Source organism: Pristis pectinata, chromosome 29 (genome assembly GCF_009764475.1).
Source record: "Pristis pectinata isolate sPriPec2 chromosome 29, sPriPec2.1.pri, whole genome shotgun sequence".
NCBI lineage: Eukaryota > Metazoa > Chordata > Chondrichthyes > Rhinopristiformes > Pristidae > Pristis > Pristis pectinata.
In genome coordinates this window covers 2,401,032-2,529,424 of record NC_067433.1, presented here as the reverse complement: position 1 = coordinate 2,529,424, position 128,393 = coordinate 2,401,032, and the positions used below count along the sequence as shown (strand labels likewise).

The 128,393-nt window shown below is 51.1% G+C and overlaps 5 protein-coding genes and 1 long non-coding RNA gene across 10 annotated transcripts; 1 reads left to right on the top strand and 5 right to left on the bottom strand.

The window, feature by feature from the left end:
- The first annotated feature begins 15,294 nt into the window (after positions 1-15,294).
- LOC127584446 (trans-Golgi network integral membrane protein 2-like) lies at positions 15,295-22,447 on the top strand. 2 transcript variants are annotated; one of them, XM_052041263.1, is made up of 6 exons: positions 15,295-15,419; positions 16,356-16,442; positions 16,665-16,760; positions 17,093-17,505; positions 21,546-21,629; positions 21,897-22,447. In XM_052041263.1, exons 1-6 carry the CDS (start codon positions 15,308-15,310, stop codon positions 21,900-21,902), a joined length of 798 nt encoding a protein of 265 aa, XP_051897223.1. In that variant the 5' UTR covers positions 15,295-15,307; the 3' UTR covers positions 21,903-22,447. The 2 variants fall into 2 exon arrangements, with proteins under 2 accessions (XP_051897223.1, XP_051897224.1); XM_052041264.1 differs by lacking the exon at positions 16,665-16,760.
- Positions 22,448-28,461: 6,014 nt separating this feature from the next.
- On the bottom strand, positions 28,462-33,322 carry LOC127584145 (caspase-3-like). Its single transcript, XM_052040726.1, has 4 exons — positions 33,121-33,322; positions 30,780-30,952; positions 29,821-29,959; positions 28,462-28,715 (listed from the first exon to the last, which is right to left on the bottom strand). Exons 1-4 carry the CDS (start codon positions 33,320-33,322, stop codon positions 28,462-28,464), a joined length of 768 nt encoding a protein of 255 aa, XP_051896686.1.
- Positions 33,323-41,671: 8,349 nt separating this feature from the next.
- LOC127584434 (cell division cycle and apoptosis regulator protein 1-like) lies at positions 41,672-79,389 on the bottom strand. 3 transcript variants are annotated; one of them, XM_052041244.1, is made up of 23 exons: positions 79,237-79,354; positions 76,340-76,449; positions 75,411-75,481; positions 72,230-72,339; positions 71,585-71,699; positions 70,530-70,665; positions 68,157-68,280; positions 67,424-67,564; positions 65,854-66,079; positions 64,633-64,746; positions 63,608-63,774; positions 62,120-62,330; positions 57,039-57,122; positions 56,132-56,326; positions 54,153-54,344; positions 52,801-53,121; positions 46,756-46,873; positions 46,152-46,225; positions 45,266-45,415; positions 44,376-44,502; positions 43,739-43,930; positions 43,039-43,244; positions 41,672-42,308 (listed from the first exon to the last, which is right to left on the bottom strand). In XM_052041244.1, the coding sequence occupies exons 2-23, from the start codon at positions 76,371-76,373 to the stop codon at positions 42,279-42,281; spliced, it is 3,138 nt and encodes a 1,045-aa protein (XP_051897204.1). In that variant the 5' UTR covers positions 76,374-76,449; positions 79,237-79,354; the 3' UTR covers positions 41,672-42,278. The 3 variants fall into 3 exon arrangements, with proteins under 3 accessions (XP_051897204.1, XP_051897205.1, XP_051897206.1); XM_052041245.1 differs by having other exon boundaries at positions 45,266-45,412; XM_052041246.1 differs by lacking the exons at positions 71,585-71,699; positions 72,230-72,339 and having other exon boundaries at positions 79,237-79,389.
- Positions 79,390-85,295: 5,906 nt separating this feature from the next.
- Positions 85,296-97,026, bottom strand: si:dkey-106l3.7 (uncharacterized). Its single transcript, XM_052041257.1, has 6 exons — positions 96,450-97,026; positions 94,288-94,449; positions 92,013-92,199; positions 89,847-89,950; positions 87,722-87,888; positions 85,296-85,569 (listed from the first exon to the last, which is right to left on the bottom strand). The coding sequence occupies exons 1-6, from the start codon at positions 96,951-96,953 to the stop codon at positions 85,506-85,508; spliced, it is 1,188 nt and encodes a 395-aa protein (XP_051897217.1). The 5' UTR covers positions 96,954-97,026; the 3' UTR covers positions 85,296-85,505.
- On the bottom strand, positions 94,735-95,360 carry LOC127584448 (uncharacterized). The gene is made up of 3 exons (XR_007958385.1): positions 95,035-95,360; positions 94,867-94,950; positions 94,735-94,755 (listed from the first exon to the last, which is right to left on the bottom strand). It is a non-coding gene; the product is annotated as an uncharacterized LOC127584448 (long non-coding RNA).
- Positions 97,027-103,756: 6,730 nt separating the features above from the next.
- On the bottom strand, positions 103,757-127,089 carry pdlim2 (PDZ and LIM domain 2 (mystique)). 2 transcript variants are annotated; one of them, XM_052041259.1, is made up of 9 exons: positions 126,928-127,086; positions 117,076-117,227; positions 115,131-115,191; positions 111,071-111,192; positions 108,997-109,075; positions 106,292-106,449; positions 104,659-104,804; positions 104,459-104,555; positions 103,757-104,031 (listed from the first exon to the last, which is right to left on the bottom strand). In XM_052041259.1, the coding sequence occupies exons 1-9, from the start codon at positions 127,033-127,035 to the stop codon at positions 103,863-103,865; spliced, it is 1,092 nt and encodes a 363-aa protein (XP_051897219.1). In that variant the 5' UTR covers positions 127,036-127,086; the 3' UTR covers positions 103,757-103,862. The 2 variants fall into 2 exon arrangements, with proteins under 2 accessions (XP_051897219.1, XP_051897220.1); XM_052041260.1 differs by lacking the exons at positions 115,131-115,191; positions 117,076-117,227 and having other exon boundaries at positions 126,928-127,089.
- Between the last annotated feature and the right edge of the window lie 1,304 nt (positions 127,090-128,393).

Below are 128,393 nucleotides of genomic sequence, written 5' to 3'. Positions count from 1 at the left end.
AAATATCTGCCACTCCGAGGGCTCTCGATATGTGGCCGCCCACAGACATACCTGATTTCTGGTACAGGTTAACGACAAAGTGGACTCCACAAATTGCTCCATAAATCCATACATGGATTGTAAAGTGACAGTCACAATGATTGTGCTTCACTCATAGATACAGAGACTGGCAGTCAGTGCTCCCAACTTTTATCTCTCTCTCTCTCTCTCTCCCCTCCCTCTCCCTCTCCCTCTCTCCCACTTCATTCCAGTTATAGATGCTTTTTCTGCTTCCACTCGTAGCAGTCAGATAAAGCCACACACACACCACCGCACTACTGTCCAGGTGCCTTAAAGGGATCCTCACCAAATAGCAACCTGGCTCGTAACAATACAGTGAAATAAAAGACTGTCAGAAGCAAGACCTTAGTACAGAAAAAAAACAAAGACACAATCAAAGACAAGTCCACAGTGGTGCAAGAGGTGGTCCGCAGTGTTCTGTTGCTGAGGTAGGGTTACGGTTGTGCCAGTAGGTTCAAGAACCTGGTGGTTGAAGGGAAGTAGCTATTCCTGAACCTGGTGGTGTGGGACTTCGGGCTCCTGTACCTCCTGCCCGATGGTAGCAGCGAGAAGAGGGCAATGACACGAATGGTGGGGATCCTTGATGATAGACGTTGCCTTCTTGAGGTAGCGCCTCCTGTAGATGCTGTCAGTGGTGGGGAGGGATGTGTCTGTGATGGACCGGGCTGTGTCCACTGCTCTCTGCAGCCTCTTGTGTTCCTGTGCATTGGAATCGCTGTACGAGGCCATGATGCAACCAGTCAGGATACTTTCAACTGTCATATTGTTTATTGCCATATAGACCAGGGTGCAGTGAAATTCCTTGCTCACATGAAGCTCACAGAGTGAACAGTGTACACGGTAATAAAAATTTCAACAATAGACACAGCGATGAGCACAAAACAGCAGAGTGGTGCAAGGATTATGGTGCAAACTGAAGTAGTGTAAAATGAAATGTAACGCTAACGTGACAGATTCTTTGGAGAGAGGACCAGTTAATGGTCGACATATTCTGAATATGCACCAGACTGAGTGAGAAGATGGCACTCAGAAAAGCAACAATATTCTACAACAGGTAACTGATCTCTGATAGAGGAAGGCATTAATACTCACAGAGGCAATTGTGGAAGAGGCAGGCAGCCGTATGTGACGAACAGCTACACTCAGGGCCAACTAACGATCTGCACCGAGACATATGGAGACGAGGCTGCAGACACTGGAATCTGGAGCAACAAACCAGCTGCTGGAGGAACTCAGCGGATCGGGCAGCATCTGTGGGGGGAGAGGATGCTGCTCGACCTGCTGACTTCCTCTAGCAGTTTGTTTTTCACATAGGCCAACACAGGCACCCTCCCTCTCCCCCCGGAGATGGGCACCTGTGCTCAGTAAGAAACACAGTTACAATGCCACGGTCAACTACACCATGAAGCATTCAGGCAAGCAACTTTTTCACCATGTGGCAAAGACAGCATTTAATGTCTATCCCTAAAAGCCCTTTAGAAGGTGGTAATGAGCTATTTTCTTACACCCCACAAGGCCATTGCATAGAAAAATAGGAGCAAGAGGAGGCCATTTTGCCCTTTGGACCCGTTCTGCCTTCTATAAGATCATGGCAGATCATCCCAATTCAATACTTTTTCTCTGTATGCCCCAGTCCCTCTGGCCCTAAGAAACCCAGATTTTTTGGTAGGGATTTAGACCCAGCAATGCTGAAGGGATGGCAATATATTTACAAGCCAGGGCAATGAGCAACTTGCCCTTGTCGTTCATGGTGGTGGAGATGGTGGGGCTTGGGAGATGCAGCAGGAGTGGCCTTGTTGATTAACTGCAGAAAGTTTTGTAGATGGGATGCACTACAACTGGCGGACTGTTACTGGAGGGAATGAACATTGAGGCTGATGGATTGAGTGCCACCCCCCTGAAAAGCTATTTTGTCTTAGACAGTGCTGAGCTTCTTCAGTGTTCTTGATGGATTCATTCAGGCAACTGGAAGGTTTTCCAAAATGCTCCTGACATGCCTTGTAGAAAGTGGAAAGGCCTTTGGGATGTCAGGAGATGGATCTTCAAACTCTGTGGCTGGTCCAGTTGAGTTTCTGGTGAGTGATGATCCAGGGTGTTGATGATGGGGACATTTGCAATGGTCATGTTACTGAACATCAAGGGCAGGTTAAACTCTTCTGGTTTTTGTTAAAGATGGTCACTGCCAAGCACACAGTGACACGAGTGTTACTCACCACATAACAAACCACTCTGGAAAGTTGTCCAAGTCATTATAGAGTCATAGAGTCACACCACACGGAAACAGCTTCAACCCAACTCATCCATGCTGAGCAAGATGTCCCATCATGTCGCAGTCAGATTGCAAAAAGCACCGGAATAGTTTCAGGAATGCATTAAGATGCTGTCCTGATGGTGAGGTTTGAAAATGTAAGTAGTACCATGTTATGGGAGCAGTTCTTGACCCAGCAAAGCAGCCAATATTGGGCTGACTGTTCCTGTGGCTTCCTGATTCAGCGTGTGGTCCTGCTGCATTCAGGAACAGGCTGTCGTGAAATGGGGCAGGCACGGTAGTGTAGTGGTTAGCGTGCCAGCGACCTGGGTTCAATTCCCACCACTGTCTGTAAGGAGTTTGTACATTCTCCCCGTGCCCACATTCCAAAGATGTACGGGTTTAGGAGTTGTGGGCATGCTATGTTGGCGCCGGAAGCGTGGCGACACTTGTGGGCTGCCCCCAAAACACTCTACGCAAAAGATGCATTTCACTGTGTGTTTCGATGTACATGATTAATAAAGATATCTGACTATCTTAATGGAATAGAGCGTTGTGCAATCATCAGTTAACAGTCCCACCTCTGCCCTCATGGTGGAAAGATCAGTATTGGTATTGGTTTATTATTGTCACTTGTACCGAGGTACAGTGAAAAACTTGTCTTACACACCGATCGTACAGGTCAATTCGTTACACAGTTACATTGAGTCAGTAATTGATGTAGTCCAGGTAAAAACAATAACAGTACATAGTAAAGTGTCACAGCTACAGAGAAAGTGCAGTGCAATAAGGTGCAAGGTCACAACAAGGTAGATCATGAGGTCAGAGTCAATCTCATTGTATAAGGGAACCGTTCAATAGTCTTATCACAGTGGGGTAGAAGCTGTCCTTAAGTCTGGTGGTACGTGCCCTCAGGCTCCTGTATCTTCTACCTGATGGAAGAGAAGAGAAGAGAGGATGTCCCGGGTGGGTGGGGTCTTTGATCATGCTGGCTGCTTCACCAAGACAACGAGAGGTAAAGACAGAGTCCAAGGAGGGGAGGCTGGTGTCCATGATGCGCTGGGCTGTGTCCACAACTCTTTGCAGTCCTGGGCAGAGCAGTTCCCGTACCAAGCCGTGATGCTTCCAGATAGGTTGCTTTCTGTGGTGCATTGGTAAAAGTCGGTGAGTGTCAAAGGGGACAAACTGAATTTCTTTAGCCTCCTGAGGAAGTAGAGGCACTGATGAGTTTTCTTGGCCGTGGCATCTACGTGATTTGACCAGGACAGGCTGTTGGTGATGTTCACTCCCAGGAACTTGAAGCTCTCAACCCTCTCGACCTCAGCACCATTGATGTAGACGGGTGCATGTACACCGCCCCCTTTACCGAAGTCAATGACCAGCTCTTTTGTTCTGTTGACATTGAGGGAAAGGTTGTTGTCATGACACCATTCCACTGAGCTCTCTATCTCCTTCCTGTACTCCGACTCATCGCTGTTGGAGACACGGCCTACAACGGTGGTATCATCTGCAAACTCTTTGATGAAGTAGATGAAGATGATGAAGTCCCAGAGGACTCCTGAAGTAATATCCTGGGCTGGAATGAATGAGTTCCAATAACTACAACCATCTTCCTTTGCGTAAGGTGTGACTCCATCCACGAGTATCTTATCCCACTGTTCTCAGACTCTTGAACAAACCTCTCATACACTAAGTGATGAACTCTTGATCTCCCAGTCTACCTCATCGTGGCCCTTGCACCTCATTGTCTGCCTGCACTGCACTTTCTCTGTAACTGTAACACTTTATTCTGCATTCTGTTTTCTTTTACTACCTCGATGTGATTATGTGTGGGCTGACCGGTCTGGATAGTGCACAAACAATAGTTTTTCACTGTATCTCAGTACACATGACAATAATAAATCAACAAACCAATACCAATAATAAAACGATCAGGCCCTGTCCCCGGGATAGGGTGAGGCTCAAGCCAAGTCCCAGAGCCAGGCCACAGGTAACTTGGGGCTTCACACAGTCAGTGCCTAAAACTAATCTCATGTTGGCCAGGGAGTGTGACGCACTGTCGCAGATGAGGAGTCACATTCTCACTTTGCCAACTCGAATTGCTCAATCCAAATACACCCTCCCCCCTTGTCGTTTGAACAACAGGCATTGATTAGTGAGACCTCTAAATCCCATCAACACAAAGGCCCTCTTCTCCTACCAGGGCCACAGGAGGCCACAGAACTAATCCTGCACCTCCCAATTACTGCACAGCCTCTAAGCCCAATCATTGTATTTAGGTAAGTAGTTAACGGTCACCCCTCCCCCCCAACAACCACACTTCCCTCACCAGCCCAGAGCGACAGAAACGGGAGTTACAAAGCAAGATCTGATTTCCAGTCGAGGTGGTTTTCTGCAGAAACACAGCAAGGGCACCTCAGAGTGTTACAGTGAGGGGTGCGGGGTGCATCAATGTTACACTGAGGGGTGCGAGGTGTATCAGGGTTACAGTGAGGGGTGCGGGGTGTATCAGTGTTACAGTGAGAGGTGCGGGGTGTATCAGTGTTACAGTGAGGGGTGCGGGGTGTATCGGTGAGTGTTACAGTGAGGGGTGCAGGGTGTATCAGTGTTACAGTAAGGGGGCGGGGTGTATCAGTGTTACAGTGAGGGGTGCGGGGTGTGTCAGTGTTACAGTGAGGGGTGCGGGGTGTATCGGTGAGTGTTACAGTGAGGGGTGCGGGGTGTATCAGTGTTACAGTAAGGGGGTGGGGTGTGTCAGTGTTACAGTGAGGGGTGCGGGGTGTATCAGTGTTACAGTGAGGGGTGCAGGGTGTATCAGTGTTACAGTAAGGGGGCGGGGTGTATCAGTGTTACAGTGAGGGGTGTGAGGTGTGTCAGTGTTACAGTGAGGGGTGCAAGGTGTGTCAGTGTTACAGTGAGGGGTGTGAGGTGTGTCAGTGTTACAGTGAGGGGTGCAAGGTGTATCAGTGTTACAGTGAGGGGTGCGGGGTGTGTCAGTGTTACAGTGAGGGGTGCGGGGTGTATCAGTGTTACAGTGAGGGGGCGGGGTGTATCGGTGAGTGTTACAGTGAGGGGTGCGGGGTGTGTCAGTGTTACAGTAAGGGTGTGGGGTGTATCAGTGTTACAGTAAGGGGGCGGGGTGTATCAATGTTACAGTGAGGGGTGTGAGGTGTGTCAGTGTTACAGTGAGGGGTGCAAGGTGTATCAGTGTTACAGTGAGGGGTGCGGGGTGTGTCAGTGTTACAGTGAGGGGTGCAGGGTGTATCAGTGTTACAGTAAGGGGGCGGGGTGTATCAGTGTTACAGTGAGGGGTGTGAGGTGTGTCAGTGCTACAGTGAGGGGTGCAGGGTGTATCAGTGTTACAGTAAGGGGGCGGGGTGTATCAGTGTTACAGTGAGGGGTGTGAGGTGTGTCAGTGTTACAGTGAGGGGTGCAGGGTGTATCAGTGTTACAGTGAGGGGTGTGAGGTGTATCAGTGTTACAGTGAGGGGTGCAGGGTGTATCAGTATTACAGTAAGGGTGCGGGGTGTATCAGTGTTACAGTGAGGGGTGTGAGGTGTGTCAGTGTTACAGTGAGGGGTGCAAGGTGTATCAGTGTTACAGTGAGGGGTGCGGGGTGTATCAGTGTTACAGTGAGGGGTGTGAGGTGTGTCAGTGTTACAGTGAGGGGTGTTGGGGAATTGGTGGGTGGCCGGGGTGTGGGGGCACTTGGTGTGCACAGAGAGAGAATTGGTTGCGGGGAATAAGCGGGGAAATGACTCTGGTGGGATTGTTCTAGGTGGTGACATCCGTTAGTCTCGCGAGACCATGGATCTGTGCGTGGAGAGTCTTGCTTCAGTTGGTAGTGGTAGAGCAGCGTCTGTTGTGACTGTAGAGGCCTACACGGGAGTGACAGTCTCGGCTGCAGCGACTGCACTTGAAGGCGCTGTCCTCCTGTGTTGCTTTGATGCTGTTTTTCTGGCGAGTGCGCTTTTCTTCAGCAGCTAGCCTCAGCTTCCCTTCTCGTTTCAGACGAGCCACGAGAACACATTCTGGTGTGTGGAATTTGTGTTTGCTGGGTGATGGCAGGTGTTGCAGCTACAATGGTGGATTATTACACTGGGGGTGCTGGTATGTCATTGTACTTGGAGACACAAGAGATTGCAGTCTGCAGCAACACACAAAACACTGGGGAAGCTCAGCGTATCAGACTGTCCATTTCCCTCTTATAGGTGCTACCTGACCCGCTGAGCTCTCCAGCCTTTTGTGTGTCGTGTCATTGTATTTCTTTGATATACTGCAAGTCTTCACTGAAACACTTCTATATGGCCCATCCATCATCGTAACACTCCAATATGATCCCGCATTATATCACTCTGTTACGGACACACAGAGGCAGTACTGAATACCTCTCACTGTACCTCTAGGACATAGCAGGTCAGTGTATCAGCAAGAGCTTTACCCCTCTAGTTTACGCCTTTACTTGGAGGGGTGTGAGTGGCTTTTCAGGATGTTACAGTGAAGATGCAGAAGGTTTAAAAGAGCATGCACTGGGTGGTTTGGAGTAACTAATTATTTTACAGTGAGGGATGTTGGATGTATCTTTAGGTTAGAGTGACATTGTGTGGTATAATTTGGTATTATGGTGTGGGCATATCGTTATGTTGCAATGAATGATATTGTATAACATTATCACAGTGAGAGGCACAATATACCAGTGTTACAGTGGACAAAGGGTATGCCGTGGTGTTCATTGAGGCATTTTTTTACGTTGTGATGTTACAAAGAAATGCAGGAAAGTGGTTGAAGACAAAGTTTCAGAATTCTGTGTGGTGAAAAATTGTACAATGTGCCAAAGTATTGAAAGAGATGTTAAAACAAAACTATTCTTTGATCTTGGGCAACACACACAAGATGCTGGAGGAACTCAGCGGGTCAGGCAGCATCTGTGGAGGGAAATGAAGAGTGGATGTTTTGGGCCGAGACCCTTCACCGGGAGTGGGTGCATCTGCAGTCTCTCTTGTGTCTTTAGTCTTGGGACCAGGGAGTTGGAAGTTAGCAAAATGATGGAGGGCGAGGAGGTGACCCGGATGGGGGGTGGGAAGGGACCGGATAAGGGAGACAGGATGCAGAGGTAAGTTCAGTGGGGCAGGAGCAGGCAGAAACAATGGGTCTCCCGGGGCAGTCCCGTTGCTGGGTCTTAGGTAGAGACAGAAGCCTGATTCACGGTCTTGACCTGAAATGTCAACTATCCCTTTGTCTCCACAGATGCTGTTCTCGCGCTGAGTTCTTCTAGCAGCTTATTTTATGCTCCAAATTCCAACATCTATTCCTTAATCTTAACTTTTTATTTGCAGCATAATTAAAGCACCTGAATATCACTGCAGAACAGATGGGCCAGCTCCTTCCATTACGTGTGAACAGTGGACCATCTAAATTCCACCCTCATTACCTCAGGAACTGGTATCAATCAAAACCTTACCCCAGCCTCAATCAGTCCATAAAGTCATCAGAAATTAGTCTGTCAGTGGATTCTGACTCCTGACTCACCTGACTCACGGACACCCCTACCTACGTACGGGCTCCCAAAATGTCATTAAATTCAGACGTATGTACACACATTTGTTCCTACAAACAGCAAAACTAGTTTCCCCTCTCTCACCGCTTTTAGTAATTGTTTTTTCTTATCAGCTTTATGTTCTTTTGATGCCAGCCATTACAACACTGTGGAGGTATGGTTACCCTCTCGAGTGATTTTTGCATACTTTCCGACTTATGGACAAAATCAACCTAAGGACACCTATAAAAACAGAACGGGTTTGTAACCCGGGACAGCCTGCACTTGTAGTTCATCACCAACTCCCCGCTTTGATGCAAAGTCTCTTCTGTTACTTGCACCACCTGCTACAAGTCTCCAGGACAGTGGAGGCCTGGCCCCTGGCCAAAGGGAGAGTGTCCTGGCTGGGACAGTGAGCACTGACTCTGGGGCTCCAGCTGGCAGAATATCCCCCTGCACCTCGGCTCTGGGAGACTTGACCCAGGGCCCCAACCCACAGCTTTCCCAGGGCTCCAGCTGGGAGACTGACTGGTGGTCCTCGGGCTCCAGCCAGGAGAGTGACCAGTGCTTCACTGGCTCTGGTCAGGAGACTGACCAACGTTCCATGGGCTCTGGCTGGGAGAGGGACCCCTTCCTGGGCTTTAGCCTAGAGTGAGGACCCACACCAGGGTCTGGTCAGGACAATAACCACAGAGCGAGGTTCTAGCTGAAGGTGACCACTAGCACCAGGACTCCCAGCCAGGACAGTGACCGGCAGTGTTGGAACTCCTGCAGGGAGAAGAGAGGCTAGTCCTGGGGTTCCATCTGGGAGAGTAACTACACAGTGGGAGACTGTCCTGGGCTCAGATTGGGAGTGACCACCCTTCCCAGGGTCCAGCTGAAAGAATGACCAACTGCAGCTGGGAAAGTGACCCCCATTCCCAGCCTCTTTCTGGGAGTGTGACCCCCCCATTCCCAGCTTCTCTGGGAGAGTGACCATCTTTCACAAGAGTCCAGCCAGGAGGAAGTGTCTGTCTGTGCTGGGACCCTCGTTGGGAGACCGTCTGTCTGCTCTGGCTCTGGCCAGGGTAGTGCCCTACGAGGTGAGTGACAGCCCTGTCACAGGGAGGTGGTGGCAATATAGCAAAGCTTATAAGAAAACATGAGATATTACTGTGTTATGGAGAGGGTCTGAGGGACACGTTGGTGTTAAAACGAGGGCTGTGGTGCGATGATTTGTCTTTAACCTGTCTTTCAAAGCAACATAAGAGCAACATTAAGCTTGGGCTGGATTTGTGCCTGTCCCATTCCTGCAGATTCCCTGCAGACTTGCAAAGGACTTTCCCTCCAGTTCCTCACCAATCCCCTTTAGGGATCCCTGACTGACCCTCCCGGCTCCAGCTGTGTGTCAGTAAATTCCAGATTACAACCACCTCTGCTTTAAAACAAAAGTCCTCAAATCTTGGTAAATTGGTTTAGTATTGTCACATGTACCGAGGTACAGTGAAAAGCTTTGTTTTGCGTGCCATCCATACAGATGAATTCATTACAACAGTTCACTGAGGTGGTTCAAGGGAAAACAATAACAGAATATAGAATAAAGTGTTACAGTTACAGAGAAAGTGCAGTGCAGGCAGACAATAAGGTGCAAGGTCATAACGAGGTAGATTGTGAGGTCAAGAGTCCACCTTATCGTGCTCGGGGACCGTTCAATAGTCTTATAACAGCGGGATAGAAGCTGTCCTTGAGCCTGGTGGTACGTGCTTTCAGGCTTTTGTATCTTTTGCCTGATGGGAGGGGGGAGAAGAGAGAATGTCCAGGGTGGGAGGGGTCTTTGATTATGTTGGCTGCTTTACTGAGGCAGCGAGAAGTGTAGACAGAGTCCATGGAGGGGAGGCTGGTTTCCATGATGTGCTGAGCTGTGTCCACAACTCTCTGCAGTTTCTTGTGGTCTCAGGCAGAGCAGTTGCCGTACCAAGCCGGGATACATCCCGATAGGATGCTTTCTATGGTGCATCGATAAAAGTTGGTGAGGGAAGAAGAGGACATGCCAAGTTTCTTTACCCTCCTGAGAAGGTAGAGGCGCCGGTGAGCTTTCTTGGCCAAGGTGTGTACTTGGTTGGACCAAGACAGGCTATTGGTGATGTTTACACCTAGGAACTTGAAGCTCTCAACCTCCTCGACCTCAGCACCATTCATGTAAACAGGAACGTGTGCACCGCCCCCCTTCCTGAAGTCAATAACCAGCTCTTTAGCTTTGCTGACATTGAGGGAAGGGTTTTCTCCCTTGTATCTGTTGGCTACCAGTGCAGAGAATATTTTACTCTGTGTCTAACCCATGCCCCTGAGTGTCAGACAGCAGAGTACAGAGGGCATCTTAGTCTCAATTGTGCTGGCCCTGCTCTGAGAGTTTTTTCTGTGAGAATATAGAGGCAGTTTTATGTGGCCCCTGCTGCACTGATCCTGGGAGACCAGTGTGGAAGGTGTTTCATTTTCTTCTGGGTTTTTCTTTGTGGTTTTTTCCAAAAGTTTAGAAATCAAATAAAATTAAAACTTTAATTAAGTGTTCTTTGGTATCGTGGATGCATTCCAACTCTTGTAGTGCCCACCGATCCCAGAAGTCTCAAGTGATCCAGTGCACACTGTGCATTCCGTAGAGGGACACCCACAAAATCCCAGCAGACGATCAGACCAGTGGATGCTTTGATGACACGTTACCAGGATTTACGACTTGCAACCTTTCACAGTCCAACAGCAGTCCCCTGACCAGCTCCCCTCTGTCTGTATTGGGTGTCCAACGAGCAGGAGCACTCCCGGGTCATGGAGACAGGCAGCCGAGGGCTCCGCCCAAGCCATCTTCCAGGGTTATATTTATACCCGGGTATCCCTGGAGAAAGAACATGCGGTGTCTACGGGCACCATGGAGGTGTTCCAGGATCATTGGGCGCCACAGAGAATCAATTGCATCCTGGATCAGGTTGGTAACATTATCACTTAGCTGAAGTTTAGTTGTTGTTGTAGTTTGCAGTACCTGGAGTAAACTTGTTTTTGTAAATAAAAGACCAGGAGCATTGGACTGTAGTGAAACCAAATGTCACAGTGATAGTGTCATAGAGCACAGAAAAAGGCCCTTCAGCCAACCATATCCATGCCGACCTGATATCTACCCACCCCAGACATTCTCTCTTCTCCCCCCTCCCATCAGACAGAAGATACAAAAGCCTGAAAGCACGTACCACCAGGCTCAAGGACAGCTTCTATCCCACTGTTGTAAGACTATTGAATGGTTCCCTAATACGACAAGATGGCGTCTTGACCTCACAATCTACCTCGTTATGACCTTGCACCTTATTGTCTGCCTGCACTGCACTTTCTCAGTAACTGTAACACTTTATTCTGCATCCTGTTGTTTCTTTTCCACTGTCTGTAAGGAGTTTGTACGTTCTCCCCGTGTCTGCGTGGGTTTCCTCCGGGTGCTCCGGTTTCCTCCCACATTCCAAAGACGTACGGGTTAGGAGGTTGTGGGCATGATATGTTGGCGCCAGAAGCATGGTGACACTTGCGGGCTGCCCCCAGAACACTCTACACAAAAGATGTATTTCACTGTGTGTTTCGATGTACATGTGACTAATAAAGAAATCTTAATCTTCCTGCCTCAATGCACTGTTGTAATGAAATGATCTGTAAATTGGTTTATTATTGCCACATGTACCGAGGTACAGTGAAAAATCTTGTCTTGCATACCATTCATACAGATCAATTCACTACAACAGTGCAGTACAGGGTACAGGGTAAAACAATAACAGAATGCAGAATAAAGTGTCACAGCTACAGAGAAAGTGCAGTGCAGGCAGACAATAAGGTGCAAGGTCATAACGAGGTAGATTGTGAGGTCCAGACTCCACCTTATCGTACCAGGGAACCATTCAATAGTCTTACAACAGCAGGGTAGAAACTGTCCTTGAGCCTGGTGGTACGTGCTTTCAGGCTTTTGTATCTCCTGCCCAAAAGTTTTTCACTGTGCCTTGGTACATGTGACAACAAAAAAAACAATTTATATCCACTACAGGCCTACAGAATCCCACAGCTATGTTGACTCCACCTCGTCCCCCTGTTGCCCCTCCACCACAGCCGACAGGGCTTTCAACGGCACCTTTCCATTCCCTGCAATTCTTCGCCCATCTCCTCCCACCCAGAATACAGTCGCTCCTGCCCTCACCCTCCACACGCTGCGCTTCCCAGCCTCCTGTAATTCAATGCAATGCCCCCACCAAACATATCTGCTCCTCTCTTTCCAGCAACCATCGTATTCACAGCACGGAAACAGGCCCCTCGAGTCCGTGATTCTGTCAAGCAGGTGTTTACAATAACTACATTAACCTCATTATTTGATTCTCCCCACATTCCCATCATCTCCTCCTGGATTCTACCCCTCACCCACACTCTCCATGTCTCAGCTGGATCAACTGGGCTGAGGGATGGCAGATGAAATTTAACATTGATGCATTTTGGGAAGTTAAAGCAAGGGAGGACATACACAGTGAACCACAGGGCTCTTGGCCGTGTTGTAGAACAGAGAGACCTCGGGGTACAACTATATAGTTCTCTGAAAGTGGTGACACAGGTAGACAAGGTGCTGAGGAAGGCATATCACACATTTCCCTTCATCAGTCAGAGCACTGAGTACGAGTTGGGACATCATGTAACAGCTGCACAGGATGTTGGTGAGACCACACCTGGAATATTGTGTGTGGTTCTGGTCACCACTCTATGGGAAGGACGTCATTAAGCTGCAGAGTGCAGAAAGGATTCACAAGGGTGCTACCAGGGCTGGAGTCACAGGGAGAGACTGGACAGGCTGGAACTATTGTTCCCTGGAACGAAGGAGGCTGAGGAGTGACCTTGGAGGTTTATAAAATCATGAGGGGCAGAGGTAAGATGGGATGGTCAGTCTTTTTCCCAGGACGGGGTATCTAAAACCAGAGGGAAGAGGTTTAAGGTGAGAGAGTAAAGATTAAAGAGGACCTGAGGGGCAGGTTTTCCACACAGAGGCTGGTGGGTTTTCGGAACGAGCTGCCAGAGGAAGTGACAGAGGTGGGGACAGTTACAACAGTTAAGACATTGGATGGGTACACGGATCAGAAAGGTTTAGAGGGATATGGGCCAAATGCAGGCAAACAGGACTGGTGTAGAAAGGTATTTGAGTCAGCATGGACACGTTGAGTCAAAGGGCCTGTTTCCATGCAGTATAACTCTATGACTCAAACTGCTGCCTTCTGCGTCTCACAGTTCCAGCGATGTTTTCTAACTTCCTTCATCACTTTCCTCCATTTACACTTCCCCACACAGATCAGTTACGATATACACATGGCATGACCAGCACAGCCACACAGCGCCAGCGACCTGGGCTCAACCCCGACCTCCAGTGCTGTCTGTGTGTGGGGTGTGACTGAGTGGGTGTCCCCAGTTCTTTTCAAATCCCAAAGTCAAAGTCAAGTTTATTGTCAGATGCACAAGTCCATGTGTGCAGAGGGGCAATAAAAAATTTACTTGCAGCAGCATCACAGGCACTGAGCATCAGAGGAATAACATTCACAAGAAAAATGTAAATTACACAAACTATACATTAAGGAACACAATTAGAACAAAAAAAAGTCCATTGTAGTGCAAAGTGGTCCCAGTGTTGCTGTACTGAGGCAGTGATTAGGGTTGTGCCGGTTGGTTCAAGAACCGAATGGTTGAAGGGAAGGAGCTGTTCCTGAACCTGGTGATGTAGGACTTCAGGCTTCTGTACCTCCTGCCTGATGGGAGCTGTGAGAAGGTGGCACGGCCCAGATGGTGGGGATCTTTGATGATGGTGAGGCAGCGCCTCCTGCAGATACGACCGATGGTGGGGAGGGATGTGCCCGTGATGTATTGGGCCGAGTCCACTACTCTCTGCAGCTTCTTACATTCCTGCACATTCGAATTCCATTTCTGTGCTCTGACTCTAGTCGGAATCAGGTTTATTATCACTGACATATGATGTGAAATTTATTTTTTTAGCAGCGGTACAGTACAAGACATAAAAACCTATTAATTACAAAAATAAATAAATAGTGCAAAAAGAAATAATGAGGTAGTGTTCATGGATGGTTCAGAAATCTGATGGCAGAGGGGAAAAAGCTGTTCCTGAATCACTGGATATGGGTCCTCAGGCTCCTGTACCTCCTCCCTGATGGTAGAAACGAGAATTGCCATACCAGACCATGGCGCAATCAGTCAGTACGGGTCTGTGAGTTAACTGGCGGCTGTAAATCACCGAGTGTATGGGTGAGGGGTAGAATCTGAGGAGAGTTGAGGAGAATGTGGGCACTATAGAAAGCATGTTTGCCGGATGCATCACGGCTTGGTACGGCAACTGCTCTGCCTGAGACCGCAGAGAGTTGTGGACACAGCTCAGCACATCATGGAAACCAGCCTCCTCTCCATGGACTCCGTCTACACTTTTCGCTGCCTCGGTAAAGCAGCCAACATAATCAAAGACCCCACCCACCCTGGACATTCTCTCTTCTCCCCCCTCCCAACGGGAAGAAGATACAAAAGCCTGAAAGCACGTACCACCAGGCTCAAGGACAGCTTCTACCCCGCTGTTGTAAGACTATTGAACAGACCCCTAGTACAATGAGATGGACGTACGGGTTAGGAAGTTGTGGGCATGCTATGTTGGGGCCGGAAGCGTGGCGACACTTGCGGGCTGCCCCCAGAACACTCTACGCAAAAAGATGCATTTCACTGTGTGTTTCGATGTACATGTGAACAATAAAGATATCTTATCTTGACCTCACAATCTACCTCGTGGTGGACCTTGCACCTTATTGTCTGCCTGCACTGCACTTTCCCTGTAGCTGCAACACATTATTCTGCATTCTGTTATTGCTTCACCCTGTGCTACCTCAGTGCGCTGTTGTAATGAATTGACCTACATGAGTGGAATGCAAGTGTTTCAATGGACCCCGGTACAAGTGACCACATGGCTGTGGCTGGTCAGCACGGACTCGATGTGCCGAATGGCCTAATTCCCTGCAGCATCTCCCCATAACAACTACTCCCCGCTCCTGCCCCCTCTCTGGAGGGGGACACCAGCCGGGGTCCCGCCACTCCCGGGGGCTGGGGTTCCGCTAATCCCGGGGGCTGGGGTCCTGGGGTCCCGCTGCTCCCGGGGGCTGGGGTCCCGGGATCCCGCTGCCCCCGGGGGCCGGGGTCCCGCTGCTCCCGGGGGCTGGGGTCCCGGGGTCCCTTCCCGCCGGCTCTTCACTACAACCCACCAGCTGCCTCCGCACTTCCGGCCAGCTGACCTCAACTGATGTAACTTCTGATCACGTGAGCCAGACCAATTGAAGCTGCAGCGAAGACCTGGATCTGGATTTATCCCACGGAACCGCAGGACGTTTCAGTGGATGGAACTGGCCCAGGGAGGGACAGACTCCCGTCCATCGCCTGCCATGCGCCTGTCCGGGTTTTCCTGGGAACCGTCAGCGATCGCGGGCCAGCGATCCTGCTGCAGGGACAGGATGAGGCGGCGGCTGCTCGGCCCGTTAATGCTGCTGCTGTGCGGTGAGGGAGCGCCCGGCCCCTGAGGGGGGGGGGAGGAGAAGGGGCGGGGGCCTCATCTGAGCTCCCCACCCCCTCCTCCCCCTCCCCCTCCTCCCCCTCTCCTCCTCCCCCTCCTCCTCCTCCCCCCCCTCCTCCTCCCCCCCCTCCTCCTCCCCCCCTCCTCCTCCCCCCTCCTCCTCCCCCCCCTCCTCCTCCCTCCCCTCCTCCTCCCCCCCTCCTCCTCCCCCTCCTCCTCCTCCCCCTCTCCTCCTCCTTCTCCCCTCCTCCCCTCTCCTCCTCCTCCCCTCTCCTCCTCCTCCCCTCTCCTCCTCCTCCCCCTCCCCCTCCTCCTCCTCCCCTCCTCCTCCTCCCCCTCCTCCCCCTCTCCTCCTCCTTCTCCCCTCCTCCCCTCTTCTCCTCCCCCCCCTCCTCCTCCTCCTCCTCCCCCTCCTCCCCCTCTCCTCCTCCTTCTCCCCTCCTCCCCTCTCCTCCTCCTCCCCCTCCTCCTCCTCCCCTCCTCCTCCTCCCCCTCCTCCCCCTCTCCTCCTCCTCCCCCTCCTCCCCCTCTCCTCCTCCTCCTCCCCCTCCTCCTCCTCCCCTCATTCTCCTTCTCCCCTCCTCCTCCTCCCCTCTCCTCCTCCTCCCCTCTCCTCCTCCTCCTCCCACCCTCCTCCTCTCCCCCTCCTCCTCCTCTCCCTCCTCCCGCTCCTCCCCCTCCCCCTCTTCCCCCTCCCCTCCTCCCCCTCCTCCCCCTCCTCCTCCTCCCCTCTCCTCCTCCTCCACCTCCTCCTCCTCCTCCCCTCCTCCTCCCCCTCCTCCTCCTCCCTCCTCCTCCTCCTCCTCCTCCTCCCCACTTCCTCCCCCCACTTCCTCCCACTTCATCCACCCACCTCCTCCCCCCCCCCCCCGAGGCCTTTCCCGGTGCTGTTCTTACCCCCAGCCTCTCTCTTCCCACAGGTGTCGCTGTTCTGAAGGCACAGAATCCGAATCCGGCCCCGGTGAAGGCTGGAGGGACCGGCGGGTCCCCGGGCCCGGGAGCAGACGGTGGGCATCCACACACCCCACCCCACCGCACCAGTCCACCCTCTCCTCCCCCCCCCCCCCTCTCCCTGCTCCTCCTCCCCCCTTCCACCCTACCCCCTACCCCCCTCCCCCGCTCCCTCCTCCTCCCCCTCACCTCCTCCCCCCCCCCACCCCGAGGCCTTTCCTGTCCCTCCCCCATGACTCTATGCTGCTGTTCTCACCCCGGCCTCTCTCTTCCCACAGGTGTTGCTCCGAATAATACGGACAAGGCACAGAATCCGAATCCGGCCCCGGTGAAGGCTGGAGGGACCGGCGGGTCCCCGGGCCCGGGAGCAGACGGTGGGCATCCACACACCCCACCCCACCCCACCAGTCCACCCTCTCCTCCCCCCCTCACTCCCTCTCCCTCGTCCTCCTCCCCGCCCCCTCCCCCTTCCCCCCTCCCCCCTCCCTCTCTCCCCCTCCTCCCCCCTCCTCCTCCCCCGCCTCACCCCCTCCCCTTCCACCTCCCCTTTCCACTGTCCCTCGTCCACCCTCATCCCCTCTCCCTCTCCCTCCCCCTCCTCCTCCCCCTCATTCCCCGCCCCCCCCCCCCCCCACCGAGGCCTTTCCTGTCCCTCCCCCATGACTCTATGCTGCTGTTCTCACCCCCGGCCCCTCTCTTCCCACAGGTGTTGCTCCGAATAATACGGACAAGGCACAGAATCCGAATCCGGCCCCAGTGAAGGCTGGAGGGACCGGCGGGTCCCCGGGCCCGGGAGAAGCCAAGGGCAGTGAAGCTCAGGCTCAGCCGGAGACGGGGAAGGCCTCAACTCCGGGCCAGCCAGAAGTGGGGAAGGCCACGGCCCCAGGAGGAGCCGAGGCCGGGACTGATGAGGCCCTGGGAGAAGCAGAGGCCGCAGCAGGACCGGGAGCCGGTGGGGCCTCGGGTGCCGCTGAGGTGGGGCCTGGCGCCACCGGCCCGAGGGTCGGCGTGGACTCAGTGCCCCAGGACGAGCCGGAGAGCAGCCATTTCTTTGCCTACTTGGTGACCACCGCCATCATCGTGGCCGTTCTCTACATCGCCTACCACAACAAGCGCAAGGTGAGCACAGCGGCCCTGGGCCGGGTGGGCACTGTGAGCTCAGGGGGCGCCACAGCCCCAGGGCACTGGGGCCGGGTAGGCTCAGAACACCAGCACAGTACAGGCCCTTCAGCCCACAATGTTGTGCCGACATTTTATCCTGATCTAAGATCTATCTAACCCTTCCCTCCCACATAACCCACATTGGTGCCCTGGGAAAGAGGCGCTGGCTGTCCACTCTATCTATTCCTCTTAATATTTTGTACACCTCTGTCAAGTCACCTCTCATCCTCCTCCTCTCCAAAGAGAAAAGCCCTAGCTCACTCGGCCTATCCTCATAAGACATGCTCTCCAATCCAGGCAGCATCCTGGTAAATCTCCTCTGCACCCTCTCTAAAGCTTCCACATCCTTCCTATAATGAGGTGACCAGAACTGAACACAATACTCCAAGTGTGGTCTGACCAGAGTTCTATAGAGCTGCAACATCACCTCGCAGCTCTTGAACTCAATCCCCCGACTAGTGAAGGCCAACACACCATACGCCTTCTTAACAACCCTATCGACCTGCGTGGCAACCTTGAGGAATCTATGGATATGGACCCCAAGATCCCTCTGTTCCTTCACACTGCTAAGAGTCCTGCCATTAACCTTGTATTCTGCCTTCAAATTCGATCTTCCAAAGTGTATCACTTCACACTTTTCCAGGTTGAACTCCATCTGCCACTTCTCAGCCCAGCTCTGCATCCTATCAATGTCCTGTTGTAACCTACAGCAACCTTCTACACTATCCACAACACCAACCTTTGTATCATCAGCAAACTTACTAACCCACCCTTCCACATCCTCATCCAAGTCATTTATAAAAATCACAAGGAGCAGGGGTCCCAGAACAGATCCCTGCGGAACACCGCTGGTCACCGACCTCCAGGCAGAATACGCTCCATCTACCACCACCCTCTGTCTTCTACGGGCGAGCCAATTCTGAATCCACACAGCCAAGTTTCCCTGAATCCCATGCCTCCTGACTTTCTGAATAAGCCTTCCACGAGGAACTGTATCAAACGCCTTACTGAAATCCATGTACACCACATCCACTGCTCTACCTTCATTGATGTGCTTTGTCACATCCTCAAAGAATTCAATCAGGCTCGTGAGGCACGACCTGCCCCTCACAAAGCCATGCTGACTGTCCCTAATCGGCTTATGCTTCTCTAAATGCCCATAAATCCTGTCTCTAAGAATCTTCTCCAGTAATTTGCCCACCACTGGAGTAAGACGCACTGGTCTGTAATTCCCAGGGTTATCCCTACTCCTTCTTGAACAAAGGAACAACATTTGCCACCCTCCAATCATCTGACACTACTCCTGTGGCCAGTGAGGACCCAAAGGTCATCGCCAAAGGCGCAGCAATCTCTTCCCTCACTTCCTGTAATATCCTTGGATATATCCCGTCTGGCCCCGGTGACTTATCTATCCTAATGTTTTTCAAAAGCTCCAGCACACCCTCTTTCCTCACGTCGACATGCCCTAGCGTATCAGCCTATTGTACGCCATCCTCACAAATGTCAAGGTCTCTCTCCCAGGTGAATACTGAAGGATCTCCCCTACCTCTTCCGACTCCAGGCACGTTTCTTCTTTTAGCCCTGATCGGTCCTACCCTCACTCTGGTCATCCTCCTGTTCTTCACATACGTGTAGAACAGGGTTTTCCTTGATCCTACTCGCCAAGGACTTCTCATGCCCCCTTCTAGCTTTCCTAAGTCCATTCTTAAGCTCCCTCCTGGCTACCTTGTAACTCTCCAGAGCCCTGTCTGATCCATGCTTTCTAAACATCAGGTAAACTTCTTTCTTCCTCTTAACAAGATATTCTACATCTCTTGTCAACCACGGCCCCTTCACTCTACCATCCTTACCCTGCCTCAATGGGACAAACCTATCCAGAGCCCCATGCAAGTATTCCTTAAACAACCTCCACATTTCCACTGTGCACTTCCCAAAGAACATCTGTTCCCAATTTACGCTCCCAAGTTCCTGCCTAATCACATCATAATTCCCCCTCCCCCAATTAAATACTTTCCCATACTGTCTGCTCCCATCCCTCTCCAAGGCTGTGGTAAAGGTCAAGGAGTTATGGTCACTGTCTCCAAAATGCTCTCCCACCGACAGATCTGAAATCTGATCAGGCTCATTGCCCAGTACCAGGTCCAGTGTGGCCTCTCCTCTAGGCAGCCTGTCCTCATACTTCCTGAATATTGCTAACAAACTCTGCCCCATCTATCCCCTTTACACTAAGGAGGTGCCAATCAATATTCGGGAAGTTGAAATCACCCATGACAGCAACCCTGTTATTTTTGCACCTCTCCACAATCTGCCTCCCGATCTGCTCGGTGTCTCTGCTGCTCTCAGAGGGAGGGAGAAAAACAGAAAGAAACTTACCAGAGATTTACCTGAGCCTCCGCCTCCTCTCGCCGAAGCCTCCTGAGCCAAAGCCTCGTGCTCCACTCACACAATGGCTGCTCCGCTTATACCTACCTCCCTGTTCAATGTGTTTCTATAGTCAGAGTCATACAGCACAGACACAGGCCCTTCGGCCCAACTGGTCCATGCTGACCTGGATACCCATCCAAGCTAGTCCCATTTGCCTGCATTTGGCCCATATCCCTCTGAACCTTTCCTACCCATGTACCTGTCCAAATGTCTTTTAAATCTTGTTAATGTAACTGCCTCAACCACTTCTGGAAGCTCATTCTCAAGAATAATCCCAGGAATGAAGAGCGTTTGATGTCTCCGGGCCTGTACTCTATGGAAGTTCAGAAGGATGGGGGGAGGGGAGGGAGGGTGGGGAATCTCCCTGAAACCTACCGGATACTGAAAGGCCTGGATAGAGAGGACGTGGAGAGGATGTTTCCCTCAGTGGGAGAGTCCAGGATCCGAGGGCACAGCCTCAGAATAAAGGGACGTCCCTTTAGAACTGAGATGAGGAGGAATTTCTTCAGCCTGTAGAATTCGTTGCCACAGACGGCTGTGGCCAAGTCATTGGGTGCATTTAAGGCAGAGATCGATGGGTTCTTGACTGGTGGTGGGGGGGGGGGGGGGGGGGGGGGGGGGGGGGGGGGTAGGGTTAACAGGGCAAAGGTGGGAGAATGGGGTTCTAAAAACAACAGCCATGATTGAATGGCCTAATCCTGCTCCTGTATCTCATGGTCTTGTACATACACACCACCACCTGCGAGGAGGGGTTACCCCTCAGGTCCCCTTTAAACCTCTCTCCTCTCACCTTAATCCTGTGATTTTTCAATTCCCTTTCCCTGAGAAAAAAGCTGTGTGCATTCACCCTATCTACGCTGCCTGTGACCTCTATAAGATCACCTCTTGGTCTTCTGCGCTCCAAGGAATAAAAGTCCTAGGCTGCCCAACCTCCCTATAATTCAGTTCCCCGAGTCCTAGCAGCATATAGCAGCAATTCATTACAGTCAATGCCACTCATGTCTCCTAAATGCACTGTGAAGTCTTTGAGAGGCTGTTCCACAGGGCCCAGCCCCTCGGTGTCCAGTGGTGACAGGACCCTGGACTGAGGTCCTTCCCCACAGAGCCCTCACGTTGGCTGCACCCAGCTTCAGTTTGTCCCTCAGCATGTACTCCTGCACCCTGGAATGTGCCAGTCGGGAGCATTCACTTGCAGACATCTCTGTCAACAGGAAGACCAACAAGTTTCAGACAGATCAAAGTGTGCCTTTCACCAAATTGACCTTGCAGCAGTGGTCGATGTTGGTCTCAGTGTGTCCCTGGGAAAGGACTGCAGAGCAGAATTCTGTGTTACACCGCTGCTTGCAACAAATGTTAACCTTTTTCCAGATCATCTTGGCAGACAGGCCCACCTCAGGAGCTTGTGTTTATTTGTTGGAGAGGGCGGTGTGTTTATGTCAAGGGTGAGGAGGTGGAAGGCTGTATTTACCTTGGGTGCTGGGGACGAGTTAACTGTTGTGTGCATCTCATCGGCTGTCCTGTGGAGAGGTGTATATTTTGGGATAATCTTGGAGTTGTATTTATACCTGTAACAGATTATCGCTGTCGTTATTGAGGGCCGACGGTCAAAATCCTCTCGACGCCCAAAGACCACCGAATATCAGCAACTGGACCAGAAGGTGAGTCACTGCAACCTCTCCCACCTACAGATCATGCCTTCACTACTCACTCATTCTCTGTCCCTGTCCGACCCCCACTCTCCTTCCGTCCCACCCCTTCTCTTTAATTTCTCCCCTGCCACCCCCCGCGCTTTTTTTTTGTCTCTGGATTTCAATAAAATTGTTCCTCCGAGGACTCCGCCCTGCTGCTGCGTGTGTTGGATACCCCCAGTCCCTTGTGTCTGCTCAACCAGGTTCTGCTGTAACCCTCTCACTTGATCTCCGCAGATGTGAAGCGGATCAGTGTGCGACCGATGGAGAGGCAGCTGCCCCACCGCGGGGGTCAGGAAACCATCAGCCCCTCGGACTCTGCCACGCCTTGCTTCAAGCAACAGCTGACTTGCTTCACCCAGAAGCAGAACTGATTCCTCAGGGAAGGGGGGAGGGGGGAAGGGGGGGAAGGAATGGGGCTGAGACAGCAAGTGGGTTGTGGGGGGTGGTGGCTAATTAGATCTCGGGCTTGTAGCCTTCAACTGTGTCGTTACTAAGACCTGCTGGGCCAGGGAGAGTTGGTTGAGCTTTTGGGGAGAGGCAGCAGGGCAGTCATCAGTTCAGTACTCCCCTGTTGGTCCCTGGTTACAGCCTCGGGCTTCCCCCACTCCATTACTCTCGCATGCTTTTTTTTGCACTTATGATTAGGAATGTTTTTGATTTGTGGCAGTGCGCCATGTCTCTGTCTTTGGATGGTTGGCGGGTCCTTCCCTGCAGATCTGGCACCACCAGTCTCCCTGAAATAAAATGTTTCTAAAGAGAATTAAACAATGCCTGTGGTCTCCTCACACTGTGCCTCGTGCTTCCTTCATCCCTGCTTCAGCCAGGAAAAGTTGCAAAACAGAGGATGTCTGAAAAGCTGACGGTTTTCAATAGTTGTTGGAGTCTGCAGTACATGAACCACTGCAGGGCGGTAGAACAGCCCACGGGATGTGCCTGTGCAGCAGGAGGATTCCACAACAATTGGAATAAGCAACTAAGACAGGAGTCATGTGCGGCTCCAACCCGAAACATCGACAGTTCTTCCCCCACACCCCCCCCACCCCCACAGATGCTGCTCGACCCACTGAGTTCCTCCAGCAGAGTGTTTATTGCTCCAGGTTCCAGTGTCTGCCGTCTCTGAGGTGTTTGGGCTTTGACAAGTGAAACTTGTGGGATGTTTACTGAGTAAAACTATCCACCCCACAAACTTGCCAGTGAGGCCATGAAGAATCACACCTTCACTGGGAATCAGCTGTGGCTCCTGGGTAGAATGTTGTGTGAAAGTGAAGCACCACTTTCCTCTTGAAAGGACAGACCTGAGGGAACACTGCGCTGTCAGAGGAGCAACTTTCTTTTTATAGACATTTGGAATTGTTACATATTTTAATGTGGAGCATTCATCAAACATTCTCAGCACACGTCATGTTATTTCAAATTAGATCAGATTTCTTTATTAGTCACTTACATCGAAACACACAGTGAAATGCACCTTTTTGCGTCGAGGGTTCTGGGGGCAGCCCGCAAGTGTCGCCACGCTTCTGGCGCCAACACAGCATGCCCACAACTTCCTAACCCGTACGTCTTTGGAATGTGGGAGGAAACCGGAGCACCCGGAGGAAACCCATGCAGACATGGAGAGAACGTACAAACAACTTACAGACAGCGGCTGGAATTGAACCCGGGTTGTGGCACTGTAATAGTGTTACGCTAACCGCTGCACTACCGTGCCTGCCCTCACAACCTAATTAAATTTAGCACAACTTGGTTGTAATTTACATATGACCCTTGAGCAAACAGTACGTGGGATTTTAACAGATTCCACCACTTGGTGAGAGGTTAAACTGTGGCCCTTCCTGTCAGCCCTTGCAGCGGCTGCCCCCAGTTTCAGGATATCCCTCAGTGTGGAGCCCTGGACCTGCCACACTCCGTCATTGACAACACCTTGCTCTGGGGCACCAGTGAGTTTCCGGCAGACCAAAGGGTGACTTTCACTGAGTGGAAACTTGTTGGTTCTCCAGCAGTTGATCTTAGAACATGGAACAGTACAGCACAGGAACAGGCCCTTTGGCCCACCATGTTGTGCCGACCTATATAAACCTACTCCACGATCAATCTAAGCCTTCCCTCCTACACAGCCCATAACCCTCCATTTTTCTTACATCCATGTGCCTATCTAAGTCTTTTAAATGCCTCTGTTGTATCAGCCTCTACCCCCCCCCTCCCCCGGCAGTGCGTTCCAGGCACCCACCACTCTCTGTGTAAAGAACCTACCTCTGACATCTCCCCTGAACTTTCCTCCTCTCACCTTAAAGGGCTATCCTCTGGTATTGGCCATTGCGCCCTGGGGAAAAGGTGCTGGCTGTCCACTCTATCTATGCTTCTCATAATCTTGTACACCTCTATCAAGTCACCTCTTATCCTGCGTCGTTCCAAAGAGAAAAGCCCTAGCTCGCTCAACTTTTCCTCATGAGACGTGCTCTCCAATCCAGGCAGCATCCTGGTAAATCTCCTCTGCACCCTCTCTAAAGCTTCCACATCCTTCCTATAGTGAGGTGACCAGAACTGAACACATATCCTTTGAACTTGCCCCCTCTCACCTTAAATGCATGTCCCCTAGTATTTTGACCCTGGGAGAAAGATACCGGCTGTCTACTCGATCTCTGCCTCTCATAGTTTTATAAACCCCCATCAGATCTTTGTCCCAATGTCCCTACAAACAGCCCCGACAGAACAGAGTCCTGGCTTACATGGTGATCAAGGTGAAGCTGTGAGGTGCCTCGGACGGTTGACTCCATGGAACTAAAGAGTTTTGGGATGTCCTGATCTGCCGCTGGGAATTCCCAAAACACGAAGGAATACAGGTGGGGGAAGGGTCTCCGTGGGGAATGAGCTGTTGCAAATGTACAGCATTTGAGGAGTAAAGCGATGTTTGTGGCTACGCTCTTAGATCAGCCCTTCACTCTGTCCCACACCACCAAAACTCAAACCGGTCCCTGCGATGCACTGACCACTAACACTGACACCCTGTTCTCTTTCGACTCCTCCCACTTTCTCCAGATCAATGGCCCCAGCTACGCCACCTTTGGTTGGCTCTGTGGAGCAGTTCTTACACCAGTCCTTGCACTAGTCCTTGCACCAATTCTTGCACCGGTCCCTGCACCAATCCTTGTACCAGTCCTTGCTCCAGTCCCTGCACCAGTCCTTGCACTAGTCCTTGCACCAGTCCCTGCACCAGTCCTTGTACCAGTCCTTGCACCAGTCCCTGCACCAGTCCCTGCACCAGTCCTTGCACCAGTCCTTGTACCAGTCCTTGCACCAGTCCCTGCACCAGTCCCTGCACCAGTCCTTGCACCAGTCCTTGTACCAGTCCTTGCACTAGTCCTTGTACCAGTCCTTGCACCAGTTCCTGCACCAGTCCTTGTACCAGTCCTTGCACCAGTCCTTGTACCAGTCCTTGCACTAGTCCTTGTACCAGTCCTTGCACCAGTCCCTGCACCAGTCCTTGTACCAGTCCTTGCACCAGTCCTTGCACCAGTCCCTGCACCAGTCCTTGCACTAGTCCTTGCACCAGTCCTTGCACTACTCCTTGTACCAGTCCTTGCACCAGTCCTTGCACTAGTCCTTGTACCAATCCTTGCACCAGTCCTTGCACTACTCCTTGTACCAGTCCTTGCACCAGTCCCTGCACCAGTCCCAGCACCAGTCCTTGTACCAGTCCTTGCACTAGTCCCAGCACCAGTCCTTGTACCAGTCCTTGCACTAGTCCTTGCACCAGTCCTTGCACCAGTCCTGCCCCAGCACCACTCCGCAGCTCTTCCTCTGCCACACCGTGACTACATTGGCATTACTTCCTGCCCCCACGCAGAACTCGCCAACTCCATCACCGCGACTGACTTCCACCACGCCCTCCAATCTCTGACACCCCTCTCCCCTTTCTGTCTACATCTTAGGGGACAGACTATCCGCCGACATTTACGAACCCACTGATTCCCACCGTGGAAGGGCGCCATTCCTTACGGTTTCTCCGTCCACGTCTCATCCGTGCGCAAGATGCCTGATTCTCCAGGGTGTCCTCCTTTTTCAGCAAATGGGGTTTTCTCCCCCCCCCCCACTGTTATTGACAGAGCCGTCACCTGCCTCTCCCACGTCCGCTCTCACCCCATCTCCCCCCCCCCCCCCCCACCCCAGGACAGAACGGGGTAGAGTTCCCCTGACCCTCACCTTCCACCCCTTCTTTGCAGCTCCCATCTGCTGCAACCTGACCCCACCACCAGCCACAGCTTCCTCTCCCCACCTCTGTCTGCTCTCTGCAGGGATTGCTCTGTCCATGACTCCCTGATCCGCTCATCCCTCCCCATCCATGCCCCCTCCCCCCGTCTCTGCCAGAGGTGTAACACCTGTCCCCACACCTCCTCCCTCGCCATCATCCAGGGTCCGAAACAGCCCCTCCGAGTGAGGCAGACGTTCACCTGCACCTCCTCCGCGTTTATTGTGTCTGGTGCTCCTGATGTGGCCTCCTCCTCGCCGGTGGGACTGGACGCGAGCTGGGCGATCGCTTCACCGGGCACCTGCCTTCTGACCTGGAGCTCCAGGTTGCCAGCATTTTACTTCCCCTCCCCATTCCCACACCGCCCCGTCTGTCCTCGGCCTCGTCCACTGCCAGGGTGAGGCTAATCACAAACTAGAGGAACAGCCCCTCACATTCCCCCCGGGTCGTCTACAACACCATGGCATGGACACGGAATTCTCCAACTCCGGTAACCTGCTCCCCTCCCGATCTCCCCAGCCCCTCCTGCACCCACCCAGCCCCCATCACCCACACACCCCTCCCACTGGGTCCCCTCCCCCCATTGTTCCCACCTGCCCGTCCCCACCTCCCTTGTGTGGTTCCAGGCTCCACCTTCCTCTTCTACTAGATCCCACCATCTGCAGCCCTGTGTCACCTCCACCCCTCACCTCCCGGCCTCCGTCACTATCCCCCCCCCCCCTCCATCTGCCCGTCACCCCTCCTCACCTGGATCCACCCATCACCTGCCAGCTCTTGCTCCGCCCCTCTCCATCACCTCTTGATACCAGCCACCTCCCCTCCATCTTTCAGTCCAGATGAAGGGTCTCGACCCGAAACGTCAACTGTCCATGTTCCTCCACGGATGCTGCCCGACTCGCTGAGTTCCTCCACATTTTGTTTGTTGCACTAGTATTGCCTGGCTGTTTATGGTCCCCCAAGTGACCAGTGTTGTACAGAACGATTTTCTGTATTGGTTGTAAAGTCCCCCTGGTAACCCATCTGCAGTGCAGAGTAAATGTTGCTTCTGATGTTCTAAGAAAGGGTGACAAAGTTTATCATGTAATCGCAGTTTGCTCAGTGTGCAGATTAACATTTCCATACGCACTGAGCTGTGCAAGAGTACACATAATTTCTTGAAAGAGCACGATGCAAACTCCTCTTTATTATTCTTGCCATCGGATCCCAGGCTGTTAAACACCTCGGAGGAATTTGCAGAGGTTCTGACCGTTATTTTCAGGCATTCCCAGCTGTCGGAGTGATGCCAGATTATTGAATGACAGGTACCCAGTGTTTACAGTGTTTAGAAAGGAATGGGAGTGTTCGGTGTTGGAATCAGTTCTGAGGAGCAGCATTCAGAAGGCACCGCCGATCGGAGTCAGTGTGTATTTCCTGATGGGGTCACGTCCGACCAACCTGATTGCAGTGTTGAGGCAACGAGGGCCGTGCACTTGATGTAATGAAAAGCAGGACCGTGACAGTGTCATGAGGGAGGCTGGTTATAGAAGTAAAGGAACGTTGGATCCAAGGGGGCGTGGTAATTGGGAGGGAACAGTTTTTGGGAGTTTGTGTCTTTGTGTTGGATTTGGATTTAACTGACAACGAAGTTCCTAAGTGATGTCAGGAAGAGGAATGTCCGACCCCAGGTTGGGTTGGGCAGAAATGTGGCAAATGGAGTCAAAAAGCTCAACAGGTCAGGCGGCAACTGTGGAGGCAGAGGGATGATCGGGACCCAAAACATCGACCATCCCTCTGCCTCCACAGATGCCGTCTGACCCTCTGAGTTCCTCCAGAAGTTTGCTGTTTGCTCTAAATTCCAGCATCTGCAGTGTCTCGTGTCTCCGTGTGGCAAACTGAGTTTAATCCAGAGGAATGCAAAGTAATTTTGGGGAGGTGTAACGGCAGGAGAAGATAACGTTAATGATGCGACGTTGAACGGTGTGGAAATTCCCTGAGGTGTGAGTGTGCTGATCCATAAGGATAGACGGGCAGGTAGATAAACTGAACAAGACGGTATGTGGGACTTCCCTACATTAGCTGAGGAGCAGGGAGGTTACGCTAGAATCTTGTGCAACACTAGTTGGACCACAGGTTGGATATTTTGTACACTCGTGGTCATGTTGCATGAAAGGTGTCACTGGAGATCAGTAATGTCACTAAATAGTATCCAGGAGGAAAGATTGGACCAGCTGGGCCTGCTTGGAACACAGGAGGCTGAGGGAACGCTCTATCGCGGTGAGGGGCCGAGATAGAACAGATAGGAAGGTTATATTTCCCTTGGCTGAGGTGTTTAGAACCAGGGGGGTAGATGTAAAGTCGTGTTTAGAAGGATTGAGGGGTGATTAAGTGCTGGAACCCTGCCTGAGAGGCAGGAACCCTCATCACCATGGGTATGTGTGAAGGGCTGCGACTAACAATTAAATTGGGTGGCTTTTATCTTGGCCAAATGTCAAAGGGCCTGTGTTGCAACTGTACTGATTCCGAGTCACTGAACCAGGGAAACGAGAGTTCAACGTGTGGCTGAGGTTTGTATTCTCAGGGAGAACTGGGTTCTCTTTCTGCTGCGGGTCTGTCGGAGAAGGGATACACCTCTTCTTGTAACTTGCTGATGAAACAAGGCATCTGTTTCTTGCCCCCATATCGGCCCCTGGACTCAAACATCAGGGCAACCCGGCAGTTCACATGAGTCATGATCCGAAGGAGCTCCCAGTGTCTCTGCTCCCCAGACAGTAGCTCACACAGGGTCTGCAGGAACGCAGAACCAGACGGGCGCAAGAAGGAACAGTAACCTGTAACAACAGCAGTGGATTAAGATGGGAACTGTAACAGTACGTGGTTGGAGACCTCAGCAGGGTGTGGGGCTGAGTCGGTGGGTGAGGACAAGGGCATTCACGTGAGTGGGGGTCGGTGGGCACGAGTACCAGGGCGTTTGTGAGAACGTTTTGGGGACCCTCTGCCTCACCTCGGGTGACCAGATAGCAAACGGGGACAATCAGGCCATTGTCGGGGCTGGGATGTAGTTGCTGTAGCAAAAATAGCAATGAACAGGCTATCCTCAAATGCCACAGGAAGGGCAGGTCCTTTCAATATCGGTGCAGAGGGAGTTGAGGAAGTGGATGAGGGGAAATCGGGCTGGTGTGACATTTGTCAGAAGAAAACCGTTCCACAGCAGCCTCACTGAACATTCTGCAAGGGAGCAGCACAGAGCGCACTGTGGGATCACCTCCCATCAGTGTGAAAACAATCCTGTAGCAGTAAAGAGCACTGGCCTCCCATCAGCACCTCCTCAACCCGCCTCATCCCCACTCCAATCCCAGATGTTCAATAAAAATAGAAAACGCTAGAACCACTCAACAGGTCTGACAGCATCTGTGGAGAGAGAAACAGTTCATGTTCCAGGTCAATGAGTTTTCCTCAGATGGTTCCTATGGAGGGTTATTGACCTGAAGTATCGACACTGCTCCTCTCTCCACAGACGCCGCCTGCCCTGCTGAGTGTTCCCAGCAGTTTCTGCTTCAATTTACTGTTCCCTGCACCTGCCGTTTTTTTATTTTCCAGCCAGTGTCAGGATGGATGAAGTGACAGGTCGGGTCACGGACAAGGCCAACATGTAGCCAAGGTTCTCAGGATATCTGGTCAACCCAACTCCCTTTGCTCTCTTGGTCTCTCTTTTGGTCATCTGCCTATTAGCACCTGCCCCCCCCCCCCCATCCCTCCAACCCTCCCCAATCCATCTCACTCCTCCTCCTCAACCCTCCCCCAATCCATTTCACCCCTCCCCATCCACCTTACCCCTCTCCAACCCTCCACCATCGTTCCCCCTTCCCTACGTCCTACCTCCCTCCAGTTCTTGTACCTTCCCCACCCCCACCCCCACCCAGCGATGGTCCCTACCTGGACAGCTGGAGAAATGGACGGCGGTATCGTCGGGTATCGCCAGGTAGTGAGAGAAGAAATCCTGCTGAGCGCTGCAACTATCTGTTTCAATCTGTTCCACACACACACCGTCGTCCAGATTTCCCCCTCTGCAGGCCTGAGGGGCAGTGCGGAGTAACAGTGAGGGGGTGGGCGGCTAGATAACTGGTTTATAATTGTCCCATGTACCGAGGTACAGTGAAAAAGTTTGTTCTGCAAGCTATCCATACAGATCATGTCATTACACAGTGCATGGAGGGAGTACAAGGGAAAACCAATAACAGAAAATCATGTTTCAGTTCTAGAGAAAGTGCAGGGCAGGCAGACACTAAGGTGCAAGGGCCATGACGAGATAGATTGTGAGGTCAAGAGTCCATCTTTATCATACAAGGTCCGTTCAAGAATCTGATAGCAGCGGGATAGAAGTTGTCCTTGAGCCTGGTTGTACCTGTTCTCAAGCTTTTGTATCTTCTGCCTCACATGAGAGGGGAGAAGACGGAATGTCCCCCGTGGGAGAGGTCCTTATTATGCTGGCTGCTTTCCTGAGGCAGCGGGAAGTGTAGACAGAGTCCATGGAGGGGAAGCTGGTGTCCGTGATGTGCTGGGCTGTCCCCAAAACTCTCTGCAGTTTCTTGCGGTCACGGGGAGTAGTTGCCGTCCCGAGCCGTGACACATCGGCATAGGATGCTTTCTGTGGTGCATCGATAAGAATTGGCGAGGGTCACCGGGGACATGCTGAACTTCCTTAGCCTTTTCAGCTTTGCTGTGCTTTCTTGGCCATTGTGTCTACATGGCTGGTCCAAGGCAAAGTATCAGAGCTCAAGGCAGGTTGTGACTGGGATGTTGCTTGAACCTTTCCTACAGCTTTCCTGGCCCAGTACTGGGGTGGATGGTCTGCCTCTGCAGCACTTGTGTTTCGTCACTGGAAGCTTGCTCACCTGAATGAAGAAGATCTTTGGCTTCCCCGCCAGTGACGGACAGTTCTTCTCTGTGAACATGGAGTAGATGTCCCGGAGGTGCACTGGCTCGCCGTCTGCTCCGTAAATCACTCCGTCCTCTCCGTGGCTCGAGACAATGGAGACAAAACTCGGCCCGTGGTTCTGACGAGATTCTGTCAGAAATCACCGTGGTTAACCAGAGTCACCACATCCCCACCTCACTCCCACCTCCCACCCTGCACCCAGTACATTCCCAGCACATCCCCACTCCCAGCACATCCCCACACCCACCACATCCCCACTCCCAGCACATCCCCACACCCACCACATCCCCACTCCCAGCACATCCCCACTCCCCCCACATCCCCACTCCCAACACACCCCCACTCCCAACACATCCCCACACCCAGCACATCCCCACTCCCACCACATCACCACTCCCACCACATCCCCACACCCAGCACATCCCCACACCCACCACATCCCCACTCCCAGCACATCCCCACACCCACCACATCCCCACTCCCAGCACATCCCCACACCCACCACATTCCCACTCCTAGCACATCCCCACTCCCAGCACATCCCCACTCCCAACACATCCCCACTCCCAACACATCCCCACACCCAGCACATCCCCACTCCCACCACATCACCACTCCCACCACATCCCCACACCCAGCACATCCCCACACCCACCACATCCCCACTCCCAGCACATCCCCACACCCACCACATCCCCACTCCCAGCACATCCCCACACCCACCACATTCCCACTCCCAGCACATCCCCACTCCCAGCACATCCCCACTCCCAGCACATCCCCACTCCCAACACATCCCCACACCCAGCACATCCCCACTCCCAGCACATCCCCACTCCCAGCACATCCCCACTCCCAACACATCCCCACACCCAGCACATCCCCACACCCACCACATCCCCACATCCACCACATCCCCACTCCCACCACATCCCCACTCCCAGCACATCCCCACTCCCAGCACATCCCCACTCCGACCACATCCCCACTCCGACCACATCCCCACTCCCAGCACATCCCCACTCCCAACACATCCCCACTCCCAGCACATCCCCACACCCACCACATCCCCACACCCACCACATCCCCACTCCCAGCACATCCCCACTCCCACCACATCCCCACACCCACCACATCCCCACACCCACCACATTCCCACACCCACCACATTCCCACACCCACCACATTCCCACACCCAGCACATCCCCACTCCCACCTCACTCCCAGCACACTCCCAGCACACTCCCAGCACACTCCCAGCACACTCCCACCTCACCCTCCACTCTCCGTCTCTCCCCGCACAGTTAACCTCGCTCTCACCACGGCTGCCCATTTACATCCCATCCAGGGTAATCTCACTCACGGGTTTATCTGACCAAACACTTCAATCATCAACAGGGCTTGGGTTCAAGAGCTGGCAAACGGGTTTGGAATGGATGGTCGGCACGGACACGAAGGGCCGAAGGGCCTGTTTTTGCGGGGTACGACTCTGTGACCTGCCCGTCCCTCCTTTCCGTTTGGGACCAGTGACCTAACTGTAGACCGAGGGCTGACATGAATAGCTGACTCCTTTCTGACAGAGAAGGCAATTCGGCCCATCGAGTGTATGCTAGCCATCACCAGTCCCATTCCCCACATTTCCCTGTCACCTGTGCCCCCAGATTCTAGCACTCGCCTACACATTAGGGGGCAGTTTGCCCACTGACCGTGGGATGCGGGAGGAAACCTGAGGCCCCAGAGGACAATGTCCACACAGACAGCGTCCGAGGTCTCTGGGTCTCTGCAGGTGGCCCCCACCCCCTCCCCCGATCCATCTCCACCCTTCCAACAGTGGGCTGCTTCTCTTCTTGTACCTGTCAGTGACATCTCCAGAACATTCTCCACCTTATCCCCACTCTCCACAGACGCTGCCTGACCTGCCGAGAGTCCAGCATCTGCAGTTCCTTCTGACCTGATGACGGTCTTTTATCCTTTCTGGGTGGACAGGACGCCTGCGGCCCCGACCCGGGGATGACCTGGTGTCCTGACCCGGGGGACACCTGCGGCCCCGACCCGGGGATGACCTGGTGTCCTGACCCGGGGGACACCTGCGGCCCCGACCCGGGGATGACCTGGTGTCCTGACCCGGGGGACACCTGCGGCCCCGACCCGGGGATGACCTGGTGTCCTGACCCGGGGGACACCTGCGGCCCCGACCCGGGGGACACCGGGTCCCGACACAGAACCCATTGGTCGCACCCAGCCCAGCCTGAGCGCCGCTCGGGAAACCCCACATCCTACCAGCTGACCCCGCTCACCTCGCCTGTACTCCCGCAGGATGTCCCTCGCGGTGATGTCCATCCTGATCACCACCTCAAAGCCCAGCTTGTACAGGACGTGGTGGAGTCTCTTGGTGTCGGTCTCTGCCCCCTTCCTGTGGCCGAGGCCGGAGGGAGAGTGGAACTTGCCCACCGACACGATGAGGGCTCTTGCCTTGACCCCCGCCCGCCGCTCTGCCATTGCCCCGGGGAACTGAGGACAAACCCCACGTCCCGACCCCTGAGCCCCCACCTCGCCGCTGATGCCAGGGGTCCTGCCCCGGGCAAGATGTGACCACAGGGTCGGGTCTCAGGCAATGCTGACAGAGTCAGTGGTTCGTCCACCTGAACCGCCGGCTCTCGCTTCACAGCCGCTGCCCGACCTCGGGCGTGTTCCCGACCCGACCCGACCCGTTCCTGTAACCGCGGGGTTTCACTTTCGAGGCTCCGCCTGAGGCTGGTCCCGTGTCACCGGCGCCAACAGAACCTGTCGGCCAGGCTAAAGCAACTTTCATTTAACAGGAAGGTTACAGGTTGAGGGCGTTCGGCCCGTCGTCTAAGGGTTGCCCCAGAGCCACAGCTTCCCCCTCACCCCGGAGACCGGAGACCGGGGGCGGCAGACGCCGGGATCCGGAGCCACTCACCGTCCGCTGGTGGACCTCAGCGGGTCGAGCAGCGTCTGTGGGGGGAATGTCGACGGTTCCTCCCCACCCCCCACCCCACCACCGCAGACGCTGCTCGACCCGCTGAGTTCCTCCAGCAGACTCTTGCCTCCTGTTCTCGTTGTTACTGTTAAAAAAGTGAGCGAAGTGAGCGTGGTCCCGCGGGACACAGAGCAGTGCAGCACAGGAACAGGCCCTTCGGCCCACCATGTTGTGCCCAGCTAATTCAACTAGTAATTAAACACCTAACTACACTAATCCCTTCCTCCTACACAAGGTCCATCTCCCTCCATTTCTGCACATCCATGTGTCTAACAGCCTCTTAAACCCCTCTATTGTATCTGCCTCCACCCCCACCCCTGGCAGCACATTCCAGGCCCCACCACTCTCCGTGTAAAAAAAACCTGCCCCACACATCTCCCTTGAACTTTGCCCCTCTCACCTCTGCATGCCCTCTGGTGTTGGACATTTCGACCCTGGGGAAAAGACCAACTATCTCTGCCTCTCTCTGAATTATTATGAATCTTCTATCAGGTCTCCCCTCAGCCTCTGTCGCTCCAGAGAAAACATCCCAAGTTTGTCCAACCTCTCCTTATAGCTCATGCCCTCTAATCGAGGCAGCATCCTGGTGAACCTCTTCTGCACCCTCTCCAAAGCCTCCACATCCCTCCTGTAGTGGGGCGACCAGAACTGAATGCACTCCAGATGCAGCGTAACTGAAGTTCTATAAAGCTGCAACATAACCTCCTGACTCTTGAACTCAATGCCTCGACTAATGAAGGCAAGCATGCTGTACACCTTCTTTACCGCCCTATCAACCTGTGCAGCCACTTTCAGGGAGCTATGGACCTGGATCCCAAGATCCCTCTGTGGAGAGTGAGTCCAGAGAATTAACACTGGAAAACAGTGAGACAGCAGTTGAATTTTCAAAGTAATGTCTATAGCGTCTTAATAATATCTTCCCTGTGACAGATGTTGGCTGGCCTGCAGCTTCCTGCTTTCTGTCTCCCTCCCTTTGGAATAAAGGAGTTACATTTACCTTTCCTGAATCTACTCTCTCTCTGTTCCTCACCACTCACCACTGGACCAACACTCACTGGAGAGGATACAGGTTACAGGTAATCAGGCAAAGACCACATGGTTTTGTGAAAGGCTTTCACCAGTCCATCAGAGGTCTGTAAAGAAGTGGCACTGAGTAGATAACAGGCAGCCAGTGCATGTACCAGGATTTCCAGAAGGTACTTGACAAGAATCCACACAGAGTCAGGTCCTTTCACCAACTCGTCCACGTCGACCAAGCTGCTGACCTGGGCTTGTCCCCTTTGCCTCTGTTGGATCGTCAGCCTTTCCCATCCATGCACCTGTCTAAATGTTTCTTAACTGTTGCAATTGTTCCTGAGTCTCCCACTTCCTCTGGCAGCTTGTTCCACACACCCACCACCCTCTGTGTGATAAAGTTACCCCTCAGCTCACTTTTAGATCTTTCCCCTCTCACCCTAAACCCATGCCCTGTAGTCTTAGACTCCCCGACCCTGGGAATGAGACTGACCATCCGCCTCATGATTTTATAAACCTCGATAAGGTCACCCCTCAGCCTCCTTCGCTCCAGGGAAAAGTCCCGGCGAGTCCAGTCTCTCCTAACTCAAGCCTTCCAGTCCCGGTAACATCATTGGGAATCTTTTTTGTACCTTTTCTATCAAAGGTTATGACAGAAAATAGAAGTTCATGGTGCAGGATGTGCACCGTGTCTTTCACTGTGTGCTTCAATGTACCTGTGACTAATAAAGATATCTTATCTTATCTCATATTGGGAAGTTTAACCAGGACAGGACAGACACAGTGAATGGCAGGGCCCTGAGGAGCGTTGACAAATAGAGAGACCTTGGAGTGTAAGTCCATAGTTCCTAAAAGTGGCAACATAGCTGGGCAGGGTGGTCAACGAGGCGTATGGCACACTTGCCTTCATTGGTCGGGGCACTGAGTACAGGAGCTTTTGGGCATGGATGGAAAATTGTCTGGTTTACAGGAAACTCGAGAACAGGCATACAGTAAATGTGTTTGTTCCGGGTTGGGAATGTGCCAGGAGTGATGTGTCACAGAAATGGGGCCTGGTGCTTCTTCAGGTTACAATTTATTTAACTGACTTGGACGAGTACAATGAGGGTGCAGCTGTGAAATTTGCTGATGGCGAGGTATGTTTACAAAGGACGTGAGCCACAGGTGGGAGAGGGAGGTTGTGAATGGACAAGAATTTGGCAAATGGAGTAGAATGTGGACAAGTGTGAAATTATCCAACTCACCTGGAAAATAAGAAGCAGGTTAAAGTCTCCATAGAAACAGGCCCTTCGGCCCACCTTGTTCATGCTGATCATCAAGCCCATCTATACTCACCCCACCTGCCTGCATTAACTCCCCTCTGTGCCCTGCTCGTTCAAGGACCTGTCCAGGTGCCTCTTAAATGTTACTGTTCCTGCCTCCGCCTCCTCCCCGGCAGCTTGTTCCAGATACCAACTACTTGTAGTGTGTGAAAGTTTACCCCTCAATCCCCCTAAAACCTCCTCCCTTTCACCTTTGCCCTCTAGTGTTAGACACCCCTACCATGGGAAACAGACACTGACTATCTACCCTATCTCTGCCTCTCATAACCTTATATATGTCTGTTGTGTTCCCCCTCAGCCTCCTTTGCTCCAGGGACAACAGCCCCAGCCTCTCCAGTCTCTCCTGACAACTCCAGCCCTCCAGTCCAGGCAATGTCCCTGTGAATGTTTTCTGCCCCCTTTCCAGCTTAATCACATCCTTCCTGTAGTGTGGCAGCCAAAAGTGTCCACAGTGCTCAAAGTGCAGCCCAACCAATGTTTTGTGCAACTGTAACATGATGTCCCAACTCCTGTACTCAGTGCCCCGACCAATGAAGGCAAGTGTGCCATACGCCTCGTTCACCACCCTGCCCAGCTATGTTGCCACTTTCAGGAACTATGGACTTATACTCCAAGGTCTCTCTATTTGTCAACACTCCTCAGGGCCCTGCCATTCACTGTGTCTGTCCTGTCCTGGTTAAACTTCCCAATATGAGATAAGATAAGATATCTTTATTAGTCACATGTACATCGAAACACAGAGTGAAATACATCTTTTGCAGAGTGTTCTGGGGGCAGCCCGCAAGTGTCACCACGCTTCCGGCGCCAACACAGCATGCCCACAATTTCCTAACCCGTACGTCTTTGGAATGTGGGAGGAAACCGGAGCACCCGGAGGAAACCCACGCAGACACGGGGAGAACGTACAAACTCCTTACAGACAGCGGCCGGAATTGAACCCCAGGCGCTGCCGCTGTAATAGCGTCACGCTAACCGCTACACTACCGCGCCTGCATCACTTTGCACTTGTCTGAGTTAATTTCCATCTGCCGCTCCTTTACCCACTTCCCCAGATGATCCAGATCCTGTTGTAACCTCAGACAACCTTCTTCACTGTCTACCACTCCACCAATTTTGGTGTCATCTGCAAATTTACTGACCACGCCACTGACATTCTCATCCAAATCGTTAATATAGATGACCAACAGCGGACCCAGCACCGATCCCTGCGGCAACTGCTGGTCACAGGCCTCCAATCTGAAAATCAACCCTCCACTCCCACCCTCTGCCTCCTACCACCAAGCCAAGTGTGTATCCAAGTAGCTAGCTCACCCTGGGTCCCATGTGTTTGAATCTTCCAGATTAGCCCGCCATGTGGGACTTTGTCAAAGGCCTTGCTAAAGTCCATGTTGACAACATCTACTCCCTGCTCTTGTCAATCCTCTTGGTCCTCTTCAAAAAACCCAAATTCATGAGACGTGATCTCCCATGAACAAAGCCATGCTGACTATCCTTAATCAGTCCTTGCCTTTCCAAATGCAAATAAATCCCATCCATCAGAATCCCTCCGATAACTTTCCCACCACTGACGTAAGGATCACAGGCCTGTGGTTCCCTGGTGTATCCCTGAAACCCTTCTTAAATAAAGACACAACACGAGCTATCCTCCAGTCTTCCGGGAGCTCTCCTATGGCTAACAAAGTTACAAAAGTCTCTGCCATGGTCCCAGCAATCTCCTCCCTTGCTTCCCATAGGATACGCCTGGTCAGGCCCTGGGGATTTATCCACTTTTATGTATCTCAGGACCTCCAGCACCTCCATCTTCGTAACGTTGATGTGCCCCAGGACATCATTGTTCCCTTCCCTGAATCCCTTAGCTTCCACAACCTTCTCCACAGTAAATACAGATGAGAAGTATTCACTTAAGACCTCCATTTCCCATAGCTCCACACATAGATTACCACTCTGATCCTTAAGGGACCTTCTCTCTCCCGAACCACCCTTTTACTTTTAGAATCTTTTTGGATTTTCCTTTATCTGCCTGGGATATCTCTTGGCCCCTTTTTGCCCTCCGGGTACACCTGTACATCCCTTATACTCTTCAAGGGCCTCACTTGATCCCAGCTGTCTATTCCTGACACATGCCTCCTTTTTCCTGATATGGCCCTCAATGTCCCTCATCAACCAAGGTTCCCTAATCTTACCAGCCTTGCCCTTCACTCTGACAGGAACATGCCGGCCCTGAACTCCTCTCATTTCATTTTTAAAAGCCTCCCCCTTGCCAGACATCCCTTTACCTGTAAACAGCCTCTCCCAATCAACTTTTGAGAGTTTCTGTCCAATGCCATTGTAAGTAACTTTGACTTAGTTTAGGGCTTTAACTTGCAGATGAGTCCTATCTTTTTCCAAGACTATCTTGAAACTAACAGAATTATGGTCACTGGTCCCAAAGTGTTCCCCACCAACACTTGCCCAGCCTCATTTCCTTAAGAGGAGGGCAAGCATAGTCCCTTGTAGGGCCATCTACAGATTGCTTCCAAAAACTTTCCTGGATACACTTAACAAATTCTGCCCCATCTAATTTCTTAGCACTATGGCAGCCCCAGTCAATATTAAAATAACCAATGTCCAGTGTGAGAAATGGTGAGAAGATGCAGAGGGGTCTCGGTGACCCAGTACATGTTTCACAATCACCGCTGAAAAGCCAATGCTGGAACTTTCAGCAGTTCAGAGAGGGTTAGTGCTTCAGGTAGATGGTCTGGCTCCGTCTGATGAAGGGACATTGACCTGAAATGTAAATTCTGTTTCCCTCTTCACAGACGTTACCTGAGATGCGGAGTGTTTCCAGCAGTTTATGTTTAAGTTCCAACAAACACAGGATTTTGCTTTTGAGACATCTGATACTACATAAAGTAATTAAGAAAGGGAACAGAACGTTATTGTTTCTTGTGAGGGGAATTAAATACAAAAGTGACGAGGTTATGCTTCAGTTATGTAGTGCATTGGTGAGACGAGATCTGGATCTGGAGCACTGTGTACAGTGCCAGTTTCTTCATTTAAGGATGGATGTTATTGTACTGCAAGCAGTTCCGAGAAGGTTTACTAGACTGTTGACGGGAGTGAGTGGGGTGTTGTCAGACAGTATAGGGGGATCATTGAAAGACAAAACATCTTGAGATCTCTTGACAGGTGGCTGTGGAATGATTTCTCTTGTGGGAGAATCTAGTAATAAAGGTAATTTAAGACAAGAATAAGATGGTTTTGCTTTCTCTCAGAGGGTCTATAGAGCTCTCCTCCTCAAAGGGCTAATGGAAGCAGAATCTGAATATTTTTAAGGATGAGGTTGGCAGATACTCGATAAGGGTGTGTGAAAGAGTACCAGGAGCAAACAAGAATGCAGAGTCGAAGTTACAATCAGATCAGCCATGATTGCACTAACGCCTCCTGCTCCTGATTTGTACGTCACACATTTCAATCGAATCTGCCTCCACTCTTACCCCATGGCCCTGCATTCCACACCCCTACAACTCACTGTGTAAAAAAATTCATGAGACTTCATTCTTTGGCCAGTCACCTTCATTTCTACACCCCATGGTTCCTGGCCCCTTTGTCAGTGGGAACAGCTTCTCTGTATTTACTCTGTCAACACCCTTTATGGTGTTATATATCTTTCAGGTCCAATCCATCCAGTCAGCAGCACTCAAATTGGACTTCAGAATCAAATGTTACCACAGTAACCAGGAACTTTGCCCGGGTACAATGTACTTACTAGCTACTAAATGGTGATTGGAACCACCTTTTATCAACTGTGGCAGCAGCTGCAGAACCTGTCTGCACTGTCAGTAGTTGACCACGTTGTGCAACCTGGGTCCATAATTCTCTTCGTTGGATCTGGTGGAGCATACACCAGGAACTGGGCAGACTGCATAGTCAGGGTGAAGTAGAGCTGGAACTGAGGGCACAGCTCTGCCTCTCCTGATATTACAGGAGGGAACCCGATGGCAGGCTGTCTCAGTGTTGCTGTAGGTGGGGAAGCAGTGGTGCATGCCCACTCCTCTGCTGGAGGTACCCAAACTGACTTCCATTTCATCTGGTCCACATCGATCATATCATGTGGGGACATGATCTACAAACCTCCAGTTAAATGGGGAAAGATGTATCTAATGTTACCTTTGTGTGTGGCTGCATTAAGTAGTGTCCAGACCCTGGCAACGTAAACCCAAAGTGATGCCACATGCTGAGGTTCTGTGTTGCAGCTCTTAGGCATTCAGCTGGGCTGAGCTGTACCACCCACTGACTAAAAGCTTGTGCCAAACACCTCTGAGGGCAGCCCAGCAGGTAGTGCTGCCTCACATCTCCAGGTTCAATTCAGACCTCAGGTGCTGCCTGTGTGGAGCTTGCACGGTCTCCCTTTGTGTGGGCTTCCTGAGTGCCCCAGTCTCCTCCCACATCCCAAAGACATGCAGGTCAGCAGGTTAATTGGCCACAGCATTGGTTAATTGGTGAGCAGTAGAATCTGGGGGCAGTTGATGGGAACATGCAGAGAATAGATAGGGTAGGTGTAGCTGCATTGTGACCAGAGATCAAGTTACTGGGGAAAGAAGGGGATGGTGGATTCACAGGATGCCTCACCACCAGAACTTTCAAACCAGCATCAAAAACTTACTAAGTTAGTGACAGGGAAGGTGCCCTGGGTGCATTCTTTATGCACTGCTGTAGTCACTACACCATGAGAGCATCAGCCATTTCCCTGTAGAGAGCATTTACCAAGATCCATACTTTGTTGAGGATCCTGAGCAGCTCTGTAACACAGACTCTTCTCTACAGGTAGGTCCCAGGGAGATACACCGAGACTTACTGAAAGTCAGTCACACTTTGGTCTGCTCTAACCTCACTGTTCATGCTGTGTAAGGAACTGGCCATAACTGAATATTGCACTGCAAACTCCAAGCTGAGCTCAATGTGTGAAAAGGCCAGGACCCCTGCCACTGGAGAGAGGAGCTGGGCCCTGCGTGTTAAACTCTGACTACCCAAGATAACTCCCATCATCTGATAGAATGTTTGAGATGGAAAATCTTGATGCCCTGTTGATATTGTAATGAGATGGCACAGTGAACAATGACAAAAAGTCTTGCAATTAAATAGCACATTTTATGGATGAAGTATATTTTGTATTAAAATAGTGATGCAGAACTCTGTGCTCTCCTGACTGTAGCCCCAGGCATACATGGAGAAATAAACACCGACTGCTGCCAGAAAATGACCAGCTCAGTGTAAGGCAGCCTCCGGTGTGCCCAGTACTGCTGGACATACAGTAAAAGGGCCTCCCACTCCAAGGTCCAGGAAGCTCTGAAACCAGGTGCAGGCACAGTGAAGCCACTTTGGGGAAAGGCTAGTGTAAGACACTCCTGAACTGTTTGAAACCTGCAAAGGGGATGGAGGGGTGGGGGAAAGTGTTCACAATATTCTCAGTCTGCTTCATTCCAAAGTAAACATTGACAAGACCAGGAATAAAAGACACAAGACACACTGTAGGTTTTAAAAATGGCGAAGAACCTTTATACTGTAAACACTGACATCCTGACAGAAGGGGGGGGGGGGGGGGGTGATCAAGGGTCCAGAAAGAAGGCATCTAAAGGGGAGGAGGGCAGTGGGATCCATTCCCACAGACCTCAATCTCAGGGAGAACTGGAACAAAGGCTTGTCCCATGAATGATCCCACCGCCATCAGTAGTCTGTGCAAGGAATGCTGCTCTTGGGCAGGCTGGCACTGCTAGATGGAGATAGGAAAGGGCCACGCTTGCCTGGGCTTTGACATGCCTTGGCTTGGCCAGGAACACTAAAGGGGGCAGGGGTTTGGGGAGAGAGCAGGCCCCACTGAGGATGTGGCCTAAACATGGATGGTTACACCAATACACACATCAATCTCTGCTCCTCAATTATACATCCTGGATACAGTGCACAGGCCGATGGAGAAATCAAACAGCACACTTTGTTTTAAACTTGCAGGTTGGAGACACTTGGTGTTGGTTAGGTTTTTAATAAGATAAGGAAAGCAAGGGTTCACGCAGGTCACTACATCTGGTGGGAAGTGATTGGATTCTATCAGGGACTCTTCCTCTCGATCACCAGCGCCGCCTCATTTGTCCTTCTCTGTCAAAGCATTATTCTGTAAGAGAAGCATGGAGACTCACTGATTTAATCCCAGGACACTCACCGTTTACCGTATCTGTACAGAGCTGAGCTTCACTTGGACGTCAGAGACCCCTCGAGTCCCCCAGGCACAGCTCTCCATCTTTGGGCATCCCCACACAGAATCCCTGCCAGGGAGACCAAACAATGCAGAGGAGCCCCACCCCACAGAACCTCGCACAGACTGGGCCACCCAGTGAGGACCACACGACCCACACTCAGACAGACCCCTGCCCACACAGAGAACCCCGCCCACACATTCCAGAGGGATTCCCAAAGACCCAAACTGTAAAGAGCTCCTGGCCCAGAGACACCTCAGGGGCAGAAGGCTAGGGATCACTGCCTCCCTGACAACCGTATGAACAGACCCGAGATCCCCACACCACGCAGACCTCGACACACACACACCCCAGGCTCAGAAAGGCATGGATTCCTGGAAAACACTTCATTAGGTGTAATTTTGTAAATCAAGGTTGGGTGAAATCACAGGATTTAATTTAGTTATTTTTTTGTCACAAACTGTAAATTAAATGTTTGTTAATCAAGGAACTGCAGCTCAGGATAAGACGAGGTAAAGATCAGGGGAGGGCGGAAGGGTGGTCAGTGGGAGCAGGGAGCTGGTGGCGTTGGAGGAGAGGTAGGGACAGAGTCAGTGGGAAAGGTGGAGTGTGTTACATGGTATTCCCAGTAACTACCGAGGACTCTACCTTCTTGATGATGCGCTGAATCTCCTCCAGCATGGAGTTGAGATTCCTGGTGTTGTCCTGGAGACGCAGCTCATAGAAGATCTTCAGTTTCTCGGCCGCTTTGACCCGATCCTCCAGCTCACACGCCTGCTTCTGCATCTCCTCTATCTTGGAAGTCAAGGATTTGTTCACAGTGTCATTCGAGGACACTTTCCCCATTGCTTCAGCTACAGGAGAAAACAGTCCAAACACCATCAATCCTTGCCCAACACCACCCAGCCAGCCAGCCCCCTCCCCACACTGGACACTGCCTGGAACCCATCCCTTGACACTCCAGACATGCCCATAACCCGTCCTTCCAATGCCAGACACTGCCCATAACACCCAACACACTGGACACTGCCTGTACTCCATCCCTCTGTGTGCCGGACACTGCCTGCACTCTGACCCCTTCCCTCACCAAACACTGCCTGTCCCTCCCCACACCCCATCCCTCAACGCTCCAGACACTGCCTGTGGCAACAAGACACGGGAGGTCAGGAAGACTGTACGTTTATACATCTGGGATTGACTTTAATTTTTAAATCCCCTTTCTAGTCCCAAGCCCCAGCTCCCACCTGCCTGCACCCAACCTCCGTATCTTCACCCCATCCCACCGCAGCCACTCAATCCCTGCTCCTGCCCACCTTCACCCACAGACCCCCCAAGCCACAGTGCCCACCCAGCTGGGTCTCCATGGTCCGCAGCTTTATTTCCATGTCAGAACGGTTTCTCTCGTCTCGCTCCAGCTTCTGGATCAAGTTTCCAACGTTGACCATGTTGCCATTGTGCTCGACCAGGCTGCCGTCTCCAGACCGAGTCCTGGGCTTGCTCACTGTGACACTGGCGCTCGATGGCAGAAGGTGCTGGTTCCCTGAGAGAAGGTTGTAACAGAAGCCCCATTATAGCAACAGAAAGGCTTTGAGAGGTGGGAGGGTAAGGGGAGCAGAGGTAGGATGGGGGGTTGGTGGAGGGTGGTGAGGGAACCGAGTGGGAAGGAGGTTTGGGAATGAATTGGGAAAGGATGTCAGGAATTTTATTCAAAATGCTGGAATGCAGGGCTGCAATTGGACACAGGATTCTGCAATCTTTGAACCACAGCTCTCCAATGGACACGCTGGTGACCAGCTGCCTACAGGGAACATCCAGTAGACTGCGTGTGGTGTCTACTAATGTACAACATTGGCATCTCATGGTTGGAGATGACGCTGTGAGGGCCAGCAGTGGCTCCAAAATCTACGTTGATCAGTGGTAACAACAGCCCCCAGTCGCCAGTGCAACACTCCGAGTTACTGGCCCACACACACAGTCAGACTCACCAAGCACCATATCCTCTGTCACAAGACTCTTATCCTCCAGTTTTTCCAGGTCTCCTTCCCAGCCATCAGTCAGGGTCCGATACAAGCACATGTTTTGGGAGCACACTTTCCCCAACAGCTGCTTAATCTGTAACATAAAGGAAAATCCTTTATCAGCTGGGAGTGCTGTGAATGAACGCTCCTGTACTGATTACTTAGCAGGGCCACATTCTGGGAAATCCGACTGTCAAACATTTCCCCTTCCCTCCCCCACCAGGGAACCTTGGACTGATACAAGCCCCATCACAAACCGCTCTCTGTCCACTTACTCCGTGGTCTTTCACAACCTGATCTGATCCACATCCCACTGTGGGGATTACAGACAGATACGTGTCCCTTCACCCTATGGTGAGGTTTCACAACTGGGCAGAATCCCAGTGTGGCTGTAAAGAGTGCAATGAGATGCCGGGATGATGATGGATTGCATTAATTCAGAGACCCACCATCATAGTGGAAACACTATTCAAAATGGCCTTGTGTCCTGGAGGGGGTGATAAAGGCTTCTCCAATCCGAGTATGACATTACCCAGCTATAGCCCCGGATCAGAATCTGCCTGGAACATCGACATTTCACAACTTTGAGCTGCTACAGACTTGGTTGAATTTATTAAGTATGTGCTGACTTCCAAGGATGTGTGTAGTCGTGGAACCACTCCCAGTTATACAAACACAGTTCATTTTCAAAGTGGCGAAGGAGACAGCCACAGAACTGTAAGCAGGAGTGAGGGGGTGCAGGCGGCTGGGGGCAACAGTTGGAGACAGGACCAAGCCAGCACGGCTGGGGACAGTGATAGATGACGGAGCCCAGTGCAGCCTGCAGGAAGTCGTGCCTCGTGCCGAAGCAAGGGTACCTGAGCTCTAGTTATGTGCAGTCCCAAGGTGCTGAGGATCAGCTCCAGGTCCTTCTCCATCAGGTAGTTGCACAGATTGCGGTCGAAGTAAACGAAGGCAAGCAGCAGATCCTTGCGCAGAGACACCATCTGCGTGACATCCTTCTCCTGCTGCAGTTAAGAGAGAAATAAACAGTGGTTGCCATCCTGATGAGAACGCCAACACCCCAGCCCCACCACCCCGAGTGCTCTTACTGGAAGATTCCTCACTCTGCACCCTCAGTCACAGTTTCGTAGAGATACAGCATGGAAACAGGCCCTTCAGCCCACCGAGGCCCTGCCAACCATCAGGCACCCACTTATACTAACCATACACTAACTTCATTTTTGATTCTCCCCTAACTCCCGTCAATTCCTCCCAGATTCCACTACTCACCCACGCATTAGGAGGGGCGTAGGTGAATGGTAGAATCTGGAAGGAGTTGAAGGGAACATGGGGAGAATAAAAGTGGCCAATGAACTGCCAACCACATGTATGGGATGTGGAAGGAAACCCAACGTGGTCACAGGGAGGACATGCAAACTCCACACAGGCAACAGTGGAGGTCAGGATCGAACCAGGTCTCTGGGGCTGTGACCCTCCACCAACTCATGTTTACTTTTACTCCACCATCCCTCTAACCAGCTCCAGCACAGGCCGTGAACGGCTGCACCAGTCCGAGACAACAGGTCAGCTGTGCTCCCACTCAGAGCCAACCCCCACCCCCATCTGTGTTCTGATCTTGGTCATTCGTTCTGCCCTTCCCGACACTGCTGCACTGTGAACCAGCACCATCACCAGTGCGGTCTCCTAGAAGATCCCTACTTCTTCGCCCATCTGCTTCTTACCACATCAGACTTTCCTTACCGTTTCTTTAGCAGATGCACTCTCTGCCTCAGTGCTTTTCTCATTTGGCTTCTTATCACCAGTGTTGGAGATACCTGTAGCAAGCAAAACTGGACATTATCACAAACTCTTTGGGTGCAGGGGACACTGATACAATAGAGGGGAGGAGTGTGAGCAGATCGACTGGACAGGGTGTCAGGGCAGTTTAGACTGTGTGAACTATCCCACCAAACACTCCCAGGATAGGCAGAGCTTGGATTAAATAGAGAGAACAACTCCCTCTTCTCTGTTAAGTCCACATGCCCAGAACAGAAAAAGCATTGGCTCGGTACAGAGCACAGATGAGCAACAATGGTGGCCATCAAGGCAGAGGATAAGGAGGAAGTTGTGCTTAAACCAGACAGTATCCTGGGTGGCTCATACTTTTACATGAGCCTTTCTGGTATTGTTTTGGTCTGTAAGGGGCAAGTTATAGACAATACTACGGAACTGCAAGCTCAAATGTTGCCCTACGGTTTGGGGACAAACACCCACACACCACATTTTAGCTTGGCTCCAGTGGGTTGGGAGACCACCCAGCAGTAAATACAATGTGCTGTGGCATGTTTGGGTCATGTTTTCTCACCAAAATCCTCCTCGTTGTCTTCCAGGAACAGAACATCATCCATCTGCAGGAGGTTGTCATCATCAGCCTCAGCTTCCTTTCCTTTTGTTTCCTTGTCTTTAGCTTCTCCCTCTTCTGGCTGTGAACAGGAACAAGATGATGTTTAACTATCACACAATGCAACACATCCTAGCTTGTGCATTGATCATATAAGCAGATTCAAGTGACAGCCACATTCCTGGTAGAGCACTTTACTTGAAAATCTACTGAGAGACGGCATTCAAAAACTTTCCCTCCCAACCAGAAGCAGTCAAAGGGTTCACAGAGTATGTTAAATTAAAGTAATGGCAAGAACCAGAGGTAAAAGTTTATAGAATGATGCTGCCCAGGAAGGTTGTTCTACCACATGAAGGGGAAGTCTGCAGGGCCCAGGAGAAGTCGGTTCCTCTCCACTTCCTCTTTCCCCCCAGCCCTGCAGATTTGTCCCCTTCATGTATTTATCCAGTTTTTCTTTGCAAGTTCCTATTGAATCTTGTTCAGAGGTAAAAATTTAACACAGTGAGTTGTTAAGATCTGGAATATGTTGCCTGAAAGCATAAAAGGAACAAGATTCAATAGGAACTTACAAAGAAAAATGAGATAAATACATGAAGGGGACAAATCTGCAAGGCTGGGGGGAAAGAGGAAGTGGAGCAGGACCAAGTTCCCCAGGGCCCTGCAGACTTCTCCCCTTCACGTGGTACAACAACCTTCCTGGGCAGCATCATTTTATAGATCCTAATTTGGTTATAATCAAGGACAGAGGTTTGTAACGAATAAAAGGGAGTTGCCAGAAGTAATTAAACTAAACTTTAGAAAATTAAACTTCTGGCCCAACGAATCCACACCACCTATGTAAACCCACCCGTATGTCTTTGGAATGAGGGAGGAAACCCACAAAGACACGGGGAGAACGTACAAACTCCTTACAGGCAGCGGCGGGATCCTTTGCAAGTTTCATTGAGGATGTGTACTGGTGACTGGGTGGCACGGTGGCTCAGCTCCAAGTGCCGCCAATCTTGTCTGTGCAGAGTTTGCACGGGGAAAAGAGTTAACTTTCAGGTCAAAAGGTCCTTCTTCAACCTGAAACGTGAACTGTTTCTCTCTCCACAGATGCTGCCTGACCTGCTGAACACTCAGATATCCACCATCTGCTGTTTTTTTGATTTTCATAACAGTGGGAGGTGCTGTTCAATGGCACGAACTGTGGTGAAACAAACTGGAGTAAAAGTATGTGTGGGAAACCAAAGTCTCACAGGATTGAACAGAAATGGCAGGGAGATAATTTGGTTTAATCAGCAAGTTAATATTCCTTTATGAAAAGACTAACTTTCCTAAACCTTTGTTTAATCTTTGTCTTGACAGGAAATGCTACAGATTGAGTCTGTGGAAGACATACACATTATAGCCTTTACAAATCTGTTGCTTGCAGTGCGCATTAGCTGTTACAAATGAGTGCTCCTCCTCTCACATTCACCCTGTCAGCACTGCCGAGGAAGAGCATCAATGCCTACACAGTCAGTAAAAAAACGTATGCTATGACCCACCACAGCGAGTTCTCTGTACCTTAATCTTAAACACGGAATTTTACTTTTCAACAATTTTTATATTTAAATCCAGTTGTACACGGTACTAAAATAATTTAGAACATAGAACATTACTTCACAGTATAGGCTCTTCGACCCACGAGGTTGTACTGACCTTTTATTCTGCTCTAAGATCAATCTAACTGTTCACTCCCACATAGCCCTCCATTTTCTATCATCATGTGCCTAAGAGTCTCTTAAATGTCCCTAATGTATCTGCCTCTACCAGCACCCTTGGCAGCGCATTATCCACGCATCCACCACTTTGTAAAACAAAAACAACTTACCCCTGATATCCCCCCTGTACTTTCCTCCAATCACCTTAAAATTATGCCCTTTTGTGCAAGCCACTTCCGCCCCAGGAAAAAGTCTCTGGCTGTCCACTCGATCTACACCTCTTATCATCTTGTACACCCGTGTCAGGTCACCTCTCCTCCTTCCTTCGCTCCAAAGAGAAAAGCCCCAGCTCGCTCAACCTATTCTCATAAGACATGCTGTCCAATCCTGGTAAATCTCCTCTACACCTTTTCTAAAGCTTCCACATTCTTCCTATAGTGAGACTGAACTGAACACAGTATTCTAAGTGTGGTCCAACCAGGGTTTTAAAGAGCTACAACATTACCTCGCAGCTCTTGAACTCAACCACCGACTAATGAAGGCCACCACACCTTACACCTTTTTAACAACTCTATCAACTTGCATGGCAACTTTGAGGGGGTCTATGGACTTGGTCCCTAAGATTCTTCTGTTCCTCCATGCTGCTAAGAATCCAGCCATTAACCTTGTATTCTGCCTTCAAATTTGACCTTCCAAAGTGAATCACTTCACACTTTTCCGGGTTGAACTCCATCTGCCACTTCTCAGCCCAGCTTTGCACCCTATCAATGTCCCATTGTAACCCTCGATAACCTTCTACACAATCCACAACACCAACCTTTGTGTCATCTGCAAACTTACCAACCACCTTCCACTTCCTCATCCAAGTCATTTATAAAAATCACAAAGAGCAGGGGTCCCAGGACAGATCCCTGCGGAACACCACTGGTCACCGACCTCCAGGCGGAATATGCTCCATCTACAGCCATCCTCTGTCTTCTATGGGCAAGCCAATTCTGAATCCACATAGCCAATCTTCCCTGGATCCCATGCCTCCTGACCTTCTGAATGAGCCGATCATGGGGAACCTTATTAAATGCCTTACTAAAGTCCACATACACCACATCCACCGCTCTACCCTCATCAATGTGTTTTGTCACATCTTCAAAGAATTCAATCAGGCTCATGAGGCATGACCTGCCCCTTGCAAAACCATGCTGACTATCACTAATCAGCCTATGCTTCTCCAACTACCCATAAATCCTGTCCCTAAGAATCTTTTCCAATAATTTGCCCACCACTGGAGTAAGACTCACTGGCCTGTAATTCCCAGGGTTATCCCTACTCCCTTTCTTGAACAAAGGAATAATATTTGCCACCGCCCAATCATCTGATACTACTCTTGTGGCCAGTGAGGACGCAAATATCATCACTAAGGGCTCAGAAATCTCATCCCTTGCTTCCCGCAGAATCCTGGGACATATCCCGTCCGGCCCCAGGGACTTATCTATCCTAATGTTGTTCAAAAGTTCCAGAACATCCTCCTCCTTAACATTGACATGTTCCAGCTTATCCGCCTGGTGTACGCTGTCCTCACAAACATCAAGCTCTCTCTCACAAGTGAATACTGAAGCAAAGTATTCATTAAGGACCTCCCCTACCTCCTCCGACTCCAAGCACGTGTTTCCTCCTCTATCCCTAATCAGTCCTACCCTCACTCTAGTCGTCCTCTTGTTCTTCACGTACGAGTAGAACGCCTTGGGGTTTTCCTTAATCCTACTCGCCAAGGACTTCTCATGCCCCCTTCTAGCTCCAAGTCCATTCTTAAGCTCCTTCCTGGCTACCTTCTAACTCTCTAGAGCCCTGTGTGATCCTTGCTTCTTAAACCTTAAGCAAGCTTCTTTCTTCCTCTTCATTAGATATTCCACATCACTTGTCAACCACAGTTCCTTCACTCTACCATCCTTTTCCTGGGATAAACCTATCCAGAACCCCCTGCAAGTGATCTCTAAACAACCTCCACATTTCCATTGTGCATTTTCCCGAGTACATCTGCTCCCAATTTAAACTCCCAAGCTCCTGCATAGCATCATAATTTCCCCCTTCCCCAATTAAATTCTTTCCCATACCTTCTGCTCCTATCCCTCTCCAAGGGTAAATGTAAACCATTTTTCCAAAGAGGTTCAGGGGTACAAGTGGAATCTGTTACATAAATGTTAATGTGAATTTAGATGTGCAAGTTGTTTTGATTTTGCTGCATTTAGAGATAGAAGGTGAATGAACTTTATTGACCAAAATTGATTTGCTAAGCACTAATAAAAGCAAAAACACTCTCAAACAGAATCAAAACCAGCGACTGAAAAACTCACGCCCATTTATAAGCCAATTAACTTAATATCAGTAGTAGGATCAGTTCAATATCTTTAAAACTGAATTTAACAAATTCAAGATTGGAGAAAATAAATCAAAAGCATTTCTGGAAAGAAGCTATAGTTGACAAAGCTGTAGAAAACCTAAGATGATGAGGAGGTGAGGAAATCCAGTGGATGTGATTAATATGAATCTTCAGAAATGTCTTTGACAAGAAGCCACACAGGATATTGAAACAGATCAAGGGAAGGAACAAGACAGTGGAGTAAAAGCTGGTTATAAAGGAATTTCAAAGGATTATTTTGTACTAACCCCAAGGACCACTATTGCTTAGTGAAGTTAGAGGCATAATAAGGATTAAGAGGCAGAACAGCAATACGATGGATGGGCAATTCTAGAGTAATGTTAAATTATCTAGCCTCCCACTCAAAACAATTGCACCACATACTGGGGAATGATTCCATGGAACTGTACTCCAGCAAGAATCACTGCCTTCATGTGAGGAGAGGTGGCACAGTGCAGGAAGGAACTGCTGGTTTGCATGGTTGGGAGCAATCTCCTTACTATAGTCCCAGGACATCTGACAAATTGCACTGTTATGTGATGCACACTCACTTCTGAGCTGTAAGCAGGCTAATTTTCTACACCAACTAAAATAATTCATGACAAAGAATTTCCGAAGATTCCCATCCAGAGACTAACCTTGAAATACAGCAACTATCACTGGGTTCAGGGATTGACAGTAAAATTTTGTTAATCTAACACATTTCGGTGTAGCTGGAATACACGATTTTCTGGATTACTGAGTGTTATTCAAAGGAGAAGGGGAATATTACCCCAGAAAATTTTAAAGGCTGCACTTGATTCACCCCGGGCAGGGGAAGAGATTGCTGCAGCTCTGGCTGGGAGTTTTAAATCTTCACTGACCAGAAGTGAGGTACCAGATGACTGGAGGACAGCAATTGTCATCCCCCTTTTCAAAAAGGGCAGCATGGAAAAGCCTGTGAATTACAGGTTGTGAGCCCAACATCTGTAGTAGGAAATCACTGGAAACAATTGTGAGAGACAGGATCAATGATAACTCAAAGGCAGGGACTGATCAGAAATGGCCAGCATGGCTTTGTCAAGGGCAGATCCCGCCTGACCAATCCGATTTTTCTTGAGGTAACCAAGTGTATTGATGAGGGCAGTGCAGTAGATGTGGTTTACATGGACTTCAGTAAGGCCTTCAACAAGGTCCCATATAGGAAACCGGTCAAAAGGTTAGGGCCCATGGGATCTAGGGCAAAGTTGGCAAATTGGATCCAAAATTGACTTGGCAACAGGAGAGAGAGGGTAAGGGTAGAGGCTCGTTTTTGTGATTGGATGCCTGTGACCTGTGGTGTCCCACAGGGATCAGTGTTGGAACGTGGAACGTGTGCTGATTGTAATACACATGAATGATTTGGGTGTGGAAGTGATCAATAACATTGCAGGTGATACAAGGATTGGTGGAGTTGTTGACTGTGTGGCTGGTTAGCATGATATCGATGTGTTGGTGAAACGGGCTGAGAAATGGCAGATGGAATTCAATCCAGAATTGTGAGCTACAGTATTTTGGGAATACGAATGAAACTAGGACATAATGAATGGTAGGGCCCTGGGGAATATTGAGAAATAGAGGGACCTTGGTGTGCAAGTCTAAAGACCCTTGAAGGTGGCAGCACCAACAGATAACATGCTCAAGAATCAGGGACCTCTCCCATCCCCAACATCCCACTCACAGGCCTCTGCTCGGACTAGCCCCACTTTTCCCCTCACCTCAGCACTCACTTTGCTCTCGGTCCTTTACTCCCCCCATCCTCTCCTCTCGTCAATGTCTCTCGTACACCAAACCCAAATAATGACCAGGCATCTCGCAGCTCAACTTACCCCCAGCTCTAAACTCAATCTCCCAGACACACAGCTCACGGCCCAGCTTCCCCACCGGCCATACCTTTGTCAGTTCCCATTCCCAGTTTTCATCCTCCTCCATTGCAGTGGCTTTAGCCAGGGTATCGCTCGGCTCCTTCACCTCCTCCACGTCCTTCATCTCTTCTGTGTTCTCCACCTCCTCTCCTTCAGTCTTCGGCTCTTTAGCCTTTTCCTCCTGCTCCATCTCCTGATCCTTCGGTTCCTGCTCCTGACTGGCAGGTGCTGCCTTCGGTTTCTCAGGCTCCTCTGGTTTCTTCTCTGGGAATGCAAGCAGGGCCTTGTAGATGGCGTAACCGAAGTCCCTCTGCATCATCTCACTGAACAGCTCTGCAAGCCACAAAACCTGAAAGCAAAATAGAATCTATTCACAAAACTAAATCATTACCCAACAGCATGGTACAAAGAACTAAGTGACAAATGCATAAAACGTTCCAGTGTAGGGACTGCACAGGATAATCTGAGCACTCTCTCAGGAACGTTCTCCCTGCCGTTCACACTGCACGGAGGAACTTCCTGTTGGGGCTGCACCATCAGAACGTCCACTTCTTCAGCCTCGTCTACCATTTGGACATGGTGGAGAGAGAGGTCCCCACTGAACATCTCTCTATGTGGAAGTCTCCTCCACTCGCGCAGAGATCAGGAGTGTGAGGAAGTGCAACTCATAGACCCTTCATGTATTCAAGGGAGGCTACAGCCACTTGACGCTGGGGTGGACAATGATGGACAGAGTATTCCTATACAACTGATGTTTAAGCAGGGTCACAGACTCCCAGGCTGCCTGTTACTTCTGTGGCCTGAACAGGTCCATGATCCATGTATATATGGAATGCAAGAGGCTGTAGCCTCTCTTGAACACAGAAAGGGTCAATGGATTGCACTTCAGCCTCACATTCCTGATCTCTGGACACCTGGTGCACAGGGCGAGATTGTCAACCTTGCTCCTGGACTTGACCAGGCAGTAGACTGCCCAGGGGTCCATCAGTGCTGAGTGCCTGACCCCCTTCTGAGGTTATGTTTGTGTCATGGTGGCCCCAGGGACAGCATGCTGTACCCACTAGCCCACTGGAGGTCTCCGAGGACAGGTGGCACTGCTGGGTCTGGAGTGCACCCTGGATGCTTAGAACAGTATTTTTATTGATGTTTTAATGAAGTTATTATAAAAGAACCACTACCAAAATCGAAGCAGCAGCTGGGAGATAAATGCCAAAGGAAGTTAGATGTAGAGTAACACTCCCTCTACGCTGCACCATTAACTTGACCCAGGGCAGCTGAAGCCCAGCCTAAGCTCCAGTGTCAACACAAGACATGGAAACAACTTTGCTACACAAAGGTGCTGTTATATTCCGGACGAGATGACAATCTATCGACGAGTACCTCGAAGGAGTGGCCCTTGGAATCAATGCGGTAGCTCCTCAGATTACTCAGTGACAGCACAGCACACCCGAAGTTGCCCCCCATGGCGGAGGTGTTGGGACGTACAATCACTGCAGGCTCGGCTGGGAGAGGGCAACGAAGCTCTTCCTTTGGCGCAACAGGGGTATCTTCAGGCTGCTTCTCCTCTGCATCCTGTGTGGAATACAACAGTCAAACAAATTAGCAAAGCACAAAGGCAGAGGTAGATGGACTCTTTATAAGAGCAGTGCGTTAAAGGTTACTGGGGATAGACAGAAATGTAGAGTTGAGGTTACCTTCAGATTAGCCATGACCTTACTGAATGGTGGAGGGGATTAGGGGGAGCGGCCTGCTCTTGGTCTAAATTTGTGTGATCCATTTAAGTGATAATGAAATCAACAGTTCACAGAAACCCAGGAGTGCAAAAAGTCAGTGAACAAGCCCATTACAGATGCAGAAGCAAATGGAATTAAGATGCACATCAGCCTGTTGCTAAGAGAACTTCGGGTAAGAGTTTAAAGCAGTCCGTCCATTGTTTTCCAGTGCAAATGTGGGCATTGCAACTGGAGAGAACTTGGCATGGGTTGGTGGCTGGGGGGGGGGAGGGAGAGGAGAGGAGAGGAGGGAAGGAAGGAAAGGTGGTGAAGAGGTGGGGAACTGGGGAGGAATAACAGACAGATAGGTAAGAGGTTGACATTAAGAGTAAAGGAAGCTACCTTGGGAATAGATGCCAGTATAAGCCAGGAGCACCCAGCCAAGATTATAGAGCTCTTCAGTGGTAACACTGAAGTCTTGGTCAGTCATCCATTCAGAACCACCCCCATCACTGCCCTTCCACCACAACCCAACCATCAGGTAGCATCCTCCAGCTTACATCCAGAAGGCCTATGCCTGTCTCCACACTATCTTGTGCCCACAGAACACCCAACACTCCCTGTGCCAACTGTGGTTTTGCCAAAGAATGTAATCTGGCAAAAGTCAAGTATTTTCAGTTTTTAAAAACTTGTACAAATGCATCAGCCTTAATGTCCCATAAAGATTGTTACAGTTAGCACCTCTCATTATCTTATGTTGCCCCAGTTACATCACTGATGAATATTCTAATATGCATCTGCAAACAAGTGTGCAGGGCAGTAGTCTCTGTACCATATCCCCATTTTGGAAGCTGCATCCTTAGGAGCACAATGTATACTCAACATTATAAAATAAATTGGGAATGGTTTTATAGTAACAGACTTCCAAAGCAGGTCTTTGGGGCATTTCATCCATTATAATCACTTACAAACAAAAACAAATTCAAGTCCCAAGTACAGTCTAACACTGAACGACGTCATCTGGCCCCATGGACTGCCACCAGCTCTTTAGAAGAGCTATCCAGTTAGTCCCACTCCCCTGACCACCATTTCTCCATCAGAACCCTTCATGATTTGAACATCTCTTCTCAATATCTTCCTACGGTTCTCTGCTTCAAGGAGAAAATCCCAGTTTCTCCATTCCAACCATATTAACCAAGTCTCATCTCTGGACCACTTTGCCAAATCTGCTCTGAACCCTCCAAGGCCTTGCCATCCTTCCTGCATTTGATGTCGATGAGCCTACCCAAGAATTTTTAAAGCTTTGGTTGACATGGTTTTTTTCCCCTACTCTATGTCTCCATCTGCAAGGCCAGGATCCCATCTACATTAAGCATTTAGTTAACCAGTCCGACCAAATTCAAACATGTCCAAGCGTCTCTGGGTCTCACCCTTTCACCTTTTTAAAACTGAGCCATTTAGCAGATATAGCCTCATCTCAGTCTTCCTAGTAAAATCAACACAAAGGTTTGAGTTGAACTCCCTCTGCTCTGCTCCTTCCCATCCCACCAACCTCACAGCATCAAATTCCTCACCGTCTGCTGTGTTTTGTGCCATCTGCAAATGTTGACACGGTGCCTTTAGCTAAGCCATTCACTGTCGTCTCACCTGCTTTTGCTCCTCAGCAGGACTCTTTTCTGGAGTTTTGTCTGTTGCTGCCTCCTTGACAGTGGATTCATCCTTCTCTATCTCCTCCTTGGCTGCCTCCTCTTCCAGCTCTTTCTCCAGCCGATTCACAAGCTGAGCCTTTGTGCCTTTCCAGTTCATATTCCTTGCTTTCAGTTCCCTGCGGAAGTCTTCCACCTAGAAAGATAGTAAAACACCACAGCTTTAATATGCTTAATTCTATAGTGACTAGGAGACAGTGATTAGGTAAAGTAAGGTTCATTGCCTTTTGCATAAAGGTACATCTCAGACCCAGTGCCCCATGATATATTGCTTTGACATACAGCAGTCTTGAACTTTCTCGAGCAATGCACCACTATACAATCAGAGCTTTCCAAAACTAAAGGGCAAGACAGATTTGCTCTTCACAGCACCATTCAGGGCTTCCCAACAATACTTTACAGCCAAAGAGTACTCTGATATAGAAAATACTGTAAGATCCCAGCCTCACCAGCAGCCTATGAAGTTGGCCTGAAGTAGCACCCGCTATTACTTCATGCTTGGCTTCACAGGGTTACTCATCCATTTTGGACCAACTGCTGTTTCCAATGATTAATGGAAAAATCACAGAATCTTACAGCTGCCTTTCAGCGCACTGTGCCTGAGCTGTCCAACCCTATTCCTCTGCTCTTTTGTCATTACCCCAAGCTTCTATAACGATGGATCTGACTGCCAGGCGTGAATGAGTCAAAGTGGAGCTGTGTTTCAAACATGGGAGGAAGAGTGCATGAAATTATGGATTCTGAATTATGATTACATACTAACCAGAATGGAGCATATTAGACACACAGTAACAGAGCAGAGGCTATGAATGTGGTAGTCTCTCTACAAGTACAAAAACAGCGCTTACTTTCATTGTCTTCAGATCCAGACTACTCCACTGGGTTGGGGTGGGAAGTGCTTCTTCTCCCTGCTCTTCCATCTTCTCTTCAGTCTGTGAGGACAAGTAACATCACATTAGACCAAGTAGCCTGTGGTGTCAGCCGAGCTCTTCCTGCTATCCAGGTTCCACGGGCAGCCTGTCATTGCATCAAACGGCCTGCAGTGTGCCACTAACAGCACTCAAAAGGAAACTGTCTGGAACAATCAGTCAGTGAAGCATCCCAAGCCTACCTCGCCTTCCCAAGTGAGGGACAGCGCATGTAGGCAAGAGGCATAAAAGGGGGTTAGGAAACACGGAGACACATGGAGCAGCAGAACAAAGCTGCACACCTTACCCAACGATCAGACTGCTTTCTGGACCCTGTCCTCCCCCACTGGTAACCAGCTTCATAGAAATTTACAGCATAAGAGGCCGTAAGATTCTTCACGTCCATGCCAGGCAAAAAGAGCTATCCAGCTTAATCCCATTCCCAGCTAGTAGGTTCCAGCACTTCAAATGCTCACCCAGGTTCTTTTTAAATGTCATGAGGGTTTCTGCCTCCACCACCTTTTCAGGCAGTGAGTTCCAGACCCCCACTATCCATTGAGAGAAACGTATTTTCAACTCTCTCAACCTCCTAACTTTTAGCTTAATCTCCTTCTGCATGGTCTGTTAAATCTGTGACCCGTAGTAAATGAATTCTCTTTAGGGAGATAGGTCCCGCCCTCTTATCTTAAAGATACTTTCCTACAGTAAATCTTCTATCAGCCTCCATATAAAGCCCTAGCATAAATAGACCCTCCTCATAAGTAAAATTCTCCAGCCCTGACAACATTCCTTTAGTGCTTTGCTATCCTTCCTATAACGTGGTGACCAGAACTTTACCCAGCACCCTAGCTGTGGCTCGAGTTCTATGCAGTTCGGGCATAACCTCCTTTCTCACATTCTATGCCTCAGCTAATAAATCCTGTGTGTGTGTTTTTAACAATGTCATTTACCTGTCCTGTCTTCAGGGACCATCTGTTCTTGTACACGTCTCAGTATCCTGCCAGTTATTGTGCATTGTCCTGACTGATCTGCTCACCGTAAACTTCCACAACATTTTCACACCCCATACTGTAATGGACACGGGCATGTTCCACAGGGAAGCCTTTCATCCTTCTCTTGGACTCCAAGTAACAGACTCAGTGAAGCTTCTCAAATAGTCTTATCACAGCCAGGATAACCCATCAGGAATGCTATACTGCTCTTCAGCTCAGCTAAAACATGGGGCTGGATACAGAGGAAAGGTCCCTCTGCAATGTTCTATCAAACATGCCTAAGGTAGGTATTACATAAAAGCTGCAGAACAAAGCTCTCCCTACAAGGTCAGAGTCCCCACAGGTACACGCAGGTAGGGTAAAGCTTCGTAGGGTCATAACAAATAAGAACAGGAGTAGGCCTCTCAAACCAGCTCATCAAGATCATGGCTGATCCAAATTTCCTCATCCACTCTAGCCCCATAAACCTCAATTCCCTTACCAATTAAAAATCTAGTTCATATTTCAATTTCCAAATTTGAGTCCTGATGCAGGGCCTTGACCCAAAACATCGACCATCCATTTCCCTTCACAGACACTGTCTGATCTGCTGAATTCCTCCAGCATTTTGTGCTGCTCTCAATGTTGAATATGTTTGGACTCAACCACCAGTTTTCCAAGGCAAGGAATTCCAAAGACACTCAAAATCTTGAGAAAAGAACTTCTTCATTTCAGTCCTAAAAGGGCACCCTCTTATTCTGAGAGGATGCTCTCTGGCCCTAGTCTCTCCCAAGAGGGTAATAACCTCCCAGTATTTACCCTGCCAAGTCCCTAAGAATCTGACAAATCTCAATAAGATTACCTTGCCTTCTTCTAAACCACAAGGAGTACAGACCTGACCTGGTCAACTTCTCATCAGAAGACAATCTGTTCATTCCCTGGATCATCCTAGTAAATTTTCATCAAACTGCCTCTGATGATGAGGCATCTTAAATAAAGAGTCAAAACTGTACACATACTCCAGATGTAGCTGCGTGAGTGCCTTGTATAACTGTATTAAGATTTCTCTACTTTTTTTATTCAACCCACTTGAAACAAAAGGCAGCATTCCATTGGCCTCCCTGATTACCTCCCAGCTTTGTGTTTCACAGTCAAGGACCCCCAATCCCCTTTGTGCCACAGCTTTCTCCATTTAAATAACAATCTGTTATCATTCTTATTATATGAAATACCTTGTTGCCTTTTGAAAATCCAAATACATCACATCTACTGTTCCTCTCTATCCAAAGAAGTTAAGAAGAATATTAAAGGGGAAAACATCCCACTCCTTTGGCCCACTGCTGACTTATGCCATCTTATCTTTATTCTTTCAATACACTCCTTAACTTCTTTGGCTAGCCACGGTTGGCTCATCCCCCTCAACACTGTTCCCCATACTCTCAGAGCAGGTATAACACAGCTAGGCACAGAGGAAAGGTCCCTCTGAACTGTCCCGTCAGTCTTGTGACACGGGTTGGATACTCCTACTACGCCGTCCCATCAAACACTTAAGGTAACAGTTAAGATACAGATTAAAGCACTATTCTATTAAGCACTCCCAGGGCAAGTACAACACAGGTTAGATACAGAGCTCCATCAGCTGTAATGGAGTGCCATTAGCCTAATTCCTGAACTGACTTTCTGATGCCTCCACACAGGGAAGTTGCCAATTTCTCCCAAGGCTTCCCTCATGCCCCGACTGATCCGGAATGGAACAAACTGCCTGGTGTGGAAGCAGGAACACAGACCGTAACAAAGGAGGACATTTCAGTAAAATGTTCATTAACCCATTGGACTCATACGAGTCAGACAAGGTCATGCTTTCAGCCAGCAGCAGTGAGACTGTAGGTGATAACTCCGTATGTTTCAAGGAGGAGGCCACAAGCATCAAACGTCAACAGGTTTTGAGGTAAGAGAACAGATGTCAGCAGGACTTCACAGGGCTGTGCTGAGCATTTCTATGAAATGTTGCACCAAGACTACACTACAGGGTTTCCTCCTCTAATAAGTCTCTTTCAGTATTGGATTTAATGTGGAGCAGCAAGTAGTTTGATTGAGGATGAACCTGGTGCAGACAGATTGAGGTTTTAATGTGAGACACAATGCAATGGTTAATTCAGGACTGTATATCCTTGGGGTAGAGCTTTGATAGGTAGAAATTTACCGTTGCATTACATGGAGATAGAGCTGTACAGCCATTACTGTGCCTCTGTACATTGTGGATGTAGGTCTGCCCATGTACAATTCTACAGTACAGTACTTATGTACTGTATAACATTTGTGCAGGGTGTTGGCAGAAACAGGCTGCTGCTGTACGATGCTGGATAAAGCACTGGCGATACTAGCCTGTTAATGCAGGGTAACAGTGCTGTGGGTACAATTCTGTCTAGGGTAGTAATGGTGTGTACAGGTTCATCATTGTGTGATCTTGGGACAGAGCACTTCCACGTATAATTCTAGTGTTAGGTACTCATGGGTTTGGTCTGTCAACATAAAACTTTGGGCATGATAGAAGTTCTAAAATGCTCAGTGGTTCCACATTTTCCATTCCTAGTGGCAACGTGACTAGTGAAATCCAGCTGTCAAAACCCAGAACTGTTCAAGGGTACAGGATGGAAGTCTGCTCTTTCTGTGACTGCTTTAAAGGACACGCCTAGTTGTATTTTTAACACTTTAGCTGCTCCAGCATTAAAGTCTCTGGCCTGAAAGGACACTGCTGTAAGGGACAGGAACCTCCTAAAGGGAGCTGTCATCGTGGTACTGGTTCGTCAAATATGGGAATGGGAATCACACAAGTATTGGACGGAAACCCACAGCAGCTACACAAAGGGCATGTGCATCCTAAAGCAGCAGAATACGGAACACATGGGGAGTTCAGGTGAGCCCGTCAGGGAAAGGAACGGCAAATCGTCTGGAAAAATGCATCATAAACAGTGTTTCAGTGGGTGTGAAAGAATGTCAAAGAATTAGGGTGCAAGTGTTTATGCGTCACCAGTGTAGTCTTGGTCTGTGTGTAGCCCTTCACATTTCTTTAAACAGAGTATCTGAAGAATTTGTTCCCAGTTCCAGCTCCCCACTTAGCTAATCATTGAATTCCTAGGTACAGTACAAGTGAGAGATCAAATACCATCAACCACCCTTTCAAGTTCTGCTACGTAGGAGTGGTAGCCCCCTTGGACTAACAGCATAGTCCATCTCCCTACAAAGACCAAAGCCTACCCACATTCCATCACCCGGCAGAGGAACCACATGCTGACCTGCTTAAGCACATCCCACTTCCCCACAACGATCCCACACTGACTTGTCACAATGCCTGCATGGATTTACAGACCCATTATCCCAGTGGGGAACTTCAGACCAATCCATGCTGAAGCTTGCTGTGGGGGACCACAGACAAAGCACCCTTGTGGAAATAAGACTCACCCATACTTCAGCCTGTGACACTGCTGGACATGGTCCAGGAAGCTGCTGTGTCCAGATGGTACCTTACTCTGGAACTTCCCTCCACTACAGACCTTACACAAGTCTGATCATTGTTTTTGACTGAGGATCTGGGGAAAGAGCTGCCATCTACCATACCCACACACCACATCCCCGCCCACAACACCAACCTGATTGTGACCCTGAACAAACAATGGGCCAATTCTTCCGAACATCCAGACTATGAGAAGATCAATTCTAGACAGCAACTGTTGTGCCACCCTGACTCTGTTTAAGGAATTGAGATGTGGGCAGTGTCATAATGAAACCCATCCACATTCATGAAGAGTGCCAGCAGCTCCGTAGCAATTCTCTGCTCTATCATTTTAAAATCTCAAGGAGACATTAAATTGGCCAATGCTCTCATCAGCTGAAAGCTATTGGTCACTCTCGCTATGGCAGTGGAGGGGTTGTGTGTGTGTGTGTGTGTGTGTGTGTGTGTGTGTGTGTGTACACATGTCTGTGTAGTGTGTGTCTGTATGTCTGTGGTGTGTGTGTAAGAGAATGGAGTAATAAAAAAAGATTCAATGCCTCATCTCGGTCCGTGTCCTTGTGCTCTGCCTGGTCCCTGTCAGTCAGTTGTTGCGTGTATCCCAGGGACAGTGCGTCCCACTCCAAGCGAGTAGGGAGGCAATGCCAAACATCCGGCAGAAATACAACCACAGTCTCCACGCGGGCTGGGAGCAGCCGCCCCTCACGGAGCTCTCCAGGCTGAAGGTAGCGAATCTCAGCAAAGCGAAACCTGTCACAAGGGAAGAGGGTTACTGGATATAATAGCACACAGGACCAGAAAACCAACGTCAATGATACGCGCCGCCCATACTTCTTAATTACCACGCCGCCCCACTTGTCTTCTGCCGCCAATCAATCTCTTCTCCCTCCCACCATATTCTCATCACCAGATGCAGAGTCAGACTCCCAGATTCCCCTATGGAAAAGGTGCTTTGCACTGACTCTGCAGAGGAGGATTGGGAACCAGCAAGGAACGGAATGACCCACTAGCCTATTCCAAACACTGGCCTTCAGGGTGAATGAATGCTATCTGAAGTTCAGGAGGAAGTTGTGGGCATGCTACGTTGGCGCCAGAAGAGTGGCAACACTTGCGGGCTGCCCACAGAACACTCTACGCAAAAGATGCATTTCACTGTGTGTTTCAATGTACATGTGACTTATAAAGATGTCTTGTCTTGTCAGCCTCACATACTCAGCCATGAGGTGACACAGCAGGGGATGCCCTCTTTGTCCAGGCTCCTCGTACTGGGAACCCTTCATTTATCATTCCGAACAAGATAGGGATAAGTATAAATCCCAGTCGTCCGTGACAGAGAGAAAGATCGGCCACAGTAGATCACCTCCCACCCATGTGCCACCCCACCCCACAGCAACATCTGTCAGGCTAACTCTGCAAGGCAATCGACAGCAGTAATTGTACTCCTGCTCGTAACTCATTTCCTTTCTTGCACAAAGCTCAAGCACACAGCTAAACTGATGCATCCAGTGAACCAACAGAAACAGACAGACTAGCAATGCAGCAATGGGGAACTTTACTGGGTAATGACACAGGTTTAGAACAAAGAACAAATCAGCAAGTAACCAGAGCAGCCAGCCTCTGCAGCTTTGCATTGCAAAGCCAATTGTGACATAACATCACACCTGGGCAGCACTGCACCTCATCATATCCAGAGTGCAGCTACCGGCCAGAGAGGGTGTCACAGAAGCTCTCTGCTTCCACAAATGCTGTCTCACTCTTTAATGCACCCCCTCAACCCATGTCACTCTAATGCTTTCCTGCTGAAAGCCCCTTGCCTTGGCACAGGCACACTTGGTCTGAGTTCCACATTTGTTACTCTGAGGGGAGAATGTTTACAATTAATGAAGTCCTGCAGGTACCAGAAAATAGGAATTTTACATGGCACACTCTTCCCCTTGCTAACCGCAATACTTCTCCATCAAGCTTCCCACACCCATTAATTCAACATGCATCCACACCTATCAGCTCCTCCACATTGGGGGACTCACCATTGAGTGCAGGCACTCAAATCGATGCCAGTCAAGAACTTGGTGGTGCGAATGGCTGTCTTGATGAGTACCCTGGGATCCTTATCTGGGTCTGGACCATCAAGAGAAGGAGACCAACTTCCACCAATCGCCACAGCTTCCTCCTGGCCCTTCATTCCTACTAAGAACTGTACAAAGGAACATGAGAAACCGAGGGGGGGGGGGAGAGGGAGAGAGCGAACGAGAATGTGCAGTGGGGGGGGGGGGGGGGCAAGAGCAGGATTGTGCAGAAGGGAGGAAGTCACAAGAGTGGAGAGGAAGTTGAGTGCCCGCAGGTGTGATGGAGAAGGGGGGGGGTGGGGGCAATGAAGGGGGAGTTTGTGGACAGGGAGGAATAGTGTGCAGGTATGGAAAAAAAAGTTGGGTCAAGTGAGATACAAGGGAGGATAGAGTGAGGTAAAGGTAGGGAAAAAAGGGAGAGAATATGAAAACCTTAACGTAAATCAGAGCAGTGTAGATGCGAAGCCCAAGCTTGGGTCAGCAACTGCAGGCTATGTACTGTCCAGCCATCACCAAGGACAATACTCCTGCTCTACTTGATTTAACACAAGATCTTTTAAATTCGCCAGAATAGTAAAGGCCTTGGTTCAATAGTTCATCCAAAAGGCATCAACTCTACCCTTCCCCCTGACATTCCTCGCCCCTTCAGTGCTGTGAACTCTGGCCTGGATCACTGGCTAAGCCCCTAGGTAAAGGTGGCAAATGGGATTGCACTGGCTTGGTCAAGGGAACAGCCAGTAGCTAAAATGGACCTCAGCGTCAAAGCTGCCAGCACTGCTGCTTGCCATTCCCGTTTCGTGGGCTATCGTACTGTGGTGAAGTTAGCCAAAGCTGGGGTGGGACTCAGCTCCAAATCTCACTGCTCAGAGCAGCTTCACCACTTGGACTTAGCGAAGAAATCAATCAACCAATCAGCAGCAAAAGACCTGTACCACCATGGGAGGTAATGGGAAGTTCCTTTACAAACAGCCAACACCGGAACCTACCTTAATCTGCTTAGTGGGATGCTGAGGTGTCTCAGTTGCATCTTTAGGTGCTTCAGCCAATGTGCATGCCTGGCGGTACAGGTCAAAGAGGTCTGGACAGGACAACAGTATCACCTGAAGCACAAATTGGACATGTCAGTGAAAGGGCTGCAGTCAAGCAATGAACAGCAGAGACACCTTCACTCAAATCTAGGCTGGTGTCTCCACAAGAAAATGATCTATCGTAATCACAGCATGTAGCACTGTTTGGCTAACTCCCGACCTGGTACAATGTAAACTCAAGTCTTCATCCTGTAACGCCCTCTGGTAACTGAAAAGCTTCCAATCTCAAGTGCTCTCCAAAAGGTGTGATGCTATGAGGAGCTGCAACTTTTGAAGCTCATTTGCCAGTCTTGAACGTACCTGGATAGGAATCCTTCAATGTGTGGGAGCAGAGAGATGGGCACTGTGAGCACAAGTCTACAGAACAAAATAGTGAGATCACCACAAATGCCCTAAATTTAATGTTCCCAAGTTCTCTTGACTTGGGAACCATTCACATAAATTGGAAAATTGCACACACAATTCTGCTATTGAAAGGTGAGAGGCAAACACCAATGTATTATAGAGCAGTTAGCCTTGTATCTGCTGCTGGGAACCCCTAGAGTTTATCAAAAACAAAGTGACTGAACACTGAAAATTTCAATTGGTACTGAGCAGACAGCTAACATGACATAACTGTTACTGGCAGATGGATCGGTGCCTTTCTATCCTTATCTAAGTGATTTATAAATCACACTTAATAATTGCAGCCCAAAATACTTGTTAGACACCGCAACTCACACACTAAGTACCTGCCCATTTATCCCTCCCCACTGTTGTTCAACCAAGTTCTTAACCAGATCAATAGTTTATCTTCAGTTTAGCTAACACTCTCTTGAGGAACATCATCATATGTCATATGGAAATCCATCTAAGTAACATCCAGAGATATTTCCTTGTCCAGTACTACTGAATGTGAAAGAAAATCAGCTAGCTTTCTTCCAAATCTGGGCTGGCTCTATAATCTGAAATTTTCAGTGTTTAACCTGTCAAATGGGTTAGTACCTACTCAATGAAATTCAAACACTTGATTCAGAGGAGTTAGAATTAGAGTTTAAGGTTCCTTTAAAAAAACAGCACTGCTCCAAAACCAGTTAAATCTCAATCAACCAGTTAATTCCTCGAAAGCACTCTGCTCACCTTGGCACTGTAAGTGGAATCAGCATCAGCCGGCTCCTGTTGCATCTCTTGACCCTCAGCTGGTTCAAGCCCTTTCTCCATCACATGGTAAACACACTTCTGGCCTAATTGCAAAGGTTCACTCAACGGGAATGTATTCACCCAGCACAGTCTGCTATCGAAAAATGTGTCAGGGATGTTGAGGCAGGGGTATCGACGCTGCACTTCAATTGTATCACAAGCAGAGCTGAAGGGCAAAACAGAGAATGCTCCATTAACCCAGACATCCAGGGACAGGCAGTCCATAACCGAGAACCTCCAAACTCATTACCTTAATGTACTGTTAGTCAGTGACGATGTTGTCCATTCCACAGTGGCAGCAGATGACAGATCGCAGTGTTACTCAACCTAATGATCCTTTCCATGGCACTGAATTCATATAGGTCCAAGTCATCTGCTGAGAAAGCTCAGTACTGTATACTAACTCAGGCTCATCTCCTTTCCAAATCTTCAGGGCAAGGTAGCGAGAGAATGTAATTGGGATTTACCGACCGTGGATCCCCTCACTTTGGGGAATCCCAGACTGACCCTGGGCCCCCCTCACTGTGGGGAATCCCAGACCGACCCTGGGCCCCCCCTCACTGTGGGGAATCTCAGACTGACCCTGGGCCCCCCTCACTGTGGGGAATCCCAGACCAACCCTGGGCCCCCCCTCACTGTGGGGAATCTCAGACTGACCCTGGGCCCCCCTCACTGTGGGGAATCCCAGACCAACCCTGGGCCCCCCTCACTGTGGGGAATCCCAGACCAACCCTGGGCCCCCCCTCACTGTGGGGAATCTCAGACTGACCCTGGGCCCCCCTCACTGTGGGGAATCTCAGACTGACCCTGGGTCCCCTCACCGTGGGGAATCTCAGACACTGTGGGGAATCCCAGACTGACCCTGGGTCCCCTCGCTCTGTGGGGACTCATAGACCGACCCTGGGCCCCCCTCACTGTGGGGAATCCCAGACCGACCCTGGGTCCCCTCGCTCTGTGGGGACTCATAGACCGACCCTGGGCCCCCCTCACTGTGGGGAATCCCAGACCGACCCTGGGTCCCCTCGCTCTGTGGGGACTCATAGACCAACCCATTCCTGTGTGATTCACATTAACCCATTCCATCGCTCAGTGCAGAACCGCACACAGACCAGTTCCTATGAGAAAACACCAACCTGTCCCAACCGTGACTCACAGACCAATACATTTTATCACCCTGCAGGAGTTTGGAGAACAGTCCGTCCCATTGCACTTTGGGGATTTAATGTCACTGATCTTTGGAAACACGTGAAAAGGAAATGGTGTGGCTGAACAGTGATGCCTCAATGAGTGACAAGCAGCCAACACTTGAGTTACCGTCTCTCAAGTGAGCAACAGCCAGTCCAGTGCCCTGGCACAAGAGAATACTTTTGGGTGAGGTGGTGACAAAAATCAGCCACTAATCGAGAGCCATACCAGAGCCAGAACCAGCAGCCTACTGGATATCCAAGGTTCACATAGATGGCTTCCCCCACTATTGGGAAGACAAAGAATATTAGCAAAGGGCCAGTACCTGTTCAGGCAGAAGCGGGAGTACTGCACATTGTAGGAGGGAATGTAATGGCGTGCCTTTTTTGCTGGCCCTTCCCCAGATGCCATATCCTGGTACCGTTTATGGGAGCCGCCCTGGCCTCCCATGCGCTTGTAATTGTCCCTGTGGAAGAAAACGGGGAATAGACATTGTCGGACAGTTGTCAACTTAGACCACATGAGAAAAGTTAAATGAAATTCCTCCAATATGTCAGAACAAATGGAATATGTAACATCCCAGCTGGAAGACATTTTAATACCGAGGGAGAAACCTCCTAGAGATCTGTTCACACTCTGAGAGCTCATACCCTGACTCAGACCAGCTGGACAGTCCCAGACTTCTAACACTGAGTGTAAACTCACACTGAAACTCAGACACCCAACACACACAGTGTGAACTCACATTCAGACCCAGACTGCTCTCAGCATCAGGTGACACCCAGACCCTGACATATCAGGAGCTCACAGCTACTTCAGCACACATTTCAGGACAGAGCCCTGGTACTTCATGGAGAGTCCATGTGGGCAGGGACCACAGATGCGTGATGTCCAAAGCCAAAACAATTGGATGGAATTTGACATGGTCTGTAAAGATGCCCTACCTTAGCTCAGCTTGAAGAGGCACCACCCCAAATAAAACCTCAATATGACAACCGCCATCCCCAGAAAAAGAAAAACAACTCTTTTCAAACTTGCAAGAATTTAAGTGCTTTTACCTCCTGTCGCCTCTCCGACCCATGTCCATTCGACCATTCCTGCCCATTGACCGCAATCCCAAGTCCAGCCTGCGGCCGAGCTGGGCATGTGGACCCAAGTGAACCAAAGGCTGCAGCAAACCAGCTGGGGAGGGTTGTGGGGAGACAAAGGCAGCAGCAGAGAGTGTGTGCATTGGGGAAGGGGGTTGGAGTCAGTGAGGCAAGGAGGGGTGAAGGGAGGGAGGGGGTCAGGCATAAATAGAGAGGGAGGAGGGAGAAAGGTGGGAAAGTGGGGCAAGCAAGAGGAGGTATAGGGATCAGGTAGGGCAGAGAGAGGAGAGGGTGAAGAAATATGAGAAAAGAGGGAGAAAGAGAGAAGCTGTTAAAACAGCACGACAACCTTTCATGATGCAGACCGCGCAAGGGGCAGAGACGGATCATGTTTAACACAAAAGGAGTGCAGAAATGAATAAACTCTTACTCTCTTCTATGACTTTAGTTTAAACTGAACGTCTTTATCCAAGCTCTGTGACTGAGATGAAATGGGGGAAGGGTGGCCTGGATTAGCATGCCAACCTGGCCTTCGGACGTGGGTAAGAGCGCTCAGGATGTGAGTACACTGCCAAGATGAGGAAAAGGCTAAATTGCGGGAGATAGAATTTGTCACCGGTAGTGCAAAAGCCAGCAGCAGCTAGAAACAGAATGGGATCAGGCTTAATGCTCAGAAAGCACAGGAGGTTTTAAAACACCAAATTTTCTTTCTCTTCCCACAGGTGCTGCTTGGTCTGCTGGCGGTTTCCATCATTTTCTGATTTGTTGCAGGTGGTTTTACACAGAGAATGTTAACTTTACAATAATGAACACAGACCACAATCACAATTACCCACACCATTTCCCAGCCATTCATTGGCGATTCAATCTGATCAAAAGCCACAATGTTGGAAGCCAATCAGGTTCTGGTCCACACAACAGTAACAGCAGGGAAGAGACCTTCGTTTCATTATGTGGAATAGAATACAAAAGCCTGAGGGAATAATCAGCCTTGGGAGGTTTCAGCTCAAGCTTCTTGTTCTGTTCTATAATGAAGTTTTAGAGTCACCAGAATTTTGTCTGGCTTGAGGAAATAAATCAAGATAGCCTTCAAAAATTGGTTCCAATGAAAAGAGGAATACAATAGAAATGTTTAAACTGACCAAAGTATAGCAGAGAATAGAAGCAACACACAGAATGCTAGAGGAACTTTTGTGTTGCTCCGGATTCCAGCATCTGCAGAACCTCGTCTCAAAGAATAGAAGCAACCTGTTTTCAATAGCTATGTACAGAAATAATAATGTTGTACACAAGTGATATTTGTTCATAATTTATAGTTAGAATAGACCACAGTGGAAACTTCAAAGCTGCAATGTTGTGAAATCCATTAAGGGTTAGTGGGTGAAGTAGAAACTTATTAGATTTAAGATTAGATTGGGCAGCAGAAGAGGATAAGGAAAAATAAAGTGTGATTAGAACTATTTACCCATGTGTAAGGTAGATAGACTGGTCAACTGAAGGCTGATTGTAGTACTGTAACCACTACCTGTACCATAACGTCGAAGGCAAATTTGCATTCGTATAGCACTTTTGTGATCACAGAAAACCTCATAACAATTTGAAAACAATGAAGGATCTAACTGCAGTCACTGTAATGGAAGGAATGTGGTAGCCAACGTGTGCAGCAAGTTCCTATGAGAAGTGATGTGATAATTATCAGATAATCAGTTCTTGAGTTAAACTGGTATAGTGATAGATAATGCCTCAGGGACACCAAGCAAAGCTTCTCATCGTTCTTTCAATTCGTACCATGATATTTTAAGGGTAGGTGGGGCCTCGATTCATCTTAACCAAAAGACAAATGTGATCTCAGTGAATGAATCCCACAGCCATTCCCCTCACTGCCGCCCGGGCTCTCTAGCTGTGCAATGCACCCAACTCCTGTCCTGATATCTCACCACTCTCTCTGTTCTCCCATTCCTACAGTACAGCCCTCCTTTAGTCCTGTGTCTCCAACAGCACGGCACTGCTTCAGTACTAGCACTCCGGCAATGCAAAAATCCATCTTATAAATGGATGCAGAGGTATAGATTTCTGTGCCAAGCTTCACATTGAACACAAACCTCAAAAATCTGACTGTGAACTGAGAACATGACCCGTTGAGTATAACTTGATGTTACGTAAATATGACCGTGGGTGAGCCCAAGTGGAGAGTGGTCAGGCAGATGGGACGAATGAGCAAGATGTCTGTCAGGTCAGTGAAGAGATTATCATAGGTGTCAACCAGTAGGTGCTTCAGAGCTGCCTCACTGCCACTGACAAAGTTCTGCTATGATCTATTGCATTTGACTGATTGATACTCACGTTTGTGAGGGAGCTGAGAGAGCAATGGCTGTGAGGACAACAAGGAGGGAATGCGTGGAGCTTGCAGCAGGGGCTGCGGCTGGGGTTTAGCTCCCAGGATGCCTTGCTTCTGTCCAGACATCATGTGTGATGGGTTCTGCAAAGAAAAAAATAATCACAACAAAAGTAGTCAACATGAGGAAGGCTTTTCCAGACAGTACACTACAGAAACCCAATTCTGGCAAAGACTCAGTAATTTATTGGGGTCAAGTTCCCTCTGGAACCTCAGCCATTTACACTGGGTTGCTGACAAAGGACAAGCAGAGACATGTTTAAATCTTGCTCGGGGATGGTTGGGGTGGGGGACGGGCGAGGGAACGAGGGGGTGGAAATGGAGGAGTTGTGTGGTGATCTTCAGTGGGATGTGGTAGGGATAGAGGAGAGCATATCGTCCTTGCATTACACCACTTCAGCTTAAATCAAACCTGCAAAGCAAAGACGACATTAATGAGGACCGTCTCACGTCGATGACCTCCACCCCCAGTTCCACCCATCCCTCGACAGTCACTAGCAACAGACAGCAGAACTGAACACCTGAACTGCACAGATGATGGGAGCTCCTAAGAGCAAGCGATGGGTGGGTATGTACTGACCATCCAACTACCCTATCTACTTTCAGTCCCAGTCTCAGCATCAATGCTGATATCATAAAATGCAAGAACTACCACCAGCTGTTGCCACCCCAACAATGAGGGGGTATAAACTGAAAGGTACACGTGGCGTTTAGAAGAAGCCCAAGAACCTGGAGGGACGGTGTTGGGGGGTTCGGTCCTGGGGCAGACGGGAAACTAGAGAGGTGAGGGAAGAAACAAGAGTAGCTGATGGATGCAGGGTCTGAAGTCTGGGATGTAGGGGGAAATGAAGGGTTAGTAGCAGTGGGCTGGCTAAATCTCATCAAATCCCTCTACAAAACTGACAGAGGCTTCATTAAGACTGAACTGAAAAGGTCAACGCAGCATTCTGAACTGCCAGCCAGGGCCTGTCATTGGTTTTTTGCCCTCCACTAAAGCCTGTACCTGAGTGGGCTGCACCTGGACTTTGAGTGCGCTCCATTTCACTGAGTGATTGGGGTTGAACACCGCCTTCACCAGCACTCGCTCCCCAACCTGGGGCATCCGACCCTTCACCACACTGCAATACAAACACACGCACAGATCACAACTCTTGCACATACTGTCCATTGCTGCCAGTGCAACGTACAACCTCCCAATTATAGGGGCATCCCAAAGTGGGCAAGGGTCACAGATCACTTAGGACAAAGTCCCATGGTCATGAGGCACTATCCCATTGGATACAATGCCCCATTGGCACCCAGGACCACAGCCTTGTGGGTGAAGTTACACAGCTGCAAGGAGCACTGCCCAACAATTTTTGACAGTTCCTGAAAGTGACTATCCTTGCTCGAGCTTAGACAGCACATTTTGACAGGCTGTTTGATAACTGTGACAACTGAGTCCAAAGCTCTTTGGACTGAGCTCTTCCAGAGATCAGGGATGGGATCTCTTGATCAGAGACACTAAAGTCTGCCATTACACAAACATGTCATCGAGCTTACAGCAGCTGGGATCTGAATGGCTCAGTGGCCAAAACAGCAGGGAAAATGGGAGCTGATAAAAGGAGCTTCCAATACTACACTCTCTACTGGTTCAAGCACCACTTACTTCAGATGGAACAACACTTCCTCGTCAATGAACCCAAAGTAGTCGTGGAGACTTGTGACCACTCCTGTAAACACTCGCTGCTTCTGCGACTGGCCTGCCTGCTGGTGGCCCTGCCAATAGCAACAGAACCGGCGTCATTATCGTTCAAAGGGACAACGATCTTCGGTAGCACACCGTAAAGGGACAGATACACTACCCTTCCAGATACACCCTCCAGCTGAAGCTTGCCAGCCAAGCATCTGACTGATCTTTGACTGCAAGCGGACTCCCAAACAAGTCTGATCACACTCTCAACTGACATCCCTGCTTATAGTTTACCATTGTTTATAATTAATCTGCAACACCACAGGGGGGCATGTACGCCTATCAAAGCACCACTCTAATGATGCTGTTAACCATTCACATCAAGTAGTACACATCAAATTAGTTACAAAAGGTAACCAACAGCTGGTAAATGGCAATGATCAATCAAGTCCAAGTGGTAAAATGGCGCAAGCCACGAGTTGAGGCCTACAGCATTCATGAAACTGAAGCCCTGCCTGGCTGGCTGCCCAGGTAAATGAAGAACCGCCACAGCACTATTCCACAGGCAAGGGGTTCCCTACCTTTTGGATGAGACATTAAACCGAGACTCTATCTGCTCTCTCTCTGTTGTAGATATAAAAGATCCCTGGTATCCTGACCAACACTCATTCATCATCCAACACCACCATAATACAGATCGACTCCTTAATCAGCTAATTTGCCATTTGCGGCATCCTGCTCTGCAGGATGGTTTGCCACATCTCCAGTCTTAAAACCCGAGGATGCCTTTGTAAATAATTCACTGGCTATCAAACACTTTGGGTTGTCTAGCAGAAGTGTGCAATTAGAATGCAAGTTCCTGACAGCAACAACTTGGTTTTACATTGCACCCTCAGTGTAGCAAAATGCCCCAGGAACCTTCGATGCACCACCCGACAACATCTGAAGTTGGATAATACATTAGAGCACAGGTTTCTTAAAAGAGGAGACATTTCATGGGTTCAGGAATACAATTCCAGGGCTCTATGTGGCTGAAGGTACAGGCACCAATAATGGTGGGAAGGGAAGGAGTGGGGACAAGAGAGGGGGACAGAATCTGAGGAACACAGAGATCAAAGAGAGTTATAGGGATGGAGGTGGTTACAGAGAAAGTAAAAGCCCAAGCTGAGAACTTCAATCTCAATTTCTGCCAGTGTAGATGAGAAACTAGAGTTGGAGAGGAGTGGTTAGGGCAGCGGGAGAGTCGAGGTGGTTGTGGGAGGCAGAGGAGGAAGACACTGGCAGGCTTTATACAGAAAGTAGAGTTTTAGATGAGCTTCTAGCAGAGCACTGGAATGGTTTCACCTGAATACAGTGTGGGTCAGGACTGGGATGGATGATGCAAGGGTGGGGAAGGCAGGATACTTTTAGAGATAAGGGAAGATATGGGCTGTTAGCTAAACTCAAGTCTGCAGATTATTTTTGCTTTGGTGCAATGACCACCAACTTGAAAAGTAGCCACCAAGACTTAAATACTTTGCACATTAAAAGCTATCTGACAGCAAGAGCTCAATTCTGCTCTAGCCTGACTGTAGCCTATGGGAAATTCATGACACCTGGAACTATATCTTTAAGAGGAAATTTACAAGGCAAGTCAGTGAGAAAACAGGCAACTTGCAACACCTTGGGTGGAACCCTCATCAGAAGAAAGCTGAAAGAGAAAGGCAGGTTAAGCAGTTAGAGAGAACAGAAACAACAGACACAGCAATCATAGCGTGGTATGCCATATGGCTCATGAATTATTGAAGAGAAAACTTAATGCTAAAATACATGAGAGATGATCCAGGCCAGACTGGACCAGCCCAAACTCAACCAACGCAGTATCAGGGAGAGCCTTGTTCCAGAACCAAGGTGATGAGGTAGGTGGGGGTTAGGGGGTCTGATGCTGAGACTGGGCACCTGAAATGGGAAGAATTCTACTCCCCAAAACTAGTATCTCTCACCTTGAATACAAAGCCCAAGAGAAAAAGGTGCAAAGCTGGTCTGCAAACCGTGAACAAAGTGCGGAACTATGGAATGCCTTCAGTTTTAAGGCAAAAATGTTCTCTTCTCCAGGTCATCAGGCTCCAATGTAAACAGCTGGGCTTTGTTAAAATCAGGGTTACACAGCACGATTGCAATTCCACAGATTGATAAGCTTCTGACATCCTGAAGCTGGCTCGTTTAATACAAATTCAGTCAGAAAATGCTGAAAATACATAACCCCACTCCTCCAGTATTAGCTCCGTGACACCCTCGTTCAGTATTACCCAGACAAGTGACAGCCCAACCACATCTCTCCATTAACTGACACCCTTTTACCAAAATTAACCACCCCCCCCACCCCCACCAAGCATGTGGCCCAACTAATTCCTGACCCTCACATTAACTCTCCACATGCCCCACTGACATTACCACTGACAGATCCCACCAGCATTAACCTGCCCTACCAAGTAAGAGCCCAGATGACATTAATTCCCACCAAGGGACAGCCCTCCCCAACACACCCATGCCAAGTGGCAACAATTCTGTCTCTCCATCTGACACCCTGACCAACATCGCCTCATTAAGTGACGACACACACTGATATTACTACCTTTAACTGTAACCCCACCAATATTATCCCAATTAAATGACAGTCCCGCCAATATTATCTCCTTAATATAAATACCCAGTGACAAGCCCAAAAAAAACCTCTTGAAAATGAGTTACCACAATTTTTCTCTGCATGACAGTCCCCAGCGACATCAGCTGCCGTGAAACCCCCACTGATACTCCCCTCACAAGTGAAACCACACTGATAACCCACCTCAAGCAACATCCTCCACCAACACAATCTGCCTACAGCCCAATTAATATAACCAACTGACACACCCACGTTATGTTGTCCACACACCCCCGTGACAGCCTTCATCAATGCTACTGCTCCAAACTAATTGTCCTCACCCCACACGACAACCCCCACCGGTACTCCCATCACACAAATGACTGCCATCGCCAACATTCACCCATGACAATGACAGACATCAAACATCAGCAATTCGCAAGCGTGCACCCCAGCAACACCCCCACCCCCCCTGAGCATCAGCACAATCTTGGTACGGTTCCACTCTGGATCAGTGCAGCCCTGTGAAGTTACCTGTAGCAATGCCTGCTGTATGGATGGTGGCCCCGGTCCAAGCAGCGACTGCTGTTGGCCTCCATGAGAGCCTACAACAAGAACACAGGCTTCGTTTGTAGTTCAATCATTTCACAGGGTCTATATATCAACCTAGAGTACCCATCTTGGGAAGCAGTGGCAGGCAATAGGGGGCACAACTGCAGGGATACTGCAGCACCACAGTAACCATTTGATGCTGGACAACGCCATTTCAGGAGGCGCTCATTCAATAATCTGGTGATGGAGTTCCTACTCCTATTGAATATTCTGGATCCACAAGGCACTGAGACCTACATTCACTGCAGGTTAACAAACATAACAATATTCATCTTCAGAGCTTGTCAGCTGTCCTGCATCACTGCTGGAATGATGCACTGGCAGTCAGTCTGAGGATATAGGGTGATGCGCATATAGAACGAGCTGCCAGAGAAAGTAGAGGCAAGTACAACATTTAAGTGACATTTGGATACGTACATGGATGGGAAAGGTTTGGAGGGATGTGGGCCAGACGCAGGCAAATGGGACCAGCTTAGATGGGCACCTTGATTAGCATGGATGGGGTGGGCCGAATGGCCTGTTTCCATGTTGTATTAGTCTCAATACACATGACGCATACCTCAAGGGAGCGAGGGGTGGCTGTGGTGCTTGGGCAACAAGTGATGGCAAGGATGATCAGAAATAGGGCACATTTGGCTTGGGACCAAGGTGACGAGGTGAAGGGGGAACCTTGGGGCTTGTAAGAAATCAAAGTGAGGAGCCAGAAACTGTGATGGGAGCGCTATGAATGCTTATTGCATGGTGAAAAATACCACAATATTCAAGTCTCTGAGGGTCATTTTTACTGACGTTCTTTGAAAACAACCACCCCGAATAAAGGCAGTCTGTACAACACCAGATCAAATACACACCTCCCTTCGCAGACTGAAACTGGTTGCCCCACATTGGTCTCGTCTGCACTCCACACCAAGACGAACGTGTTATCCCTCAGAAGGCAGAGTCTGACTCAGCTGAAACGCACCTGAGAAACAGATGGAATTAGAGACAGTTGCTAGGTTAGAATCTGGATTGCAGTTTGCTCCACATTCACCAAGTCTAAACCATGTTAGTCGAGAAGTGATGAGCAACCTTGTCTGTTGAAACTGGTGTCTGTGCCCAGTGTGTTGCTTTAAATCAAAACTCTCTGCCCTGTTAAAGACCCAGCACCACACTCCAACTTTGTGCCTTGGCTTCTGATGCAAATTTCCTGGATTCATTCCAGAAGTCAACTTCAAGTGTCAGCCTGGTTAGGAAGGATTGAAATAATCACAGCCACACAGTTTCCTGACCCCACTACCGATGGAGTGTTTGTGTTCTGGTCCTAGCACCACGACTGATCCACTGGTTGAGACTTTCTAACCAAGCGAGGGCCAGGACTGACATTTCAGACCTTACCAGTGTGCAAGGGACGCCCAAGGGCTATCCTGAAGACCATGCAGTTCCATCAGAGGAACCAGGAATTAGGAAAGATACTAGAGAAGCCTGAAACTCCACTGTTTGCGGAAGTGGAATCTGTTTTGAACCCCACCACGTGACACAGAAGTTAGCCACATCACAGCTTCAAAGCATCCACAGTGGAGGCAAAACCCATCATCAGAATCATATGGTCTGTGAAAATCACCTTTATATCCTGCACCTTAAGTGAAGCATGCAATCTTCTATGCCAAGGACTTGGAACATTCTCGGCAACTCATGCAGGACTGCTACCCTCAGACAGAAGGCCAATGAGTCAGACTTCCCAAAACATTCCTTTTATTGACAAGAACAAGAAGAACCTGTGCAGCTGAAGGTGCTACAATAAACTGGCTGAGCTGCATCAGAACCAGGAGCGAGGAGGAGGGAATCATCTTTTGTTTCGCAAGATATCAGGATTTAATGAACTTTAGACCAGAAGAGACACAGTGAGTGTTCAGTTGGTGACATGGCAGCCAACAGCATGGATAAAGCACAGAGTCGTCCAGACAAAAGTGTAAACCAGACAGGGAATTCAGGGAAAAAAAGTTGGGGAAAACAAAACACTGACTAGCAGTGCTAAGACCTCAGTCCCTACCACAATATACAAGATGGAGAAGGGTAAATTTTCAAACACTTAAAAACGATGAACACAAATCACTCCACATACCACAACCCAACACTTTGCTTCTACGTCAGATTTTTGTGTGTCAGATGTGGAATGAGGCATAAAATCAAAAGAAAGTAGGAGACTTTGTTAAAGGAAGAGAGAAAAATTGGAGGAATTCTATTAGAAAGGAATGGAGTGACTACTTATAAAGATGGTAGTGGTGCAGAGGGGAAAAATGCCAAATGGAGAGAAAAACAGGAGGCAGTTCCAGTCTTTAAAGTGAAATCTCCTAACTTTCCCCATAATATCATGACTTTAAGAAGAAAGACTTAGCAGAGAGAAAAGAAATGAGAGGTTGTAGCACAGAGAGAGAGAGAGAGAGAGAGAGAGAGAGAGAGAGAGAGAGAGAGAAAGAGGCGGCAACAGAGAGAATAAAAAAGAGGTTGTAGCAGAGAGAGAGAGAGAGAGAGAGAGAGAGAGAGGGCTGTAGTGGGGAGAGGGAGAGAGGGGGGAGAGGGAGAGGGGGGAGGGGGGAGGGGGGGGAGGGAGGGAGAGGGGGGAGGGGGGAGGGGGGGGGAGGGGGGAGGGGGGGAGGGGGGGGAGAGGGGGAGGGGGGGAGGGGGGGGAGGGGGGGGGAGGGGGGGAGGGGGGGAGGGGGGAGGGGGGGAGGGGGGGGGAGAGGGGGAGGGGGGGAGGGGGGGGGAGGGGGGGGGGGGAGGGGGAGGGGGGGGAGAGGGAGGGGGGAAAGGGGGGAGAGGGAGGGGGGAAAGGGGGGAGGGAGGGGAGGGGGAGGGGGGAAAGGGGGGAGGGAGGGGAGGGGTTGAGGGGGAGGGGAGGGGGGATGGGGGGGTGGAGGGGGAGGGGAGGGGGATGGGGGGGTGGGGGGGGAGGGGGATGGGGGGGTGGGGGGGGAGGGGAGGGGGGATGGGGGGGGAGGGGGATGGGGGGGGAGGGGAGGGGGGATGGGGGGGGAGGGGAGGGGGGATGGGGGGGAGGGGATGGGGGGGTGGGGGGGAGGGGAGGGGGGGTGGGGGGGAGGGGGGGAGGGGAGGGGGAGGGGGGAAAGGGGGGGAGGGAGGGGAGGGGGAGGGGGGAAAGGGGGGGAGGGGAGGGGGAGGGGGGAAAGGGGGGGAGGGAGGGGAGGGGGAGGGGGGAAAGGGGGGGAGGGAGGGGAGGGGGAGGGGAGGGGGGGAGGGGAGGGGAGGAGGAGGGGAGGAGGGGGGGGAGGGGAGGAGGGGGGGAGGGGAGGGGGGATGGGGGGTGGGGGGGGAGTGGATGGGGGGGTGGGGGGGGGAGGGGATGGGGGGGGGGGGGGGGGGGGGAGGGGATGGGGGGTGGGGGGGAGGGGGGGAGGCTGGAGCAGATGGGTAGGGAAGAGGCGGCAGCAGAGAGAGAAAAGGCCGTGAGGAAGGAAAAAAGAGATCTGTAACTGCAGGAAAACCGAAGCGGGGGAGAGAACCCGGGGCCTCCACAACGGGCCTGAGGCGGCCGGGCGGCGGGGCCGAGTCGGGGGGAAGGCCTGAAGCCCTACTCCTAGGCCCAGGCCCAGGCCCGTTCCCGCGCTGCCTCCCGGGGTGCGCGGGCGGCGGGCCCGACGGCTGCAGCCGCCTCCCCCCCCCTCACCCACACGCCCGCAGCTTCCTCACCTCCCGCCGCCGAGCTCCCCCCGGGTTTCGGGCGGAGTCCCGCCGGGCCGGGCCTACCTACCGTGACCGAGCCGACGTCGCGTCCACCCGCCTGGAGGAGTCCGCCAAGACCGAGGAGCGTGCGCTGCGCCAAGCAGAACCTGGCGTTACCGCGCCACCCACCAGTGGGGAGGTGCAATGACAGCGGGATCCTCCGCGGACACCTCCTCCGTGCGGCGCCTGGTGGAAGTGCAGCTGAGACTGCGAGTGTGAGAGTGGGGTCTGCAGAAACCCTCATTGTATTAAAATGTAGTATCTACAGCAGGCACCTCAAAACGGAAAGAATACCACCAATGCTGTCTCTAAATATACCTTCACCCATGACATAACGACTGTGAAGTCCTGTGTTGAATTAGCGACTCGTTCTCTTTGGCTTGCAAGGCTATGATGGGCCAAATGGCCTCCTTCTGTGCTGTATCTGGTAGGTACCTGACTCTGTAGTAGTGGGTATGGAAGTAGATAGACATGGAGACACAAGAGACTGCAGATGCTGGAATCTGGAGCAACACATGATCTGCCGGAGGAACTCAGCAGGTCGAGCAGCATCTGTGGAGGGAAAAGAACTGTTGATAATTCGGGTCAAGATCCTGCATCAGGACAAGGAACTTCTCATCCTGATGCAGTGTTTCGACCCCAAGCGCTGACAATTCCTTTCTCCCACAGATGCTGCTTGACTGGCTGAGTTTCTCCAGCAGATTGTTTGTTGCAAGTAGATTTATATCTTGGGTCTCTGGGCATGGAGCCAGTGTACGTGGGTGGTAGAGGCAAGAAAAGTTTGTATCACTCCAGGAGGTCACATGAATAGCAATGGCGCTATGTCCTGACTAATGTACAGGTTCTCCCCAGGTTATGAACACTTGACTTACGTACAGCCTGTATGTCCGATCGAGCGTTGGGGAGACGCGTGGGATGGATCTGCCGGCTGCTGTGGGGCTGCAGGATCTCCTCCTGGGTGGGAATTCGGTTCACGGCAACGTCTGAATGGTTGAGTTTTTAAATGCCCTGGTTTAACTACATGTTGCCCTCGGTCGGCCTATGTGTTTATTAAATACATTGCTGGGCGTCTGCATTTCCCACCTGCAAACTATTCAGGTTACAGTTCTCAGCAATGGAACCTTGTTGAAACCTGGGGAGGATGTGTATAGAATCAATTACACTGTGAATGTACAGACTGAACATACTATGAATGTAAAGAGCAATGCAGTGTTTTGTACTTGTAATTTTTATTATGAATAAAGTTTATTTTTGAAATAATTGTTTGGAACTGATAGCTCAGGTGAAACAGATTGGAAGGTGGGAGCAGCCCTCCCTCTCGATGGCGGGTGAGAACCTGGTCAATTGGTGTATGGTGTTGGTGTGGCCCCTGACCCCACTCCTTCACCGTGGCAGCCATCTCCCTTTTGACCTGGAGGTCTAGGATGGAGTGTGTCTGCGGCATCGTGATCTTCAAGTCTCCAGAGAAAAGTGTGGGGAGGGTGGGGAGTGTACCCAACATTGCCCTCGTCCTAATGGGCACCTTTGTGTGTAGGTGCATCGAGCTGCAGTGCACAAACACCAAGTGTCACTGAGTGCTGCGAAGGATGGGCCTGGCCTCGTTCTGCAAAATCTTCCTTTCAGTTGGACGTTGCCACATGATTTGCTTTGATGGATTGTAAGAGAATGTATTGAATTGATGGCGCAATAAATGTAGTGAAAGATGTGAACTGATTGTGTTTCCTGTATAAAATGTATGGGTTTGAAATATATAAAAGGACGTCCGGCAGTGGTGGAGGAGGTGAGTGTGCTGGTAGGGGACAGGGTGACGACTGGGCTACTTTGTCCTGGATGGTGTTCTGTTCCTTGGTGCTTGTTAGAGCTGCAGCCATCCAGACAAGTGGAGAGTTTTTCGTCAGACTCCTGACGTGTGCTGTAGATGGGGTGTCGGGAGGTTAGTCACTCACTGCTGCAGGATTCCCAGAGGCTGATCTGCTGTTGTGGCTGCCGCAGTGTCTGTGACTGGTCTGGGTGAGTGGTGAACCCCAGGATGTTTATGGTGCCATTGAATGTCAAGGGTGGGTGATTAGACTCTGAGATGGAGCTGGTTATTGTCGGGCACTATCGCAGTGTGAACATCACTCGTCAATATTCGGCCCAGACGTGAATGTTGCCTGGGCTCTGCCTCAGTGACTGAGGACTTGCAAACGCCACAGAGCATCGTGCATCAGTGAACATCCCCACGTCTGACCTTACGACGGAAGATCACTTCAGTTAAATCTTCCCTCAGCCTCCTCTATTCCACAGAAAACAACCCCAGTCCATGCCCTCTCTCCTTACAACTATAATTCTCCAACGTAAATCTGCCCCTCAACCTCTCCAGCCCTATCACATCCTTCCTGGATGGTGACCAGAACTGTGCCTGCACTCCAGCTGCAGCCTGGATGGTGTTTCGTACGGCTCAAGCACGACCTCTAATATCCTTTGCTTCAGCCGCCTTATCGATCTGGCTGACTACCTTTTGGGGTCTGGGGATATGCATTCCAATGGCCTCTGTTCTTCAGCCTTTCTTTCTAGCCTGCCATCTGTTGTGTTCTTCCTCATCTGGTTCGGATTCTCCAAATGCATTACCTGATCTTTGTTAATAGGCCTGGGTACTGAGGGCTCAGGCAGGAACACTGAGCCACTTCTCCTAATTTCTGTCTGCCCAGGAGGGAGAGAACATTTGCACTTTGTCAGAAGGATGCAGCATCAGCTGAACTGTGAAGCTCCACATAGTTGGATAGACTGTTAACCTTCACTAGAGTCAGAGAGTTATACAGCATGGAAACAGGCCCTTCAGCCCAACTTGTCCATGCTGACCTGAGATAGTCCCATTTGCCTGTGTTTGGCCCGTGTCCCTCCAAACTTTTCCCATGCATGCACCTGTCCAAACGTCTTTAATCGTTGTAATTGTACCTGCCTCCACCACCTCCTCCGGCAGCATGTTCCACATTCCCACCACCCTCTGTCTAAAAAAACTTGCTCCTCAGATCCCTTTTAGATCTTTCCCCTCTCACCTTAAACCTGTGCCCTCTAGTTTTAGACTTCCCTACCCTGGGGAAAAGACTGTGAACATCCACCTTGTCTGTGCCCCTCATGATTTTATAAGTTACCCTTCAGCCTCCTTCGCTCCAGAGAAAACAGTCCCAGCCTGTCCACTCTCTCTTTCTAACTCAAGCCCTCCAGTCCTGGCAACGTCCTTGTGAATCTTTTCTGCGCCCTCTCCAGCTTAATCACACCCTTCCTGTAGTTGGGAGACCAGAACTACGCACGACGACTTGTACAGCTGTAACATGACGTCCCAGCTCCTGTATTCAATGCCCTGATTGATGGAGGTCAGCGTGCCAAACGCCTTCTTCACCACCCTGTCTACCTGTGTCACCACCTTCAGGGAACTATGTATCTGTACCCTGAAGTCTCTCTGTTCCACAGCACGACCCAGGGCCCTGCACTTACTGTGTAAATCCTGCCATGGTTTAATTCACCAAAGTGCAGCACCTTGTATTTGTCCAAGTTAAGTTCCATCTGCCATTTGTTGGTCCACTTTCCCAGATGATCTAGATCCTTAGACAACCTTCGTCACTCTCCACTATGCCATCAATTTTGGTGTCATTTGCAAACTTACTAAAAATGCCAATAACATTTTCATCCAAGTCGTTAATATAGATGACAAACAACAGCGGACCCAGCACCGATCCCTGCGGCACACTGCTGGTCACAGGCCTCCAATCTGAAAATCAACTCTCCACTCCCACCCTCTGACTCCTGCCACCAAGCCAATTTTGTACCCAATGGGCTAGCTCACCCTGGATCCCATGTGATATAATCTTCTGCACCAGCCTCCCATGTGGGACGCTGTCAAGGACCTTGCAAAAGTCCATGTAGACAACATCTACAACCCTGCCCTTGTTGCTCCTTCTTTGTCACCTCTTCAAAAAACTCACTGGGTGGGTTTGGGCACTGAAGAGCCTTCATTTCCGTTCCCTGTTCTGACACTGGTGTCAGGAAGCAAGTTTCAAAAAGTTGCAAAGGGAGGTTAATAGAGTGGGATGGCGGAACTAGGGCAGAAAGGGATGTTCACTGATCCATCCCTCTGTCTGCGACCTCCTCCACCCTGACCACACTCCGAGATCTCTGAACTCCTCAACTCGGGGCCACTTACTCCAAGTGTAGTGTATCTCTCGCTGACCACAGCTGAACATGCCCCAGGATCTGAAACAGACTGGAGACAGAAACCCTCATCATGGTAAAGAAAACATCGGGATGACATTTGATGTGAACTGAAAGCTGACGTGGGATATATCGCAGTGGAAACAGAATGCAGATTGGGTGTTTTCCCTGGAGTGAAGGAGGCTGAGGGGTGACCTTATAGAGGTTTATAAAACCATGAGGGGCAGAGGTAAGGTGAATGGTCAGTGTGGACAGTCCCCCGTCAGTCTGATTCTACATCCCACTGCCCCTCCAAACTTTCTGCCTTTGGCCTCATGCACAGTTGCAAAGAACTTCACTGCCGTCAGGTTCTTGAACCAACCCAATAAACCCCAACACCACCTCGGACTGGATTTCTTTATTCTCTCAACTTGCAATAATGTCATTATGTTTATTTTAGTTTATTTTGTTGTGTTCGTTGTTATAATTCGTGTTAATCTAAGTCCACGTTAACTTATGTTTGTTCTCATCTTGTCATGTACCGTGTTGCTGCTGCCCATGATAATGAACTTGAACTTGAACTTCATCATAAGGTTAAGGAACAACATCAAATGGACCAACCAGGCACATTCAAGTCTCAACAGTGAACTCCACAGTTTCAGATAACCAGCCACACCAGTCTAGGATCTCGAATTTCCAGCATTCAACTGTTTTTCTGGTTTTCATTCCCTCATCCCAATTTCACTTCCTCCAGACACACGTTGCTATTCAGTGGCCTTTAACCCCTCTTTCAGCTGACACTACCCCACACCTCATCCAGTCCCTGCTAGTCTCCATCCTATCACAGACATTGATATCTCCATCCCTTTCTCTGTAACTTAAAGCTTGTTTCATTAACGTTTCCCAATTCTGAAGAAAGATTATCAACCTGAAACATTAATCAAAAAGCAGAAAAAAACTTACAGATGATGGAAAACTGAAACAACAAACACATGGTGCCTGAGATACCCGGCAGGTCAGGCAGCACCTGTGGAGAGATAAACAGAGTTAAAGTTTCACTAAAAACATGAACTGTTTCTGTGTCCACAGGTGCTGCCGATGAGGATGTCCAGTATCTTCTGTTTATATTTTAGAACACATGGAGCATTGAGCACATTCTGGTCTCCATATGGGTTAGTTAGACCACACTAAGAGAACTGTACCAAGTTTTGGTCTTCTGTGCCTTGGTCTGAACTATTGTGCTCAGTCTGGTTTCCGTACACCTGGGCTGGAATTCATTGGGGACACTAAACAGATCTAGTCTTCATTCACTTCAGTTTGACCACACCGAGACGCCTGCACAGTTCTGATCTCCATTATCTTGTTTCAACCCTATTGGGAATACTGGAGACACAGAAAACGGCAGACGCCAGAACCTGGAGCAACAAACAATCTGCTGGAGGAGCTCAGCAGGTCGAGCAGCATCTGTGGGAGGGGAAGGAATTGTCAACAGCGACCATTCCTTCCCCCCGACAGATGCTGCTCGACCCACTGAGATCCTCCAGCAGATTGTTTGGGAATACTGTGCACAGTTCTGGTCTTCATACACCTTGAAGACCACACTGGGAACACTGTGCACAGTGCATATGCCCAGATACCTTGGTTATACCTCATTGGGAACAGTGCTGATCTCTGGTTAGTCTATACCTGGGACACTCACCACACTTAATGTTATGAAAGAGTTAAAAGGGCTTCACCTGGATGGTCCAGGAAGAAACTATCAGGAAAGATCGAGCAGCTGTTACCCTTTTCATTATAAAGAGAGAGTAAGGTGATCAATCTACTGGGGAAAGGATCAAGTGCGGGGAGGCATCCTGTGCAACTGCCCTGGCACTCCAGCAGTGTCAAGTAGTTTATTAATCACACTATGTTTTCCAGATTCTTTATTAAGTGAGAATATATCTCAGTGAACCCCGTGAATTGAATACAGAGACGTTGTGTTCAGTATAACCACGGGCAGGCCCTTGTTGGAGCAGAGAGCTCAGACTTGGTGCTTCCCCTTCCCCAGCTCCCATGATTTTGTTCACGCAACACGTGTGTTGAGCTTCCTCCTGGCCACGGCCTCTTTCCAGGTCAGGGACTGCCCGATCAGTCTCCCTTCCACTTGCAGCCCTGAAGCCCCACCATAATTTCTTCAGCTCCTATACCCCAGCTGAAGATAAAGAGCCATTAGTTCATGTATTCCCCGCACATAATAATTCCCCACTGTTATATCCCAGATTCCCACATGTTGGAACACAGTGTCTGATGGATTGGTGGAGGGAGCCACCCTTGTAACATTTATCTATCTTGAGGAAGATAAATATTTGAAAGGTCGAGGAATTGAGGGCTCTGGGGAACCGGTAACAGAAGAGGAGTTGAGGGCCACACAGATCAGCCACAGTGAATGGCAGGGCAGGTTTGAGGGGCCAAGTGGCCGACTCCTGCTCCTGTGTTCTTCTGTTCTTGTGACGAGCACAAGAATCGCCAAGGTGTAGAAGGCCAAGTGCAGGTAAATGGGGTTAGCATAGAAGGGTACTTGTTGGTCAGCACCTCTGACATTCTGGCCAATAGGCATTCAGCACAAGGTCTCAGCTCAGCCCAAGCAGGCAGGAATGGAAGGCAATCCAAAGTCTTGTAGAGTCATAGAGAGATACAGCACAGAAACAGGCCCTACGGCCCACTGAGTCCGTGCCGACCATTTACACCAATCCTAGATTAATCCCTTTTTTTAATTCTCTCCACATTCCCATTAACCCCCTGCCCCCCAGATTCTACCACTGACCTACACACTCGGTGGCCAATTAACCCACCAACCTGCTTGCCCCTGGGATGTGGGAGGAAACCGGAGCACCCGGGGGAAACCCACGTGGTCACAGGGAGAACGTGCAAACTCCACACAGACAGGACCTGAAATCAGGATCGAACCGGGGTCTCTGCCGCTGTGAGGGAGCGTATCTACCAGCTGCATCACCATGCTGCCCGGCTGTCTGGCTGAAGTCTGGGGTTTGTTCCTCTCTGCGGCTTGAGGTCAAGCAGAGCAGCCCAGGACCACTGGTTCCGTCCCAGTTCCTGCCCCTTCTCCCACTGTGGGAGACCTCATACCCCTCAGCTGCTAAACCAACCAGGTACAGGAAGGTCTGCTGGGATTACTGGGAGAGGAACAAGTGAGTCCTTCTTCCCAATAACAAACGCTCAACCAAGATCAGCTGAACTGATTATCTGGTTATTATACACTGGGACTTTATGGGAGCTTAATGCAGGCTGGGGTCTCTGCAGGGGCGACTACATTTCACAGAAACACAGGTTCCTAGATGGTCCTAGAGAAATGGGGATCTTCCCCTGTATAAAACAAGCACCAATATCTAAAAATCTATTGACCTCTGACCTGAATGACTGAGACTCCCTATGGGTAGAGAATTCCAAACATTCACCACCCTCTTGTTGAAGACGTTTCACCTCATCTCTGTCCTGCGCAGCCAACCCCTTCCACTGTGACCCCTGGCTCTGGACTCCCCTGTCAGGGGAAACATCAACTCTGCATCTACCCTGTTAAGTGCCGTACAAATGTTCAACATTTCAATGGGTTCACCCTTCATTCTTCTAAACACAGTCACTGGCAAAATGTTTCCCTTTGATCAATGGACCAATGAAATGCACCAGGCATGGGGTGGATGGGAGCACGATTGAAGGTTGGGGTCTCCCTCAGGGGCAAGGGGTTAAGCTTCAGTGGGTTCATGTGGTGCAAGGTCCATGGAGAAACTCCCTCCCACTCCTTCCTGTGGGCAGCAATAGCAGCACCACCATGTATTGCCCGTCCCTCTCCCAGTTCTGATCACCAGTCCTCTGACTTAATCAAAGTCAAAGTACAGTTTATTGTCACATGCACAAGTCCATGCATGCACGGGCGCAATGAAAAACTTACTTGCAGCAGCATCACAGGCAGCTGATGCAAGTTGTGGCCTTAACTCAGTCTCCCTCACAGACTCCTTTCCCCAAAGATATTTCACATGGTGGTCGATACCTTTCCCAACTCCTTATTTCAACCCCCAATCCTAACCCCCCTGCCCCAGCACCCCCGACCTCCCCACCACCCTGGAGACAGGCTCACTTCCTAACCCTGACTCATTCTCAATCTCCAATCCACGAAACACTGGCTACTGCCCATTGCCCCCCATTCGTAGAATCTCAGGGGAATCGACGGGAGTGTGGAGAGAATAGGTTACAGGGAAAATCAGTGAGGGACTGGGATTTTCCGTGAGCTGGCAAAGATTTGACAGGCTGAACGGCCTCCTTCTGTGTCAGGAGATATGGAGAGCCCCTACCTGCCCTCCTGTCCTCCACCACGGGGTCCTGGCCTGGACACTTGCTCCTTCACCTTTGACTCGGGAACGTCGCCTCCGATGTTGAGCACCACGCTCTGGCGTTTGGCTGCTTTGGGCTTCAGCCGGCTGACCAGCTCCCTCACTCTGCCCCAGTGAGACTGATCGTTCTGAAACAAGGGAGAGGCGAGTTCACACAACACAGCTCAATGGACGACCTTGAGCCAACAATGCAACATCAGGTGGACTGTGACCATATTTCTACACAACAGAGAGCGTCGCTATTCAGCCCATCGAGTCTATGCCAGCACTCAAGGCAATCAGTCCCACCCCCCCTTATTTCCTGTAAACTATTCTCTCTCTCACTCGCCCGTCAATTCACCAGATTTACCCACCACCCGCACACTAGGGGGCAATTTACACCGGCCAATTAACCCACCGACCCGCACGTCTTTGGCATGTGGGAGGAAACCGGAGCACCCCGGGGAAATCCACACGGTCACAGGGAGAACGTGCAGACTCCACACAGACAGCGCCGGATCAGGTTTGAACCTGGATCGCTGGAGCTGTGAGGCAGCGATGCCTCTGTGCTTGCCCACAGTGTCGATCGCTAATGACTGTGGCCAGTTGAATCTCAATGTGTGGATAACGAGGAAACCAAGGCTTCATAGAGTCTGTTTTTTGGCTTGCTTGGATGTGGACAGGGCAAGTTGTTATGATCGGTGTTTGGACACCTTTTAGGTTCCCATCTGTAAAATATCAATTATCAACATACAGAATAACACCAAGGCCTCGGTAACCACACCCAGGGGCTTGGCAATTACTAGAAAAGGTGGAATAAAAACAGAAAATGTTAGAAACACTCAGCAGGTCGGGCAGCATCTGTGGAGAGAGGAACAGTTAACGTTTCAGGTCTGGGACCCTTTGCCAGAACCGAGCGTGAAACATTAACTGTCTCTCTTTCCACAGATGCCGCCTGACCTGCTGAGCATTTCCAGCATTTTCTGGTTTCTCAGACTTCCAACATCTGCAGTTTATTGGATTTTCATTTACGAGAAAAGATAGATCAGAAAGACAGGTGGAAAATAGAGTTTAGTACAGAGAGAGAGAGAGAGAGAGAGAGAGAGAGAGAGAGAGAGAGAGAGAGAGAGAGAGAGAGAGAGAGAGAGAGCACAGAGATCAAGGGCTTTCAATGTACGAGGCAGTGCAGAATGGAGCAAACGATGAACAGAAACCTGTGCTTTACACAGTGATTGTGTGCAGGACCAAGGATGGCGAATCTGGTTAAGACCTTTTCTGGGCTTTAACTGGTTGCATTTCTGCTGACCCTGTCAGGGCGGCACAGCGGTGCAGCTGTTAGTCCTGCTGCGTCACAGCTCTGGGGGCATGGGTTCAATCCTCACCTCGGGTGCTGTCTGTGTAGAGTTTGCAAGTTCTTTCTGTGACCGTGTGGGCTTCCTCCCACATCTCCCAAATGTGCTGGTAGGTTGACTGGCTGCTGTCAGTTACCACTTAGTGCAGGTTAATGGCAAAAAGGATGAAAGAGGAGTTGATGGGCACACGTGTGCGAGAGAGAGTAAGTTGCAGGGCGATAGGAAAATAAGGAGGGGGGAATGGGACTGATGGGATCACTCCCCTGGGAGCCAGCATGGACCTGATGGACTGAATGGTCTTCTTTGGTGCTGTTATATGTTTAAGTTATAGGAAGGGTCTCAGACCCATGGGAAAGAGGAGGGAACATTCACAAGAATGTGGGATTGGGGGCTGGAGAATTACGGGAAAGTCCACAGATACTGGAAAGGGAGAGTTCTCACTGAAAGTTAGGAAAGATGGTCCAAATTTACCAAAGCTTTGAGAAGTTCCCGGGGAGCGATAGTTCCCTGTGGTCGGGGAGCCTGTGATGAGAGAGAATGGTGGATTGTCACTGAAGGAATGAGCAGGGAGCTTAGAAGGAGGAGATTAGAACAGAGAACAAACCGTTGCAGTTGGCAGCCAAGGCAGAGATTGTAACAGCAGCTCAAAACGGGGGGGTGAAGTTCAACAGAAAGCCTGTGAGAGGGAGCGGAGAGGGGTGAAGGTCTAGTGCTGTGTGATGGGTGAACCACCATTGTACGTCGGGAGACAATACCTTCATCATCATTGAAGAACGGTTCTTGGCGTGACCTCTGCCTGCCTGCACATCCTCAGTGTCAGCAGGTCTGGAGTCCGTCTCGTCGACGGACGGCGCAATGCCTGGTGTGAAATCCAGAACCAGCGGTTAACTGGCGATCTGAGAATAATGACCACGGTGGCACACGACCCCACCCTGCCCTCTCCCGCACAGAATGGTTGAAGCCCTCAATGAACCCCCCCACACTGCCCCACCGTTCCCACCTGCCCACCCCACTCCCCCACGACTCCATGCTCTACCCTCTGTCGGATTCCACCATCTGCAGCCCTTGGTTGGCTCCACCAATCACCTGCCAGCCTCCCACTGCCCATCACCCTGCCTCACCTGGCTCCACCAATCACCTGCCAGCCTCCCACTGCCCATCACCCCGCCTCACCTGGATCCACCAATCACCTGCCAGCCTCCCACTGCCCATCGCCCCCTCCTCACCCGGATCCACCAATCACCTGCCAGCCTCCCACTGCCCATCGCCCCCTCCTCACCTGGATCCACCAATCACCTGCCAGCCTCCCACTGCTCATCACCCCGCCTCACCTGGATCCACCAATCACCTGCCAGCCTCCCACTGCCCATCGCCCCTGCCTCACCTGGATCCACCAATCACCTGCCAGCCTCCCACTGCTCATCACCCCTCCTCACCTGGATCCACCAATCACCTGCCAGCCTCCCACTGCCCATCACCCCTCCTCACCTGGATCCACCAATCACCTGCCAGCCTCCAACTGCCCATCACCCCGCCTCACCTGGATCCACCAATCACCTGCCAGCCTCCCACTGCCCATCACCCCACCTCACCTGGATCCACCAATCACCTGCCAGCCTCCGACTGCCCATCACCCTGCCTCACCTGGATCCACCAATCACCTGCCAGCCTCCCACTGCCCATCACCCCGCCTCACCTGGATCCACCAATCACCTGCCAGCCTCCCACTGCCCATCACCCCCTCCTCACCTGGATCCACCAATCACCTGCCAGCCTCCCACTGCCCATCGCCCCTGCCTCACCTGGATCCACCAATCACCTGCCAGCCTCCCACTGCCCATCGCCCCCTCCTCACCTGGATCCACCAATCACCTGCCAGCCTCCCACTGCTCATCACCCCTCCTCACCTGGATCCACCAATCACCTGCCAGCCTCCCACTGCCCATCGCCCCCTCCTCACCTGGATCCACCAATCACCTGCCAGCCTCCCACTGCCCATCGCCCCCTCCTCACCTGGATCCACCAATCACCTGCCAGCCCTTCCCCTCGCCCCTCTCTCCTGGCTCCTCCCCTCTATCTTTCGGTCCAGATGAAGGGTCTCAACCCAAAGCATCAACTGTCCATCTCCCCCACAGACGCTGCTCGACCCGCTGAGTCCCTCCAGCAGATTGTGTGTGGCTCCAGAGTCCAGCGTCTGCAGTCTCCTGCGTTCCCAAACTGATGGGGCTTATACAACGTCTCATAGTAGTGACTGGCCCTCCTAAGGGAGAAGTTGTACCACCTCATGGAGTGGTCACCAACGGACCAGCTATCTCCTGCACCTTATGGCAGAGAAGGAAGCCATTCGGCCCATCGTCTATGCTAGCTCACAGTGCAATCCAATTCCTCACTGTAAGTCTTTGTCATATCCAGCATGGAAACAGGCCCTTCAGCCCACTAGGTCTGTACTGACCATCACCCACCCACTTACACCAATTCCCATCCCATTCTCCCCACACTCCCATCAAGGCCCCCCAGATCCTACACCTCGCCCACACACTGGGGGCAACTCACAGCAGTCAATTAACTCACCGACCCGCACGTCTTTGGGATGTGGGAGGGAACCGAAGCCCCAGGGGGAAACCCACGTGGTCGCAGGGAGAGCGTGCAGACGCCACACCGACAGTGCCAGAGGTCGGGATCGAACCCACGTTGCCAGCGCTGTGAAGCAGCGTTCTCCCCAACGTGCCACCCCGATATTTGACGAGAAGCAGCAGATCCCTCGGTGTTGCCCCTGAACCAGACACTCAACTCGACCCCCTTCCCCACCCTCGCCTTGGTTTCTGCTGGCTCCTGTACCAAGTCCAGTCCCGGCCCAGGGAGGGGCCACCCAATGGGAGAGCCCGGCCCGCTCCCACACAGTAACCGCGTGTCCCACTCACCAGTGGCCTCGTCCGGCCCCGGCGACCCTGCCTTGGCCTCCCTGACGATGCTGGAATCTGAGGCCCACCTCCTCTGCCAGTGCTGACGGTGGGGAGCAGGGAGCAGACGGAGCCGCGGGTCCCTGGTGTGGGGCGGGGGCAGGAGGAGAGAGGCCGACCCACAACAGCAGTGTCGCCGGAGCATCTCCTGCAGCAGGGAGAAGGTCCACACTCAGTGTCTCTGAGACACACACAGACACACACACTCACACACTGACACACGCACACACACTGACAGACACACACACACTGACAGACACATACACACACTCTCTCACACACGCTCACACACACACTCACATGCACACAATCACACACACACACTCTCTCACACACTGACACACGCACACACACTGACAGACACACACACACACTCTCTCACACACACACACACACTCTCTAACACACGCTCACACACACACACTCACATGCACACAATCACACACACACACTCTCTCACACACTGACACACGCACACACACTGACAGACACACACACACTGACAGACACACACACACACACTCTCTCACACACACAATCACACACACACACACACACACACACACTGACACACACACACACACACTGACAGACACACACACACACACTCTCTCACACGCACACAAACAGATTCGGTGGGGCTGTACACAGGATCGGCTCGTTCACCGGTCCAAAGCCCGACGTGTGTCGCTGGACGTGGCCCTGGCTGTTGTTGGACCCAGATTCAGAGGGCTGATACCATGGATGCTCTGGGATATAAAGTCACACTGGTACATCATTAGAGAGTTATCCAGCACGGAGACAGGCCCTTCGGCCCACCAAGTCTGTGCTAACCAGCAACGACCCATTTCCACTCATCCCATTTGTTTTGATTCCCTCCACCTTCCCGTTATATATTATTCCCAGTGCAGCCTGAGGCGCGACCTTATAGAAACATAGAAACCCTGCAGCACAATTCAGGCCCTTCAGCCCACAAAGCTGTGCCGAACATGTCCCTACCCTAGAAATTACCAGGCTTACCCATAGCCCTCTATTTTTCTCAGCTCCATGTACCAATCTAACAGTCTCTTGAAAGACCCTATCGTATCAGCCTCCACCACCGTTGCTGGCAGCCCATTTCATGTACTCACCACTCTCTGAGTAAAAAACTTACCCCTGACATCTTCTCTGCACCTACTCCCCAGCATCTTAAACCTGTGTCCTCTTGTGGCCACCATTTCAGCCCTGGGGAAAAGCCTCTGACTATCCACCCGATCAATGCCTCTCATCCTCTTATGCACCTCTATCAGGTCCCCCCTCATCCTCCGTCACTCCAAGGAGAAAAGGCCGAGTTCCCTCAACCTGCTTTCATAAGGCATGCCCCGCATTCCAGGCAGCATCCTTGTAAATCTCCTCTGCACCCTCTCTATGGCTTCCACATCCTTCCTGTAGTGAGGCGACCAGAACTGAGCACAGTACTCCGTGGGGTCTGACCAGGGACCTATATAGTTGCAACAGTACTTCTCGGCTCCTAAATTCAATAGAGGGAAATAAAATCATGCGGGGTGTAGACAAGGTGAATCATATCAGGGCGGGGGACAGAGGGGGAAGAATTAAAGGGGACCTGAGGGGCAAGTTCTTCCAAGTACATGGAACGACCTGCCAGGGGAAGTGGTTGAGGTGGGTACCATTACAATGTTTAAAAGCGTTTTGGACGGGTACATGGGTAGCAGAGGTTTAGAGGGATATGGGCCAAATGCAGGGAAATGGGACTGGCTCAGGTAGGCACCTTGGTCAGCATGGACGAGTTGGGCCAAAGGGCCTGTTTCTGCGCTGTATATCTCAATGACTCTATTACACCCCTCCCCCCAGATTCTACCCCCCATCTGCACACCAGGGGCAATTGACAGTGTCAAATTAACCCACCAACCTGCACGTCTCTGGGATGTGGGAGGAAACCGGAGCACCCGGGGGAAACCCATGGGGTCACAGGGAGAACGTGTAAACTCCACACAGACAGCAAAGCCCACAGGGTCACAGGGAGAACGTGCAAACTCCACACAGCGCCAGAGGGTGGGATTGAACCCGGTTCTCTGGAGCTGTGAGACAGTGGGTCCACGCCCTGCACCACACTGCTGTTGTGTGTGGTCAATAGTACCTGACTATTAGACGTTCCTCAGAACCTGTTGAGGAAGGGATGGCAGGTCCCCACTGACCCCAGAGCCTGGCGTAACATGGTACCTTCTGCCCTCCTTACCTGTTTTCTCTGTGTTTGCCTGAGTATCTCCTCCATCTCCATCTTGTCTCGTCTCAGCTGAATGTTGCATTCCTGAAGGTCTGCGATCCTGTCCAGGAGCCGACAGACCTGCTGCAGGTACCTCAGGCCTGGCTCGCTGGCATTCAGCTCCCGCCCTCTCTCCTGAATCAAAAGAACGCAGAGACCCGTGAGGCTGACGTACAGCGGGCTCAGGACCTCGGGCATCACCAGTGCCCAGAGAACCTTGGCTCCAGGCTCCCCAAGGCCGGTGAGAGCATCGAGTGTCTAGGGAGGGACAGGACCCTGGGCGTGGGGGTAGGCCAGGCGAGGGATATATTCTCAGGGGGGACTGCATGCTGATATACTTGTGCTTACACACGCACACACTCCTCCCACACAGACACACGCTCTCCTCTAGTACACACACACACACACACACACACAGCACTCTCACACACATACACACACCTCTCTCTCCCACACATACACACACCTCTCTCTCACACACATACACACACCTCTCTCTCCCACACACACTTCCTTCACACACACCTCTCTCACACACACACACACACACACAGCACTCTCACACACATACACACACCTCTCTCTCACACACATACACACACCTCTCTCTCCCACACACACTTCCTTCACACACACCTCTCTCACACACACATACACACACCTCTCTCTCACACACATACACACACCTCTCTCTCCCACACACACTTCCTTCACACACACCTCTCTCACACACACACACACACACACAGCACTCTCACACACATACACACACCTCTCTCTCACACACATACACACACCTCTCTCTCCCACACACACTTCCTTCACACACACCTCTCTCACACACACATACACACACCTCTCTCTCACACACATACACACACCTCTCTCTCCCACACACACTTCCTTCACACACACCTCTCTCACACACACACACACAGACATGTACACACATACACCTCTCTCACACACACAACCTCTCTCTGTCACACACACACACACCCTCTCTCTCACACACACACACACACACACACACCACCCATAAAGAAGCAGATAGGTGAAGCTGATGGGTTGACCCGGGTCTGTGGCAGTCAGTGAGAGATGTTGAATTCTGCCCGAATTCCTGGGATGCCTGTTGGTTGAGACAACGTGTCTGGTGCCAGGGATCTCCTCCCAGGTGAGATCAGATAGCGTCCTGTAACATTCCATTCCAGAGTGTTGACACAGACCACTGCTCCCAGGGTGGTGCCTGCAGGGAACGTGGGGCCGGACAGAGAGGATCAGCCAGATCCTGGGGACCATGCAGAGAGCAGGCGAGGAATCCTTTGGAGGGAGTAGTGGGGAGGGGGAACAAGTGGTCAGTGAGGACCCGTGGGGGTGGGTCACAGGTCAGGGAGGGGAAAAGTCAGCAGGTGATCCCAAGGGTGTAATGGTGACAGGGAAGAGATGCATTGACACCCCCCACCTGAGCTGTAATTACACAGAGTCATATAACAGGCCCTTCGCCCATTGAATCCGTACTGACCACCAAGCACCCACTTGCACTGATCCCACACTAATCCCATTCACCCACACACAATCTGCTGGAGGAACTCAGCAGGTCGAGCAGCATCTGTGGGGGGGAAGGAATTTTCAATGGTTCCCCCCCCCCACAGATGCTGCTCGACCCACTGAGTTCCTCCAGCAGGTCGTGTGTGGCTCCAGATCCCAGTGTCTGCCGTCTCCTGTCTACATTATTCTCCCCACATCCCCAACAACTCCCCCCAGATCTCACCCCTCACCCACACACTGGGGGGCAATTTACACCGGCCAATTAACCCACCGACCCCGCACGTCGTTGGGACGTGGGAGGAAACCGGAGCACCCGGGGGAAACCCATGTGGTCACAGGGAGAACGTGCAAACTCCACACAGACAGCACCACAGGTCGGGATCGAACCGGTGTCTCTGGAGACGTGAGGGAGGGACTCTACCCGCTGCGCCATCATTCCATCCCCTCTGTTCTTCCCGATGGCCCCTCCGTCTCCCACAGTCCGCCCGCGTGTCACCAAAAGCTCTGCTTCTGTATCTGAATGCACCATGTCCCTCCCTGGTCTCCCCGCCCCCAATCTCTGCCCCCTCCCAGACCCTGAGGCCTACCTTAGGGTGTGAGGCGCTGTTGGTGGTTGGAGGCCCCAGTCCACCCTGCTCGCCACGGTCAGCCAGTCCAGGCTGGGAGTGTGCCAGGGGCCTAGCCGACAGGAGGGGAGACTGGAGCCTGCTGGGCAGTGGCGACCCACCCTCCCAGGCCTGGGCGGCCCATCCCCGTTTCCGCGACAACGTCCGCTGGAGCGCCCGCTGCAGCTTCTGTTGGATCGGCTCCAGTTGCGGGACAGGCCCTTCTGCCAGGCCTCGGCCCAGCTCCAGCTCAGACCAGTGGCGGGCCAGCGGGATTGACTCGGAGGCCCGCGGGAGCTGCTGGAGGCTGCTGGCGCGGGAGAGCCTGGCCAGGTCTCCCTCTGACCCTGAGCTCAGAGGGCAGCGGTGGTCACCGCTGGCCATCTCCACTCCTGAATCTTCCGACTCGGACTTGCTGAAGGCCCTCAGAACCTCACTCCGTGACACCAGCGGGCTGACGTCCACCCATCCACTCTGTGTCTCCATCCGGGGCCGTGGAGCTGCCTCCGTGTGAGGTTGAAGTCCCAGCAGCGAGAGAACAAGTGAGGAAGAAGGTTATGTGGTAAGCTGAGAGCGTGGAGCCCTGAGGCAGCGAGAGACTCGGTGCCTGGGAACCTATCAGACCAGCTTCACACCCACACCATCTTGCACAACTCTGCTCCCACCCCAAACCTCAGACATCCAGAGCCTGTGTCCTGACAGCATGACTGTGTATCAGAGCCGAGAGGGTGAGGGAGAGGAGGGGGGAGAGACAGGCAGAGAGAGTGACTATAGGGAGTGTAGACAGAGAGGTGTGGAGAGACTGACAGAGAGAAAACAGAGAGACAGTCTTTGAACCATTCCTCTCCACAAACTTTGCACCTGCTGTGTTGCGCTTGTCATTGTATCTATCGTTATAGTTATCACCATGTACACTGTTCTGTGAGCTTCACGTGATCAAGGAATTTCATTGCAGTGTGGATGACATTAAACTAATCTAATCTAAGCAGGATGGAGCGAGAGGGAGGAAAATGAGAGGTTCTCCCTGACATTGACAGTGAGAGAGAGAAAATGGTTATAGAGAGAGAGGGAGAGATCGAGGAAAAAGAGGAATAGAGAGTGATTAGCGAGGTTTCACAAGAATGACAGTGAGAAAGAGAAAGGGGTTATAGGGAGAGATAGAAAAAAGTATCTACAAAAGAGCAATACACAGTGAAGGAGAATGAGAGAGAGGGAGAGAGAGGGAGAGAGAATGCTAGTCAGACCATATCGAGAGAAGGAACGAGTAGGGAGGGGGGAGAGAGAGTGAATGAAAAAGTATATTTCATATTTTCCTTATGACATAGGAGGCCCTTCAGCCCATTGAGTCTGTGCTAGCTCTTAGAGCACTCCCATCAGTTCCACTACCACACTTATTTCCTGCAACTGCTTCCCTCTCACACACCCACCAACTCCATTGATTCTTCTGCTGCCCACACACTGGGGGCAATTAACCCACCGACCCGCAGTCGTAGGGACGTGGGAGGAAACCGGAGCACCCGGGGGAAACCCACGGGGTCACAGGGAGAACGTGGAAACTCCACACGGACAGCACCGGAGGTCGAGCAAAGCTGGTCAAAGCTGAGGGGGAGCGACCACTGAAGACTCAACAGCTGGGCCCAAGGGCCTACCTGCTCCTAGCTTGTACACGCCCCACCTCCTCTCCAAGCTCCCATCTCCAGGTGAGCTTGTTGTTGTCTCTTAGCTGGAACAGGGAGCAGCATCTGGGCCAGCACACCAGGCCGGGAGGAATGGATGGAATGGGAAGCATGTCTGGAACTTCGCTGGGACGGTGCAGCGGCAGATTTCACCAGTCAGGGCCCTGCATGGTGCAGGGATATCTCATCCCTTTCCAGGGCTGGTCGACACCATCAGAATCAGAATCAGGTTTATTATCACTGACATATGTCGTGAAATGTGTTGTTTTGCGGCAGCCGTACAGTGCAAGACACAAAAATTACTATAAGTTGCAAAAATAAATAAATAGTGCAAAAGAGGAATAACAAGGTAGTGTTCCTGGGTTCATGGACCGTTCAGAAATCTGATGGCGGAGGGGAAGAAGCTGTTCCTGAATCATTGAGTGTGGGTCTTCAGGCTCCTGTACCTCCTCTCCAATGGCAGTAACGAGAAGAGGGCATGTCCCAGATGGTGAGGGTGCTTAGTGATGGATGCTGCCTTCTTGAGGCTCCACCTCTTGAAGATGTCCTCAGTGGTGGGGAGGGTTGTGCCCGTGATGGAGCTGGCTGAGTCTACAACCCTCTGCAGCCTCTTTCGATGCTGTGCATTGGAGCCTCCATACCAGGCGGTGATGCAACCAGTCAGAATGCTCTCCACCGTACATCTGTAGATTCAGCTGCTGACTCAGCTATTGGGCATCTCCTGGTGAATTCCCCTTTGGTGAGACTTCAGAGAGAGCTTGTCCCCAGACTGTAGCGGGTCCTGAGCTACACATTCAGCTCGTTACAACCAAAGGAGGGAGCAGAAGTGGGCTACGTGGCTCATCAAACCTGCTGCGCCATTTGACAAGGCCATCGTCGGTCATCTCCCCAAACTTCTGCCCAATCCCTCAATTCCAAATCCTACAAATTTCAGCCTTGGATAAACTCAACAACTGAATATCTATGACCTCTGGGTACAGGAGTCCAAAGATCTTTCCAACCTCAGTCCTAAACACGTGAGCCCCTCCCCTAAATGACCAACTCCCTGGTTCAGGACTCACCTTCCAGTTATCCCGACTCCGGAGGGGGCAGGTCCATTCTGCTCCATTGTTTCTCAGAACCACCACCCTTCCAGAGAGTTAACCTGATCGGTCTGCATTCCCCTTCTCCAAAGCATTTGAATGCTTTGGTTTTTATTTTTCGTTTACTTTAGGCATGTTTCCCTGTGTTTGATCAGTGCCGGGGAAAAATCAGCCAATTCACCTGTTGGAGAACTTCAGTCTAGACAAGCATTGATATTCAGTCTTCAAGTTGCTACAAGTGCAGTGTGCTGACCACACTGGGATCTCTCCCAAGCTGTGCCACTGGAGAGAGGGAAACCTGCACTTACAGAATTTCATACTGACTTTCACAGAGATCTTCCTGTTACTAAAAACCAAAAAATGCAGATGCTGGAAATCTGAAATAAAAACAGAAAATGCTGGAAACACACAGCAGGTCAGGCAGCGTCTGTGGAGAGAGAAACAATTGATGTTTCAGGTCGAAGACCCTTTATCAGGATTGGGAGCAAGAGAAAAGAAGTTTGTTTTGAGTTGCAGAGAGAATTTTAAGTTCCTCCCAGTGTTTTTCTTGTCACAGGAGACCTACGGAGGAATCACTCTGTACGCCAGCCTGTTTTTGATGCTCGCTGAATCTGCAATCCATCACAAATCACTTTCAAAGGCTAGCAGCCACCTGCTCTGAGGCTGGTGTCCGTGCGGCAGAGTTCTTACCACTGGAGTTCTTTTCCTGTGGAACATCAAGGGGTCCGCCCATTTGATTCACCTGCACCCCTTCTTGAACCAAGTTCACAAGTAATGGTCTCCTCTTCCTCATCCTCTCTGCTCAGTTACAACCCCTGTAACCCTCCTTCCCATCTGTACTTCTAGCCTCTTGCCTTTTGTCAGCAGTGCCAGGCCCCTGACCAGGACATCCCACACACAATGGGACAGTCAGTGGTCCACCTGGGCCTTCTGCAAATCTCATGTAGCATTCTGGAAGCCGATGGAAGTTCTCCACAGCTGACTTCCACTGCTGGCACAGAGTTTTCTTGAAAAACAGGCCGACGTACGGAGCGATTCCTCCGTAGGTCTCCTGTGATGAAAACACTGGGAGGAACTTAAAATTCTCTCTGCAACTCAAAACAGACTTCTCTTCTCTTGTTCCCTGTTCTGACGAGGGGTCTTCGACCTGAAACATCAATTGCCCTGTGTAAAAAAGCACAATTTTTTCTACATTGATTTTTGGGGGTATTTTCTTTCTATTTTTAACCAGTTGAAACCCAAAACTTCCAGCCCTGGGTGTGACCTTCCTGACATCACGTCTTGTTGGTGAGGTCTGTAGGAACAGGTCAGCAGTGGTGGGGTGAGAAGGAGAAGGTTTCAGGGAAGTCTTCAGCTGCCTGGTGGAGTGTGCTGACAACAGCAGAGTGACCCGTTACGTGTGTGAAGAACACAGAGTGCTCTCTTCCTTGTTTTTCTGTGACCGTTCAATGCCAGACACAATACTTACTTAAAGTAGGAGGCCATTTGGCCCATTGGGTCCATGCTAGCTCCCAACAGAGCAATCCCCTCAGCGCCAGTCTCCCTCTGTCCCTGTAGGTCTGCACTTTATTCCCTCTCACACACGCCCATCAACTCCCCTTTGATTCTTTTGCCACTTACCTACACTAGGGGCCAATATCTTTGGGGCATGAGAGGAAACTGGAGCACCCGGACAAACAGTCATGGGAGAAAGAGTAAACAACACACAGACAGCACGTCAGGATCGAACCCAGGACCCTGAGCTGGGAGACAGCTGTACTACCTGCTGTACCACTGTGACCATCCACGCAGAGCTTGAGAGCTCCAACTTGTGCTGCAGGGAGACGAGGTTCAAGGTGAGAAGAAGGGGATTTAAAGGGGATCGGAGGGGTATTTTTTCTGGTTGATATCTGGGACTCACTGCCAGAGGAGGGGTGGAACCGGATACAGTCACTGCGCTCCAGAGGCAGTTAGATGACATTTGGGAAGGCAATGCATAGAAGGACACGGTCCTAACGGGGGCAAATGGGATCTGTGTAGGTAGGTATGAATGTGGTGTGCCGAAGGGCCTGTCTCTGTGCTGGACGACTATCAGGATGAGCCCTGCAGCCGTTGCAGTCAGTGGAGGGGTTTGGCGGTGTTTCACCACCACAGACCCTTCCCACTGCGTCACTGTGGGTGGGGAGGGACCAGTGCTGGTCAGCGAGCGGCTCCACAAACCCACAGCTCCCTCCAGTCCCAGGCCAGGCCAACAGGTGGCAATAGGTCTAGGGCAAGAACACAAGGAGGAGGCCACTCGGCCCCTTGAGACTACCCCATCATTCAATCTGATGATGGCTGATCTGCCCCAGGCCTCATCTCCCCACCTCCCTCAATTCCCCAAGCTTCCAAATACCCCCACCTCCACCCTAGATACCCCCAGTGATCCAGCCTCCACAACTCTCTGGGGTGGAGAATTCCAGAGACTCACTACCGTTCTACACGGGTTTAAATGACTGGAGCGTCAGGCAGAAGTCTGCTGCCCAGTGAGGCAAAGCGGCCAACGTTTGGGCAGAGAGGTGAGGCATTGGTGCCTATTGGATATTCAGGCTAATTATTGTCCCTGCAGTCAATGAACGGGTTCAGACGCTGCCCGCTGGGACTGAGGGAGTCAGAGGGCTTGTTCACAACTCACAGAAAAGTTGCAGCAAGTAATGAGGTGACACATTATTGCCAGACGACCAAGAAGAAAGCTCCTCTGCATCTACAGGATTCGGTGAGACCACACCTGCCACGGTCACTACACCCAAGGATGGTTGCTCAACCAGGCTCACTGGTCTGATTACTGGGATGAGAGACCAGTCCCAAGAGGAGAGATAAAGACAGACTTATAACTGTCTGGAGTTTAGAAGAATGAGAAATGATCTCAACAAGACATTGAGGAGGAAATAAGACATAGGAGACAGTCTCAATGAGTTCAACAGTCAGAGCCAGAGCTTAGATGTTTAACTGCCACCCAAAAGTGACCCAGTGCTTGGAGGATTGGTGAACTGTGAGGAGGGTTGTTGACCAGGGAGACCTTGAGAGGCAGATGAAACTTCATGAAAAAGAGGCAACACAGAGGGCAGAGCCTGAAAGGGGTAGAATGGAGAGTTCTAAGGGTGGGTGTACATCATTTGTCAAAGTTGGCAGGGCAGGTTGAGAAAGTGATTGAGAAAGAACAGGGGGAACCTGGGCTTGGGGAGGTGGGTGTGATCGACCGTTACTGAACACTGTTCCAGCCACAACCAAAATGGAAAATGCTGGAAACATTATCTCAGCCCCTCACGCCACAGACGCTGCCTGACTTGCTGAGCGTTTCCAGCATCTGCAGATGTTTTATTTTCACTGACTGTCTGGGCCTCAGCAGGAGTTGTCTGCGGTTCCAGGCACCACATCACAGGAAAGATGCAAAAGAGATTCACCAAAACGATTCCAGGGATCACAGACCAGGTAGGTGGTGAGACTGGAGAAGAGGGGGTTTGTGTGAGAATCTGACAGAGGTGTTTGGTGTCACGAAGGGGGAAGGAACAGGGAAATTGGCAGAAGGGTGTAGTATAACAGTGTCCAGCAAAAGAATCAAAAAGTGACCTCTTCACACTGTGAGCAGTTGGGGTGCAAGTTGGCCATGGGCAGTTGTGGGGGCAGAACTTGTAGTGATCAAAAGGACAGCTTCTATCCCACTGTTATAAGACTATTGAATGGTCCCCTAGTACGATAACATGGACTCTTGACCTCACAATCTACCTCGTTATGACCTTGCACCTTATTGTCTGCCTGCACTGCACTTTCTCTGTAGCTGTGACACTCCATTCTGCATTCTGTTATTGTTTTACCCTGTATGACCTCAATGCACTGTGTAATGAATTGATCTGTACGATCGGTATGCAAGACTCTGTACATGTGACAATAATAAACCAATTCCAATATGTATCTACAGGGGAGGAGTTTGCAAGGCAGGGGACAGGAATGAGCTGTTACAAAGTGCTGGTGTCAACTGGCTGAATGGCCCCGTTCTGCAACGCAACCATTCCGTGGTCCTGTGACAGACGAGATTCTGAGAGGGACGGACAGGGTAGATGCCAAGCAACTGTTTCCTATTAGGATCTAGAACTGAGGCAAGATAGTCTCAGGATAAGGACTGGCCAACGAGAACAAAAAAGATTGCAGATGCTGGAAATGGGAAATAAAAACCGAAAATGCAAGAGATACTCAGTGGGTCAGGCAGCATCTGTGGAGAGTGCAACGCCACTTCTGTGTCACATCCTCAAACTGAAGCATTAGCCCCACTTTCCCCTCCAAGGACATTGCTCAGAACCTGTCCAACACTTTCGGTTTTCATCTGTGTCAAGGCTTTGATCAATGGAGTAGACTTCAGGTCTTAGTCACTGTCTCTTGCTCCTTGGTTGTAAAGGGTTTGAGAGACTTTCAAATTCTTTTTATATTCACTGTTTAAAAAAAATAATTCACTTGAAAATAAAAAGTGTCCTCCAATGATCAGGCAGGCCAGGAAAACAGTGAATAATTCACAAACTGCTAATCATTTCCTTTATTTAATCATTCTCTATCTTACAAGGAGTTATGTGGTGCTGGTTGAAGGGTCTAGGAGGTCAAGACGTGTGGGGATCCTGGTGGTTGGGTCACAAGTTTCCCTCTGCAGCTTGGTACCGTTCCCGAGCGTGCTTCTCACAGAACATCTTGTCCCGGAACCAGAAGTGACCTCTCATCCCAAGGTTAAGGCCACAGTCAGTGCAGGCATAGCATTCATGGTGACGGTAACACCCATCCCGAATCTTCACCGCCTCAGTCCTGCATCACAAGACGAAAAACCACAGGTGCATGAGAGACGCCCGCACTGAGAGACCACGGTCACTCTCCCCCAGACCAACAGAGGCATTCACCCAGTAATGGGGCTTCATGCAATGTGATGTGGAGAGAGTGGGGCAGTGGGGTTAGTGTGGTGCTGATACAGGGCCATGGGGAAAGTGTGGGACAAGTTTGGTATGGGTTTAGGGCTACGAGGAGAGCAGGGCAGTGGGACGTTGGGGATTGGTACAGGGCTGTGGGGATGGTCGGTACAAGGTGAATGGCAAGATCCCACTGAACCTGTTGACAGAGGAAACTGTTTCAAACCTCAGATTGACCCATACTGGGAGCAATGTTCAACACAACACCCAGACTCCATCCATTCCAGAACTCAAAGGGTGAACGCTGCCTCCTTGCACCGGATACTCACAGAATGTTGAAGCCACACTTCTCACACACGTGATACTTGGGGGCCGCGAATTGTGGGGCCGAGGGGGAGAATCTGCCCGGAAACCGAGCTGCAGTCACTGGAGGGAAGAGAATGGAGGAGAGTCAGTGAGGCCGACTCTGACCCCACCCCCCTTCCCCAACGTCGCCCACCCCAGAGCCCCTCGCCCAGCACCATCTCACCTTCCTGGTCGGTGTCCAGGGCCTCCTGCAGCAGCCGGAAGCGGGCAGACTGGCGCGGAGGCTCCTTGGCTGCCCGGTTCTCCTGGATCATCTTGTACACCTCGGAGTCCTTGTCGATGCGATTGAGCGGCCGATGATCAGAGGTTCTGAGGGCCACAGAGGGAACAGACACGGTGTCACCTCAGGGCAGCGGAGGAGGGGGAAGGAGGGAGGAGACAACGAGGACCAGACCCCCCCAGCAGATGGGCAAAGCTGGGTCAGTGCCTGCACTCCATGCACGGAGGATCCAACCTGAACCAAACCTCACCGTCTACCAGGAAACACCGACACTGTGCTTTGGGACCTGGACTTCGAGACACTGGAGAAACATCAACACCGTCTCCACAAAGTCCCCACACAGACTGGTAGAACAAGCGGGACTGATGTCAGTGTCTGTCCCATCACCGACACCCCTAGCTCCACCCAGCTAGCTGCGCCAGGCAGGTCTCATCTCGAGCCCGACCCCAGACTCCCGAAACACACACACTGTTCCGAGCTCGTCACGGGAAGAGATCGCCAGAGGTAACAGATTCGAGCAATCCCAGTACCCAAAGCCTCCTTGAAGAAACGCAACCTTCCCTCCAACTCCTGGGAACCTCTGGCCCCACGCCCACTGGAAGTGGAGGAGGAACGTTGGGGGTGGCACTGGGAATCTCAGTCCATGTATCGGGCATGTACAGAGAGCCTATGGAAGGGGCACACCACCCCCATCAGTCCCTTCCAAAGGCAGACACAATCTGCAGCTCCCTCACTGACCTCTATGCGCACCCCCCCCCCCCCCCCCCCAAGCAGCAGAAACTGAGGTTTCAGGAATGTCTTTATTACACAAAATAGGAGCAGAAATAGGCCATTCCTCAAAGGTGCTGTACAATAAGGTCATGGTTAACTCTACCATAAGCCCAGCTCTGCATTCCCACCTGCTCCACCATTGCATAGAACAGTACAGCAGGAATAGGCCCCTGGGCCCATCGTGTCTGTGCCGTACATGATGGAAAATGAAATTAATCCCTTCTGGTTGCACACCGTCCACGTCCCTCCATATTCATGTGCCAACCCAAAAGCCTTTTGAACGCCACTGTCACCTGCCTCCACCACCTGCCCTGGCAGCCCGCTCCAGGCACCCACCACCCTAAAACAAAATCTTACCCCACACATCTCCTTTACACTTTCTCCCTCTCACCTTAATGCTACGCCCTCGAGTATTTGACATTTCTACCCTGGGGAGAAAGATTCTGACTGTCTATCTCTGCCTCTTAGAATTTGATAAACTTCTTTCCGGTCTCCCCTCGGCCTCCAGAGAAAACAACCTTCCTCACTTATCAAGAATCGATCTGCCTTGAAGATATTCAAAGGCTCTGGAGCTTCGAAGGGCAGTGGAAGCAAAAACTCAAACCTTGAAGGAAATCCCACACCCAATCACCACGCCAACACAAGCCTGTCCCTGGTCCACCACAGCTGCCCCCACGTGAAAAATCACCCACCCCACAACACTCCCCCAGTCCATCACTCGCGTCTGTGGGAGCTTGCTGTGCACAAATGTTGCGCTACGCACGTGTACGAGGGGGAGGAATCCGTGCAGTGTGACGTCACGTACCCCTTGCTGGCCGACACAGGACTGGGGGAGAGTGATCGGTCGGTGGGATCCCTCGTCTCTCGGGGGCTGGAGTCTGCCGAGTGGATCAGCCTGGGGTCGGGGTGGGAGCTGTAGGTGGGGGAGAGGCTGCTGCGCTCTCTAACACCTGTCGGGACGTCCTGGAAAACAAGGAGAGTCAGAGGGTGACCTTGGGCAGAGAGTGGATTCAAGGGCTGGGGAACCTGCACTCCCACTGACCCCACCCTCCAAACCCAGGTACCCTGGCCCACCCAACACCCCTCCATTTGGCACATCTGGTGAAGATGGTCACCTCGGGCTCTGGCATCAAAGACTTAGATGTCTGAGGACCTCGTCCTCCTGTTAGTGGTTACTGGGTACAACAGGGCTGCAGAGCTTTGCTCTGATCCATTTGTTGCGAGATAGACCAGCCACGAACACTACATGTAGCAGGATGCGTGGGCTCTTATGCTGCAGCTTTACAAAGTTAGGATATTATTCTTTAGGGGTGCCTGGCGGCTGCACTCCTCATTGAACCAGGGGTGGGTCCCTGTAATGGCAGAGCGAGAGGAATACCGGACCGAGGTTACAGACGGTAGTGGGATGCGATCCCTCCGATGCTCCACATCGCACTGTGGATGCTCGATCCTCAGCTAGCAGATGCATGCCAAGTCCATCCCTTCCCTCATGATAGAAGGCTGCATATCCTCAGGGTGTCAGTGGGACTTTATTTCCACAAGGACTGCACGGTGGTCATGCCTACCTATCAGTAAAGCAGTGAGGATATGTTAGGGAGGCTTATCCCAGTCTGGTCTGCCATTTTATCTTCCAGCTCGGTCAGTACAGATGCTACAAGCCAGTCCTGCTGATGGACAGTGAAGTCCCCACCCAAATGTGCCCCATCTACTCTTCATGCTTCTTCCAAGGGTAACTCAACATGGGGGGGGGGGGGGGGCGTAGTTTCCTTGTCCACATTTGACCCGAAGCCATGAGACTTCATGGAATGCAGATGTTATGTTAAGGACTCCTGGAACCACTGCTGGTCAGTCCTGCCGGAGAAACAGGACCGATGTTGACCGACAGCTTTGTGGAATCACTCTGCCAATTTAGACGCAGTCTCCGGCTATTCAGAGGGACTATGAGGATGACCGTCTGCGACCAGCGCAGAGACCAACCCGACAACAAGACCACTTCACTGCTGCTGTGCTAATCCTCTGGGGTCTGCAGAGACGTACAAAGCCAGGCATTCCCCCAAGGACATGCCTCGCCTTCATTCCCCAAATGACATCAGTCAGGACAACAACCGGTGTTTCACAGTCACAGTTACTGAGGTTTCTATTTCACATGTAATAGCAATGATTTAGTTGCAGTAAACCTCAACTTTTCACAATGGGATAAGTTCCAGAAATGGCTGGGAATCCTGAAGACCAGGAATACAGTTCATTCCCCACTGACTCTGTGCCATTCCTTCAGGGGTTGGTTTGCAGAGCTGAACAAGACCCATTTGCTGAGAGGTTTGTCCAGAATCCTCTCCAGGTGGTGAATCGGGTGGACGCAGGTAGAGGCACCAACCCTGGGCTGGTGGTGGGACGCAGAGCACCTGGAGAGGGAGGGGTGTGCTTTCACCAAAGGAGGAACTTCCCCCAGAATCATAGAAGCTCAGATCCAATGTGTTGAACGACTTCTTCATTAGCAGAGGAACTGATGGGTTAAACGTCTCACTGATCCATGGGTCTTAACTACAAATTCACTGAAGTCAAGCATTTACTGGAACTGCAATTAAACTCTTCAGCTGCCATGGTGAAATTTGATCCCATTTCTCCAGAAGGTTGGTTCAGCAATTTAACTGCACCTCTGTCCTCCCACAATGTGTGAATCTTTAGGTCCATTGGAAAGAACAGGCAGGGCCAAGTCTAACACCTCATGCAGCACTGGGGCATGCTGTACTGTGGGCAGTGCCAGTTCCTGAAGGGTCCATTAGGAGGTGCTGGTTATTCAGTCAAAAGGCTGTAAATGCAGCATTTCTCAAGGATTTATCTGTTCATCACGACACTGCTGTGTGCGATATCTCTACACGAATGGGCAGCAACAATCCTCATCACAACTACAGCGTACCTTGGGGCTACTTCACTGCTGCTTCGAGGGTCCAGAGAATTGGATCCTTTCTCTCCTGTCCAGTTGGACTCATCACCCCTCCTCTACCCACCCAGCCCCGACACCCCCCCAAACCCACCCCCGACATTCCCCAATACCCACCCAGCCCTGACACCCCCCAAACCCACTCCTGACATCCCCCAATACCCACCCAGCCCTGACACCCCCCAAACCCACTCCTGACATCCCCCAATACCCACCCAGCCCTGACACCCCCCAAACCCACTCCTGACATCCCCCAATACCCACCCAGCCCTGACATCCCCCAATACCCCCCCAAACCCACTCCTGACATCCCCCAATACCCACCCAGCCCTGACACCCCCCAAACCCACTCCTGACATCCCCCAATACCCACCCAGCCCTGACACCCCCCAAACCCACTCCTGACATCCCCCAATACCCACCCAGCCCTGACATCCCCCAATACCCCCCCAAACCCACTCCTGACATCCCCCAATACCCACCCAGCCCTGACACCCCCCAAACCAACCCCCAACGTCCCCCCATACCCATGCCTGACATTCCCCGTCCCCACCCCACAGACCGCTCACCTTCACTTTCAGTGCGGGCTCCACTGGAGATGGAGTTCTCTCCCTCTGCTTCCACGTACTTGAGACTGGGGATATCGACCTGAAACACGGACAACGAGAGCTCGTGTAACCGAAGCCACCTTATTCACCTCTCAAGGCGCGGCCACCAGAGCCAAGGCCAGCATTTACTGCGCGTCCCTAACTGCCCTTGAAGGGGGCGGGGAGTCACCTGGTGCAGTCCTTCTGGTGAGGGTACTCCCACAGGGCTGTTGGGGAGGGAGATCCAACGGTAACGAAGCATTAATGAGAATGGTGCAAGACTTGGGGGGGGGGGGGGGGGGGCAGCATCACCTGCGGATGACCCTGCTGTTACCCTTGCCATTCTTGGTGGTAGAGGTCACAGGTTTGGGAGGTGCTGTTGGAGCAGCCCAGTCAAATAACTGCAGTGCAGTTGTAGACGGTGTACCCTGCAGCCACAGTGCGCTGCTGGAGGAGGGAATGGACGTGGAGGGTGGCGGTTGGGGCACCAATCAAGCGGCTGCTTTTCCCTGGATGGTGTTGAACTTCTGGGAGAGGTATTGGTGCTGTACTCACCCAGGCAAGTGGAGAATGTCCATCACATTCCTGGCTTGTCGACGGTGGAAAGGTTCTGGGGAGTCATTCACCACGAGACACCCGCCCTCCAATCTTCCCTTGTAACCACAGTATTAGTGTGGCCCATCCCATTGAGCTCCCGGTCAATGACGCTCCCTAGGATTGTGATGGTGTGGGATTTGGCAATGGTGATACCATCTCACTGGGGGTAGTCGTTGTACAACTCCTGTAGCATGAACATTACCTGCCACTCATCAGTCCAGGACTCGATGTTGTCCAGATCTTGCTGCATCAACTGGAGAGTGGCAAATAGAATTGAACATTGTGCAGTCGGCTGATGAAGCAGCTGAAGACGGATGGACCGAGGACTCAGCCCTGAGTAGTGCTGCATTGATGGTCTGGAGCTGGGATGGTTGACCAACAACCACAGCCATTTCCCTTTGTGCAAGGTATGACTCCTTGGGGAGAAGGCAGGAGAAGGGGGTTGAGAGGGAATAAGAAATCAGCCATGATTGAATGGCAGAGCAGACATGGGCCGAATGACTTCCACCTTAATGCCAGTTTCTCCAGGGCTTCAAGTTGCCACCTGGTCAAAGGCTGCCTTTGCGAGGGGCAGTCACTCTCAGCTACCTCCAGATTCCAGTGCTTTGGTCTGTTTTAGAACCAAGGAAGTGACAAGGTCTGGAACCACTGGTCCTGCTGAAACCCGACCAGGCATCGGTAATGTAGATTGTTGGTGCTTGATGGCAATGTTCAGTTGTTTTATTCTCATATTTCCCAGTGACAGAAAGAGGCCATTCAGCCCCTCGGGTCTATGCCAGCTCACAGAGAAACCCCACTTAACCTACTCTCTCTCACATGCCCAATAAGTCCTGCCACCTGGTTTGGTCCCATCTCCAGTGTTAACCCAATGTTGGATGGGTGACTGTTGGTCAGGCCCTGGTGAGCAAACACCACTGCCTTCTGCCGAGTCCCTGCGGAATCATGTACGTGATCACCTCTGGTTCCTCTGAGCTCCAGCTAACAGAAGCCCAGTCTACACAATCATAACTGACTGTACAACACACACCCTAAGGGTCAAGTGAAGCATTGCAGCGGCCCAGGTGTGAGGGGATGGTAGAGCTTTATAAACACTTGTGTGAGAAACCGAGACCCTGTCCCAACATTCAGCATCGATATTTGACTTACAGACCGATAGCAGATTTCTACTTTGCTGTCTCCAGAGACCCTGCCCAGATCTCCAAGAGGAGCACAGGGGTGAAACTGTGGAGAAAGGGGCAAGGCCTGGTTACTTTGGTGGGTTGGGGCGGTGAGGGACTCCACCTCTGGCATCAGGGGTTCACATTAAAGAATCTGCAGGGAATTTGCAGATGGTGTGGGCCAAGGAGGAAACCAGGGACTTCTCCCCGTGACCCATCGCTGCCCATGAAGGGGAGAACTTCACCACTCCCCTCCCCAACCCCTAATTTTCTTGCCACAAACCCATTGACCGATGACTCACCTCCAGCCCGTGCTCTGGGATGCAGGCTGGGGTTCAGCTGTGGGAGACAAGGCCCGGCTCCTGCTTGGACTCGATCTATCCAAGGTGTTCTGGTTCTTGTCCTCTCCCACGTGAAGGGCAGCCTGGAGAAGGGAGAGTGCATCAGCCACTAATTCAGGCAAGGCTTCCTTCCCTACCCATCTCCACTGCTTCGTTCACCATCTCAGGACATGGTGGGCTGAGGGGCCAGCTTCAACCCTCTGATACCCTCCACCTGCCCCTACCATCTGTTTTAGCAGCCGTGGTTGATCCATAAACACTAACCGCTCCACTGACTCTGTCTACACTTCCTGCTGCTTCGGAGAGCAGCCAACAGAATCAAAGACCCCTCCCACCCCGGTCACTCTCTCTACTCCCCTCTCCCGTTGGGCAGAAGATACAAAAGCTCGACAGCACGTACCACCAGGCTCAAGGACAGCTTCTATCCCACTGTCATCATACTCTTGAATAGACCTCTCAAACGTTAAAGGTGAACTCGATCTCCCAATCTACCTTGTCGTGGTCCTTGTACTTTAGTTACCTGCCTGCACTGCACTCTCTCCGTAACTGCAACACTACAATCTCCATTCTGTTTCCTTTTAACTACCTCGACGTACTTATGAAAGGAATGATCTGTCTGGATGGCACACAAACAAAGCTTTTCACCGTATCTCGGTACACGCGACAATAATAAACCAATACACTGGTAAATCACTCAATTCCTCTTCCAAAAGAGATGAGAGATATTTTACCCCCATTGGAGGGGAGTCTGTCCAACCCCACTGAAGAGGCAGAGTGGTCCCTCCAATAATTGTAGGGTCCATTGTTCACTGTCCCTCCCACACCATCACCCCTCTATAGAACATTCTGGAATGAGTGACACTGCGGTGGCCAGCAAGGCAAAGCCCCTTTAGTACAACATTGATCCGAGAATCAAAGGACATGGTTTGAGTGCAGTGGTCCCGTTAGGGGAGGCGGAGGTGGAGGGACTGGGAGGTACGGTGAACGGGGCCAGTAGGAGCAGGTTAACTCGAGCATTTGGACCATGGTATCGCAAGTGCCGTTGGTGGGAGGCAGCATTATCCGACAGGTTTCTGCTTTATCAGTGAAGGGGAGGGCACCACTACCCAGGGGGATGTTCATCGTACTGCGGGGTAGCGTGCAGGGTGCTGGAGGAACTCATCGTACCGCGGGGTAGTGCGCAGGAGGAACTCAGCGGGTCACGCAGCATCTGTCCATTTCCCTCCATAGGTGCTGCCTGACCTGCTGAGATCCTCCAGCATCTTGTATGTTGCTCCAGGCTCTAGCATCTGCAGTGCCTCCACGTTGCCATACCACGGGAAGCCGAGAACACTGCCACTGACCTGGGCAACCACATGTGACGGAAATGGTTTCAGCTCTGAACTTCAGAGCCACAGTCACTGGGATGCATCTGAGGCTGAGATCTCCACGGATAGTGAAGCTGCGGGGGTGGCCACGCCGCCACTGCAGCTCACTGCGCTAACAGACTGGGGACGAAGAGGAAGAGCGGGCAATCCAGGAGGCCCCTCTCCCCCACACCCTCCTCCCAATCCATTCACTCTGCTCATTAACGGATGTCCACCGCGGAGGGCATTGGCTTGGAGTGTAGAAGAATGAGGGGAGATTTGATATAGAGGTTTACAAAATTATGAGGGGTATAGACAGAGTAAATGTGAGTAGGCTCCTTCCACCTAGATTAGGAGAGATAAGTACGAGAGGACATGGCTTTAGGGTGAAAGGGGAAAGGTTTAGGGGGAACTTCACTCAGAGTGGTGGGAGTGTGGAGCGAGCTGCCATCTGACGTGGTAAATGCGGGCTCACTCTTAAGTTTTAAGAATAAATTGGATAGATACATGGATGGGAGAGGTCTGGAGGGTTATGGACTGGGTGCAGGTAAATGGGACTAGCAGAATGAAGTTTCGGCACAGACTAAAAGGGCCAAATGGCCTGTTTTCTGCGCTGTAGTGTTTATTGGTTCTATGGCTCCTGGGAGAGCACAGCCAGGACCAGAACCTCGGCACCACGTTGCTCTGCTGCACAAGAGGGGAGGCGGCACTGAGTGTGCGGCTGGAGAGAGGGCCCGAGATTCCTGAGACCGTGGGATTACTTCCGGGACAAGCTGGGACTGTGCAAACTACAACGTGAGCACCAGGACCACTATCCTTGCAGGGAGATTCCCTACGGGGAGGGTTTAAGAAAGATCGGAAGAGGGCAGGACGGTCAGCAGAGAAACAAAAGTGGAAGACTCTTGCATTCTGACTGGTTGCATCACCGCCTGGTATGGAGGCTCCAATGCACAGGAGGGTTGTAGACAGCCAGCTCCATCACGGGCACAACCCTCCCCACCATCAAGGACATCTTCAAGAGGTGTTGCCTCAAGAAGGCAGCATCCATCACTAAGGACCCTCACCACCCGGGACATGCCCTCTTCACATTACTACCATCGGGGAGGAGGTACAGGAGCCTGAAGAGCCACACTCAACGATTCAGGAACAGCTTCTTCCCCTCCGTCAGCAGATTTTGGAACGGTCCGTGAACCCATGAACACCACCTCGTTGTTCTTTCTTTGCACTATTTATTTTGTAATTTATAGCAATCATGTCCTGCACTGTACTCCTGCCGCAAAACAACACATTTCACATCATAAAGTCAGTGATAATAAACTTGATTCTGAAGTGTAGTTAAAAAACGTAGCAAGCTAAATACACAGGTAATGGAGACGGCCAGTGGAGTCGGTGAGTGGAAAAACGCTCAAGGCCAAGTGCGTGCGTGTGTTACACCAACAAGGTGGATGAATTAATGGCACAGACGGCAGTCACCGAATGTGATCTACTTACCACCACAGAAACAGTGGCAGGGTGTCTGAACACGCAAGTATTTGACATTCAGGAAAGGCAGGCAAGGAGGAAGTGGAGATGGGGCAGTACTGTGGAGAGGGCCTGACACTGCGACAGTAGTTAGGAAGGATCTTGGCTCGGCAGATTGTGATGTGGAATTAGGATTGGTTTCGGTGGAGCCAGCAGGGGAGAAGTGTTGGTGGGAGTTGGTTCTAGTGATGTGGGGCATAAATTCGAGGTACATGAAATAGGGGTAATACAGTAATCACAGGAGACCTTTTGGCCCACCATGTCCCTGCTGACCTTCAAGGACCCAGCAACACCGATCCCATTTACCAGCACTTGGTCCGTGGGCTTCTGTGCCTTGGCGATTCAAGTGCATGACCATATATGACTTGGATGTTAAACATAGGACAGTACAGCATAGAACAGGCCCTTCGGCCCACAATGTTGTGCCGACATAGCTATTCCCTCCTACCTACAGAATGCCCATATCCCTCTATTTTCCTCTCATCCATGTTCCCATCCAAGCCCCTCTTAAAAGCCCCCGATGAATTTGCCCCCACCACCCTATCAGACAACATATACCAGGTTGTTGGAGGACCTGCCCCCAACACCGTCTCAGGCAGTGCACTCCAATATCCAACCTCTGGGTGAAAAATATTTTCCTCAGATTCCCTCCAACTCTTCACCTTAAACCTGGATGTTCGAAGGAACGGCAGGATGTGGAGACAGGGCAGGAAAGTGGCGAGGCAGAAGATTGGCCATCATCTTGTTAAATGGTGGGGGCAGGCTTGATGGGCTGAATGGCCTTCTCCTGTTCTGATGTTCTTGTGCAAGAACCTTGTTAGGAGTAACCAACACCCCCCTCCCCCCGGGACACTTGACCAAGGGAATGACCACTGTCCTGGGTCAGTCGGCGCTCTGCGGAAGCATGGACCAAGGGTCAGGGGTCAGCAACGAGGTTCAGGGGTCACAGGACGCACCCAGTCACAAGAAGATGACACCAGCCAATCACAGCACCAGCTGAACCACGTCCTCGCTGGTGCATACCCAATTCCCACCTCAGCTGCCTTAGGGTTAGGGTTGACCCTAACCCCACCCCCCCAACAACAGCCCTCCCCTCCCACAACCCTCCCACCCAACAACAACCCTCCCCTCCTTTTCCCCCCCCATGGGCTGACCTGGAATCTCTGTGCAACAAACGTGTCGGTGGGGGATCCATTGGGCACGATGGATTCCGGCCTGTGGCAAAGGAAGATCCCAGTGGTGAGAACGGTGTAACGGGGGAGCTCCCACCCCCTCAGCTTCCCCCCACCCCATCCCAAAACCTCATTCACAGTCCCACACCACCAATCACTCCTCCCTCCCTCCTACAAATGTCAGGGACTTCCCTCCCCCAATCCCACCTGCTCTCCCATCTCAACTTGGAGCCTTGCCTTTGGGCAGTGGGACGGATCATTCACCGGCCAACAGTCTGGGGGGGAGAAAGTGATGCTGGTGGTGACTCCAGTGGTTGTTACCCACAACAGCGAGTCTACCGACACCTATCAGCGGACACGCTGGGTGTCCTCACCTAGTCTTGGGCCTCCTTGTGACTCCCGACCTAAACCAGCCCATGCGGTAGTTTGACAGTGGCGTTCTGTATCGAAAGGCCGCAGCATGTCAGGACTGCGAGGCCGTGGAACGAGCTCCCATATTTTGGCTCGGTTAACGAGGTCCTGCCCCCAAATGAGTGCCAGAGTCAACCCCACTTCCCCAGGGAGGGTGGGGCAGTTGGGCAGGGAGCAGGCCCCTCCCCAGTGCGAGATGCCTTGTATCTGATCAGTAATAGGCCTGGGAATCAATCTATATTATATCCAGAATTTATCATCTTCTTAGGACACGGAAGGACTGTTTGGTTCATCAAGACCACCAATGCCGGCTCTAAGAGCAACCACACTCTCCCACATTTCCTTGTAAGCTGATCCCCCCCACATTCCCAGCAACCCCCCACCAGAGTCTACCCCTCACCCACACATTGAGGGCAATCTACAGCAACCAATTAACCCACCGACCCACACGTCTTTAAGATGTGGGAGGAAACCGGAGCACCTGGGGGAAACCCACACGGTCACAGGGAGAACGTGCAGACTCCACACAGACAGTGCCGGAGGTCGGGATTGAACCGGGGTCTCTGGGGCTGAGACAGCAGCACTACTGCCTCCACCTACTACACCCAGGGTGGGTGGTGGCTTCCCCTGCCACAGCCCCACCCCCAAACCCATCCCAACCCCAGCTGCATGGCCCCTTGTCACATCCCTCCCCGAGCAGTGATCCACCAGTTGTCCAATCAAATCCCAGCATCCAGAATCAGTGACATCATCCCCTGGAACTCAGCGAATCAGAGCCATTTTCTGTGAGGGTTCCTAACTCCACCCACAGGGACAGGGTGCCAGACCCAGCTGCCACCAACCCAGGGACACGGTGTCCCACTCTGCCCGAGGCTGACCAAACTGCAGAGGGAGCAACCTTTCACCACCCGAGCACCTAATTGTGGGGAGCCTGGGGCCCAGGCAAGGCAGTTCGAGGTGCCGCCAATGCAAAGCCCAATCCTACTTGGGTTGCTTTGGTTACCGCCACTGTTTACCTGCAGGGCCGCACCCAATCAGTTTAACTCCACCCCAGACACCAGAACCCAGCTTCTCGGTTACTGCAGAGTCCCTGATCAGCTTGAGGCCACTGGCACTGCTTTAGCTGTGGTCTGAAGCACACAGGTCCATGTTCACAGGGTGGGAGACCCTGTGGGTTTCATGGTAACAGAGACCCCCCCCCCACCACAACCAGTTCACCACTGATGGAGTGCCAACCTGCCATTGCACCAGCTCCATCCTACCACAGAACAGGAGCCCCTTCCCTTGGCCCAGAAGAACCATGGGCTCAGACATTGGGTTAGCTCTGGCCTCCACAGGTTAAGGAGGAGAAAGTATGGGCAGGAGGGAGGAGTGGCCAAGTCCAAAGTGATCTCCACAACAGGACAACTGTCGACTCTCTACCCCCTGCCCCTCCTCCCCAAACCACATCCCTCGCTCCTCCTCCAGCCCAAAGTTCCCTCCACCTCGCCGAGTTCCCACAGTTTGTGCTGTCCACCTCTCAATACAGAGGACCAGATCTCCCTTGCACTGCTTGATCTCTCTCTGTGCCTCCATGTTGATCATGGCGGAGGTCTCTGCCCCGTTGATGGTGCTGATCACATCTCCAGCCTGCAGCTCTGCCACCTCTGCTTTACTTCCTGCGACCACCTGCACGAGAAGACGCTGTCAGTGCGGGTAACTGGAAGGGAGGAAGCAGCCCCGCCAAGCACAGAAGGGTCAAACACAGGCTGGGTCAGGGGGCCGGACAGGTTGTTTTTGTGCAGGGTGAGGGGTCCCAGGCACGGTGAGGGAGGGTCCTCCTTCCACAGGAACTGAACTCTGTTCCCACAGATCGCTCCCGCCCTCTGCTCACTAAATGCAGCCCTACCCCAGGTCGTGGTGAAGAGATACTGGCAGTGGGCTGCCTCCACAGTCCAAACCCCACCCTGGAAATTGCAATGAAATGACCAGGAGGCACGAGAAGTTCTGCAGATACGGGAAACCTGGAGCAACAAAGTGCTGGAGGGACTCAGCAGGTCAGGCAGCATCTGTGGAGGGAAATGAACAGCTGACATTTGGGGTCGAGACCCTTCATCAGGACTGAAAGAGGGCAGAAGCCAGAATAAAAGGGTGGGGGTGGGATGGAAGGGAGGGGGTGAGAAAGGGGAGGAGCACGAGCTGGTGGGCGATAGGTGACAGGACAGTGGACCATGGAATAAAGGGAAGGAGGTGGGGAACCAGAGGGAGGAGGGGTGATGGGCAGGAGAGGGGAAAGAGAAGGGGTAAAGGGGGATAAGGGAAAACCAAGGGGGGAGGGGGGGAAGAAGTGGTTACTGGAAGTTGGGGACTACCAGGATGGAATACAAGGTGTTGTTCCTCTATAGGTGTTATTTCTCTAACTTCCCATTCATTTCCCTCCATAGATGCTGCCCGACCTGCCAAGTTCCTCCAGCATTTAGTGTGTGTTGCTCGAAATCACTCGGAGGTCTGATTGACACAAAAGCCCAACCAGTTCCCTCCAGTATGGAAGCCAGTTGTTGGATCAGAGACATTAACACTGACAAGGTGCCCAAGTGACCAGAGGTAGAACAGACTGAGCCACGGGCACCTCCCAGACTCTTTAGGAGCTGATACAGTGCAGTTTATGTGTGGGGAAGGTTCTGCCTCTGCCTCCGCCCCCGCCCCCCACTCACACTGCAAGTAACAGGCCCTCCTCCTGCCTTCCAGGTCAAGAAACTTTCCTCCAATCTCTCATGAATCTTCTCTCATTGTCTAGTTAATGACCTCCAAGGCAAAACAGGTTCACCCTGTTGGTTGTGTATTTAGGTGTGGACATTGAACTATGCTGGGAGTGCTGGCAAGGTCCAGCTACAGTGATAAGACACGGACACCAGAAGCATAGAACAAGGGCATGGACTGTCTACAGAACGTATCACAGACCCACAACATCTACACAGCCTCTGGTGCTTACGTGATATGATATCAGCACTACATCCTACGCCCATGTGACTTAGTTGTCACATAAACACACTGCACGGCTTTTCCTCTTTCCAAACAAGCTACGTGAACAACCTGCTGCATTTGGTCTGTTCATTGGCTTCCTCAGTCGTTCTGACCTCCTGAGGTGTGCACTTGTCTCAGGAATGGTGTCAGCTCCCTGAGCAGGAGACGTGTGTCTACAACTCAGCGCGGCCCCACAATTCACCTCCACAGCACCAGGAGATTCATCACTATCTCTTCAGCACAGAAACAGACCCTTTGGTCCAACTCGTCCATGCCGACTGTTTCCCAGTGAGCTAGTCCCATCTGCCTGCATTTGGCCCATAGCCCTCTAAACCTCTCCTATCCATGGACTTATGTAGATGGCTTTTAAACATTGCTGATGTGCCCGCCTCAATCACTATTTCTGGCAGCTCGTCCCAAATACGCACCACCTTTTGTGTGAAGCTGCCGCCCCTGATGTCCCTTTTAAATCTTTTGTCTTTGATCTTAAACCTATGCCCTCTTGTTTTTAAGCTCCCCCTCCCTGGGGAAAAGACTGTGTGCTCTCACCCTGTCTATGCCCCTCATGATCTTATACACCTCTGTCAGGTCACCCCTCAATCTCCTACGTTCCAGGGAATAAAGTCCTAGTATATGCAACCTCTCCTTGTAACTCAGGCCCCCCAAGTCCAGGCAACATGCTGGGAAATCTTTTCCACACTTTTTTTTAGTTTAATAACATCTTTCCTAAAGCAGGGTGGTCAAAACTGTCCAGCGCTCCAAATGCAGCCGCACCAATGTCTTAAACAACTGCAGCACAACTTCCCAACTCCTACACTGTACTCCAAATATCCTATGCCTTGACTGACGAAGGCCAGTGTGCCAAACACCTTCTTCACCACCCTATCTACCTGTGACGCCACTTTCAGCGAACTAGGCACTTGCACTGCTAGGTCCCTCTGTTCCATAACGCTCCCAGGCCCTACCATTCACTGTACAAGTCCTACCCTGCTCTGATCTCCCAAAATGCAATACCTCACATTTATCTGGATTGAAAGCCACTTGCCAATCCTCAGCCCACACACCCAGCTGATCACAATCCCCCTGTGAGTTTTCATAACCTTCTACACTGACTACACCACCACCTATTTTAGTATCACCTGCAGACTTACTAACCATGTACACTCACATCCAAATTGTTTATATAAATTCCAAACAACAAAGGCCCAGCACCGACCCGTGACACCAGTCTGAGAAACAACCCTCGACCGTCAGCCTCTGCTTCCTACCACTGAGCCAATCCGCGATCTCCCCCGGATCCAACCTTCCAGACCAGCCTGCCGTGAGGGTCCTTGTCAAAGGCCTTGCTGAAGTCCATATAGACAACCTCCACTGCCCTACCCTCATCTACTCTCTTGGTTACCTCCTGGAAGAACTCTGAGATCTGTCAGATACGACTTCCCGTGCTGACTGTCCCAAATTGGACCCTGTCTCTCCAAACGTTGGTAGATCCAGGACCTCAGAATCTCCTCCAGCGATTTACCCACCACCGATGTAACATCTTCCAACACAGTTCTTGTGGCAATCACCTGATGGGCGTGGACACCCCAACCTTATTCCAGTTTCTTGACGCACATCATCCTGACTCCAACTTTCACCAATCAGAATGGCCGTTGCCTTTTGCTCCCAGTTGCAACTCCTGTTGGTGCAGTAACGTCACTATAACATCGGCTGACAACACTTCTGCCCAGTCAATTTCTGGCCTATTTAACCAACCCTTGCCCATTATTGCTGGGTGGTCACAAGTGTCCGGATTAAAGCTGAAGCTTTGATTTGTCAGCAGATGAAGGTTGTTTGAAGCGGGGACATGGTTGTTATCCCCACAAGTTCTCAGATCCTGGAGAAAACCTCTGCAGAATGAAGTTCCAACATCATGTGCGAGGCATTGCCAGGAGTTGTGTTGTTGATGAAACGTTGGCAAGGATTTGGTAGAAATAGGCTATGACGCAGTTATCTGGTGCAATGTTACCCAGGGCACTGTCCACCTGATCAAACGAGTTGTCTCATTCTCACTCTTGCATGATCAAAATGGATTGAAGTCAAACACACGTTACCCTATGACCGTTCTGAAAGTTGCAGTTGATCTTTTCAATGCATAGATTACAGGAAAGTTAGTATCCAGCAAATGAGATTTTCGTGCAACGTTACAGCATCAAACATTTATTGATAGCTTGCATCATTCCGTTTCTGATGGAGCAGCAGAGATCTGTACAAAGAGCCACGAAGAAGCAAGTTCTCCAAGGTTCTTCTGGTTTTGTGAAGAATCATCCTTTGGCTAACTTCTTGTTCACATGACCATGTGTTTCACCCCAGCAGAGCCATTGAAGCATTGTCACAATTACACAAGGTTTGGTTTAGTACATCTAACTTAGCCAGGGGGCAATTAAAGCAAGAGGCAAAGGCTTTACTGACATTGAAACTGGCCCATTCTCTCAGCATGTCTGTAGACATCATTCAGGAGTTGATGAGGCAAGTTGTTCAGGTCACCCAGTCAAATGGGGGAAGATGGAAGGTGATAACACTGACAAAGAACATTATGTGCTGCTAACAGGGCTGTGAACCATGCCCAGCAGTCAGGCTGTACGAATGGAGTGAGCAAATCCTGAGACTGACTATGCTTCTCACCAAGGGTAGAACTTCTTGGCACAGTTATGCTGACAATCCACCGCTGGATTTAACTGCTTTACTGGTGATGTGGCATCAATCAGGATCTTTGATCTGAATGTCCCACCACAATCATCTGTACCAAAGATGCTGCAAGCTTTAATTCAGCTTGGACGGTGTGGTTTGTGATGTTCTGCAGCTTCCTGTCAGAACCTCCCTCTGTGCCGACATTGACAGTGCCCGTCTGTGGCCTAGTCTTTACATTTGCAGGTTGCTGCCATCAGCCTCATCTGCCACCTGTATCACTTATTACAGCAACACAGGAGGCCACTCAATCCATTAGGTCCATGCCAGCTCCCAACAGAGCCATCCCATTAGAACCACTCCTCCTCTCTTATTTCCTGGACCCCTGCAGTTTATTCTCCAACACATGCCCATCCGCTCACCCACACTAAGCAGTAACTTACGACGGCCAGTTATCCCACCAGCATCATCGTTGGGACATGGGAGTAAACCCATGCAGTCACAGAGAGAACATGCAAAATCCACAAAGCATCCGAGTCAGAATCGAACCGGGGTTCCTGGATCCATGACATAGCAGCAACAACTACTGAAACTGTCTACAGCTTCTTTAAAAAAAATGACAATTATATCAAGAATGTTTGTCATTACAACAGCAACATATTTGTCACCACCATTTCTGGACCAAGGTTTAAAGCCTTGCCTCTTGACTGTAAGCTACCCAACATCTGCGGCTGGCCAAGGAGAGAATTGTTTGGCACGTTTTGGTTGCCATCTCCATTGAAGTCACAATCCTACATTCCAGACAGATGTAAGACACTTTGTACCTAACAAATTTGACTGGATTCTTTTGACACTTGACCCACATGTGAAACAGTCTCGTCAAGCACAATCTAAAAAAGTCTGCAGAGCTGCCACTTTTCAGCTTGTCGATAGAATCACTCACAATTTCACTCACTTTACCATTGTTGAATTTATAGCTCTCTGCTATCGCAAAAAGTTGTGGGTTAAAGTACGGTTCCAACATCTCTTCAAACAGGATATTCAACGTTGCGGCTTTGCAGAAAGTCAGAGCGTGATACAATTCGGAGCAGATGTCTACAAGGGTAAACATTTTCTTTCAGCCTCTCACTGCAGCACTGAGTACATGCACATTCTCAGCACGGCCTTCCACTGAAGAATATTATTGGTGCAGGAGAGAGGTTTCCACTCTCTCCACAAGAACCCACAAGCCTTGATGCACAGCCCCAGGCTGCCTGCTACTCTGATCTGCTCTTCGTTCACCACCTAAGCACAGCCTGTCTACTGCGTGCGCAATGACAGGGTCCCATCTCGCCTTTAGAGGCGACGGCTGCTGTCTGGACCCCTGCCCACTCATCAAGCCAGCTTGCCGGTCCCCATGCAAGTCAGAGACAGTGGGGGGTTTCTGACCACTCTCCCTTGTCACCACCAGCTGCCTGGAAGTCCTGAGACCACTTCAGAAAGGAGCAAGCATTTGAAGGTGCAATGGGGATTCTTTTCCCAACATTTCCTGCCCCTGCCAATCCGTGTTGCCAATCGTAGTGCATTCAGAGCAGACTGAGCTACACCAGGAGTGCTGGTCTGTAACTACACCCATAACTTACAGTAGTCACTGATTTAGAAGGATGTGTACTTACACCACACACAATGATCTCACTACATTCTGTACCTACACAAGTTATTTACACCCCACCATTCTGTCTAGGTACATCTTTGTCCAAAGAAAACAAGACCAGCCTACCCAGTCCCTCCTCATTACAGTTCTCCGCCCTGGCAACATTCTTGTAACTTCCCTCCACACCCTCTCCAGTGTTGTCATGTGCTGCCTGTGGTGTGGCCCAGCCAGTGTTGTACAGTTCTGGCACATCCTCACCACCAGCCTGTCACACTACCCTCAAGAGATCCCCCTGCAAGTGTGAGATTGTCACATATTTTGCCAAATTCCATGCCCTACTCTGATCAACATTCCTTGTCACCTGCTCGAAACATTCAAGTGCTGGTCAAACACAACCTCTCCATGCTGAACGCCCTCGATTAACCTGTGCCCGACCAAACCCTGGTTTGTGAAGCCTCATGCCCGATATTAGGCTCATTGGCCCGTGTTACATGGTTTAACCCTTTGTGCTCTTTAACACTGGTCTGTATTAACCAGTTTCCAATCCTCCATCGGTGCGTTGGTGTCTGGAGGACTGAGACCCCCAGATGGTGCCACCTCCCCACACTTTCCCAGCACAGGGCACCACTTATTTGGACAGTTCATGCCTCCATATTAATCTCTCCCTTCTCTTCAGTTTTACCATTATTTTCTTCCTTGTAAATATTGACGTCCTTTGTCAGAAACCATGCACCTGCCTTGCACCTGCTTTGGTCTTTGTAAGGGACCCAGTGAGGATGGGTTTGAGGTCCTGGCTCCTGTTACTTGGAGTTGTTGGGTTTCTTCCCCTTCACAGTTTTATAAACCAGCTTCGATGATTCCAATCCTCTTTCCACTTTAGCCTTCCTGTCTGTCACAAGTTTACTTTTCTACCCTTGCCCTACTCTCTATATTTGGGAGTCCCCTCTTTTATTGGGCACGCCTTTGACTGCCCCCCCACAACACCACTCCCAAGGACTGATGGGTTGTACCCTGGGGGGCCAGTGACTAGACCCTCACCCAAGGCCAGGCCTCCTTCACGTTTTTGGCCGAACGCTGTCCCACAGAGGCGTTCACTGCTTCCATCAACTCCTCTCACTTCACCTCCGTTGGGACGACTCACAGAATCACCTCCCAGTCAGGCTTCCAAACCCCACCCACCCCCCCAAACCCCTGCCGTCAGCTCTTCACCTCCAGCCCGTGGGCTGGAAGTCCTGAGACCACTTCAGGAAGGAGCGAGCATTTGAAGGTGCAATGGGGATTCTTTTCCCGCAACATTTCCTGCCCCTGCCAATCCGCGTCGCCAATCATAGTGCATTCAGAGCAGACCGAGCTACACCAGGAGCTCATTCAGAGCGGAGCAAGCAACTGGACAATGAGAGTTCCACCGCTCTACGGGACATTCCCGTCACTCCCCCCTGACTCCTGACCAGCTGAGAGGGCGCTGCCCCAACCGAAGGTGGGAACACCAGTGTGGGCCAACCCAACAACTCCAAGTAACAGGAGCCAGGACCTCAGTGCAGCCCCACCAATCACACAGCAGCCTGGAGCCTCATGGGGGGGGGGGGGGGGGTGGTGCAGCATTGGTTTGGATCTTGGCAGAGATGGGTCCAAGCCTAGAAGGCAACATTGGGAGCCCAGGGCAGAGTCTGGGTCAGTTACCACTGTAGCTGCAGCTCTGGTTAACAGAATTTGTGCACCAGTTTCTTGCTGCGATGCATCTCCTTCCTGTTACTCTACCATTTCCTCAGTGATGTTCAATGCAATGCCGTCCCTCCTCCGATCAATGGGCTCCTCCTGTTCCTACCCAGAGTACTTTGCCTTCACTACAACCAGGGGAGTTTCCACTGCACACCACCCAGCCACTTCAGGAGCTGAACCACACTGGGGAACTGCCCCATGCGCTGACCTCTGCCCCATCCTCCAAATCCATCTCCCCCCCTCCTCTCAGCCACCGTCAGCAACCTACTCTTCCGCAGCCCAACTGCACTCCTCAGGAAACCACACTGAGTGACACAGAAGCCAGGAAGTGATGGTGAAATGGACAAAGCCACAGCTGCCTGGCCCGGCCCCAACTCGCGCAGTGTGGCAGCTCAGAGCGCCTCGCTAGACAGTGGCAAAGATAATGGAGTGGAGAGACCACAGCAAAAGGAAGAGACTGAGGGACTCCGAGCAAAAGCTCCCCACAGACCAGTGAGGCAGTCACTGGAGCCCCCCCCAGCAAACAGGAGATAATCTGAACGGTTCACTTCCACATAGAGCCCTGCACTGGACCAGAACTGACACTGTACAGATTCTCAACACACCCAGCCTTAGATCGAGAACATAGCACAGGAACAGGAAAATGTCTGTGCTGACCACGATGCCAATCAACTAATCCCGTCTGCCTGCACGTGGTCCGTATCCCCCCACTCCCTGCCTGGCTAAATGAACACAGTCAAACAGTCACTCTCCATTCCCTTGACGCAACAGCTGGCACGGGGCCCAGTCCTCGTGGAGATCGCAGGCTACAGGCTTTCCGTCTCTCCCCTCATGCCACGGTCAGTCTTTGGCCCAGAGACAGAGGGTCCCACAACCCCCACCCACCCCACCCTGTTCCAGTGCTCGCAAAACACTCACAGTGATGCCAAGCGTCACTGAACAACACCAGCACACTCCCTGTCACCCCGTCGACAGGGAGCCGGACACACGCCCCGATATAAAGGGGTCAGGAGAGTTAGCACATAATTGTGGTGGTCCGGGACGGTCACTCTGTCCGGCAAGCAGTACCGGAGCATCCGGGCCAGAACTACTAGACTGTGCAACAGCTTTTCCCCCAGGCTGTCAGGCTCCTGAATACCCTGAAGACAGTTTCAGACAAATGCTGCGTCAAAAGCCCTGGTTTGCACAACGGCGTACAAGAACTTTGGCTGCTGTTGAACGTTTATACATTTAGTGTAACACACTGAGTTTTGTATTTTCTTTGTCTAACTCGGTTTTGCACTAACTCTGCACTAAATTGTATTTTGTATATACTGTTTTTTTGCACTATTTCTACTTACAATAAATGCAGACAAAAAATTGTGCATGTCTTCTGTTTTATGTATGTCCTTTGTTGTGAGAGTCAGGGGAAAGGACATTTTGTTCCCCCATGTGTTTTTAATAGCATACGGGTGAATGACAAAGTAACTTGAACTTGAACCAGGAGCCCTCACACCTGGTGCACGTTTCACTATCATCACAGTGATCAGACGTTAATTACCTTCCCATCCACAGTGGCCTTTCACCTCTTTACATCAGGCAACTACTCTGCTTAAGGTGGACTCTTGACATCACAATCTACCTCGGAGTGGCCCTTGCACCTTACTGTCTGCCTTCACTGCACTTTCTCTGTGACCGTAACTCATTATTCTGCACTCTGTTATTGTTACCGCCTCGATGTTTATGATGTGAGGAGTTGATCTGTATGGCTGGCATGCAAAACAGAGGCGGACCTGGGTGAACGTGACAATAATCAACCAATTCGCCAAATTTAACTTTGGAAGACTTTGTGGGCCGAAGGGCCTGTTCCTGCTATCTCGCCACCTCGGGGAGAAGTTTGTCCTCACGTCGGCAGCGGGCACCGTCCACAACCAACCGTCCCAACCCCGTCCCCCGGAGACAACAGGAGTCCGGGCGAGGAGCCGGTGCGCCGGGACACTCCCCCCCCCCACCCCACCCCACCCCACCCCACCGACCCAAAGCCCCAGCTACCTCACAACCTGCCCCCAGCCGGGGCGAGCTCAGACCCCGCTGAAAGCACCCCCCCAGCCCCCGTCCTAATCCCAGCTGGTGAGAGGCTGAGGAATGCGAGCAGCCCTCACCCCTGGGGTAACGACCTGCCGGGAGGTGTGACCCTCTGACCATGAGAGCAGTGGGCGCCCCTCACCCACAGGTGTCGGCGCTCGCTAGGACCCAACGGACACCCACCGCGGCCAGCACCAGTCCCGGGGTGGGGGGACAGGGGACGGGGAGTGGCGGACGGACCCCGGACCCCGACCGAGCGGCGCCCCCGCCCCCGGCGCTCACCTTCGACACGGCGATGGGTTTGTTGAAGTCGCGGCCGCCGCTGATGCGGAATCCCCAGGGTCCTGGCGCCGGCAGGGTGACGGAGCGAGACATCGCCCCGCAGCTCATCAGCCACAGCGGCAGCACCGAGTCCGGCGCCGCCCGCTCCGCCTCCTTTAAACCGGCCCCACCCCGGCGCTGCCACAGGTCCCGCCTCCCACATCCACACGCAGCTGGAGGGAGCGCCGCACGGTGGGAGGAGCAGTACTGAGGGAGCGCCGCACCGTCGGAGGAATAATACTGAGGGAGCGCCGCACCGTCGGAGGAGCAGAACTGAGGGAGCGTCACTGTGGGAGGGGCGGTACTGAGGGAGCTCTGCTTTGTGGGAGGGGCCTTGCTGAGGGAGCGCCGCACTGGGAGGGGCAGGAAGCCTGTGGGTGGTGTGAGAGTGGATGGAGTCTGGGTGTAAGGTGTGGAGTGGGAAACTCCACCCTCTGCCAGAGAACAGAGGGGAAGAACAAGTCAGGAGCAGAGCAGGGAACTCCTGGCAAACACCTGCTGGAGATCCTTGTGATCGGAGAGGTGGAGAGGGACATGTTGAACAGTGTGGTCCAGAAAGGGGGATCAGTAGCCATGGACAACTGATCGGTTGAGAATGGTGGTCCAAGGATTGAAAAAGATCAAATGACAGGCCATTCGGCCCACTGATTCCACACACTGACCACCCATTTACACCAACTCCCCCCAGATTCTACCCCTCACCTACACTCTTACACCTGCCAACCCCCACGTCTCTGGGATGTGGGAGGAAACCGGAGCACCCGGGGGAAACCCACGGTCACAGGGAGGACATGCGGACTCCACACCGACAGTGCCGGAGGTCGGGATTATACCCAGGTTACTGGAGCTGTGAGGTGGAGGCCACCAGTTGAGTCACCATGCAGTCCCATCCCAGACCACTGAGTTGGTTAATGTCAGCAGAGACCGCTCCTTGTGGGAAGGTGGAGGTGTGGTAGTGAGGCCAGTCCGCTCTGCTGCTGCAGTGGGTGAGAGAGTGCACATCTTAAGAGAAAGTGTGACTGCCAGACTGTCGCTGGTCACAGAGTCACGAGAAGCCTGTCTGAATCGAGGTCAGCCTGAGCTGACCTCCTGCAGGAAGGATGGACATGGAGGGCATTTAAAGGTTGCAGAGATCCCATGGATGAGGTTACCTTCTGCTGGGGCTTGCTGACACTGATATGACCCAGTGTTTGCCACACTGCAGTGAGACAGGTTGGAAACTACAAAGATCGAGGTGTTGGGCACTCGAAACACCCCAGAGCTGGGAGGTCGGAGGTGACCGATTTCGAACCTCAAATTGGACAACAGGAAGAGAGGAGGTTCAGTGTCAGTGTCAGTGTGGAGGTACAAAGGTAGGGAGTCCTGAGGATTTATATTAGTAAGTTTTGTTGTTGAGTTTGTGGTAGTCAGGAGTGTGTTGGAAAATA

Excerpts from the sequence above, each read along its gene's own strand:
- LOC127584145 (XM_052040726.1), bottom strand. The coding sequence starts at position 33,322 with ATGGCAGAGCGGCGGGCGGGGGTCAAGGCAAGAGCCCTCATCGTGTCG. Across the intron at positions 30,953-33,120 it reads CCTGCGGGAGTACAGGCGAG|AATCTCGTCAGAACCACGGG; the intron begins GTGAGCGGGGTC and ends GATTTCTGACAG. Across the intron at positions 28,716-29,820 it reads CCATTTCTCCAGCTGTCCAG|GTTACTGTTCCTTCTTGCGC; the intron begins GTAGGGACCATC and ends CTGTTGTTACAG.
- pdlim2 (XM_052041259.1), bottom strand. The coding sequence starts at position 127,035 with ATGAGCTGCGGGGCGATGTCTCGCTCCGTCACCCTGCCGGCGCCAGGA. Across the intron at positions 106,450-108,996 it reads AGCCCGCACTGAAAGTGAAG|GACGTCCCGACAGGTGTTAG; the intron begins GTGAGCGGTCTG and ends CTTGTTTTCCAG. Across the intron at positions 104,032-104,458 it reads AAGTGTGGCTTCAACATTCT|GACTGAGGCGGTGAAGATTC; the intron begins GTGAGTATCCGG and ends CTTGTGATGCAG.
- si:dkey-106l3.7 (XM_052041257.1), bottom strand. The coding sequence starts at position 96,953 with ATGGAGACACAGAGTGGATGGGTGGACGTCAGCCCGCTGGTGTCACGG. Across the intron at positions 92,200-94,287 it reads GGCAAACACAGAGAAAACAG|GAGATGCTCCGGCGACACTG; the intron begins GTAAGGAGGGCA and ends TCCCTGCTGCAG. Across the intron at positions 89,951-92,012 it reads GGGGCCGGACGAGGCCACTG|GCATTGCGCCGTCCGTCGAC; the intron begins GTGAGTGGGACA and ends ATTTCACACCAG.
- LOC127584434 (XM_052041244.1), bottom strand. The coding sequence starts at position 76,373 with ATGTGGGGCAACCAGTTTCAGTCTGCGAAGGGAG. Across the intron at positions 67,565-68,156 it reads GGTCGGAGAGGCGACAGGAG|GGACAATTACAAGCGCATGG; the intron begins GTAAAAGCACTT and ends TTTCTTCCACAG. Across the intron at positions 64,747-65,853 it reads ATTCCACTTACAGTGCCAAG|GTGATACTGTTGTCCTGTCC; the intron begins GTGAGCAGAGTG and ends TTTGTGCTTCAG.
- LOC127584446 (XM_052041263.1), top strand. The coding sequence starts at position 15,308 with ATGCGCCTGTCCGGGTTTTCCTGGGAACCGTCAGCGATCGCGGGCCAG. Across the intron at positions 16,443-16,664 it reads CCCGGGCCCGGGAGCAGACG|GTGTTGCTCCGAATAATACG; the intron begins GTGGGCATCCAC and ends CTCTTCCCACAG. Across the intron at positions 17,506-21,545 it reads CCTACCACAACAAGCGCAAG|ATTATCGCTGTCGTTATTGA; the intron begins GTGAGCACAGCG and ends TACCTGTAACAG.